The 144179-nt window shown below is 47.8% G+C and overlaps 4 protein-coding genes and 1 non-coding gene across 5 annotated transcripts; 3 read left to right on the forward strand and 2 right to left on the reverse strand.

Annotated features, from left to right (window-relative positions):
• Nucleotides 1-5397: 5397 nt before the first annotated feature.
• LOC149371013 (glutamate receptor 4-like) lies at nt 5398-30583 on the forward strand. Its single transcript, XM_089579045.1, has 8 exons — nt 5398-5418; nt 10723-10823; nt 12192-12282; nt 14447-14605; nt 19047-19194; nt 20268-20485; nt 22334-22617; nt 30253-30583. Exons 1-8 carry the CDS (start codon nt 5398-5400, stop codon nt 30581-30583), a joined length of 1353 nt encoding a protein of 450 aa, XP_089435171.1.
• Nucleotides 30584-36544: 5961 nt separating this feature from the next.
• On the forward strand, nt 36545-82178 carry LOC149371014 (Na(+)/dicarboxylate cotransporter 3-like). The gene is made up of 12 exons (XM_089579059.1): nt 36545-36793; nt 37806-37964; nt 43875-44024; nt 47690-47975; nt 51144-51318; nt 53101-53217; nt 55122-55202; nt 59534-59641; nt 60957-61134; nt 67429-67605; nt 79565-79687; nt 82062-82178. Exons 1-12 carry the CDS (start codon nt 36545-36547, stop codon nt 82176-82178), a joined length of 1920 nt encoding a protein of 639 aa, XP_089435185.1.
• A 5999-nt stretch (nt 82179-88177) lies between these two features.
• On the forward strand, nt 88178-117333 carry LOC149371015 (glutamate receptor U1-like). The gene is made up of 8 exons (XM_089579073.1): nt 88178-88222; nt 90142-90242; nt 91392-91482; nt 102710-102868; nt 109986-110130; nt 111536-111756; nt 114011-114300; nt 116940-117333. The coding sequence occupies exons 1-8, from the start codon at nt 88178-88180 to the stop codon at nt 117331-117333; spliced, it is 1446 nt and encodes a 481-aa protein (XP_089435199.1).
• TRNAL-AAG (transfer RNA leucine (anticodon AAG)) lies at nt 106224-106305 on the reverse strand. The gene has a single exon. It is a non-coding gene; the product is annotated as a tRNA-Leu (tRNA).
• A 10315-nt stretch (nt 117334-127648) lies between the features above and the next one.
• Nucleotides 127649-135176, reverse strand: LOC149371017 (uncharacterized). The gene is made up of 3 exons (XM_089579081.1): nt 135003-135176; nt 133727-134016; nt 127649-127895 (listed from the first exon to the last, which is right to left on the reverse strand). Exons 1-3 carry the CDS (start codon nt 135144-135146, stop codon nt 127649-127651), a joined length of 681 nt encoding a protein of 226 aa, XP_089435207.1. The 5' UTR covers nt 135147-135176.
• Between the last annotated feature and the right edge of the window lie 9003 nt (nt 135177-144179).

Consider the following 144179-nt stretch of genomic DNA (forward strand, 5'->3'; position numbering starts at 1 on the left):
ATTCGAAGAGAAGGCAAACGTAGCAGGAGGCGAGAGAAAGTTAGGTTGGCGTATAAGATTAAGAAGTTATCGCGGATACGGTGGCCGCAACTGGCAAAGGACAGGGTTAATTGGAGAGACATGGGACAGGCCTTTTCCTGCAGTGGGCATAGTCAGGCTGATGATGACGATGATGAAGTGGTACTGTGCCCACTTCTACCTCATTCGAGGAGCGCAATTTCTTTCTTTTTCATGGGGTCATTGAAAAGTTTTCTTTTTTTTTTTTACTTGGAGGCTAAGAAAACGTCTCAGGCAGTTTTGGCCACCTATTTCCTCGCGTTGGCTACTGACTGCGACTCCAATAAGGGGCTGCGATTGAAAAAATGGCTGAGGCTTAACTTGGTTAAGCCTGGAGAATGCGAAGCATCATCGTGTCGCGTAATATGGAGGCGCACAACCACAGCGACGGCGCGAGGTGGGCCCCCGTTTCTCCGCTGTCGTGACGTCATCGTGTCACGTGGTGTGACGTCATGTATCACGGGATTTGGAGGCGCACAACCACAGCGACGGCGCGAGGTGGGCCCCCGTTTCTGCACTGTCGTGACGTCATCGTGTCACGTGGTGTGACGTCATGTATCACGTGATTTGGAGGCGCATAACCACGGTGAAGGGCTGAAGTGGTAGCTAAAGTAGTATGCTTCGCATAAAAACTGCAACAATTGGCGGGTGTCAAAGAACCACATGGTGGACGAGCCTTTGGTAGCCAGGGACTCGTCTAAATCATTTCTTCTCTCCATAAATTTCATTTTTCACGAACTAGCTCGACTAGAGCTTCTCAAGAAGTGTGTTCATAGGTAAATTCAAAGTGCCTACAAATAATTTATACCCGTCGTTTGGAAGCACCAACAGAAAAAATCTTTTATCACATCACAATGCAGGTCTGCGAATTTTCATCACAGACGCAGCGCTCATACTCATTGATGGCAGCACAGCGCGAGCTGACCTTGTGTGAAACCCGCGGTGATAAGGTATTCAGGATATCACCGAGGTGTTACATCGCGCTGTGGTTGAGTGAGGTGAGCCGTCGTCGAAAGTGCTTTACTGGCAAGGATGCAGAGGCCTTTTGAGAAGAAAAAAATTCAAGATATTTTTCCTTTTTGCCTGCAGTATCTGAAAAATGTTACGTTTTGTAACATTTGACCAATTATTGGAAAAAAGAACCCGAAAAATAAAAGGCTGCGCTTTTTCAACCTCTACCTACACTCACTGCAAAGCTGCTCAACTATAATGGCTCACGTCTGCGCGGAACAATTTTTTCCAGAAGAGTTTGTTTCTACGTAAAGAGCAAAGAAATGTTGGCTGGGCGAAAACTAATAAAAGTATAAGTAATCACAAAAAAAAACCATTGCTTTATGAGTTAAAACAAGATCAAACCAATTCGGAGGAGTCACGCTTTGTCCTTTAGAAAATTGGTCTTAAATATGCCTCAAATTTTGTGGGAATATAGATCCCACCCCATTCTCATAAGCACGCCCCAAGCCTGAAAAATGGTGCCTTGGGGTAAAGAATAGATATCTAACCAGTATTACATGTACTCCAGACAGACATGCTTTCCTTTTTTTTTTCTCAGCAGATGGAATTGCCTAAATTTTATTCCTAGAATGCAGTGATGAATGACCAAAATTGCCTTGTACTAAATATGGTGAAGTACGTTATCAGAACACCACTGAGCAAACAATAGCTGTGGTGAAAAATAAAATATATCTACCAAATTTGCATTTTCTATCGGTGAATACGTAGAAGCCTGGAAGGCGAACTTTGCGTCGAAAAACCATTCGCTGGATTCAAGTTCTGTTTTGCATAATGGTGGGTATGCTACTTGTTCTCGTTCTATCTGGCCATTCCTGGTCGTGTTTGAATCTGGTCTTTTCATACAGCCGTGGCATATACCCTGAGAAGGCCAATGCGCAAGCTTCCTTTTTGAGGCCAAGCCAGTTCCGCTAACTCATTGTGTTCTCCGACCATAACCACATTCGTACAGGCAGCCCTATGAGTCTCCAGTTTGTGTTCTCCGACCATAGTCACCTCCCTAAAGGCAGCCCTATCCGTCTCCAGTTGAGCCTGATACTCTAAGATTCATTTCAGGTCTTGGTGGCCTCCACAAGCTGCTATGTTTTTCCATGGAGTGAACTACGCCTACGGCAAACAGCACTATACTTAACCGTAATTTCTGTAACTATATAAATCATTCCAGGATTGTATCCGTCTGCTACTAAAAAAACGCAGAAAATTGAACGCAACCTAAACGCAGAGCTGTAAAGGTTTAGGTTTTATGGGGTTTAACGTCCCAAAGCGACTAAGGCTATGAGAGACGCCGTAGTGGAGGGCTCCGAAAATTTCGACCACCTGGGGTTCTTTAACGTGCACTGACATCGCACAGTACACGGGCCTCGAATTTCTCCTCCAAAGAAATTCAACCGCCGCGGCCGGGATCGAACCCGCGTCTTTCGGGACAGCAGCCGAGCACCATAGCCACTGAGCCACCGCGGCGGCTTAGAGCTGTAAAGAAAAATAGGAATGCGTGTTCGGGACCAAACTCGAGTTGTTAATGTTTCAGATGAGGTTGCCAAGGAAAAAAAAAAGGACTCGGACAAGACATTTGAAAGAATTTGAGCCACATCCACCTTCACAGAAACCATGAAAAACGAGGTTTGATCCCCAGCGACGCTTTGGAAGCTGTTACGTGATATACTTTAAAATCTCATTTATTCGTCCAATTTTATTTTAATAGTTCTTCAAAGGAAGGATTTGTGGGCGAACTTAAAATTGGAGCTGAACTTTACTTAATTTCTATGTGTGGATATCGCTCATTTCGAAAAAAAAAAAGTCTCGTCATTTGTGCCTTTTGGCGACGCAGTTGAGGGGAAAATAGGGAATAAGGGCGTGGATAAGTTGGAGCGATTAGATCAGAAAACCTTGCTTTGAACGATGGGCACGGCTGCGGCAGAAACATTGGAGAATACTAGATGACGCCTTTGTCCCGCTACCAACATAATTTGGCTACTGGCTACGGGAGCCCTACGCTCTTGTGGTCAAGGGAAGCAATGGGACATTGCAATACCATACACAGCTGTAGAGGTGTGCTGTCGATATGCTCTTCTCCAATCATTTGTAAAACGTCACCGTTATCTTATTGATATTTTTTTCTTTGCTACACAAGCTCTATTGTTTCGGCCATCTGCCGTGTAGTTACGCAAAAAATTATTGTAATGGAAGATCGTCCCGGTCAGCGTACAAACAATATGCACTTACTTAAAGTGAAATCGACTGAACTGAAATGCATTACCAAGTCTGTTTTCCTCGCACACACAAAAAAAACTACAGAGCACTGCCAGCTAAATTTATTGAGAAACTGGCTAATGATAATAGTTAAAATGATTCAGGGAGATCGCATAGTTATGAATAAATGACGTTTGCCCATGACACACTCTTAGAGTAAGGATATGCTGATATGAAATGATTTTTAATGGTTTGAAGAAATGGGTTCGAAAAAATATGCACTCTTTTGCGCCGATTTATTTCTTACTGCTTATGCGTCCCAAATGGAGCTCTAACGACGCCTGCCCTCGGTGTTGTTTCTGAATACTCGCCTATATGTGCGGGAGGAAGACTGACGGCAGGTGTATCTATACACATAGATTTATAAAAGCATTTGCATTCCTCATATTTGCTACCAGCGCAGGGCATGCTTATAAAATACATCTGCAAATGCTAGGCCCGCGATTCCCTTTTCGTTTCGATCTCCAAGTATGCACTGGAATTAGTAGAGATTGCGGCCGACATCGTTTACCGGCCGCGCGGCTCACCGTGCCTCTCTACCGAGGTCATTTGTTTCCTGCTATCAAAAAAAAAAAAATACAGGCTGGCATGATAGATGGCAATTGAAAAGTGAACCCCATTTTTGCGTTGTCTATGATGGTGTCCAGCATTTTCTGTAGCTGCTTATCAAAATGATTATTCGACGTTGCTCAGTGAAAAGCGCACGCGCATCGTTGACCTTCAGTTTTCAGTAAACAAACTGGTTTAATCGCCCGAAAAAGATTTATATTTTACGTATAGTCTTTTGCATATAGTTTTATTTGATCATTGTCGTTGGATAGACAACCGAGACCAAAGTAGCACTCAGCTCGCAGGCTGCGACGGATACGGACCACATAATCGAGGCTCTCAGTTCGACTTGCGCATCTCGAAAATTCAGCTAATCTGGGAAATGGCTCTCAATAACACACACCTCAGAGTTACTTTTTCCCACGTGAGTATGCTGTCGTTTGCGTTCACACCGCGTAAAACAATCTTCAGCTAGCTGCGAACTGCCTGTTCCACTGTTACTTTTTCTTTCGTTTTCTCGAATGCTGCTCTAGCATTTGCAAGCATAGACTGCAGAACTTCTGTGCTTAAGATGAATCATTGCGACGTGTAGCATTAGAAACTTTTCCCTTGTTCAAGCAGGTAATTTAGTACGTCTTAAATAAGGCAGCTATGGAGCTCCACAACAGCCATCACTTTGAACTCATATCATCAGCAAGGGGGAAGATTTTGAGCCAGTTATGATTTAGTGTGGTAGGTTTCGAAATGTAGGGCCGTATTAAGAGTAAAGAGACGTAGACCGAGAGTCAAAGGTGTACAAGCAAAGTCCGGAAGGCCATGGTTTTTTACGAGATGTGGCGCGGGCACAAAGTTCCGGTCGTCACCATTAATGAATGTGGATGAGTACAGCATGAAAGCCCCCTAAGGAAAGAGGAGGCTTCGGCGGGGATTTTGGAAAGCTAGAATCGCTGACATATGCTACGCGTAATATGGCCCATAGCTCGCCCAAGCGTCTAACCTCATGAAGTTCTGTGCGCAAAGCCGACCCAAGAAATAATGGCGAAAGAAGACACTGGCTTATACACGTGATGCGACAAAGCTGCGTTTCCAGTATTACTTGTGTACATTTCGCTTGTTCACTGATCACCTTCCCACTGGGTCTTTGAATTTCATTTCGCCGTAGGTTTTTCTTTCCGCTGCTGTTCAGGAGGAGTTGGGTGAGTGGTGGGCTTCTGGAGGTCGGACGGAGGAGGGGTGGTAGAATGAGTGGGTGGGAGGGCTTCTCTCAATCGTCCGCTTATGCCTCAACTTTGGTTTCACACGGACTATGGGTAGGTTGCAGGGGAGGTCTTTTGAAGAGTGTGTGTAGATGGGTGGTTGAGAGTTCCACTCAATTTTTCGATGAGGCTTCGACTGCACAAAGTTCAGGCCGTTGTGTAGGGTAGGTAGGAAAGGAAGCCTTCTGGAAGGTGTACGTGGATGAGTTGGTGTGTGTGTGTGTGGAGGGGGGGGGGTGTCTGCTCAATTTCACGTTGAGGATTCCGCTTCACAATGTCCAGGACGCTGGGTAGGGTAGGTTGGAAGGAAAGCCTTCTGGAAGGTGTACGTATATGAGATACGGGGCGGGGGGGGGGGGGGGGGTGTTCTCAATTTTACATTGAGGCCTCGGCTTCGCAAGGTCCAGGCCGCTGGGTAGGGCAGGTTGGAGAGTACGTCATCTGGAAGGTGTACGTGGATGGTTTGGTGGGGACGATGAGGCCTCTGCTTCACGTGGTTTAGTCCGTTGGGTAGTGTATGTTGTAGGAGTGGCATTCTGACAGGTGTACGTGGATGGGTTGGTGGTGGAGTTCTCAGTTTTTCAATGATCCCGTGGCTTCGACTTCACATGGGTACGGCTTCTGTTATGAAAAAGATGTTAGTAATAGGTATATACATAGACTTTTCAAACGCATTTGACTCAGTCAGTCACAGGATTCTCCTTTCCAAGCTTGACAAATACGGTTTCCGTGGGAATGCGCAAGGATTACTGAAATCATATTTCCAGGATAGGACGCAGTATACAGAACTAAACAATGTGAAGTCATCTACACTATCTATTAAGTCTGAGGTACCGCAGGGGAGCATTCTAGGTTCGCTGTTAATTTCTATTTATATCGACGACATAATCTGGTGCACAAACAACGCACAATTTGTATCCTATGCAGATGATACATCGGTATTCATTACAGGTACTTGTGAAAGTGACATCGAACTCTGTGCAAATAAAGTGTTGGCCGACATTCAGACATGGGTTGATGCAAATGCTCTTAGGATAAATCCAAATAAAACCAAGATATTGTTATATTTGCCGATAGGAAAGCACATTTCCGGGCCACTTAACATACGCCTAGGCTCTTAGTAGAATATGTGAAGATCCTTGGTGTAATCTTTTCAACGCGCTTAACATGGAATAAACACATAGAACATGTCTGTTCTAAAGTAGCCTCAGCAGCAGGGGTTTTGTGCAGATTAAAACGCATGCTTCCCGAAAAACTTAAAATTATGCTGTACAATTTTTTAGTGCTGTCTTTACTGCAGTATTGTAACCTCGTTTGGGGCGCAACTGGTGTCACAAACTTGTCTAATTTGCACTTACTTCAGAAAAGAGCCTTGAGATGTATAGCAAATGTTCCTTACCGTTATCCTTCCCGTGATCTCTTTTTGCGATATGACATTGCTCCCATTTTTAGAATGTATAGTTACAGATTACTGGTATGCTTGAAGACATCTGTTAAAAATAACGATAACATCTTAGCGGAAATCGCGAAGCTAAAAGTAAACGAATCTTGTCACCGCACCCGTCATAGCGAAATGTGGAATGTGCCCACACCACGAGCAAACTACTGCAAAGAATCTTTGTCATACACGCTCCCCTCTTTGTTAAATCGGTTGGAGCAACAGTCGTTCGATCTTTCTCCTAACCCGAATTCTAAGATTAAGTCATTTCTATCGTCTTTATCTATGCGAACTGTGTAGCATGTTTTTAGTCTTTCCTAATTAACGTTTTTTGATGACTACTGTTTAGGTCTATTCGCATTCATTTTCGAAACTCGCTATGTGTTGGGTGACTGTTTTAAGGTTGCTAATACTTGTGGATTCCTTTACTTTTTTTTCTTGACCTGTCAAACACTTGTGCCACAAAGGTATCTGTATGACTGCCAATTTGTAAGGGGGCAGGACCTGCGTCAAGCCGTTGACACGGCTTTTTGTCCTGTCTCCTCCTCTGCAAAAAGAAATAAAAGGAATTGAATGGTCCGTGCCGTTGGGTAGGACAGGTTGGAGAGTACGTCATCTGGAAGGTGTACGTGGATGGGTTGGTGGGGACGATGAGGCCCCTGCTTCACATGGTCCAGTCCGTTGGGTAGTGTATGTTGTAGGAGTGGCATTCTGACAGGTGTACGTGGGTGGGTTGGTGGGGGAGTTCTCAGTTTTTCAATGAGCCCGCAGCTTCGGCTTCACATGGTCCATGCCGTTGGGTAGGACAGGTTGGAGAGTACGTCATCTGGAAGGTGTACGTGGATGAGTTGGTGGGGACGATGAGGCCCCTCCTTCACATGGTCCAGTCCGTTGGGTAGTGTATGTTGTAGGAGTGGCATTCTGACAGGTGTACGTGGATGGGTTGGTGGGGGAGTTCTCAGTTTTTAAATGAGCCCGCAGCTTCGACTTCACATGGTCCGTTCCGTTAGGTAGGACAGGTTGGAGAGTACGTCATCTGGAAGGTGTACGTGGATGGGTTGGTGGGGACGATGAGGCCCCTGCTTCACATGGTCCAGTCCGTTGGATAGTGTATGTTGTAGGAGTGGCATTCTGACAGGTGTACGTGGGTGGGTTGGTGGGGGAGTTCTCAGTTTTTCAATGAGCCCGCAGCTTCGACTTCACATGGTCCATGCCGTTGGGTAGGACAGGCTGGAGAGTACGTCATCTGGAAGGTGTACGTGGATGGGTTGGTGGGGACGATGAGGCCCCTGCTTCACATGGTCCAGTCCGTTGGGTAGTGTATGTTGTAGGAGTGGCATTCTGACAGGTGTACGTGGGAGGGTTGGTGGGGGAGTTCTCAGTTTTTCAATGAGCCCGCAGCTTCGACTTCACATGGTCCGTGCCGTTGGGTAGGACAGGTTGGAGAGTACGTCGTCTGGAAGGTGTACGTGGATGGGTTGGTGGGTACGATGAGGCCCCTGCTTCACATGGTCCAGTCCGTTGGGTAGTGTATGTTGTAGGAGTGGCATTCTGACAGGTGTACGTGGGTGGGTTGGTGGAGGAGTTCTCAGTTTTTCATTGAGCCCGCAGCTTCGACTTCACATGGTCCATGCCGTTGGGTAGGACAGGTTGGAGAGTACGTCATCTGGAAGGTGTACGTGGATGGGTTGGTGGGGACGATGAGGCCCCTGCTTCACATTGTCCAGTCCGTTGGGTAGTGTATGTTGTAGGAGTGGCATTCTGACAGGTGTACGTGGGTGGGTTGGTGGGGGAGTTCTCAGTTTTTCATTGAGCCCGCAGCTTCGACTTCACATGGTCCATGCCGTTGGGTAGGACAGGTTGGAGAGTACGTCATCTGGAAGGTGTACGTGGATGAGTTGGTGGGGACGATGAGGCCCCTGCTTCACATGGTCCAGTCCGTTGGGTAGTGTATGTTGTAGGAGTGGCATTCTGACAGGTGTACGTGGGTGGGTTGGTGGGGGAGTTCTCAGTTTTTAAATGAGCCCGCAGCTTCGACTTCACATGGTCCGTGCCGTTAGGTAGGACAGGTTGCAGAGTACGTCATCTGGAAGGTGTACGTGGATGGGTTGGTGGGGACGATGAGGCCCCTGCTTCACATGGTCCAGTCCGTTGGGTAGTGTATGTTGTAGGAGTGGCATTCTGATAGGTGTACGTGGGTGGGTTGGTGGGGGAGTTCTCAGTTTTTCAATGAGCCCGCAGCTTCGACTTCACATGGTCCATGCCGTTGGGTAGGACAGGTTGAAGCGGAGGCCTTGAGGAAGGTATGCGTGGATGGGTTTGTTAGGGGTGCTCTCACGTTTGCGGTGAGGCTTCGGCTTCGGCTTTACATGAGCCACACCGTTGGGAGTAAGGTGGAGATATGTGGAGCTCCTGGAGGATGAAGTTTCATCGCCGAGGTTTCACACGTTGCCACCGCTTTTCGGCAATGTCGTTCTTACTGCTAACGCAGAAGCAATGTGGCGATATGAAGAACTCGCTTTGTGCGCACGGATGAGTGGGCAATTACTCCGTACTTTTGGATTTTGTCACTAAGTTCAGTGCAATACATTTTATGGCCCAATTCGCTTCATTATTCGCCAAACTATGTTAAAGAAGGAATGGCACGCAGCCCAATGAACGGTTGATTGCAGCACGTGCCACGGCCCGCTTGTTCAGATGGTCACGTAAATTGCACAGTAACCAGACCTACAGAACTAACACATCCTCTTGGTCTATAGGCATAGTTGTGAGTCTCCTGACATAATTTCATTCCACGGGAAAAGGCTGCGGTAAAAGGAAGGAGGCTAAATGCTTACAGTGCAGGTTTAACTGAAGAGTATGTTACACTGAAGGATCTTGACGCCGAAGGCGCATTGCTTCGGCTTCAGCAGCATGCACCTCTCATTCTTCAAGCCTAATCCTCTTTCTGCGGCTATCCCCGCCGCCTACTTGCGTCACAATCTGTGATGAACGAATTGCGAAGTTTATGGTTAATGGGCGTTTAGCATCCCAAAGCGACTGTGGCTATGAGGGACGCCTTAGTGAAGTGCTCCGGAAAATTCGACCACCTGGGGTTCCTTAACGTGCACTGAGTTCGCACAGTACACGGGCCTCTAGAATTTTTTCGACATCGAAATTCGACCACCGAGGCCGGGATCAAACACGCGTCTTTCGGGTGAGTAATCGAGCGTTATAACCACTGAGCCACCGCTGCGGTCGCCGAATCGAGAGGTTTTGACGGATTTGCCCCTTTTATTGCCACTGTTGGGCACGTCGTAATGTTTGTTCGGTTGGAGGACCTGTTGTCACCGGTGGTCTCTCGGTGGCAAATAAAGTGCGTTACGCAGAGCTGTGAAGAAGTGAAAGACGAGGAGCCTCGGGCTCTCCGACTCCTGGTGCCAACCAACGGGCACAGCATTTCTCTCTCCCGGCCGCGGCGGTTGAATTTCTATGGAGGCGAAATTCTAGAGATACGTGTGCTGTGCGATGTCAGTGCACGTTAAAGAACCCCAGGTGGTCGAAATTATCCGGAGTCCTTCACTACGGCGTCCTTAATAGCCCGAGTCACTTTGGGACGTTAAACCCCATAAACCAAACCAAACCATTTTCTCTCCTCCTCTCAACTTTGTTCCTCTAACCCGCCTCTGTTGCTCAGAGGTTAGAGCGCTCGTATACTGAATATGAGGACCCGGGTGCTATACTGGTCGTGGTGGTAGGGTTTCAATGTAGGAAAGTGCAAAAAAGCCTTCGTGCTGCGTTATGTAAGCGCACGTCAAAGAAGCCAGGATGGTATAAATTTATCTGGAACTTTCTACTACGGGGACCCTCATACCCCTCTGCCACTTCGAGACGTTAAACCTCATAATTCAATTCATCCCTCTCTCCATCTCACTCCTTTTCAACCGCTCCCTCCTCTCTGTGGATGTCGAGTCCGAAACGGGCGACGACACCACGATTTCGGAAGTTGAGGTTCTAACAATTGTCGCTGTAAAAATTGTCTTTGCAAGGGCTTGCAGAAGCCAAAATGGACAAGCTGCCCTTCGGCTCTGATTCTGGCCACTTTCTTTTTGGCGGTGCTCACTGAGACAAGAAAACAGTTAATATGGTTCTAGTAACATAACTTTTTGTTTTTGTTTTCAGGCTCCTCCATTCGTGCAGGCTCAACCTCGCAATGGCAAGCTGCACGTGATAGGCATTGTTGGGCAAATACTGCAGGCACTGGCGGACTTTGTGCCCTTCAGGTGGGGCATACAACACTGCCGTGTTCGTGCGTTCTACTGCTGAGAAGGGCGCTCGTACTATTTTTTAAGGGGAATCGATATTTCCTCATCCCTGCCCCAGGTGGTCGAAATTTCCAGAGCCCTTCACTACGGCGTTCCTCATAGCCTGAGTCGCTTTGCGACGTTAAATCCCCATAAGCCATGAACCAAGCACAAACAGTATGCTCGCAACGCTGTATCCATATATCTATATTTTGTGATATCACATATTCCATGCATATAAAATCCTTTATTCGCCATCAAATTAGAAATCCTGAAAAGTCACTATCGGAGATACTGTCTGACTGAAAGCATTTTATCGGAAGTATTGAGAAGACGACATTGGTGCAATAACAGAGCGCTTGTGAAGACTAAGAAAAAATTTGTAGATTAGCTCGGAATGATCGCCCAGGTGGTGTGTTAGTATGCTTTTCATCTCGGCAATACAAATGATAGTTGAGGCGACAAAAATGAATAAGAAAATTTGCCTCTCCCGCACCACTGATGTATCGCGGGTATAAGCCCAATAGCAAAATAAAAGATTTGGCCCGAGGGCAATTGTGATTTTGCCACCCGAAGGTGGAAAGAAATCAATAGGGAAATCTCTACTTTAGCGACCCACCGCCGAGGAAGCGGGCCCGGGGAGACTCCCCTGATCTCCCCTAGGACGTAGAGGGATGGGATGGGCGTTTGGAAATGGGAATTGGAAATTGGTTTGGGTTGTGGGAATTAGGTGGGATTGGGGACAGCAGGTATTTTGACCAGATCTGGCTTGATTTGATCCTGAGTTCCTTTTCAGGCCTCCTTGAAGGGCGAGCACTCAGTGCACCAATTGTGGGCCCTCGGCGTTGGACGTACTCCCACACCACAGAGAACGTTTTGCCGGCGATCTCCGACCGTCCGAGACAGGGGAAATCCTAACAGGGGCTTGGCTAGGATCCCCTCCCCCAAGCCAGGTTCCGCCACCCCGACCCTCCCACAGTACTAAGAGACGGATATTTCACAGCACTCGTTCGGTACTTCGGCTCTTACTCCTGCAGTACTCGCACACGCTGCAGCCATCCTTTCACGGTTTTCGCGGCGATTGTTGCCAGCAATCGCCCTGGCATAGTATGTGAAACCTCAATCCATTCTACCACCCTGTCATGGTTGAGGTCTCAATTGATGTCCGCCACGTTTCTGCATTTTACCTTCGGCAACGCGGTACAGCAGATATCTTGCTACACTTGTGCCGGTGCTTACCTTACCTTATATCGCCGTTAAGTTTTACGTTAATTAGACGGTGCGACGTGTTTAGTGAAACAAATAATGAAATTCTAAATTCTTGCACATTTTGTTCCTGGGTCGCAGCTATGACGTCGTCTACGACCCCCGGCGACCCTTTGGTGTACGTCTGGCGAACGGCACTTACACGGGAGTCATAGGACTACTGCAGAATGGAGTAAGTGCATCGTTATGGTCTTGGCAGCTTCAACCAATATTCATGGTCATTACATCAAGCCACTGGGGTCTCATCAGTGGCATCTAAAGTCCCTAAATCGGTAAAAAAAAACAAAAAAAACAGGGCTAAGGACCTCAGTGGCTCCAGTGCAGCAGACAGCGTAGTCACCCTTTTCTGCTTTCGTCTGCTTGCTGTGAAGCAAGTCTTGCAAACCGAAGCCATGTCGCCGCTGGTTGCTAGAGCAACCGCGACCTCTGAGCACGACGTAGGCAGAAAGTCTGGCTCTTCAGCAAAGGCTCGTGTGAGAGGAGACTTGGCTATGTACAGATGCGCTCACTATGAGCCGAGACGCACTAATGGCAATCAGAGTGATTTACACTTCACAACACATCACTATGCCATTATATAGGCACTGTAAAGCCCTCCTCGCGCCGCTCCTACCCCGACGGATATTCCTCCCAGCCTTTGCACTTCCTGTCCGGCTCCTGCCTTTTTCCCTGACAGCTATATGTATAACACAGGACTGCCACCGGCCTCCCATTGCTACGTGAAAGAAGTGACAGTGCACTGCGCGTCTCTGGGGAGCCACTATCTCCAGAGACATCTTCCCTTTGTGGGACCTCGGGGGCGCTTGAGCAAAAACTGGGCGCTAGAAATCGTCAAAGGCCAAGGCTCATTAGGAGTCCGAAGGTCGACAGCCTGGCAGTCAGCTTTATACGCACGCCGACAAGCATTCAACTGGTTAAGCACACCCCGCAAGAGTGACAGAGGTGCCTGCAGGAGAGGAAGTGTCCCAAGCCGATGGGGTTGGGGGTGAGGGGGAGGTCTGGGGAAGACAGAGAACGCCACAGGCACCAGCGTTGAGAGGAGGGCGAGGGAGACGCTACAGCCTGGAACGAGAAGGATCGCCCGAATGGACGGGGGGGGGGGGGGGGGGGGGAGGGGGGAACGAGGCAAGCTTGACAGTGGGTGGCGAGCAAGGCCAGAGACTGCACCGCTGGCAGTCGGTCCTCCGGCGCCCAGAAACGCCCAAGCCATGGGATAGAACCTGAGCCTCAGCGAACGAACAAGGTCGACTTGGCAATCCCTCCATTCCTTCTGACGAAGACTCCGGCGCCAGCGCAGCGGGATGTAAGCTTTGGTACCCCAGCCTATGCGTCATTTACTGGATATGTAATTATTAAATATATCTGTTTTGTTCCAACTGAGTCCTGAGGTGCCTCCTTGCCCTTCTGTCCCGTGTGGACCCACGCAGTATGTGGGGTTGCAAAAGTCTGACTACATCTTGGATATTGCAAGTTATACTGAGCGCAACTGTGCCCAACATGACCGTCACTTACTTTTCTGGGAACGAACTGAGCCTTTCATGAACAGGAATTCTTTGTTAGTTCACACACATAGACAGGTATCCGTTAATGTTACGATGGTATTCTTTGCGGTGTAATGCGAAAACCCAGGTCACGCGAATGACGACGCCAGCCTCAGTGAAGCATCACATACCTATATGACCGCTATATTAGGATGTCATAGTGCGAAAATGCCTAACCTTCGTTTAGTCTGTAGTCGTTCTGACGGTGACGACGGGAAGTGAAATTAGGCTCGAGGCCATCGTGCTTGAGGTCGAGCTCTGGGAGCAGAGTGGACCGGTGTTGCCAACTGCTGGGAAATGACCAACAGCTCGAGAAGGAACAGGAAGGAGGAATACACTTTATTAGGCATGTTTCGTCTTCGTTAATAGCTCGAGAAGAGTGGGGCTCATATGTGGTGCTGTCTACGAGAATGAGCGATGAATATTCTGCAGCAAACTGCTGCGAAAGTAAGACGGCAAGTTAATCCGAAGAAATGCTGCAGCATCGTGTGGTTTGTGATTTACATGCATGAATATTATGAAAACAAAATCCAAACCTGAGCTTGATGTGAGTAAATATAAAAACCAGCAGAAACGGACTCGACGCACATATGTGACAAGCAAGCGCTATGAGTTTTCTGCTTCTTCGTTCTTATCTCGAAATATGATCTAACTAGTCTAGCTTTCGATTCTGCTTAGGGAATCGAATTGAAACTCTCCCCGAAATGCAGGCATAAATCTGCTGTAATGAAATGTTCGCAGGCTGTCCGTGTAACAAAGCGCGTATTGGAAACTGTTTTTTTTTTCCCCGTCAAGCTGGCTGACATCGTGGCTGCTCCGCTGCTTGTTCGACTGGACCGCACCGAAGTGCTGACCTACACGCCCACCCTGTACACCAGCCACTGCGCAATCATCGCCGTGGCTGGCGAACCCTCCGTCAACGCTTTCAGCTACATATTCGTCTTCGATTGGCAGGCAAGTGCTTACGCTCGAGGCTCTAAAGCGCAGTACTTATTTTCGCTCACCACGCCTGGCATGCTTCGATAAAGAGCCACAAGCGCGGCTTGGCTTGCGGTGCTCTCCTGACTGAACGGTTCGCAACCTCATTGCCCTTTCCTCTGAAAGCCTGCCCTGTGAGGAGCTCCTTCTTACACAGCCTCACCGCCTGCACAAAATTTGTGGGCATCGGTCACGGTTTCTAAATACTTCAGGTTACGGAAGTTTCCCTCTTTCTTTGCATATTCTACGCAGTTTTTACGGTTGCTATGGTAGGAAGGGTGAAATCAGAGTTAGCGACTCACATGGAGGCGCCAAAACCCTAGAGAAGCAATGGTGCAACAAAGCATTCGAACACATTGTAGCACCCACGTACTGAAATGAGCAGGCCTGTCTAGACATCGTAACCTCATGTAATCACTGTGCTTTTTTAGCCTCGAATTTTCCAATCTCTTTTCGCGAATTTCCACCGCAGATTCATTCACATGATCATTGTTATTTCTCAACCCTAGTGCCTCAGGGAGAATGACTTTGCCTGCATCGACATCCGGGTGGCGACCAGCACATTCTATTGTTTCTACAGATTTATCACACCCTGCACATGTGTCATCTTCATGGTTATATTTTTTTTTTGTAGCTAGTGCTCCAAGACACTCTATTCTAGCTTCAAAAAGTAGGGCACTGCTCCTTGAGTTATCATAGAACGCTTCCTTCCTGGTCTGCCTTTTCCAGTTTCGGTAGAGTTCTACACTCTCATTTTCCCCGTTGAATTAATCCAGGTTTTATCTCCTGCGTTTCTTACCTGTCATTTAAAGCTCTTTACTTCTCCATCCTTGTGCACTGCATACTTACTGCTTTGTTTACTAGTCGTTTTCCGGCATTGTGAGCGAACGCTTTCTCTGTATAAGTATTTAAATACCTTATCTGCCCACCTGTTATCGTCCTGTTTCCTCGGGAGTTCTTTATGTAACATTTTACTCTGAGCTACCTGTGCGTTGAACGATGCCCAGCCCAGATCACCCTGTAATGCCTCGTCTGTGGTTTTGACTTGGGCACCTAGCGCTAATATTCCAAAACTTCTCCGACTTATTTCTAATCCCGACTGAACTTCTGCCCTTAGGCACAAAAACCGTAATACCGAAAGCAATAACCCGATACCATTATTCCTTTCCAAATATATTTAGTGTACCCCCATGATGCTCTATGTTTCATTGTCCAGGAATCTCTTTGGCCTTTTACGATAAGGGACTTTTCGTGCTTTTCTGCGTATATTTGTCCTTCGTTCACCCATACGCCGAGATATTTGTATTCAGCCACTCCTGGCATTCGATGGCTTTGTATAGTAAGCATCTGCTCAGTTGTAGTGCGGAAAATGATGTGACATGACTTAATTACGCTAAACCTGAAACCTAGAGCGTCTCCTTCGTCTCCACAAAAATTAACCAGAGTTTGCAAATCTTCCTGGCTATCTGCTAGCAGTACAACAATATTGCCAAGATACATTAATCCGGGCAGCGGTTGCTCATCGACCTTTCCGCGTAATCTGTACAACAGGTTATAACCGACAGGTTGCTTTCTTGTCACCCTCTTTCCATATTTATCATATAAATCATGAACAGCAGCGGTGACAAAGGACAACGTTGCCTTAATCCTTTGCGTCCTCGACAGTTGTCGCACTTATCATTGTTCCCCATGTAATTTACATTTTATTATCTCGGTATATTTCCTGAAAAAAAAAAATCAATTATCTCGAGACAGATACCTTCATCGTTCAGTATGTTCCACAGAAGTTCCCTGCTCAGGCTGTTGTATATGTACCGCTTATGTCCAGGGAAGCTAAATACAGAGGTACATTTTCCACCTTAGCTGTTTCAATGCGTTGGGTAAGCACGACCAGGATCTAAGCGCCCACTTGTTATAAACCCTTCCTGAAGTTCTCTTGGTATCTTATTGCTTTCTACCCACGGTTGCATTTTCAATTTCATGGCCTCCACTGTCAGCCGGTATATAACAGATGTTACCGTAATCGCTTCTGGCCGCCGCTGTGGCTCAGTGGTTATGGCTCTCGGCTGCTGACCCGAAAGATGCGCGTTTCCTCCCGGCCCCTCGCGGTCGAATTTCGATGGAGTCGAAATTCTAGAGGCCCGAGTACTGTGCGATGTCAGTGTACGTTAAAGAACCCCAGGTGGTCGAGATTTCCGGAGCCCTTCACTACGGCGTCCCTCATAGCTTCAGTCGCTTAGGGACGTTAAACCCCATGGACCATAAACGCAATCGGCCTCTAGGATCTGATGTGCATCCTATCTCCTTTATCTTTATAAATTGAATTCATTTTACACTTGTCGCCAGCAGTTCGCAATTTGATTATTTGTTATCACTGTTTCCAATGTTTTTAACAACTTTTTTGCCTTTTCTAACTCTGGCACTCTTTCTAGGGCATCCATACGTGACGCTGGTTAAGCGTTTTCTGGGCGTGCACTTAATATGCAACATTTGCGCATAAAATACGCGCCTTCCGCCTCCTGTACCGATTCAGACCGCATATACTACAAATTCAGCAACACCTCACACTCCCTGCATCTAACCTTCATTTGTTTCTTCATCTTATAACCGCTCGATTATCGCTACCACAAAATGATCAGAATATGTAAATGCTAAAGAAAAACCACTTGCGAACAAGAGTAGAACTAAAATGCAACCCACCGCAAATGAAAATCGGCTAGAAAAGGAATAGCTACATTCCTAAAGCAACTAACACAACAATAAAAAAAATTCACTCACGAATGAGCGCAGAAAATCCTAGTTGCCGGTACGAATAAATCTTGCCGCTATGACTCTGAACTAAATTCTGCTCTCTCACCTGCACCTAATCTAACTATCTTAAAATGACTCCCAGGGATATATGAATGTAAAGTGACCAATCCCGCATATATGGGCATTATACCATTTACGCTCTCGCGTTACGCTCAAACGCCCCAGCTCTCCGGAACACAGAAAATTTCCTGAACACGGAAACTACTAGAAATCTAGAAATCCAATGAACTTGAGTCACGAATGCCGCCAGCACAAACTCAGCGGCATGACTTGCACTTCCCTCCGCGACTTGTATACTGCATCTGGTAACCCTTCGTATCTGAACCGTCACACGTATGCCAGCAAGTGTAGGCAGATTACTGATGTTGAAACAAAAAGTGAGGCTGAAATGACATCAAATCTCGTTGCCATTTCACCGATAGCTTGGAAACAATATATTTCCATGCTATTACACAGTCTCAATTCGATGTATTTAGTGGCACGTATGTGGAAGCTGCGATACAAAGGGTCAACATAAGGCCGCGCCTCCAAGCTTTGAGGAAATGCAGCTTTTTCGTGGCTTCCACGTATCGGAAACTTCTATGGGCATCTGTCTGCACGTAATAAAGCAAGACACAAAATTATTGAGACTGCTGAAAATTATTCTAGAGAAAACAACCACAATGACACGGCACATTGACAAAGAATATTCTTTTACTAGGAAGATAAACTCTGAGGACTACAGCGCAGTAGCAACACCTACGAGACAAGAATACGATGCAGACTCTGTTTGCGTCTTTCCCTTGTCTCGTCCGTGTTGCTACTGAGTATATGCTCAACCATCTAGATGGCCATTATGTATTGAAGATAAATTCTCGGCAGTATGATTTTTGTCGTCGTTTATTTTTAGCACTTGGCTTAATTGTAGCTTTGGTTGACGCTGTGCTATTTTGAGACTATACTTTCACATTTTTCAAGTTAATGCTTTTAATTTATGCTGACTAGAAATAATTATGCTGAACTAAAGAAAACACAAGCCTGTTTCGTATACGACGCCAAAAAAAAAATACTGGGGGTACTTGAGCGCCGCCTTTGAAGGGTATGACTCAATAGTGTCAATGGGCTAAAGCCCATAAATGTGGAATTGGTCACTCTCTGCTATGCATTCATAGATCGCTGGGAGTCCCCATGCTGCTTCTAGCGCAGTGGTGCAGTGGCTAAATGATGCGCCACTACCCAGCGATGGCAGATGTTGCCAAAAATGGGCCTTCTGCGATCCAGGTTGATCTTCCCGAGCGACCTCCCACCGCAGATCATTAACTAAACTGCCACCTGTCATGGTGGTCAGTTTCCTCTCCATCCAGAGGACAGGTTGTGATGACGCCTCAAGGTCACGTGACCTAGGTGATTCATCTAGGCTGCTTCTCCGGGGGTTTTTCGCTCACAAGGCTGACGTTCGACACGCCAGATTTTCCACAGAACTGGAGCCTTTAGGATGTCGCGTTAAAATGTAGTTCCATAACAAATGTTGCTGTTTGAAACACTTGGTATCGTACTGCCTGCGTGAACCTGCCTAATCATCTTTCGCTTAACGTGCCCGATTATTTCGTTCAACTCCGAACGACAGGTGTGGTTGGGCCTGGTCGCCTCCGTTCCGGTGGTTGCCACTGTTCTCGCATTCTTGGAAAAGCGGAGGAGAGCCCAAAACCGAGGAAGCCTCGTTTGGGAGACGTACGAAAATACCTGGGACATTCTGCGTTCTTTCACTTACGAAGGTGAGTGCGAAGCTTTGAAAGCGTCTTGCAAAGCTGGGACTTGCGCCTGGCAAGCCCCTTCTCCAGCAGGATGCTTAATGGGTCTTGATTAGGTCACTGTAGAAGACAGAGTAAACCTAAAGGGCTGGTTCTCGCCCACCGTACACGTTTCAGCACTGCCAATGAGAAGGGGTATAACGAGAAAACAAATTCATTAAATATTATTTTCGTGAAATTAAAACCGTGCAAGTGCAATGAAACGACACATTTTGTGGCTTGAAGGTTTCTTTTTAGCGCAAGTTGAGATGCAGTTATTCTAACCGCCACATTTCGCAGACCTTTGCACACTATAAAGGCCGTAAGAACAGGCTGACAATAAAAGGCCGTAGACGAAAATACTATTGTTGCACTTGTCCATTCGCAGTATGCACACGCTGGACACTGGCGCGTTTATTTTGAAAAAAAGAGTACCCTAGGGGCAAGCGGTATAGAGCTTATTCGAAACTGAGCCTTTATTGTAAAGTGCGCCTACACATACCTAAAATGAGAAGAAAAGTCAAAAGGAAAATGAAGTCTCGGACCACACTCAAAAACTGTGAACGCGGCGGTGATTACACTTGCTTTCGAAGAACGAGGAGGAAAAAAAAAATCAAATATGAAGTCCTCATCCCAAGGAAGGGTATTTTGCAATTGACTATCTAAGGAGAAACGCCTTTATCAGGAAAGGTGATAGATGGGTGCCTTATGCAGAACTTCCTGGTTTTAACGAGATGGTGTAGATTTCTTCAAATTATAACGTCTTAACTTATATTTTGGTGGCTCTCAAAGCAAAGCAAACAGCGTTAATTGGAGAGACAAGAGAGAGGCTTTTGCCCCGCAGTGGGCGTAGTCAGGATGACGATGATGATGATGATGATGGTGATGATGAAAGCAAGCGTCTCAAAGCGAATGAAAGGGGGGATGTTATACGGAAACTCTCTGCTTTCGCGTTACTAGAATTCGTTCTTTTTTCTCGGTCATGTCCAAATGCTCATCTTCACTCCAGTATACAGAACGCTGCAGGTGTTTATCTCTGACTCCCCCGCTTCCCACAGGGCACCCAGCGCCGACAAAAAGCCAGGCTGGCCGTGTTCTCTTTTCGGTGTGGTGGCTGACGGTGCTGGTGCTCACAAACGCATTCGCCGGACAGCTCAAAGCGAGCATGGCCATCAAGACCGAGCCGCCGCGGTTCCGATCCGCCGAAGACGTCACGCTGCAGCCCTCCATTCGACCCTTGATATGGAAGGACACTGAGTACGAGCTTTACGTACGGGTGAGTGCGGCCAGCTGATGCGTGCCAACCGGTAATATCAGAGTCGCAAAACAACTTCCTGAGTCTCATACACTTCCAGCCCTTCCATCCACTTCCCTCGAGGCGAAAGAGTGACAACAGTAGCTGTACTTCGCACTTTCTCCTACCTCAACACATAACAGAGCCAACAACAAGGCCCCACCTGTCCAAAGCCCACGGTACTTATCAACAGCGCCGGCTTCTGAGTAGACTTAGATAGCATTGCCTTGGGCCATAATGCGAAAGTTACTTCCGATGGCGTATACCATGACGGGTAGAGTAACGTCGACGCCATATGTGGCACTAAATATATTATGGTATTGAACTGTTTCTTTCAGCAATTTGTTGCGCAACGCGTTACGTTTCCGGTTTCATAATTAGTAATGTAGTTACTTGGCGGCAGTAATTTCGCAGCAGAAGTATTGAAATTGAAATTGAAATTGAAATTTATTCCGCAACAGAAATGGAATGTTGCGAGGAGGGCAGGTAAAAAGCTGAAAAAACAGCTTGAGGAGTCCTGACCTCCCAGCATACACAGTAGCGCAGCAGCGTGCGGCGAAGGCGTACACGTAAAACATCAAAGCGAGGAAAGAAAAAAAAAGAATAAACAGGTTATACAAACAAGGTACGCAATTTCTGTGAGGAAATCGCGGAAATGTCATTATTTGTTTCAGTAAAAAGATAATTTAAAACCGTCGGCAATGAGTATTTCAACATTTGTTTCCCGTAGTTAGTCCGGCATTTGGTGACATTCCAGGGTTCCAAAAAACGTACGTTATAGGTGGTGGTGTTTATCTGCAATCCGGCTAGGTTAGTTAATGCATCATTATTCTTTAGTAAGTAATCAATTAGTTGAGAAATTACCGTTACCAAAATGTATCATTGCTCTTCATGTCGGCAAAGCTTTAGGTATCTTGTTTACCGGGCCGGGTGTCTCGAAAGCAGAAGAGAAGCGTGGCAAGCCTTGGGCATGCAACCCAGCAAAGGTGCACACACCGACGAGCGGAAATCTACGCGCTGGCGTGAGCCATCACATTGACCCCGAGTACAACGAAGGCGTATACCTAGCTTTTGGCGCTGCATACGAGCAGCGACACACCGACACGAGATTTTACGATTGTCGACATATAAACAATTATTTAAAAGATTTTCATGATGCACAATACTGGGAGGCCCTCAGCAGCAGAGCGGCTTTTGAATATGTTCCAGGACGCCTTTTGTTCAAAACGGGGCAAAATTGTCGACATCCAATTAGACGGTCAGGGGCTCTTGGTGTGCAGAAGATAACGAAATCTGAAATGCTTCATAGAGCTGTGAGCAGTCTACATTTTTGCTCAGGACGAACTGGCGGGCTAGTTGGTTACACTGGCGGGCTAGTTGGTTTGCATGCGCGGAAACTAACAAGTAGATCAAAAGAAACTGAATTACTTTTCGAAATCAACTAATCTGATGTATTACTTATTGTGACCAGCAACTGGTAACGTAATTAACTTGATATAGGCAACCTCCAAGAAGGTAATTTATTAAAGTAACTTGATTACGTTTCTTGAGTAATTTCGCGACGTGTGGCAGGCACCGTTCTATGCCTAGAACGTTCCACGAACAGCTGTTGCTGTGAAGAAGTCATACGTCTTAGTGCTGCGTCTTTTGAATTAACGACCGTGGGTTAATAGCTGCGGCTAAGAGCGAGGAAACTCAGTTCGCTCAAGAGAGTATGACAGGGCTTACCCGAATACTAAACAAAAACTAACTGCTATTTTACTTCATGTCATCCAGTTAAATAAGTTAACTTCTTATCAACACCTCTATCGCCGCACCGCTTTCGCGCAGACGTCTCCCAAGTCGTCACTGCGTGCACTGACGCGACAGACGCAACGCCACCGCGGCTTTGTGTCCATCTCGGAGATGTACGCCCAGTCGGCCCTGGAGCAGCTGTACAGCGGCAAAGCAGTCATCGTCAGCGACCGCGACGTGATCCTGACTATGTTGGCCAAGCAGTGTCGTCTCACCGGAGGGAGCCTGTACGTGATTCCGGAGCTCATCTTCACGCGCTTCGGCGCCATGGCTCACGCCAAGGGCCTGCTGCCAGTCGTGCAGGACAGGCTTCACAAGAAGTGAGTGCTTACCTTCGGCTTCTTCATTTATGGGGCCGTGTTTCTGAACGTTCCAATTAATCTTGATTTTATTTTATTTATTTAATTTCATGTTATTTCATTTCATTTCGAAAGAAACAGGATCTGAGTGAAGTTCGCGGTGCTGTACTTTGTTTGCCGCATCCGGTTCGCATTAGTGGAATGCCCATTACGTTCTTTCTCAGGGCCCTCCGCACAACCGCAGAGAAGGGGGTGAGAATCCTCAACCCAGCGGGATAAGGGGGACGTCGGATAGCGGAGGATTACGGAAAAGGTCAAGCTCCTTTCAGGGACAGATTCATTAGGTCGCATCCTGTGTGCACGTGCTTGCGGCGAGGCGGTATCCGCGTCACAGTGCGTGGCTTTTGTCCCATGTCTACAGCGGCGTGTGTTGACAGCTTGAAGCGCGGTCAACAGGATATTGCTACGCTAGCTGCAGGCATGGGGAGGGACGATGCAGAACAGATGGGTTGAAGTGACTTTCCTTGAACTTGGGTCAACCGTACGTTGAAGTAATCTGCATCATGGGAAAGTGAGTGTTCGCGAAGCTCGCAGCAGGAAAGCATAATGCTCCAAAATCGTGACTGTGGAAAGTGCACATATGTGTACAGTGTTTGTCGTGATGTGTTACCTTCTTTCCCCAATCATTGGTTGGTTGTGTTGTCCTTTCCGAATTGTTGATTGGTGATGTTTTCCTTTCCCCAATAATTTATTGGGTGGATGTTTCTGCAGTTACCTGATTGGTTATTCTCCCCACCGAGGGCGGGGACATAGGGTTTAAAACCAGCTGTTTCGGCAGGACCGAGGGCTGGTTTCGTCACATAGAACTACAAGCCAGTCAAGTGTAAATATGTTTTCTACAAAAAGTTACAAAGTTACAAATTGTTACAAAACGTTCACCTCTCCAGAAGTGTCCTCTAGCAGTGTGATTGAGCAATTCGAATCTGCAAGACGTCAAACATCCTTAAACAATCATCATCAACCCAATTTCTCTCTACAAGATCGAGAGAGGGAACGTCAACTATCTGGTTAACCAAATAACCGACCACATGTTCGGCCGGTCCGGTCATCATCCTACTGCCACCTCATCTAGTCCGACCGGGTCACAGGTTCCATGCTTCGACAATTCGTCGCACAAGCACAGCAGAGTTTCTTTCCCTCTATAGTGCATCAGTGCCGATAAAGTTCGTCAGGCGTATCAAAACCGTTACCATGCTTCACCATATTCGTCGGTGTTGTGTCGGACCTCTAGTACGGCTGGGGCGTGGGGCGCGCTTGTACAAGCAAAAGACACCATTGGCGTGTTTACATTCGCGCTATCCCTGGCAGCGTGCGTCACCGGATGAGTCGAACAATGGCGGATGACCAAACGGTAGAAAAACTAAATAAAAGTTTACAATATACCCCCCCTGTGGCCGTATTTTCTATCGATCAGTTCCCTTTCAATTTTATTTGGTCATCTGCTTCCTGAGACGTAGGTCTAAGGAGAGAACGACATATTGGTCGTTACTGAAACAACGTCTTGGTGCCATTAACTACATAAACATGTCTCGTGCCCACGCCGACGAATGACGGCTTGAGAACGGGTTTGAAACGCCTGGCGAGGATTATTCGCGTTAATCGAGTCCCGGCAAAGAAATCGGGCTTCGGTTATGTGAAGGATGTCGCCGCGTGCTATGGGTGAGTGAGCCAGACTGGATTCGTCAGCAGTGAGGGTGGCTAGCTGCGACGTCGCGATCAGACCGGCCGTGTCTGACACTGGTCTCTTGCTTCTCCACCTACTGTTTCTTCTCGTGCGATTGACGTCACGGCCAAAGTAAATGAAAAATAAATATAACATTATTATACGGTTCCTGGTTTGTGCTTGTTCGTAGGTGGACGACGGCGAAGAAGAAACCGCAACCTATTTTGCACGTGAATACTTCATACAAAGGTGCAAACCATCTGTGCCTGTCTGAACAGGTTTTCATCGTTCATACTTCTTATACCGGAATCATGTAGAATGAAGTTCGACGCAGGAGACCGTTGGTGCGTGCCCAGCTTCGTGTTAGCAGCACCACAGTCAAGTTACTGCATAAGCAGTATGAGCGCCATTAGGCGAGTATTCTGGCGTGTGTCTCTGCGTGGCTGCCGAGTGAAGGCACCGGCGCCTGCACTGAGCACGGAATTCGAGAGAAATGGATGCTGCGACGTCTCCAAGCGAGGTGCGAGTGTGGAGAGAAGGAAAGAGGCACCGAAAGCGAGAGCACGTCAGCGGATCAGGTCAGCCAGCACGCGCCATCGGCTGATACAACGCGGCCCGCCAAGTCGCCGAAATGTACAGTCTTTGTCAAAAGTAACCAGGCTCCATGGTTTGCTTCTCATTCGTATAACAGAGCCCTCACGGCTTCCCTAAAGATCAAAAAGTTCTTTGGAGGTGAGAACAGGGGTTCCTCTTACCATACAGAGGTCTAGAGCTTGAGGGCTGCCATAATAGCTTTAATATACGACTGAGAAGAAAAACGTGCAGTCTGGTTACTTTTGACAGAGAGTGTACATATTACAACAAACGTAAATCTTTAAAACCAGCCATAGCAAAGCGAAACGTAAATTAAGGCAATGGGATACGGCAAAGGAAGAAAGTATCCAATATATAAGCGTTAATTAGAAAAGAATTGTCCCAAAAAGGCATTCTGGTAATACAGTTCATCACATCAGTCCATATGAGCGTCTGTCAGTTTTATTTTGCTTCGCGTCGCCCGTAAATTTGTGGGATGTTGGCGCACACTCCAAATTGGTCTGTTTCAAAGATAATGTATCCCTTATGATCACTGCTCAATTTTATGCAAATAAAAACGAATGGAAGATACTTTAACATTCTTCCTTACATTTGTGTTTCCTTCATATCAGCCATGTACTCCAGTGTGCTTTCCGTAGTAGCGTGTAGCGTGAAATCTTATAAATGTTTTGCGTGAAAATCAGAGGACCAACAAGGATGTTTTGTTCGGAAAAACTCAAAACATTTAACTATGATTTTGTGCAACTTTCTTATTTATACCACCAGCAACGTGAAACACCACCTGAAAATCATCCTGGCACCAACGGTGTCAATAAAATATGAAGCTTGTATGACTTCTTTCAGAACCTACACTAACACAACTTAAATCTTTTTAGTCAACGTATGTTGAAAATCGTAAAGTTGCTTTAAGAAATTGTTTTCCGCAAGCAAAAAGTACAAGAGCTTTTTGCAACACGACCTTATTAAGTGGCTGCAAGAAAGCGTTGAGAGTTTTGACATAAATACACCTCGGTCATGGAATGGAATGGTCGGTCATGGAATAAGGTGGATCTTGAAATTTAGTATTTACGTGAGAAATCATATCAAATATTTGAAAAGGTAATGCGATTTTATACACCTTAAGGAGGTCCCAAAGTGAAAAAGTGTCAGCGGGACCTCCCTCCCACTAACGCTTATAATCAGCACTTTTAACGTTCGAGTCATTTTTCTTGCTGCGGATACAGTCGTGCCTCGTTATTATGTACAGTCAGGCCGGAATGAAACGCGAACAGAGCATGTCAAGAAAACAAAATATTTTACCTGCCTACTTTCAGCTGAAGTGTACAACTAGCCTGATTCATGTGTCTTAAAGGGCCTACTGAAATGCATAATCGAAAATAGGTTGTAAAGGAATATCTCGCTGCAAAGCAGAAATGTATGACATATGCGTGTTCGCGTTTCATTCCGGCGTGACTGTACACTCCCCATAAACGTCCATAAAGCGAGTCGTCCGTAATAACCAACCTTGAACAAAAAAAAAGATTTCAGAAAAAAATATCGTAAACATTTTATTTTCTGATTCTGTGCATAGAGGGGGGCAGTGAAGTGGCAATGAAGCAAATCACGGAAGCTGCAAGTGTAATATCCTGGTCCCGATATTCTTTTTTTTAACTTGAGGGGACACAATGTCCAGCCCTTAGGGTGGGACGCGAATCGCGATAGTGTTAATTGGTCCTTTAAGTGGCCTTGGGTTCTTCGCGGGGTCACTTCGCCGACCCGGCATTGTTCTTTCTTTCACTATCACCTAACACTTAACCTAGCTTTAAGAGTACAATGTGATTCCATTAGAGATATCTTCCGCGGATGTACTCCTCTGTAACCTAAGTTCTTCCCGTTATCCCGCTATCCATTGCCCGAAAAGCGAGTTTCAGTATTAACTAGGCGAAAAAACAAACATACAAAAGCTAGCACCACAAACAAACTGTCCGCAATTATAGTAGTCCGATGACCTTAGTAACCGGGCACGACTGTATATGACGGTGTTACTGAGTCTCACTAGGCATAAACTATAGTTCACTGTGTGCGCTTTCGGCTGGGCCGAGCAGCATGGAGCTTGCTTAGCACTCCGAAGTTTTCATCAGCCAAGAACGACCGCACTAATAAGGGACAACGCTTATGATATAGTCGAATACTGGCAAGAGTCGGGTCAGTCTGATACTTCTCCTGTCATCGGCTAAAATGAACTGTGCCGGGAGAATCGGCGCAGTGGAAAACGCGGAATAATTCTTTACACCTAAACAGCCAATCAGAAGCATGCGCGGGTAGAATTTCAGCCAGGAAATTGTTCTGGCTGCCTATAGAGCATACACTCCCATAATCAACGTCGCTGACCTGCCCACCGCTGCACACTTCCTAAGTTTGGAGCGGGCGCTCCCCGGACTGCTGATTTGGACTGCTGTCCGGCGATAGGGATCACGCCTGATTAGCAAGCCGAAGGCATGAGGTGCACACGGCAGATTGGAGAACACAAAAAACTCTACTTCGAATCAAGTTACAGATAAACACTGTCACGCACGGAGCTTAATAGTAACCATTACCGTGATTTCCAAAATGGAAGGCACTGAAGCGCACACCACTGAGAAATAACAAAGTTCCATAGATAAGACAATAGACAGTGAAATTAATTAAGAAACGTATAAGACCGGTGCACTGGGCTAAGAAAGGTGCATAAACGTACGCAATGTTACCCGACTGAACGAAGCAGTACAAAAGTACAAGACGAGATACAGAGATAAAGCTACAAGGGCAGTGAGTTTAAGAGAGCGGGGTGAGTGGTGGCTTACCTGCGAGTGAAAAGGCCCGGCAGCAAGTACCACCGCCGGGATGCAGATGCTAGCTGCGGGTCCGATATGGGGCCACGGATGCCGGTGAGCTTGGACAGTGGGTATTGGGGGCCGCCGTCATCGACGTATCAGGCCTAGGCCAAAGGCTCGCTTTACGGCCGCATCCCTGTCTGGAATCATACACCTCACACTTACCAACTTCCTCCAAGCAATCTGCCCGGCTCCTGCTTTTCCCACCACCGCGTCTTCATGGTAAAGAAAGGGTATCTATAAGAACGGCACCGAAACGCTAAAGCTAGATCTCGAAACGAAAACGAAGAAATCACGAGAGAGACAGTGCACAGTGAGAGAAACGGTAACGGAATAACAATGGCTTTCAGCTTAACACTGTTTCGTAGAGCGAGAGGCGTAAACAGGTAGGGCGGCAAAAGACGCGACTGCACAGGGGGCGAGAACTAACCATCGACAATATTTAGCCATTGTCTTTTCCAGCCGCAATCGGTCGGATTGCGCCTTCTCTACGCGTTTTTTTTTTTTTTTTGCACACGTGGTTGTCTCTTCTCCGCTGCTTTTGATGTCTGACGACGTATCGTCGCTGGTGGTAGTTCGCATCGTAAAGCGCTTCAGCTTGTCCGCAGCCGCCACTTCTTTGTAGAAGCGCTGTGTTCGCTGCAGACCGGGATAGCCCTGAATTTCGTCGCTGGTTTTAAAGCCTTTCCACGGTGATGCACGGGCACCACTATATATTCGGCGCAACTTGCTGGTCCGCTGTGCTGTAGATGGCTTCCTGTCGAGAAACACAGCATCACCTGTTTGGTAACCCGGCGCTTTCCTTCGCCAATCGATTAAGGTTTTCTCTGCTTCTCTTCCGCTATGTTTTCTAGCGCCTTTACTAGTTTCGAGTTTAGTTAGTACGCAGCTCGGAGGAACCGGCTGCATGCGTCGTGCAGATCGCCTTTAGATAATAGTGATTGTCTAATTGTTTACCTTTAGTCATCGCACCTATGCACAAATGTGTTCTGCAATATACTGTGCCATTACGGGAAACTTAGTGTGTGTGTCCGTACAGGAAACTCAATGAAAGTCCAGGGCAGGCATGAACTTTGAGACTCACCCTAACCCTCAGCCCGTGTACCTTTCCCTCCTCACCCTCGCCTCGCAAATGTTTCCATGCCAATCCTCCCTGACATCACCAAGTGAAGCGGTAACGAGGTGAGGGTGAAGACGCCCTCACGAGAGCTCTCCTTCATCAGGGTACCCATATATATGTGCGGGATACATGAGGGAGTGTAATTCCTGAGAATTTTAAGTCGACCCAGAAAGCTTATGGTATTAGAAATCATTCCAATTTTTGAACTTTATACGACGATATCTCGTATCTTGATACAGGCTTGACATTTTTTGTAGCTGGACGTATTTGCAACAAAATTTCGCGGTGTACGCTCAAATTTTATACCTGCGTTAAAAATCAGTACGGCATATTTTGCGATTCTCTAGAAACAGTCTCGAGTTTTTTTTTACTATTTGAGCGGTTAGTTAGCGCCATAGAAAATCTTGCGAGATCCCAGTTACTGCCACAAGCATAAAATGCCTTTATGCACTCAAAGCTGAACATTTTCTCCTGGAATGTCGCTCTTGCACGCACGAACAATATCGATGAGGCAGCAGCACCAACGAAACAGAGAAACTGAGGGCGCCAAATTTCATTGGCAATAAATTTAGTCCCGATACTACTGAAATTCATCACCATCCAATTAGTAAATGGTGTTGTTTACGCATTCAGATGCTTAATTCGTCCCTGTGTTGAGTCTTATATCGACAGGTTTAAGCTAAAGTTAATGGCACTTGTCTTTTCTCCGTTCTCTCTTAGAATACTGTGTCGTATTTGAAAGCTCACATTTTCACCTGTTGCTGGTCTGTGTAAGTATGCTCCAAGGAATCAATGTGGGACATGCGGTCTGCTGTGCAAACTCGGTCGTGGAGTTGGTGAGGAGGGATGACATCGGACGCGGTACAATTATTTTTATTTCTTCAGGCCGCTGCAAGCGACAATTTTTAGAGCTTTTGTAAATGGTTTTTAACGTAGAATGCATTTTTGTTAGCGCAAAAAAAAAAAAAAACCACTGGACGAAGAAAGGGCATACACGCAGGACGAACGCTGACCGCAACTGATGGTTTATTGGCACGAACAAAATATATACAGAGCAAGGTTTTGATACCCTAGCTCACAAACGCATGCCCCACACATTCGCATCCGCGTTAACAAGTTTCACAACTCGGCAGCTTTTATACGTAGGCACACGTGACTTTCTAGAGTGTTTAGACATCGCAGCTCCTTGCAAGATAACGTAAGAGACGCAGTACTAACGGATGTCTTTTTTTTTGTGCTGAAAAAAAAAATGCATTCCACGTACTAAGACCAACTAGCCCGTCTTTCCACTTTAACAAGTAAATGGTTAGTTTACGTTTTGCTTTTGACCTTCTCTCTTCCCGCTCCCTGTTCCCCCTTGTCGGCAGGGTGACGGGCATCATAGAGTCGGGGCTGAACCTCAAGTGGTACGACGACGGAATGCGGGAGTGGTACCGCTGCCAGGCCATGCAAGAGGAGCTTTCCTCGAAGAGTGGCGAGCTCTCCTTCAACGTACTCCGCTACGAAGACATGGCAGCCATCTTCGCCCTTTGGGCCATCATGGCAGCGTTCGCCCTGGTCGTCTTCCTGCTGGAGATTTGCCTCTACGGGAAAGCCACAAGGCGCAGCTACAGGCTCGCTCGAATGGAAGCCAGGCGAAACACTCGCTCCGTGGGACTGAACGCGCCGCAGGCTTCGTTGAGGCCTAGTCGTCCCTAGTAGCAGCAAGGTTGTCAAATTGCGCGCAAAACAGAGACACGCGCATCTTTCTGCCCACGAAATTGAGAACAGAGCAGTTGTGAATTAGGTGCGCACGAGTATAATTGCTACAGTGGATAGCACTCAGTAGTAGGAAGGAGCTTTGAAGTTAAACGGTCTCACAATGTATAGAGTTTTCGGCTACTTTCCTTACACAGCCAGTTTTCTTTCACAAAAACTGAGCGCCGCTTATCACAGATAACTTTAGTGGCTGCTTTTTTGAAACCCAACCGCACGAGCGGAGGGGGCGTAGCTATAGTGATAAAAAAGGAATCAGTTTACGCAGCAACTTTTCATAACATGATCATAGTAATAGTCTGAATACTGCTTAGGCTTTGTCATTTGAAAGTTGTTATCGGTTCCTTGTACAGGTCCCCTTACGAAGATATTTCTGTTCTTCAAGAAATGCACATGGCATCTATACAGTGAGGAGCAGTGATTTTAATTTTCAAAAGTTAGCTGAGAAGCACTGCGAGCCCTACCTTAATTTCAACATCTGGATCTTAAAGCCTTAAATTAAAGCAAGTCGTACAAAAACCGACACGTATTACATCAGATGCGAGCTCTCTTCTTGGCCTTATGTTGATTGCGACGCCTTTGAGAGGCTTGGTTTTTTTCTTTATAGTATGCCAGTAATTTGTGACCACGAAGCAGTGCTCTTCGAAAGTAATACGCGCGGCCACCTCCAAGATAATTAAGAACATAGTTTCTTGTTTTTAACAATGCCCTAGATTAAAGTAGCAAAGATTTCCTGAGCAAGAATACAATGAATGCGTCGAAAAACATGCGGCTGGTCTCAGACCTGTTAAAGACCTTTTAAAACGCTTTAAGAATTCTGCACAAGAATTTGCCGCAAGATACTTGCAGAAGAAATCTAGCAAAATTAACTGCAGTAGTCTCTAGATTGCATGTGAACTCCTCCGGCTAAAACGTCGCATCAATCGCCCTGGAGCCGTACAATTTAGAGGAGGTCACACTACATTGCACACCTTCGCAGAGAGTTGCGCATGAAAATAAAACAATCTAAGTATAATTTTTTCAATATCGAAACACATTACTTTCTGACTACAGACCCTCAAAAATTATGGACACACAAGACACAGAATAAATTTCCAGTTGGCAAAATTCTTTTCAACAAAGTAAAATATCTGATCCTTATCTCGTTACATCAGCTTTCAATAATAACTTTTTTTTCAGTGTTTCAAATGCACAGTAGGCACGAACCTGAAATTTGGCCCTCATGCCTTATATTGGCAGAATATTAATATCTGTGCAAGAAGCTGTTGCTATCCTACCTAATTCAGATAGAAGGAAGTGTCCGGGACCAGACGGCATCCCGAATACGTTTTTTTTTCCGCTGTTCAGAATGGTGTGCTAAATACCTTGCGAACATTTATAACGAAAGCCTCTCAAATTCAGAAGTTTCAGCTGACTGGAAGGTTGAAAAGATCATTCCAATTCACAAATATGGCGGCAAACTCTGTGCATCTATCCATAGGCCATTTCCACAACTATATACTTCGGGCAAGATAATGGTTCATTTGCAACCAACTGAGTGCTTTTTAGAAAGCAGAGATTTCATTTTCAGTATCCAACATGGGTTTCTCTAGTTTCGGCATGGCCTGCCACCCGTAGCATAATAAATTCAGAAACAAACGAATTTTCGGCATGTCTAGATAAGGGCGGGAAAATAGATGCAGTATTTTTCGACTTCGCGTAGGCCTTTGATCGTGTTTCGCGCTTTAAGCTGATGGAAAAACTGCGACGTCTACTGCAAAATACGCGGTTGTTCAGCGTCGTGATTCCTACCATTGTGAACGGCCCCAGTATGTCTAAACTTACAGTACAATTAATCGAAGCCTCCAGTCCTACGACAGTCCCCTTTATATATTTAAAGTACTTGAATTTTAATTCCCCATTGCTCTGCCATTTTTTCGCGGCTGGGGTATATACGCAGCTAGCTATTCAAAAAGCGGAGGATCACTTCCTTCTGAACGACTACCTGTCAGAGATTACGAGGTAGCGTCAGGCCTGGCAAATGTCTTTAAATACCTCTATGTGTTAAAAATGACAGTAACGCGCAGAAAGTGTTTTCTTAATTACACATCCAAAATTAACGGTACAGCTCTTAGTCCTGTAAATAAGTACAAATCCGTGGAAATGAGCACTTGTAGATTGCATTAACTTAAGGTTGAACTCACACATCGAGCACGTAGTTTCAAAAACGGCCAACAGGCTTTGACTAGCAAGAAATCGTCTGAAGCACTGCACAAGTAAAACAAAGTTAACAGCTCACGCTGCGGTAGTATGCCCATTGCTGGAACATTCAGCCGTCGTTTGGGACCCGCACACCCAAGTAGGTATAAACCGTATCGAAGGCACACAAAATAAAGGAGTTCGATTTTTTTTAATTGCTTATGGAAGACACGTTTCCATCACTAATCTACAGAGGTGATCTGAACTCCAAAGAGTTGAATCCCTAAGCAGGTGGCATCGCTAAAAAAAAGTTGCGTGGTGTCATCAATAATATAAAAAAAGGATTTTCAGGCCTACATGCATTATAATGCACCACGGCCAACGTGCAGAAAAGATAATTCGACAACTGTGGTGCCACAGACTGGACAAAAGCTTACAAATTTTCTTCGCTCCCAAAGACGGATATGTGAGTGGAATGGGCTTCCGGGTGACGTGGTCTGCGTAACAAATAAGTAGTCTTATCTGCTGCCGCGCCTTTTTTTACAAGTGTAGCGAGTTTGTTAAGCTCATTTTGCTTTTATTTTCTTTCTTTATAAACGCAGTGTGTGTGTCTTCTTGCTCATTCTGTGCTCGCTCTTTTGCTTCGTTGCAACACAATGTACAACGCTGTATGCTTGTACCACCCTTGCCTTGGCCATGGAAAGGCGGCTGGAAGTTTTGAATAAAAAACAAAAAACAAAAACAAAAATGATAATTAGAAACGCGTGCACGCATTGCACCCTAGACAGACTGCGAAGTGCGAAATACAAGAGCAGCTTTCATGTAAGTTACGCCATTTGCATAAATACAATATACAAACAACATTCTATGTCTGGAGGAAGTCCCAGGAAGCTACACTGGTGCGTATTTTGCTATGTATTCTCTCACATTTTTTTGCTTTCAGCAAATAAATGTTGCATAGTTGCGGGACGATCTTATTTTCTTCATTCCTACCATAAACCCCGGACTTTCGACCGGCTAGTTTTGTTTTTTCGGATAAGCCACGCTATTTATCAAGATCTCTCTATACTCTATTTTGGCCATGCTGGACGCTTTACATCTGGCATCGTTACACATCTGCCACCCAGCTTGTTCAAGCTTGCTTCCCAGCCCACTACCCGATTTGCGGATGTCAGCTCGGCATCTCGAAAAGGCATTCATGGTGTGGCGGCAAATATCTGTTCCTTTTGAAGACATGCTGTTTAAAATGCCTTTTTTATTTTCGGGCATTGAAGAAGAAATCACTCGCTTGCAGTTGTTTTTTGTATAGTGGCTGGAAAATTTTTTTTAGTATAAAAAATTTTCCTATCATCACGGCATTCCAGGGTTTACAAGCTACCTCGAAAGAAAGGTATGGTCATTTTTAAGTCGCTGCTATGCTATTCATGTAGCCAGTTCCTTCGCATGAAAAAGAAAAAAGAGGGTTTTAGGACAGCTGCTCAAAAATTATATTTTAACCGCAGTTTTATGGTGCTCAATGACACGCGAGTGGTCGCATTTTCAAACGTACGGAGATAATCAGCCATAGAAAGAGACTGGTAGGAAACGGAGTGTTCACTACCTGTTTGTAATGTGCTTAGACATACGCACATCGACTTTGGCTGCTGATAGAAAATCTTGACATTGCGGAGCGTCATTAGAACATCACAGGTAAGGGAAAGTTCATCAGCAGTTTACAAACCGCACACCTTCGGGGGATCAATGGCACATTAAGGACGTTTCTGCATGTAACGGGAGTTCGTACGAGTATGATGGACATTCATAATTACAGCTTCAACATGTTAACTTAGACTTGAATGTTTATTTAGGTGAGCGGCAGTGCGGACGTTTAATCTGGCCGCAAAAAATCTGCACTTGTTCGATAACAAAGAATTAAAACTTCCCATTGTTGAACAAGCTGGATTATGAAGACTCTGTAGTGGACCACCGCAAACTAGTTTCTAGAATTTTGGACACTTTTCTGTCTTCCATGTTATCTTAAACATTTCGGCAGAGACACTTACGGGTGTTTACGTGTAGGATCGTGAAAGCATTACTGGCCCTGTGTGCCTGTGTGCATCCATATCCACCCACACTTGAACCCCCCCCCCCCCGCGCCCGCACGCACGCACGCACACGCACACACGCACACGCACACACACACACGCACACGCACACGCACACGCACACACACACACACACACACACACACACGCACACGCACACACGCACACGCACACGCACACACGCACACACGCACACACACACATACACACACACACGCGCGCGCGCGCGCGCGCGCCTATGACGCCACCCGGAAGCTGTTCGACATACGGATGTCTCACTTATAATATGAAAATTGGTTGGTGAGGAAAGGACACGGCGCAGTGACTGTCTCGCAACCCGGTGGGCACCTTAACCGCGCCTTAAGAGTAGGGATGAAGAAAGATTCTGGGAAGGCATTAAAACCGAAGCTGCGTATTTCGTTGGTTCGAATCCCTCTCGAAAGTTATCCTCCAACTTGACTAGCACGTGTAAGCTATATGCAATGAGGAATCGTGTGAAACCACCCGGCACACTGCACAGTTTGGTACGAATGTTGTCGGCAAAATGGTTTGGTTTTTTGGGGTACAGCGTCCCAAAGCGACTCAGGCTATGAGGGACGCCGTAGTGAAGGGCTCCGGAAATTTCGACCCCACGGGGTTCTTTAACGTGCACTGACATCGCACAGTACACGGGCCCCTAGAATTTCGCCTTCATCGAAATTCAGTCGCCGCAGCCGGAATTGAACCCGCGTCTTTCGTGTCAGCAGCCGAGCACCGTAACCACTGAGCCAACGCGGCGGGCTCGGCAAAGTGGCCGCCACATGAAGGTCGGCTGGTGGCGAACATATATAGACGAACGAAATGTGTAAGATTGACCGAAGGGACCATGCTCGGCTTACCGCGTGCGTCATACGTCCGCTTGATGACGTCGCCTTAGTTTTGTACCCATCGCTGGGATTTTCTGTGCTATCTACGAGTGCACACACAAACCCACACACACGCCCCTGGCTTTTCTCGTAATGGGACTGATAATGCGAAAGGCGATTGCTCGTTTTTTGCATCCTTGACAAGATTGCCAAGAACTTGCGCTGTGATTTTGAGCTCAATAGCCGAACGCCGCATGGCCACTTAGCCTTGGAGCAGAACATGGGAAGCTGCACATGGGACGCCGTAGTGAGGGGTTACGGATTAATTTCGACAGACTGGCGTTCCGTAACGTGCACTCAGGTACGTCGCAGAGCGGACGAGTGCCTTTTGCATTTTGCCTGCATAAAAAATACTGCTACGGATGGGATCCAATCCAGCGTCTTTAGGGTTAGCAGCCAAAAGAGAAAGCAACTAAGTGACTGCGGCGAATTGAGTCGTGGAACAAGTATTAAATGACTAAGAAATATTCCTGCAGTTTCAATCATTCTACTACTCTACTTAGTTTTTCTTTTGTTCCCCGCGCATATACCTCCTTGGCATTCACCACCGTACCTTGGCCCATCCCCCCGCGTGGGTATGCGCCATTATAATGTGGAGAAGAAGAAGAAGAAGTAGAGGACGGTCAGCCGCATCTCAAGAACGGAACCCAGGTCTTGGCCACTCCCCCGTAGTGGGTGTGTGCCATTCTACGTGAGGCCAACCAACCAACCAACGGAACCCAGGTCCCATTGCCAGCATGGGTGACATCGTCCGGACACGGCCCGACCGCCGCTACTCGTTCGGGTTTGCCCTGTTCCGGGGCAAGAAGGCCAGCACCGAGGATGAAGGGACGCAGGCCAAAACCACGGATTCCCGGGTGCTGTCCCTGCAGGCAGCGCGGGGCTACGAGACGGGCCTCTTTCTCCCCGAGGAGGCCTGGCGCTCGGACAACATCGACCGGGGTCACCGCACCACGCTGCCGACGGACATGACGCCGCCCTTTCAGGTGGGTTTCGGGGTACAGTACAGAGCGAAAAACACTTCGTTGAGTGCACATTGCCTCCGATTAGTTGGCGTTGAAATAAAAACTGCAGGTGGCCCAGATTAGCATAGTCCACCGATAAAAAAGCATTTTGCACGTTAGAAGCTGTTCCTAATTGGCTTGCGCCGGTTTCTTTGGCAGTCGTGCTAGTTCGGCAGAAAATGGATACTCTAAAGCAAGGCTATAACAGGACGTTTTGACGAAGTACCTTCTTGGTTTGGTTGTGACGGGCTGCGGAAGTGAAGGGCTGCGGATAACTTAGATCACGTGGGGTTCTTAACGTGGTGACCACTACGGCGCAAAACAAATGCAAGCACGGTTCCAGGATGTCGATGGCTTTTGACCATGCAGCCGCGGAGAGCTATGTGTCGACACTGCGCGTGAGTCTGCGAACCAGGACCATCGCACGGCGCCAGCAACTGCGTCGCTCGGCTCATTGCCATGGTGTCTCAGTCGTGATGCATATTTATGGAGGTAATCAATTTTGTAGTCCCAGGAATCGTTTTGTAGCGACAGTTAGTACATTTATTGAACATATTTGATGTCCTTGTGTGCGCTCAAATGCGCGAAAGGCGAAGAAAGGCCCAGCCTAATGACGTGACAAAGCGGCCGAGTTTGGTTCCGTTCGACGTCATTACTGGCGGGAGCAGTGAGCACGACTCACGTCATATCTGTATAGGCCTAAGAATGTATGTTTTGCTTTGCGTGATTTACATCGACACTCGCTGTTAAGACAAGCCCTCAAGCTTCTTTCCCTGCTACAGAAGTTATTGGATTTCTTTGATCTTTCTTCCCACCAATTAAAACTATGAATTCTTTTGTTTTCATGTAGCTTATTCGGGATTTGGCTAGAAAACTTTGATTTACTTAGCATACAATGCTCGAAATCAAAATACGCGGGCTGCACAGGTGCGCGGTCAGAGCATACTGGTGGTTTGACAACAGTGAACGTGACATTCTCGTGGCCTCGACGCAGCGCTACGAGAGGACGCTGACGCTGCGCTACCTGGAGGAGGACGTGTCCACTCTGAGCCACGAGGAGTACCTCTCCTCCCAGACGCTGATGAGGCTGCGGCTGGTGCTGGGCTGGCTGGCGCTGCTCGCTCCACTGCCGCTTCTCATGCAGCCCGCCCCGGTGAGCGGTCGGGCATTTCTTCGAATTTCTACGCGTCCCGAGCTCTTTTTCGGAGGTAGGACCGGAGGGTACAGCTGCAAAGCGTTCATAATATCTATAGAAATGAAAGGAGAGCAGTACTCAGGGGCGTGCTTGGGTATTGTTCATCTTCGTCAGAAACCACGAACGTTTTGTTTGTTTGTTCATTTATTTATTTATTTATTAGACATATTTTCAAGGCCCGAGGCACAGCAGAAAGAAGTGGTGAAATTATTACAATGTTTTGTCGTCCAGACGAAAAAAGTTCGAACATGAGACACTTTAAACGGCAATCTTGAAGTTTCTGCAGTCGCAAATGGAGATAGTGGTGGCAAAAAGGAGGTTCCATGCAGTGCCGGTTGTTGTTAAAAAGGAATATTGGTATATATTAGTGTGACAAGATGGCCCATCAACTTTATGTTTATGATCATTGCGAGAAAGTCTTAGTTTTTTAACGCGCTTCTTAAAAAAACCGCAAATGTCCTGTGGCCGGCTATTCGTGCTATTTGAAGCCGCAGAGTACTCACTGGGCTTCCGCGAAGAAGCATTAACAGGAGTGGTGTTGAAGCAGGGGCGCTCCAAGCAGCAACTCAAGGTGATGGCATTGCCACAATCGAGTGCCTGCCCCCAGCAGTAAATATAGCCGCAACGTAACTGCCAAGTTTCTTGCACTTCATCGTGAGGTTATTTGTAATTTGGAACGAAAGGTGTATGATGCCAGGTGTGCATTTAGCTAAATATGCGCCATAAGGCGTTGCTGTATGCTTAAAAGCGAATAGATTAGCATCACCGAACATGGAGAAAGGCCTTAGAGAAGAAAGTGTTGCACCTGCGGGCGTAAAAATTTTTGTGTACGTTCGTGGTTAGTCCAAGGCTTCAGAAATAGACTTTGCACAAAATGCCTTAATTTTTGCTCAAGTCTAACGAAAATATTAGGCTATCCAGGCGAGGCAGGATATTACATTATCAGATGGATAATAGGGAAGTGGCAATGGTTAGTTCTTCCCTTGTAGGAAAGAGTGTCGTATCAAACAGCTACTTCAGGGAGGAAAACTACGGTATCAAAATTTAAGTTGTCAGGCCCAACTTGCCAGCTTTTGCAGCTTGACACCTGCTCATAGCCGTGTGCAGGGAAGGTACTGGGCGGCCAACGGTACTAATTATTTCATGGCCCTGAAACCATCCTCTGCGGATCATCTAGGCTTTTGTGAATATCATCATCATCAACAACACAGTCATCATCACATTGTGCACAGTGTAACTCATACAGGCACAACTTTACGAGAACAGCCTGCTTTATATCTGGTTCGCCAAGATTTTTATGTTCTTCATTAAATTTCTGGACCAACGCAGGATAATAAAGTGTGGCGCCAGTAGGGATCGGACCAACTCCAAGAGAGGCCTCCACCTGAGATGTGTGCTTGTTTCGAAGGGAGATCTAGGGCACAACGAGATGGCGCGATGACATTACGCGTTATTTTGAGCCTTATGACTCGCACACAAATTAATGCAAATTTAACAGCTAAGCAGAGACAGAAGCGTCGGCACGAGGAAATCAAGTGTCTGCATAAGTGTGAGATAGGCGAATGGTGACAGAGGTGGATTGCGCGGCGAGGCTTGGAACGAAATATACGGAGCGACGTTGCCGAGTGACGGAAGAACACCAGGCTAGCTCCACCTTATGCAGCAGCTGACGAGGAGTTCGCAAAGAGGTTCATGGACAGTCGTTTTTACACCGTGTGTGAGATGTTCGACTAACTATGGTTCAAGAGAGATCTGCAGGAATTGTTTGATTGCACGAACGCTCACCCCCATCCAAGAAACACTTCCATTACTTTCGTATACTGTTTCCAGCCTGCCTACAGTCGCTGACCGAAAGCGAACGGCTTTTATGCCGGCTTGTAGCGGTCTGAGATGTTCCGAATATCCAAGAGATCTTATCCTATTATTCTCCATTACCGATCCCTCCGTGCTCCCCAGACTACATCTCATGCACAAAAGACGGCTATACTCAACTCTGTTGGCTGTTTAGATCGTGGTACAGGTGACACTCATATCTTAGCTGTACACCACGTTCACATTCTGTGTTTTTATCACTTCCTTGTTAAGAGGGATTGCCATATATATATATATATATATATATATATATATATATATATATATATATATATATATATATATATATATATATATATATATATATTGCCACACTTAGTTCAGACACCACTCTACCGGCGACCCCGTGCGGTCTGTGTTCGACCTTTGTCGCGCGCCGGACTTCGTCCTCTTCTGCTCGGTGCTAGGTCCGGCTGCTCCGCTCTGCCCAGTGTGCTCACCAGGTACTGTTCTGCCAGGGATAGAACGTTCTACCGGCGTCCGTGACATTTTGGTGCAGCTGCTGGGTACGATCCATGTACGAAGAGGTCCCAGGAGCCTCCAGCGCTCCGCCACACCCCCTGGACACGACACCTGTCCACAAGTCAAGCCGCCGCTTGAAAGGCTTAGCCCCCGAGTACAATCCCCTCACCGCGCCATCCCGCACGATGACCTCTACGGTGGCCAGCCAGACCTTCCAGCAATCTACCGCTACTTCTTCATACGCCTCGTACGCCCGCGTCGTTTCATGGTGACAAGTTTGAGGATGTGGAGGACTGGTTGGACGGGTATGACAGGGTCGCTGAATTTAATCTGTGGGACGAGGGCCGCAAGCTTCGGAACGTCTACTTTGCCCTCCAGGACGCCGCCAAGACGTGGTTCGAAAACCACGAGTCCGCCATCCACACCTGGCAAGACTTCCGGCGGCAGTTGCTGGATACGTTCAGCAGCAACGAACGGAGGGAGCGTGCTGAATTGGCCCTGCAATCGAGAGCGCAGCAGCCAAACGAGAGCGTGGCGATGTTCGTGGAGGACATGACCCGGCTTTTCAACCGCGCTGATCCTTCGATGTCGGAAGCCAAGAAGGTGCGCCATTTGATGCGGGGAGTGAAGGAGCTATTGTTCGCTGGGCTCGCGCGATCCTCCGGCTACACTCGCCGATTTTGCAAAGGAAGCGGCAGGCATGGAGCGCGCCCTGCAACAGCGGTTTGCGCACTACGGCCGTCCATCAAACATCACTGTTGTGGAGTGCCACATGCCGAGGTCCGGGGATGAGAACACTTCCCTCCGAGAGCTCATCAGGAGCATCGTTCGCGAAGAGCTGCAGAAGCTTCGCTCTGTGGAGCAGCCTCCTAGTGTCACCGCCATCTCGGATGCTGTCCGAGACGAGATACGCCGCACGGTGCAGCCCATTCCACCTCCCCAACCACCAGCGCCCTATGTGATGACATACAGCGAGGCATTGCGAAGCCCTGCGCCACCACCGCCGGCGTTCTACTCTCCTGCCCCTACCGCGCCGTCCCACCGATTCCCGTATAGGACAGTGCTGCCAGACGACCGCCCACCCGTCACGAAGGCAAACATGTGGCGCACGCCAAACAACTGGCCCCTGTGCTTCCACTGCGGCGAAGAAGGCCACATCCGTCGTCACTGCTCGTACCACCGGATTGGCCTGCGCGGCTTTTCGCCAGACGCACCCCTGCCACGCTATGGTGAACGACCCCGCGAGATCGATCAGTACCTAGCGGCCAACGTCCCACCTGCACCCACTGCCCAACGTCAGTCCAGGTCACCGTCGCCTCGACGGTTGTCTTCACCAGCCCGCCAGTCCTACGTCCGGCAGTCCTCTAGCCCGCGCCGGGAAAACTGAGGACGACGGCCCCCGGAGGTAGGGCCGCCGTCACTGGACATAATGACGAACATCCTCCGCTCACCGACGTTAGCATGCGACCCGATCTCCGACCCCACACCGCGACGACCTTTCGAGGCCCAGAGACTCCTTCGCTTGACGCTTCAATTGAACAATCTGAACGACCCTTAAGTCCGAAGACTTTTCGACGAACAGAGACGCCTCCGCTTCTTGACGCCCCAACTCGACCGCGAGAACGATCCCCTAGTCCGACCTCCCCCACACAGCGTTTTTCTGAAGGTGACCAAGCTTCGGCTGAAATCCCGATCATCGTTGATGGCCGCCGCGTGACTGCTCTCGTAGATACCGGCGCCGATTTCTCCGTCATGAGTCGTGGTCTGGCGACTGTCCTGAGAAAAGTACTGACACAGTGACACCTTGGCCTGGAACGCACATCCGGACAGCTGGAGGCCATCTGGTGACACCGCTTGGCGTCTGCACCGCTAGAATGGAGATTCGTGTTGTAACCTTCACTGCCTGCTTCGCTGTGTTGGCTCATTGTTCGAAGGACCTCATCCTCGGGTTTGATTTTCCTTCGGGAACACGGTGCGATAATCAACCTCCGCGAACTTGTCGTGACGTTCTTACCTCAGTGTGCCATAGCCCGACAGGCCTGTTTTTCGCGTGTGTGAAGACAATGTCAGGCTACCACCACGCTCCAGTTTGTTTATTATGGTGGAATGCTCCAACCCACGCACGCCATTTCGTTTGGTACACGGTCGTGAAGTCGTGACTATGTTGGACACGATGTTGTTGCCCGATATTGCGCACCCATCCGTTGCCGACGCTGATGCATTCGTTCGCCATGCAGAGGCTGCCCGCCGGCTGGCTCGGCAACGAACCTGCGTGCGGCAAGAAGTCGATGCTCACCGCTGTAACCTTCGTCATCGCGAAGTCATTTTCCAGCCTGGCGATCAAGTGTGGGTTTGGATCCCCATCCGTCTGTGCGGTCACTCCGAGAAGCTTTTTCGCCGTTACTTCGGCCCCTACGAGGTACTCCGCAAACTCAGCGACGTTACGTATGAAGTGCGCCCGCAAGGGAGTGTTCGTTCTTCGAGACGCCCGCCGACATCAGAAATTGTGCACGTCGCAAGACTCAAGCCACACCATGCCCGCTAGGACAACTCTCACCACGTTCAGTGCATGGGACTCTGTTAACGCCCACACGTGGTTCCCCTTCACTTTCAGGCATCGAGTCGATGCCTTTCCAGAGGGGAGGGGCAATGCCACACTTAGTTCAGACACCACTCTACCGGCGCCCCCGTGCAGTCTGTCTTCGACCTTTGTCGCGCGCCGGACGTCGTCCCCTTCTGCTCGGTTCTAGGGCCGGCTGCTGCGCTCTGCCCAGTGTGCTCGCCAGGTACTGTTCTGCCAGGGATAGTACGTTCTACCGGCGTTCGTGACAATATATATTAATGGGACACATACGGCTTTCGGCACAATTTTAGACTCCAAGATGGCAGTTTAATTATGTAGAGGCGTTCTTTGGCACCAACTCTGGCAACTCTGATACGAGACATTGTAGATAAGCGGAAGCATAAGAGTGCAATTGTATTTATATCACTGGGAGGCTGTCGCACATTCTAATTTCAGAAGAGCGGACCACCCCTCCAAGTATTTTTGCAAAAGTCAGCTGCCCGTTGAAGTCGCGTACGCCACCCACGCCCCATTTCAAAAAGATGGAACAGCCCCCTGCCTCGCTCTCGCTGTTTTGGTGACATCCCAGCGCCGAGTATCGAGGCTTTTTTACTCCGGTCATCGTTAAGATGTAGTAATCTCTATTTCGTGCACGTTTTACTTGAATGTACTGAAGCTCCCCCATGACACGGTCAGAAACGAAGCAGCACTTCTTCGTCTGCCTCTATGCATGTGTCTGTAAACTGCGTTGTGGTTGCCATAAGCCACTCGACTGGCACTAACAATCATTGACAATGATTATCAGTACTGACTAAAGCACACGCTGGTTTCCTTTAGCGCTCAAAAAGAGCCACTGACGATTTCACTTCCATGTATGTTGGGAGGGCAAGTGAGTGCAGTTAGGCGGCCCTTATAGCTGAGTGTAGGTACGAAGTTCCTGCCGACGAATCAACCTCCGGGTGTGACCGCAGGCTTTCCATTGCCTCTACGTGGTGGTCACCACCAGCCTTCTGTGGATACTGCGGCCCGTGCCACTCTGCGTCTCCGCGTTCTTCCCCATCGTAGCCTTCCCGCTCATCGGCGTCCTCAGCACGCGAACCGTGTGCAGGCTCTACTTCAACGTGAGTGCTCTCCGCAGCTCACACATGCTCGTACACTAATTCACAACTTCCACAGTAACCTAAAAGTGAACTGTACTAAGAAAATGACGAAAACTTGAAGACAGAGACAGTGATTGGTGCTGCAGGTCCAGTAAATTAAAAAAAAAACGTGTCACGATACCGTTCATCACTGTGAATGTTCGTACAGAAAGAAAGGGACTGCATGTGCGATAAACGTGTAGGATCTTCTAGACGAATACTGATGCCCATCCCCTACTCCTGGTATCCATGTTGGAGCTGTTTAAACGTGATTTATTCGAACGTTGCTAAGTTTTCCGAATCCGTAAATGCTGATTTGACTTTTGTGAATATAATGTTAATGTGCGCAATGACTTTCTTTGCGCATGGAATCGACATTTGTAATGTATTAGTATAGTGAAATATTCTGCTGACTTTGAGGCTTTACAGTTCAGTACTAGCCTTCACGCCTTCGAAAACAAATAATTATCGACCTCCCCAACCATTTGAACGAATGTATTTTGACTTTCTCAGATTCTAATTAAGCTGTGAGGTTAGACGTCAGAGGGATCCAAACAAATTTCTCTCACGTTGTTTTGTGTTTCCTGAGCGATTTCTTTTGTTGAGCCTTCTTCAGTGTGCTGCTGCCGCTGGCGAATGTCGAGCCTGTGCCGTCGCTCGCAACAACAGAAAGGAATAGCTGTCAAAATCTTTTCTGCCTGCTTAGTTTGCGCTAGAAAAGCACACTTCAGAGGGCCTGAAAAAATGCAATAGTTTTCTCCGTAGTCTTATTTCAATCTTGTTCAGTAAAGCGGCGTTGCGCGAGATAACGAGAGATCTTCTGTAAAGAGAAGCTAAAGGCCAGCTCTCGGAACGGAGGCGAAAGGTATGCTTGACATACAAATCGAGTGCCAACAATGTGAGGGAATAAAACTTTTTCTCAGGTCAATTCGTTTTTTTTTTAACAACTTTTGGGTGACTCTCTCGCATTTGAATTTTGATCGGGGAGCGAACATGGTCCATGTGGACAGACTATTGCAGTGTGGAAGAAATTCTCCAACTTCTCGATAACCCGAGATATTTGCACGGGACATCACAATGAAAAGACACTATCGTGTGAAAAACGACGCAGAACAAGCTTGGACGTGATGCAGACAAGACGGGCGCAGACTAGTGAGTGATTTTTGTTTAGAAGTACACACAAATTGTACCTTCATTCCTAGCTAATAGTGGCTGAAGCGAAGTTAAAATAGCTGTTTTCTATCGGATAGAACGCGGCCGACGGATCACTCACATAATCATCCCCCCCCCTCCTTTTTTGTATATTTTTTGTCTATGAAAAAAGTTTAGCCAAGTTCACATGCCACCTGGTCACGGCTTTTCATTAAAAAATTTGTCCTAGGCAGCATTTGCTACGCGTAGCCCTATAGGGTATGCGCTGCAATGCATGTGTAAATTAGGCCCTGCTTTATTTTTCATAGGAAGCCGGTTTTCAATTAGCTGTTAATTTATGCTACGACCCGTTTAGTCGATGTATACTTTCTCAATGGTTAGAGGGGTCTCATGCATAACTGTAGATAAGCACTCGGATAACTGAGTGGCGTGCCCCATGCAGTCTGATACACTCTTCATCCGGACACGATCCGTCGATCGGTACAGAGAGGTTGAATTGCACGGGTTAGAAAGCACTATCGACACACCGCACCCCTTCGCCACATACTTCAAACTGGAGCAAACCCTATGAACATAGGGAACAACTACCGGCCTCATTTTCTGGAACGGCCATCTTCCTTAAATGGCCTAGCCTTAGACGTCGCAATGTCGGAGAAGGTTTTGAAGAAATTGAATGGTAGCCATGGCGCGCAGTTCCATTGTACAATTCCTGCGCAGTTCCTGGCACGGCATAGTCTCTTGCGGTCGCTTTGGCAGTGAAGGTTCTTACAAGGAAAATGGTCGTTCAAAAGAAATGAGTCCAGCAGTTCCCTACGTTCATTGGGGTTTACCCTGTCTAAAGGATGTGGCGAATGGGTGCGGTGTGTCGGCAGGTGTTTTCTGCCCCGTGCCATTTGATCTCACTGCACCTACGGATCATGTCGGGAGGGAAAAGCATTCCGGACTGCCCGAAGTGTCATACCACTCCGCTCTTGGAGTGCTTGTCTGGAATTATATATGAGGTCCTGTAACCTGTCAGAAAGTGTGCCTATATTGGTCAACGGCTATACCCATACCTAACGTATATATACCTATATCGGTCAAATGAACGGCTAAGGGAACACCAGCTTTCTGTGAAAAACAAGTGTCTCATTTACCCCTGCATTGCAGCACATGCCCCAGCGCTACACATAAGAAATCATGTGAATATTTGCTGCCTAGGACAAGAATTTTAAGGAAACGCTGTAACCGGATGGCACGTTAAAATGCCCAGGATTTCTTCATAGAAAACAAAGGAGATGATTGTGTGAACGATCTGTCTACCATTTAAACTTCACTTAAGTCATGATTTCATGATTTGGCAGGTAGAAGATATAAAATGTGTGTACTTTCAAATAAAAATCAGTCGCGAGTATGCGTCCCTCCTATCCCCGTCTCGCCCATGCTTGTTCTGCGCAGTTCCTTTTTTTATGAAATACGACCGTCATGCCAAACAGCTTGCTCTATTAAAGTACATTATAAATGACAGAATGCAACACACCCTATCATTTAATATTAAAGGCAATATAGTACTATCCAGCATTAACCAGTTAAACTACAAAAGAAAGAGTAACAAGCTTCCACTTTATTCGCAGAAATCGCTCTGAAGAGTTTCTTTTATCGCTGTTTTTTCAGCAAGCTTTCTGTGAAAGGTAAATACTCACAATAAGAACACAATTACGAAACTCGGCTTGCGCTTCTTTAACCTACTCACGAACATATTGTACTCATCTCGGCAACTCTGGGGCACTAGCGGTATAAAGTGCGACACAAGCAGCATGAAAATAACTTGCATGCGGAATAATGTACAAGTGGGAAGTTTCTGCTAGGTATTACAGGAGACCTAGTCTCTCATCTGCATCATACAAGTTGTGGTACTTTCCATTTGACGTTGCGTGACTATTCCTCCGGATCATGAGATGGAAATAACTAGAAGAATAAGAATGGGGTGGAGCGCATCAGGCAGGTTCTCTCAGATCATGAATGGCAGTTTGCCAATATCCCCCACGAGAAAAGTATACAACAGCTGTATCTTACCGGTACTCACCTATGGGGCAGAAACGTGGAGGCTAACAAAGGGGGTTCAGCTTAAGTTAAGGACAACGCAGCGAGCTATGGAAAGAAAAATGATAAGTGTAACGTTAAGAGATCGGAAGTGGGCGGAGTGGGAGAGGGAACAAATGCCGGTTAATGGAATCCTAGCCGAAATCAAGAAATGGGCTTGGGCAAGGCATGTAATGCGAAGGCAAGATAACCGGTGGTCCTTAAGGGTAAATTAATGGATTCCAAGAGAAGGCAAGCGTAGCAGGGGATGGCAGAAGGTTAGGTGGGCGGATGAGCTAAATAAGTTTGCGGGGATACAGTGGCCGCAACTGGCAAAGGACAGGGTTAATTGGAGAGACATGGGAGAGGCCTTTGCCCTGCAGTGGGTGTAGTTAGGCTGATGATGATGATGATGCTTACTATTCCTCTACCAGGAGAGCATCCTACTATGCCTGTCGAGCTCCCTGATGGCGGCACTGGTACAACGCCAGGGCTTCCAGCGACGGCTCACCGTCGCCAGCCTGCGCTGGATGGGCCGCAGCCTGCGCGGCGTGTTCTTTGCCATGATGACATCCACCGCGCTTTTCGCCATGATCTTCAGCGCGCCCGCCGCCGCGTACGGGGCCATTCCTGTCGCCGAGACGCTGGCCAAGGAGTTCCAGCGCAAGCCTCCGCAGCAGTCTATGGCTGCTCCCTCCGCTGGACAGGCCAACGACCCCGGTGATTACCTGCTCATGTCTGTCAATATCTCTCACTACAAAGACATCGGTAACAGTGATTTTGACAGTACTACATTTAAATTAGAAGCAGAGACTTCAGGTGTTAACGAGACAGAGGAACCAGTATAGTTTGAAAATCAATGTCACATTTCGACCACCGACTAAGTGCGTCTCGTCACATGTTAGTCGTTATTTTATGTTCTTATACAGCCAGAAAAATATATTTTGAACGTTTTTTAAACGGCAGTAAATGGAAACACTATATGAAGCCATACGGAGAGATTAGGGTTCCAAGATTGCAAATATATCATTTCTAATGTTGGTACATGAGTATAAGCAAACAAAAAACACGTAAAACCGATAGCTATCCAGCGACATCCCTTGTGGATTTCGCCAGCAGCTTCCGGTGAAGTTAATTTTTCGCCAGACACAATTAGTGCATCGCTGTTACGTTCAGCACTATTCGAACAGGAAAGCACTCTCGAAATAGGAACCAAGCAGTGCGGCGCGTCTTGCCGAGATTCGAGAGTGGGACGCGTCGCTCGCTTCGCATCCTACACAGTCGGCTCGCGTGAAATTTTTGTGAGCCGTAACTTTCGAGGTGCAAGCCAAGCCCAAACTCTACAGGATTGTAGTGCTCGTTACCAACGTTCACGCCGCCGTGCCTTGAGCAGACATGGCAGTAAACCGAAGAATATTGTACGAGAGAAAGCGATCGACATGACCTAATATCGATCTGGACCAGTGCGACTGCTCCGTGTCGTGCCCCTTCTATGTTGTGTATTCCCTCTCCCACAGCATTATTGCAACCAAGTGCGGTCTTATCGGTGCGTCATGAGGTCTCGTTCTCGTTTTTTACCTTCATTCACCGCCAGGTGGCGGATGGATACACGTAATAAAAATGACGTAACATCACAAGCGACGTAACAGATCTTTTCAGCAACGCATTCACGTTTTTGCGCAAAAGAAACGCTACCATTGTTCTCGGAGGGTGACCTATCGACTAGCGTACAGTATAAATTAGTGTTCCCGTAGATATATCCCTTCAGCATCCCTCCTAAAGTTGAACCAGCAGTAGCCGTCACAATTACGCGCCGTTTTGGTTTCTCGTTTTTTTCTCCAATTTTACGCCGCATTCAGCCCTCTTAATATACGCTTTACAGCGACTTTTTTGATAACCGTGGACAACTTTTTATAGTTATGCACCATAGTCTAGCGAAGAAAGGGAAATAAACGGTTCTCTGTCCCTGTGCCGCGGGAACTGAGCTTCTCAGCTTTAGCGACCCCGAAACCTCTTTCCTACTTCCGCCTCCGCAAACTAGCTAGCCCGACCAACGAACAATTCAGTCCTCACGGCACGGGCACAAAAGACCGTCTCCTTCTCTTTTGTGCCTAGTCTCTTCTGCATAGGCATAAATATAGCCGTAAATATAGCCGATTCGGGAATAAACGCTGCATCTACCGCCAGGCTTTAAAGTGCGGTGACGCGAATATGCGAACGACAAAAGCCGCAAAATTAGTGGGCTACAAACAGTTAAGTTGACGGCACTAGTGAGTTCGATCATGGAATAGATTGGTTTTTGTTTTTTCACGCAGATATTTTTTCAAATGACTGCCTGTTTTCAAACTTATTTTGCCTTTGTAGTCGCCACAAAAACGGGATTCAAGATGACAACACATTACCTAGCAGGTTCAAAGGGAAAAACGAGTGCAGAAAGGACACATATAACAGCACAGTGAGCATATCAAACCAACTTTGTCGCATTGCCTATAGATGGAAGGTTGGTCAAACACTATATATGCTTCACTATATTTGCGAACACTATATTTTGCTTCGATGCCACTGTGTCAATTCCGACGTTGGTTTGGCCTAATCAGCATATCTCAGGCAGAAGGGCCCACGGATAATGTAGGTAACATTAGTGCGTCCACAGTAGGTGTCACTAAAAAAACGAACAGCAAAAAATTGGTATTTTAAACCCAGGGGAGGGGTTTGTGGACAGGGTTTTTAGAATTCAAAGCCGGTATATATCCAGAACACATTTGGGTTATACTAAACGTTAATTCCGCAATGGTGATTGAGATGAAAGGAACGATTTAAAAATTAAATAAACCGTTCCAAAGGCCACGCTCACAGCACCCATCCGTTCATATAACAAGGTTTCTGCACAAATAGTTTATGAGGGCATGTATACTTTCAACATTGACTGACTCAAACGAGCGCATGTCCCATTTCCTGAAATGCGGTATTTATGGCTCTAGTTCTCGACGATGTCAGTGCACTTTAAAGATCCCCCGGTAGTCGAAATTATTCTCGAAAAAAGCCACTATGGCCACTCTTTCTCTCGATCTTCTTTCACTCCCACCTTCCTCTCTTCCCTTAGGGCGCGGTTCAGGTGTCCGCCGAGATATGTGTGACAGATACTGCGTCATTTCCTTTCCTCAAAAAACCAATTTAAATTTAGGGGTCTAGTTGATGTAATAACACGAATAAGCAATTTAATGCGCAAGGCCTATGCTCTACTAGTGCACTGGTGATCAGTATCTCTGACTATGGTCTGACCGATGCCTAGCCAGCATTACTATTAACCTAATACTTCCATTAGCGCTGAGGGCAAAAGAAACCCTACGGTTTTAACGTCTCAGAGTGAGGGTGATCATGGAAGACAGTTGGGCTAGTTGGTGTGAATTCGTTAGTGACTGCGACATTGCAACTAGCGTGGAAAGCACAAGGACAGCGACAAAAGGAACCGACGGTACAGCACGCTAGTAGAGTGAGGCTGTAGAGTGAGGGTGTCCATTCTTTTCCAGTCATCTCCTTTGACAAAGAAGCATCCACTGTAAAGCTAATATCACACCCGATAAGGTCCAATAACCTCGTCTCGTGTCTACAGCGACCGCACTATTTAGCAAATGTCCCGTACTCGTTACTCCTTCTAGATGTGCCGCATTGGCAAAGTTTTCGTTATCGAAGCGGCGAACACCAGGACCCTGACATCGTAGACCGCTATAGGTTGTCGCGTAATACTATCTCGTTAGCTACAATCAACTTGCCCAATATATTACCTTTATAAATCTGTAGCTTTCTTGGGCTTTCGACACTGAGCTGGATTCTCAACCGCCGAAATTCGTCGCATTTGTGGTTTTGTTTCCTTTTTTTCTGTTGCAGAACCAAATCCTGCCTTTGTAGCCCGGTCGATCGACGACCTGTCCCTGGGCGAAGACCGGGCTGACAGTATCCACAAGGTGCTGCTGATCGCTGTGGTGCTGTCCGCCATCATGAGTGCTCCGGCTTGCCTGACTGGAGCTTCGGCAAACATATTCCTCATGGGCTTCCTCGAAATGCGAGTACATTATCTCATTCCGGCTGTAATTAAACGGCAAAAAGACGTTCGAAAGACAGCCATTCCATTTCACGTTGCATGATTCAAAATGCCATGTAATGGGGATCCCCGGTACAGGGGAAAGGGAAGAAGCGAAGGGCGCTGAAGGAAGCAAATACTTTTGTGGAAACGCTGCCTAGCGGTCTGAGGCTCCCTTGGCACCCCTTGTTCATTTTGCGTCGCCACAGTACGCCAGACGTTTATTAAATGAACTTATTAACCAAATGATGTGAAATAGTGGCGACTGCTGTTTCAATAGTGCGTCAGCGATACAGATAATTTTACAACACGAATAGCTTGTATTCTGAAACCAGACCAAAGTGATAACAAGTGAGAGAATCATCTACCTTGGGATTCTTATGCTGCAGGTTTCGCTATGGAACGATTTGTTGCGTACCGTGTGTGAGATATATAAGTGGTGACACAGCGGCCCGCGCTGTGAGAAGATTAAAGCTACTAGTTGCACTAGGCGCCGCGTGATGACTCTTCGCAAAGCGACCCATTTTCGCGCTTTTTTTTAACCTGTCATACGATTAAAAATCGGCTTTTTGATGACAAAGCATTAACTCAAGCCTGCGTCCTCTCGTTTTTATTTTTGTTCGCCCGATCATTGCTAATTTGCTAGACCTTTACTTCATCACAGCGCGCCCTGTCTAACGCCACGTCTAAATAAACAGAAAACTGGCCGCACGCTTATGGTGTCGTTGCGCTGAACGGTGGACGGCAGGCAAAACTAAAAAAAAAATGGCGAAATTGCATCGCTGGGCGGATAGAAGGCGTTGCTATCAAAGGGCAGGCTAGGCCCGAGAATGGTACTTCGTCTGGCTGCTGGCGTCCGGTGCGGTTCGCATGCTTTGTCCTCACCTCCATATCTTACACCGTGGTTGGGAACAACGATTTGCTATGTAGTTGGATGTATCGGAAACACCTTAATTTTGCAGTGTATCATATGCTCGTGACGACCGCGAAGAAGGCCAGCTCTTTTATCTGATGCAATATAATTTCTCGATGGCTGGAATGCCGGCTTTGTCCTATACAGCATGGACTGTCCAATAAAGGACGACGATCGAGTCCTCAATCGATCGTGGTCATATGGTTCTCAGGATCCACAGGCCCTCTATCATAGTCCTTATGATGAACTTTCACACTGCTGTCTCTGTAAAAGTCCTCCTCTACAATGGCGTACCTTTGTGGTCGTAGCCAAAGGCCAAATCTCCCTCTTTTGCGAGCGAGCCCCTTGTTGAGCCCCTGACCGGCTCGTGCCAGCTTCAGTTTCCGCAGCGCTGTGCGTTTCTAATGATGTGGAACTCACCAGTTCTTTCACTTCTGGTTTTATTTTACAGCCCGACCGCCTTTGCGTCCATAGACGGCGAGCTAGAGAAATTAAAACTTTTCCGGGTGCTTTGGTTAGGAGCTCAGAGAGGCCTAAGAGTATTGCATCTACCAGGAATGTGCATTTCAGCCAATCAGTGCAGGCAAAGTTGCCCTTGGATAGCGGTGACAACTGCAGCCGTACAGTGGGCTATTGTAAATTAAAACATTACCTTTGGCTCCGCCTCACGAAGAGCTGCCACTATTCATGACAAATTCAAAGGGTAGTTAGGCTGAGACGCTATAGAGGCATCTTTGCAGTTGCGTCGGTTCCCTGCTTGCGAAGCGAATTGTCGGAACAGAGAATCCCTAAATAAATTAATGGAGAGGGGATTGCTGCGATATTATAATTTATATTTTCGTTTTTTACAGTGAGGGGTACCCGAACATGATATCGTTCGCCACCTGGCTCACGGCGAATGCTACCTGCGTAGCCACAAACGTCCTGGGTTTATGGCTGTTCCTCATTGTTCTATACCTTCGAAGGATGTGAGTTGGCTCTAGCTTTTTCAGCAGCTGCCTTACCCTCTCGTGTATGTTAACGCTTGTCTTGGGAACTCCACGAATAAACAGGCGAGAAGAATGACTGAAAATACATATAATGTTACAATCACTTACAAACAGCTGGCAGTGAATTTGCAATTCGTTTCCTTGGCGAGTAGTCGGAACCTCAAAAATTAGTGCTCATCACAATTTAGTTCGCAAGTTAAAAACATGCTACGCATTTTTGTTATGAAGCACGTATTTCCTCAAATCCACTTTCTCATGCCGAAATCTTAGGGCAAAAGTTTTGTATACTGGAAAATGGTTGAGTACTTTTATATAAATATTGAAGACAATGGTCCATTCTTCCGACATGCACCAAAATGCTTCTTTAAAAGCTTTTCATCACTCGCAGGAAGCAGTCAAGAGTGCCCTAGAAAACCAATGCGGAACGCTTTTGACGATCGCAAAAAGCATTAATAGCAACAAAATACAAGCCGCTGACGGGAGATCGTCGCATATATTGGCTGCTATTTTGAAATGCTATAATATATGGAGAAAAAAATTTGTTTATGAGCTCTTTCCCGTTCAAAAATGCATTTGTCCGAAATTGTTCGGTATGTCCATTCGATAACCATTCGAGCACGTGTAAAATATCAGTGTAGATTAAAATAAAACCTTACGATGCACGTCATTACAGTTCTTTGAGCTTTCATTTATATACACAATACGGCTGACCGCCTTTTGGTAGCCAATTATTGTTTGTCGAACCAAAGCCTGACACCTATCTCTATAAAAGGCAACTATCAGCTTCAACCAACCCAAATGAAGGCAAAATTGGTAGTCAAGGCAGGCAGGTTACATCGATGTACAGGCGCTTGGTACAACGAAGGTAGTAAGTAACAAACAAAAACCACTACAGAACAAACCAGTTCTTAAGCTAAGAAAAGTAACTTTCCATTAATAAAGAAACACAATAGATCCAATAACAAACACTGCAAGAATCAAACGAGCAAAACAAATGCGCTGAAATCATTGGCAAGAACTCGCAATAGTTGAAATATATTCAGGTGGCGCAAAGCTGGGTACATCGGAAGCTAAACTGGCTATTGTTATGATAGAAAATGACAGCCTGTATGCATTTGTTCTGCCTTGGGGCATCACAACTGCCTTTTCATGTTTATGCCAAATTCGGCGAGCTGTGTTTTATTGCATAGTGCTACGGAGTACGCAGGTACAAGCGAACAAGAGCATCGGTTATGTCTCGACCTGGAGAGTTTCTCAGACCCTCAGACCTCACGCCGGCACTTCGTCGTCATTATCACGGTGCCGTCCATCTTCGTCATCATTACAGAATGGGCATGATGTTCCAAATTTGCAGGATTATTCACAACTTTACTGTTGATGTTAACAATTTAATGTAGGCAGACCAGACCAACTGAGAAGATTCTAAACCATAATCATGTGATGCAAATCCGTAATCATGTGGTGCAAATCTCAGTTTTTTTTTACGAACACTGTAGCTATTGAATACCTACACAGAACGAAGTAGAAATATGGGCCAATCTTTGTCATACAAGTGTCTTGATGACGAACCAACTCGGTCGAACAGACACCCTGACTCTGTGCTTTCCTTTGCATCCCCTCTATGCTCCTTACGTCCACTACTGTATGCGGGCCCGAAACCGCTCCAGCGTCATCTAGTTAGCGCCGCACGAGGGATTTGTACGCTCAAGCTTTGTTTTACAAGAAGGAATGTTTTATGTTGCATTTTAATAACCATATCCTTCTCAAAGCCACTTCAATTAAATATAAGAGAAACGCATCAACTCTGATCGCGACAGAAGACAAAACAAAATCACGAAGCGGTTTCACTACATCTCTGCAAATCTTTTTCTTTTCTGTTTCAGAGAGAGATTGGACTCGGGTCTCCGGGACACTGTAAAGGCCGCCGTTCGCGCCGTCGCTTCAACGGAAACAGAGCGCCTCAAGTATGAATATATGCTCATGTTTTGTGTAGCTTATAGCGAGCCGTCATTTGACTCATACAGCACACGTACGCGTTTTTTTCCTCTTCCTATGCAGAGCAGAAAACAACTGCCAAGCGCTCGCCAAAAAAAAAGAGAAAAAATATTAGCAACTGCCCTTCAAAACACACCCCCCTCGCCTCACCTCCCCCCCCCCCCCCCCCCCCTCCAAAAAAAAAATTGCGGATGCCGTCACTCATCCCGGCCTGCGATAGCCCAAGGCATACACAAGAAGCTCGTCGAGGGTTTGTCGCCACTTTAGTTTGGTGACAATACTTCCACCCGTCACTTCCCGTAGGGTGACGTCGCAGTACATATTTGTGATGACCGCACATCACATGTCTCGCTTAATCATGCACCTCATCATACGTACCGACCATGTCTAATCGCGTGACACGACTCTTGGCATCTGCCCAGGTGTGACAGCGGACGCCATCAAATAAGCCTAAGAGCTCCGCATAAATCTACTTTTTAGCCAGAATTAACGCTGGTCTCAAGAAACAATCCTGCGGCCATACTGACCAAGGCTCGTCGAGGTAAATGAGACATGTAGCCTAACCCGCAACGAAGTCATCGATCAAAACGGATTGATCCGTAGAATTATGTATCTGTTCTCTCCTGTTGAATCTAAGACCTGAAACTTCGCAGCAAGAATTTATTCTTAACTTCGCATCGTGGCTACCATTGATTTCACAAATTATTGATGAAATGGTCCGAAATCTTACGCCATACTTTATAGGCTTCTGGACACTGAAGTCCTTTCAAAGTTTAGCCGTGCCACCGGACGGCTCTTTGGCGCTCGGTGGCATACATTGGCGAAACCAAACCAACAAAAGCGGATGTCAGACAAATGAACAGGAATCTAAGCGCGGTTGCCGAATACTGCGAGGCACGTCAGCCCAAGATCGACTTCGACGGAACCATTGTGCTGGACACCGAGCCGCACTCGTGCAGAACGCCCTTATTTGAGTCATGGCACATTCAGGTGCAGGCAAAAATGTCTCCGGAAGAAATTCCCCCGGAAAAAAAGTCCCCTGAAGAAGCGCCCACTGGGACAAAATGTCCTCGAGTGAAAAATTACCCAAAGAATGAATTCTTCGGGAACCTACTTGACAAAAAGTTGCCCTCTTTATTGGTCTGTTCCTTGACTTGAAAATCGATGTAAGCATGGAGTGTTCTGCAGTACCAGATCATGCTATGGTCATTTAGTGCAGTTCGTGCTAAGAAAAGCCACACTACGAAGCACTTCCGCCGGTGACTTCGCTGAAGCTCCCAACGACACAGAGAAGCACCTGCTGTTGGCCACTCCCTGTCCGCCGCCGTCATTTTTTTTCTGTGAAGGCAACATGGTGAAAGTAGGGGGGGGGGGGGGATTGTATAGGCGTGACTAGGCTTAAAGTGGCCTGTCATCAATAGACCTCTCCCGGCCTACGTCACAGATGACGTTTTGAGGGAAGTGCGAAGGGTGTGGCTTGGCAAAACTTTCCGCTGCTTTCCGCTGGCAGAACTTCCGTGCGGTGACAATATGCTTTTTTTCTCAATGCCGTGGACTTGCTGTGTGGTAGCATGCACTGATCGATTGAAGAAAACCAGCGGTATATGTTTCTTCCGCCTTGTATATACATGTACAGAAAAGCAGCGAAATTTTTTTTTTAGCCGTACAAAGACCAAGGTGAACGACGTCAAGGGCTGTGAGGTCCTAGGACGGGCACTTGATTGTGAGCAGATTATCCGGGTACGCTCGTGCGCCCACATATTTTTGGGTCAATAAGCAAGCACGCAGTTTGCTTTAATGTCCTCCTGTACGAATCGCACTGGAATCATGAGCGATCGAACGCCCAGCGACCCGGATGACATGTGATCGCTGGATGAACTCTAAGAAGTTCTCGTTAAGCATTTAGGTTATTCCAGTGTAGCGGCATACATTTGTTCCGCTTTATGATTAGCGAAAAGCAGCGGAAAATGGGTTTGGATCCGTGCAAAGACTAAGGTGACCGACGTCAAGCGCTGTGAGGATCTGCGACGTGCACTTGATTGTAAGCAGATTATCCAGGTATACTCGTGCGCCCACGTATTTCTGGGTCGATAACAAAGCACTTAGTTTGTCGTATTGTCCTTCCGAACGATTCTCACTGGAGTCATGACCGATCGAGAGCTCAAGGGTCCGGATGACAGGTGATCGCTGGAAGAACTCGAAGTAGTTCTTGTTTGACATTTAGTTCAGTGACTGAGGCGGTGGCTGAGTCACTCATTTAAATTATTGTGGCTCTGCGACTATTGCATAAACCACTGTTCTCTAAAAACTTCAAGAGGGATTCTGCCACTGATCGCCGCTCATTTCGAGATTCTAACAGCACCAGCGGGGGGCATGGGCAGCGAAATCAGTTCGTTGTTTAGTCACTTCCATGCCGACGGGTGGAATCGCTGCAGTGTACTGCGTTGCACGATTGTTGGGTCCTGCATCAATAAACGCCGAATGGGCGCTGCACATCGCAGTTGGATAAGCGGGAGCCGATCACCGCAAAGATACTATGTTTTAGCTGTTTACCCACCCGTAACAACCGGAAATATATCACACACCAAAGCAGTGTAGTATTTCTCGGGCAGCTTCAGGCATAAGTCTCTTGGGTAACCGACCACAATTAAGGCTCTTCTGCAGCCGTCACGTTTAGCACAGCACCAGCTGGAACAGGTATGCTGTCTAGAGCGCACTGCATACCAGCACTACACGTAACAGAAGATTAACTGTGCAAAAGGTCAGGGGAAAGCCTGTGCTCATGAGCAAACCGGTGGGTGCCCGGTGGAACTGGGGATTGAACCCTCTCATCTCGCATGCTTGGCGGATGCTAAAATCACAGGGGAATACGAAACTTTCGATGACACCCGTCTGGGGACATTTTTTTCCTACTTCGAAAATGGGGACGTTGTTTCCGGGGATGTTTTTTTCGAGGTCATCTTTTTTTCCGTAACCTCGCACATTCAGCCGATGCGGCGGAGTGTTAACCGCACCCTCGGAACCTTCCCCACTCTAAAACCCATGTTTTCCGGTCGGTGACCCAGCTTCTGTCTATGCGACGGCTTAAAGGCGAGCTGCAACTCGCCCGCAGTCACACCTTATGAAGGAACCGAGAAGGTTCCGTAAGTTCGTGTTTTTAATTTTTGGTTGGTGCCTTTCCAAAACAGACAGCCATCTGTCGAGTATGTTTGCTTTTGAGGGATCCGGAGTACGCAGGTACTGTTCCAAATTCATTTTTTTACGTCATATTATCGCCGTCACCCGACTCAAGGCTTGGCCTACCAGATCGCTCGCCTTAAGGCAACTGGTCGCCGTTGAACAAAAAATGAACTTTCTAATGTAGCACATCTGAAGCCTTGCTACTCTCGCGGGATCCCACCCACTAGACCTCGAGTCACAACACTTATAGATCAAATAAAGTATTCTTCTCTCTTGCTCTCTATGACTCGCCCCGTAGGCTTCAGCTACGCAGCGCTAAAGTCTAACAGCCGCGAAGACACCGAAGGTCTGTGCGCTTGAGAAAGTGAAAGACGATCACCCGCATCTCGCTCTCTCTGGGCCGCCACACTCAGCTGACACAGGGCCTCTGAAACGGCGCCGTTCGTAGTAAAGGCCTTCAGGCTTTACAAATAATTTTTCTGTGTTTATTGGTGGAATCAGTACTAAAAGCCACGCGCTTTCACACAATGTCACCTTTCCGCAGTTTGTTCTTTTGTAGTCACCACAGTGTAATGACAGCATGTGCAGCAGCGATTTTTGAGGACGTTAGCGTATAAGTTTGTTTATTTGTGCATCCTCGAAGCCACTGGCACACGGCTTTCACATAGGTTATGAAGAGAGGAAACGACCAGACTTATTTGAAATGTTTCTAGCTCTGCGCAGCTCTAATTGTATTTTGAATCCTTTCTTTCATCAGTTCTCTGTGGGCTCATCCGAACCCAATTAAGAGCCCTCAGAAGCCATTTAGAGTCTTCCTGGCAACTGAAGTGCCGTGATCACCACGCGACAACCATGTTTCCCGAGATGCCTTATTATCTATTGTAGTTATTTCATCGCTTTCTCTGATGATTGAATCAATCTCAGTGTGAAAAATTTACCCTTTATGGCAACAATTTGTGATAAACAATTTGTGATAAACAGTGCTGTGTCTGTGTGTTTCTCGACTGTGTCCTGTCCCTGCGCACTGTTTTAAGTTGAAAAATCAGAACCCGATTAATAACATTCGTGCCTTCATATTATTGAAAAAACATGTTTTGCATTTTTGTTCTTTCTCTCACAGGCCGAAAGAAGGAGTGGTGATTGTAACTTACATAGTTGTCCTCTTAATGGTTTTCTTTCAATCGTCTGACAACGGGTTCGGTTGGGCGGATCTGTTTGGTCTTAGTGCGTAAGTCCAAGTTCTTACATTAACCCTCTTTGGCTGTTTTTTTTTGTTCCTTGCATTCTGCGTCAAGAAATAACGTATACCTTAAAGCCATGCACACCAACACCTTACGACTGCAAATGTAGGATTCTTAATCTAAGTAATTATGCAGCGGCCACAAGGTTGAGGACACACAGAAGTAAGGTCAAAGGAAAAGTGAAGAGCAGATTGCTTGCTACAAGTTTTGTTAGCCTTACCAAGTGTGCCGCAAGTTATTTCACCGGTGCGTTACCTTCCTGAAAATGATTGGTTATCAAGTTATGAAACGGGCGGTAACTGTCTCACTTCCCGGTGGACACCTCAACCGCGCCGTGAGGGAAGAGATGAAAGTGGGAGTGAAAGAAGAAAGAGAACGAAGTGCTGTAGTGGAGAGCTCCGGAACAATTTCGACCATCCGAGGATTTTTAACTTGCATTTATATCGCAAAGCACATGGGTGCCTTCCGCGTTAGCTTTTTGAAAGCGTTCATGGTGTAACGCAAGAATACGTTTGCATCGCATAACATTTAAACGCGTCAAACGAAGCTGATCAACTAAAGTAAACTGGGCTGGATAGAACAAGGGCTCATTACTTATGCAACCTACTCACTCACACCAGTGCAATCAATTAACGAGGCTGATCGTTACCACTCGTCCAAGAGAGGGCGTTGTGAATAATTTTAGGGAGGAGCCGAGCAACCTCCTCTTCCAGCGCTTAATGAAGTGAGCTCTGTGACTCGCTAATAATTTAATGCATTTTCAACTTATTTCATTCAATTTGAAGGCGGGTGCTGTTTTCATAACAGTAAGCATAACAGTCTTACAATAGAGTAAAAGCACTGTTCAGGCACTGCTGAATGCCTTATAAACTCCAGATAAACTGCATGTTCTGAGATGAATGCAGGAACGGTATACGGCAGCATGTAGCTCGTCTCTTAGATTTTCTTGAGCATTACTTTCCGTTCGCTAATCTTCCATTAAATGCCTGTTAGATCGTAGCTCACAGCCAGAAAGTGTGTTTCCAACTTTGAAGCTAATGGTCCTGTTCATAGCTTAACAGTAGAGCCACTGAAATTTACCAACACAAAATGACTGCAGCTGTGAACTTTACTGTTACATGCCCATAGTACCAACACAACCTGCAGCTGATCGAGAGCCCTCCACTACGGCGTCACGCATAGCCAATGTGCCGCTCTGAGACAGTAAACCCCATGCACTACATAGCATATACCACACACTGCGGCTGAGGCACATAGAGTGCCACAGGTAGCCTATATACGGCTGTCCTCGTTTCTCCCCAGATGGATCGATGAAACGACCCCCTTCATTTGTGCCCTCATCCTGCTCTTCATCGTAATGCCGTCGGTGACATCAACCAGCTATGAAAGAATTGCCTTCTGGTCTCAAGTGGAGATGGCGATACCATGGAGCACGCTACTCGTGATGGGCGCGGGATTTGCTCTCGCCACGGCAATGCAGGTAAGTAATGAGCACCATGTGCTCAGTCTATCAGGTGTTTTGTAACCCTTACCGATTTTTATTTTGAAAAACTGAAAAGATAAGTCGATGCAGTCAGTGCAGGTGGATTGCACAGCAACAGGGGCATTATATGTACGGGGTACTGCTAAATAACTAGGCGGCTCACAATTAGGAATAACTAATACACCTTTCTATTTTTCACTTTAAGGGGCAAGATTATATTGTGAAATTGAAGGCAGTCAACATCAAATGTGTCCCAGAGTTTTTGAATTTTCTTTACTGGCAGTGCAGTTCGAAATATGGTACGTCAAAAATACACATGTAAATACAGACTCCTTTTGTGCAGATTATGACGTCGAAGCAGTTAGTGATTTCTGCAACCATACTACCCGCAGGTTGCCATTTTATAAATAAATCACACAGGAAAGCCAACTAAATGAGCTTTCAGATGTGTCATTTTGACTTTCGATATTTCGAACCATATTGAGATAAAGAAAGTATAAGACCTGGGCTTAGTCATACCTGTGTTATCAGCTTGCCTGCCAATCCTTCCTCCAAGCTAGCTCCCGCTTTAAAAGCACGTCTTTCTAAACGCTTCTACGTCCTCACTCCAAGTCCACGAAGCATACATTTATTTGTAATGTCCTGATAACATCGGCCTTCTTTAACATGTACGCTTCTTGGTGAACGTGTGCGTCGAGGACTTCTTTTAGTGCTGTAGCTCTAATAGTCACATTTTCTAATTTCGGGCATACGTCGTACGTACGCGTCTATTGCCTGCTTTGTGGCAGGCGGCCTACCTGTCCACCGGGTTGTGGGCAACATGCCAGGTGTACACACCTGGCAGGCCATCACTTGGGTGAAGGCTAAAACTTATTGAAGGCCTACAAGCTAAATGCCTTCAGGGTACAGGCCTTTGTGGTAAATGCATTTAGGTCAGATGACTTTAAGTAAAAGTTCTTTAGACAAGGGTCTAGCTTGATATAACGAACAGTGTCGTGTTTCGTTGGGGAGCAGCAGGCGAAGGAAGAATGCGTAGATAACGGTACGTGGTTTATTCCTTGAACGCCCTTAGTGGAATGCAGTACGATGGCCGAACGACGGGGTTTATAAAGTCAACGACCCCGATAGTCTCGCCGCCGCTATCGCTTTAGCGGTGATGATTACGCCACACTCCTCCCCTTATATTTAGAGAGGGAGATTGTATCCGAGCTTCGTATCGCTCGGGTGTACGGCGTTCGGGTGGACGGGTAGCACCTTCCTGGGGCAGACGTCTCGGAGGAAGGAGCGGGTGCTGGAGGGTCCGCGGGAAGCTGCAAGGGCACCGGCTTTTCTGATGCTGGCTGGTCACCAGTCTGGTTTCGAGAAGTCTGGGCCGGATGACCTTGGTGTCACCATAGGGCTTGCGTTACCCAGCAGCTGGTCGGGGTGCCGACGCCAGATAAACTTGCCTCATGGTGTGGCCACCATGAATTTGTAGGAGACGGGTCCAGTCTTCTTCAGAACGGTTCCTCGAACCCTCTTCAGTGAGCCTCTAATTGAGAACTAGCCTAAAAAAATAACATAAAAACAGTCTTGCTTTTCCGCTGCTGCATTCGGGTGAACTGATTGTGCATCACCTTGCCCTCCACTGTGGGCAGTACTGCATCCAGCACGGTGCGCAATCTTCTACCCATTAACAGTTTAGCTCGAGCCTCTCCCGTCGTAAAATGAGGCGTATTTCGATACGCCAATAAAAAAGTTGTGAAGTGTTTCTACGGCCGACTCACCGGGAGGTGACTTGTGCAGAGCAGACTTCAATGTTTGCACAAAACTTTCCGCCAAACCAATTGTGCTTGGGTGGTAAGGGGCGCTCACGACACGTCTGGCCTCGACGTCCCGAATGAATGCCTTGAACTCTTCGGACACCAGTTGTGGTTCAGTGTCGGATACCACCGTCTCTGGTATTCAGAATCTGCAGGAAAGTTCACGTAAGGAAGTAACAGTTCGTTCGGACGTCGTGCTTCATATAACGAACACTTCCGGCAACTTCGAGTGGGCATCAAACAGCACTAAAAACATTGTTCCTCGGAAAGGCCCCGCGAAATCCAAGTGAATTCGCCTGCACGGTGAGGTCGGCCACGAGCACGGATGCAGAGGTGCCTTACATGGATCACTCTGTTGTTCCTGGCACGCATGGCCACTTCGCACTTTTGCTTCCATGTCTGCATCAATTGACCGCCACCGAACGTGGCTGTGAGCCAGTTTTTTGCTCCGCACTATGCCGGGATGACCTAGGTGCAGTTCCTCAAGCATGCACTCGACGAGGAGGAGGCAATAAGAACCATCAACTCATACATGAGGCACCCCAGATGCACGCTGATCTGCAAACGTCTGTCGAAAAATGGTTTTAGAGACATCTTGCAAGGGCAATGGCCTCCCTATGCTTGTAAGCTGAAACACTTTACTAAGCACCGGATCACGTGTTGTGGCGCGCGCAATCTCTTTGGCGGACACAGGCACCGACTCCAAGCGCAACGCATAAAATGCTTCCTCTCCTTCAGGGCCCTGGAGAGGGAACCTTGAAAAAAAAATCTGCTTGTGCGTTGCCACCGGACATTCTGTACACGAGCGATTACTTGTAAGCGGACAACGTGACAGCCCTTCAGCGTGCTGCCGCAATCGATGGAATGCCTGTGTTTTGCCCCATGATCGTTTGTAATGGCTTGTGATCCGTAGTCAACGTGAAACATCTGCCATAGATGTAGAAATGAGACTTTTAATGGAAAAAATAATGGCAAGAGTTTCTTTTTCTAGCTGCCTGTACTTTTTCTCAGCATCAATTAATGTGCGCGACGCATAAGCAACAGGGCGAGAACTTCCATCATCATCCATAAGAGAAAGTGCTGATCCCACGCCGTATTGGGAACAGTCACATGCCACTTGCAAGAGCTTACCGGGGTCGTAGTGCACCAGAATTGAAGATGTCGCCAACGCCTTCTTAATTTGCTCGAACACCACTTGACATGATTCATCCCAGCGCCATGGCTGGTCGCGGCGCAGCAGCTTGAAAAGCGGACTCGCCAGAGTAGACAATCGAGTAATTCCCGTAGTAATTCACGATGCCCAGAAACGATTGCAGCTTCTGCTTGCCTGTGGGTGCGGAAGCTTTCATCAGCGCTTCCATCTTCTCTGGCATTGTGCGGACACCTGCTGCGCTGATAACATGACCCAGATATCGCAGCTCTTTTGGGAAAAACGAACCCTTTCTAACCCCGCACTCACTCAACCGCTTTAGGACCGCTTGGATGTTTGTAAAATGGTCGTCGGATGTCCTGCCAGTGATGAGAAGTTCATCCAAATAGCAGATGACGCCTTCAGATCTTTCATCACTGTATCCAGAATTCTTTGGAAAATGGAAGGTGCCGAAGAAACACCGAACGGCAGCTTATTTACGGCAAAAAGTTCTTTATGATCATTCAGTGTGAAGAATTTTCTTGACACCTCCGACATTACCACCTGCTGATAAGCTCTATTGAGGACGATCTTAGAATTGTTGGCCCCCTGCGAGCGCCACGAACAACTCGTCAACTTCCGGGAGGGGTTACCGGTCAGTTACCAGAGAAGGATTGAGGGTGGTCTTGTAATTACCGCATAGCTTTATGCCACCGTCCTTCTTTACTACTGGTATAACCGATGTAGCATAGTCACTTGTCGCGACTGGCGAAATGACTCCCATGCCTTCCAACTTCTTAAGCTCAGCCTCGACTGCCGGTTCCAATGCAAAGGGCACACTTCTTGCCTACAAAAATTTCGGCACGCTTACTTTTTTCACTCACAACTCCGCGCTTTTCTCGGCAATTGTCCCAAATTAGTCCTAAAGCAAACTCTGGTACTTGTCTGGAAGGGCGCGCAGTCTGGTGTTTTTACTGGAACATGCAGAAACATCTTACCTGGAAATCGAGTTGAGCTCGAAGATACGGTTCCAGTCGAGTCGTATGGCTTGCAACCACTGGCGACCTAGCAAAGGGATTCCCTTTTCACTCGTGACATAAAGAGGCAGCTGGGCCCTCTGCTGTCCGTACTGCACGACCACGTGAGCAACCCCGACCGGCTGGACGATGGCTCCCTCGGAACGTCCGCAGCTTGAGCGTCGTTGACATTACCTTAATCAAGGGAAACATCTGACGAAACTGACTCAAAAACATGACAGACACTGTAGCCCCCTTATTCATTTCCATTTCGAAGGGCACGCCTCGTACTTGCATCGAAATTTTTATCGGATTCAGACCAGGCGAAAGAAATTCCTTCATGCTAACAGAAGCTTGAACGGGAACCAACATTTTCACCGAGTTCCGCCGCGCTCCCTTCGTCTTTCGCTGCTTCTAAGCTTGGCACACTCTTTCAACGTGTCTTTTCTTATCACATTTGAAGCAGGTGGCCGCAGTGTGCGGACACAATCGGCTTACATGCTTCACCGACCCGCAGCGGTAGCGATTCCGCTGCGTCATATCAGTTTCGCCAACTGCTCTTTGTTAACGTCCGGCACGCTCGTTTCAGAGGCGTGCAATTCTGCCACGCTCGTTTTCGCCGCTTCCATGGATAGCGGTCGTTCCACGGCTTTCTGGAAGGTCAGCTTGTTATGCTCTGTGAATAACACTCGCTGTATATCTTCTCGGCGCAAACCGCAGACAAAACGATCCCGCAGCGACTGATCGAGGGCGGATTCAAATTAGCATGTCTGCGCTAATTTCCGCAACTGCGCAACAGATTCCGAATTCGATTCGGTCTCGAGTGGCGCTCTTCTGTGAAATTTTGCGCTTTCACTGATTACCGACGGCTTCGGGGACAAGTGGCCACAAAAAGTTTCTTTAAAACCTCGAAACCTTTAGCTGCCGGCAATTCCGGGGCGGTCAACGACATGAGGAGACCGTAAGCCTTAGCGTCTATGAGACTCAAAAAAGCGGGTCGCCCTCAGAGATACGTTTGACCAGAAGAAACGATGTCAGGCGTTCCTCGTACGACGGCCAATCGCTCGTTGAGTCGTCAAAGGGCTCGATGCGTCCCAGTCGACTAACGACTTGCGTCACTGCGCCCGCCGCTGCCGTACCTTCCGTTTCCATGTCGGCTTGCCGTAAAACTGGTTCTGAATTCCATCCTTGTCGCCAAATGTCGTGTTTCGTTGGGGAGCAGCAGGCGAAGAAAAAATGCGTAGATAACCGAAGGTGGTTTATTCATGACTGCTCGTAGTTGAATACGGCATGGTGGCCGACCAACGGGGTCTAAAAGCCAACGGCCGCGATAGTCACGCCGCCGCTATAACTTTAGCGGCGATGATTACACAACAAACAGTATCCCTGCTTGAATAACATGTGTAATGACTGTTTCTTTTCGGCAATTTTTATACTTTTTCTCGTTTATGACAACGTTTCTTAGGTGCTCTATTCGAATTTTCTGATACCTGATACCCCTTAGACGGCCGCGAATTTCGTACATTACTTAATCTGCTATGTGTAATATTTGTGTCTTCTTGTTATTTTTATGAGTTCGTTCAGATATGTCCCCCCCCCCCCCCCCCAAGAAAATAAAAAAAATGATTTTTGCTACCTCAAGTTCGCGTATTTCTTGTAATAAGTAACGCACCTAAACCTACCGTTCTATTACGTCGCCTGACTTTTTGTTTTCTTTTTGTGTGCCTGTTTTTGATGCTTATCTATCTAGCGTTTTCATGAGCTTACGTTTTTTGCTCTTAAATCATCGGTTATGCTATTGAATTTCATTTCAATCGAAAGTCTTTACAATGTTTGATTCCTGCCATGCATCTGTTTTTCATGCTTGTACATTTTTTCTAAACATCTTTTCTGTCATTATTTTCTACAATTACCGGGCGATAGAAAGTAGTATAAATAAATAAATGGGTCAGTTTATGTAGTGATAATTCAGTCAAGTTTTTCAAGGAAGTATGAGAGCTAATGTCCACGAACTAATAAATGTAATCGAATGTTTTAGCTGTATACGTATAAGGCATAGCGCTTTTCACTGGAACATGTGATCTGCTGCAACGAGCCAAATAGTATTAATAATTCAAAAGAAAAGAACAGCGAAAATGGCAAGTACACAGGAAAGGAGACAGGAGGGCGCTGTACTTCAACTCTGAATTACATTAACCTACTAGCCCAGCAACTTGTACTCCAGTGATACTTGCTTCGTTGCTTGCGCTGTGGTTGTTTGAAACGCTTTATCGCCTCGTGCTTTCGTTTTGTCCTCTCTATTTTCCCTCTCTGACTTTGTCCCGCAATTTTTATGTGACTGCAGAAGACTGCCCTGGTGGAGTTTCTGTCCTCCAGCATCCCATCTAGGCCCCGCCTCTCTCTGACGTTCCTGCAAGTGGCACTCTGCATCGTGGTGTCCATAGGGGCGGAACTGCGCGGAGGCGTCGCACTTTGCTCCGTCATTTCTCCCTTCGTGCTCAAGATGTGCGAAACATTTCGCGTGAGTTGCCAGCGAGAAAAGGGTTGCGGTGGGCCTTATTTTCCAACAGGGCTGCACTGGCTTTCAAACGCACGTTGACGTCATATAAGAGCCTGCTAGCGATTCCGCTCCTGAACGACAACACTTATAACGTTTTCTGATATCCTTATGCTCGTGTCCTTAACAGGGACTTAAACCAACTCTCACGCACGGCAAGTTGTAATATTGTGAATATAATGGGGCTTACAGCTGGATTGGCCAGAGGCACTGCGAAGCCAGCGGCATCTCAGATCGCGCGAGCAGGGTTGCGATGGACAACTGCATCCACACGATTCCATAAAGGTGTGGAGGCACAAAGATGTCTTGTATGTTTTTGCTTTGTAATCATGCTTAAAACATTTGTACACACGGATCACAGCGCAAAGTTCACTTGCGCTCAGTGAATTATTTAGAGGAGAATTATTTCCACCATGGATTTAATGTTCGGTTTCGTTAGCCGAACGATGGTTGCGACGTCACAAGTAGACATGAACTCACACTACGCTATAAAAAATGGAAATATAATCTCAGCTTTACCGTTTTGATTAGCTGCAGCCCTTACGCTAGCCTTCGCCAGAAGCCGGAACGACAGAAAGTGAACAAATGGCTGTTAGACTGCAGTTTTTCGATATCTCACAATCTTGAGCTTACTTTTGACATCACACTTGAAGTTCAGTTGCCAAAACCGATATCAAAAACTGCAAAGGCCGAGAAAAATAATTACAAAATTATTTACCCAGTATGGGCGAATTTAACGTGATGAACCAAAGCAAAACCTCGACACGAAATCTGGTGTCTTTACCTCAATAATTCGGTGTGGTGTCGCTCCCGAAGGTTTGGCTCAAGTGCAACCGGAGGTAAGGATCAACACCGATGAAAGTTGTGGTCTGTACAGTGGGCTGTAGTATAGACTGATGGTTTAATTAAAGAAGCAGAAAAAAGAATTTTTCTATGCTACCGTGAGCACGCAATATCATAATATAAATCTCTTCGACCTTCATAACTGAAATCAGGTATGACGCTCTTAAGTCACTACAGTTAGTAGAACGCTTATTACAGGCTAAAATTACAGCCTAAACTTGATTACGGCTGAGTTCAAACACTTGGCGAGAGTCATAATGTCCATTTTCACTCCGCGACCACGTCCCCAATTTTTTTCTTGTGCAGTTCTTTCTCTTCCTTGTTATTGATTTTTCGTCTCCTTCTTATATATTCTCACTTATTTTCCTTCTTGACTCTTGGTCGCTGGGATCGGTGCCAAAACTGCAACGGGCTTCAGTTACGTGACTGAGAGTGAGCTCCCACAGTGGCTCTCACCGTACATACACAGGGTGTTTGATTTAAGATTTTACGCAAGTTTTTAAAAATAGGCTTTTTGAGTTAGAAGGACGCTGTTCCCGGCATAGCATTGTCAGCGGTGTAGTACATCAGAATGCAGCTAAGACGTGCTAACTAGCAGGCGGGTTTTTCAGAGCTGAATAGTTAACTTTTTAACTATCATTTTTGCGCTCCTTAATTGTCGAGAGTGTAGCCCGCCGTCAGTATCATCCATATCAGCTTCTAGAGTGTCGAAAATGTGGTTACCGTTGGCGCTGTGTCCGAACATATTTTGGGTACATCGCGCCAGAATATATGCGCTTTGTAGAAGCGCCGAAGGTAAACCTCTTTTCGAAATTGCATAAACTGGTAGGGCTAATAATTACGATGAGCTGCACGCCAATAGTTCAAAAGCTAACTTCTCAATATTAGTTAACCAGCCTGCTAGTTCTTAGCTGTATTCTGATGTGCTACAGCGCTAACAATGCTACGCCGATAGAAGCGCTCTTCTAACACAAAAAGACTACTTACAAAAATTGTGTAAATTCTTAGGTGAAACATCCTGTATACTATTTCCTTGGGTCATGGTTACCAACTGCAAAAGCGGCAATACTCACCATGTTGCGGTAGCATCACGTGGGCAATCGTAGAATTTTAGCTTAGCAATTTCACGCTTAATAATCTTATTTGCCTTGCGTGATCCCAGTTAGCCTTGCGTTCTACGCTTGCTATATGAGGTATGACTTATTTCGAGTTTTTCGAAAGTTTGATGACCTTACGAAGCTTCATGAATTAGTTTTTGGTGAAATATATTTACAGTATGGTGCTTCAGTACAGCCGAACTATTAAAAAATTCCCAGTTCGTTGGCACCTTCCACAAAGGAAGAACGGCGACAGCCATGCCACTGTACATTTTGCTGCAAATAGACTACACACAGTTACACTGCAAGAACACATGTTGCACCATACTGCGAAATTTCTCATCCCACATAACAGGCATATCATAGGTGTGTCGCTAAATCTAAAGAGTCGACACTTCGAAGGCTCTTTCCAAACAGCAAATCCTACAGTTCGTGATTGTTCGCTGTTCTGCTCTTGGCCGCTAGGGGGCCGAGTAGTACAGACGCACCCCACATCGACTCCGCACAAAGACAGCGGAATTCGCCAATCGCCAGCATCATCGGCCCAAATTTCACCATCCACTGATCTACGAATGTGAGTGCCGCACGCCATCAATTTTTGGCCCGCTTAAGCCATTTTTCGGGCACCCACGGCCCTTTCTTTGTGACCTCTTCGCCTGAGCTAGGCCTCGCTCCGCTGGGAGCTAGGCCTACTGCGTCGGACGCTTCCGCCACCAACACCATCATGGAGGTGCAGGTGCAGGGAGAGGTTCTTAACCCCCGCGACTACGACCCAAGAGACTGGACGCACATTCTTAGTGTGCCTGCCCGCTCCAAGGACGTCCTTTCACCATCCCGAAGCCAGGAGGCCGCAGTCTCTGCTACCGGTGCCCCCAAGTCTGCGCGCCTTGACAAGTCAGCGCACCTACAAGCAACGCGCACAGCTGCGCAGCGTTCGCGGCAGCAGCCGCCACTTCCTGCTGCAGACTACAAGGTCGTGTTCAGATCACGAGGCGGGCTGCAGCTGGACCTGCTTCCACCCCGACAACTACGGGAAGCCATCCTTCAAGCGGCGTCCCAGCTACACGAACCAACGCGTACCCAAATCAGGGTACACCCCGTAAACAATACGTGCACCGTAAGCACGCCCATAAAAGCTGACGCGCTTGCCCTGGTTAGCGTAACCAGCATCAAAAACCAAGGCAAGGACTTCGCCGTCGCAGCTTACATAGCCCCGCCGGATGGAGCGGTACGCGGAGTCATCTCCAATGCTTATTGGAATGAGACCCCGACAGAGCTCCTGCAAGACCTGATCACCGGCAACCCAGACGCCCTCATCGTGGACGCCCGCCGAATGGGCTCCACGCGTTCCATCTTAATCACTTTTCGAGCTGGACCTGTCCCACGCGCCGTCCTTTATGGAGGAGCCCTCCACAGGTGCACACCCTATCGAGGGCATATAGACGCCTGCACTAACTGCCGCGTCCCTGGTCACCGGGCAGACGTGTGTGTCCACCCAAGATCCCATAAGTGCCCCCGCTGTGGGCAGTCCCACCCAAAGGAAGATGTGCCCTCATGCACCCCCAGCTGCATTCTCTGCGGAGGCCCTCATATGACCTGCACCGGGAACTGCAAGGGACGGGGCCGCAAACTGGCGTCCCCGAAGAACGCTCTCTCTCCTCCGGGTACATCGCGGCTTTCCCGCTGCGATCAACCAGGCACAGCCAGCAGACGCAGCTCAACGGCTTCCCGGTCGCCTTCTACAAGCCGGCAGAATGGCAGCAAGAAAGCCACGCGTCTCACCTGGGCAGACCGCGTTTCCGGCAAAACCACCCGTCAACCCCCACCACCCCAGTCCTCCCAGGCAGACCCGAGAGACCAGGAACTCAAGGCCTTGCGTGACGAGGTAAGCCGCCTTTCCTCTCTCCTAAGCACCCCCGCCCCCTCCATGCCCCCTCAACCCGCACCCCCTGTCATTAATTCGAGCTCATCATCCACAGACACTTCGAGCACCACTCCTGCAAAGAAACAGCGCACCACAGACGCCACACCCCCTCCCGTGCCCCCAGAAATAGACGCTAAATTAGCAGCACTCGAAGCAAAATTTGACCATAAACTAAAGGAGCTAGACGCCCGCCTCGAGGCCAGATTCAATCACCTTGCCGCCGCCCTCACCGAAAAACTTGAGCAGCGCATGGACGCTATGCTTACCAAGATGATGGAGCTCTTGGAGCATAATCTTACCCATCGCTTCACCCAACTTCAAACCCCCTCCACTCCCCCCATCCTACCACCACAAGCACAAAACACCTTCCCTGAGCCACACATACCAATTGACACTCGTCTTAATACCCTCCTCAATCCCCCCACCATCCAATATGGCGGGGGGGAAAACTAATTATCTCCCCATTATAACTTGGAACTGCCGCGGCTTCCGGGCAAAGCGCGCACCTCTGCAACTTCTCCTTCCCACCATCACACCCACGCCCCACATACTTCTTCTCCAGGAGACTGCACACCGAGCAACCCTCCCCAGCTACACAACTACACACTCGGATACCACTAACACACCCAGGGCGTCCACACTCATCCACCGCAGCCTCACCTACAAAACTCATCACATTACGTCTGAGACGCCCTGCGTGATCACGGAAATTATGCATCACACACATTCACTTCCTTCTATATTTATAGCAAACATATACCACCCCCCGTCCCTGCCGATGGCCCCGCTAGAATCACTTCTGCGAAAGCTACACCATCTAGCAGGGAAACATCCCCTACTCATCGGTGGGGACTTCAACAGTCAGCATACTGACTGGGGATACACAACCACGACACATCGAGGTCGCAGGCTCTGGCTGCTCCTGCAGAACCTCCAACTCACTGTGCACAACACGTTTCAGACGCCTACGCGGATCGGCAACAGTGTCAGCATGGACACCAGTCCGGACCTGACGCTGAGCCGCTGTATCCGCGGCGTTACCTGGAACAGAACACAACATACACTGGGCAGTGATCATTACATTATACAAATCACTGTCCCATACAAACCACCCCGTCACGCAAATATGACACACGAACTCATTAACTGGGATGCCTTTCGCGCTGCACGCACCGCCCTCCCAGACACTCCCATCGCAGACATCGATGCATGGGTGCAATCACTCAAGCATGACGTTCACCACAACACGCGACACATTGAAACTACAACCGAAACACCGACCCTTGACACACGCCTAGCCCACCTCTGGGAGGCTTATCACAGCATCCTGGAACGCTGGAAAGGCAACAAACACAACAGAACGCTTAAAAAGCGGCTGGCCGCGCTGCAGACACAAATCCAACAGCACTCTGAGGAGCTCTGTCGATCCAACTGGGGACAGATATGTGACGGCATCGCCGGAAACCTGTCCAGCAAACCTGCATGGCAACTCCTCCGACACCTCATTGACCCCACACGCACCAAATCAGCAGCACAGCACCACGTGACACGCCTCACACATGAACACATAGACGATCCCGACACCCTTCTAGACACACTTCAAACCATGTACACATCTCCAGGCGGCCCCATACCTCTACCGCACTACACAGGACAAGCAAATCCGACACTCGACACCGACATCACGGAGACGGAAGTCAGAGCGGCCCTCCTGACTCTCCGCGCCAACACCGCACCTGGTGCAGACCAAATCACAAACTCCATGCTCCGTAATCTGGATGACCAATCGATCACCCACATTACGAAATACTTCAACCAGTGCTGGAGGGAGGGTAACCTCCCGCAGTCCTGGCGCCACGCGAAGGTAATATTTATACCAAAACCCAACAAACCACTCACCATTCAAAACCTTCGCCCGATTTCGCTAACCTCATACCTCGGGAAGCTCCTCGAGCATGTTGTGTTAGCGAGACTCACAAGTCACATGGCGGACAACAATCTCTACCCGCATAGCATGGTGGGATTCCGCCCTCATCTATCCGCACAGGATGCCATGCTGCAACTCACACACGACCTTTTTGACCCGCTTCTTCCAGGTCACACCAAGGCAGTCTTAGCTTTGGATCTCTCCAAAGCTTTTGATCGCATTGAACATCAGGCGATCATGACTGCTCTATCCCCATTGAATGTGGGTGTGCGCACGTATGCCTACATTCAAGCATTCCTGACTGACCGCACGGCTGAGATACACTTCGGCCCTCTGTCTTCCACCTCCTACACACTTCAGAGTATCGGCACCCCTCAAGGGTCCGTCCTTTCCCCCTTTCTCTTTAACATAACCCTCATACCCCTCGCCCGGAAATTGGCAACTATTCCCCATCTCAAGCACACTCTTTATGCCGACGATATCACCCTGTGGACCACCCACGGCAGTGACGGCGACATAGAGAACACCTTACAGGAAGCAGCCACCCTCACCCAAAATTACGCACGGACCATCGGACTGTCTTGCTCCCCAGAGAAGTCCGAACTGCTCCTCATCCGGCCTAAGAACCACCGCTGTCCCCGCTCCCCCATTGCCATTGAATTGAATGGTTACCCGGTACCTGAGGTTGGCACCCTCCGTGTATTGGGCTTGCACATCCAGAACGATGGCAAAAACACCACTACCCTCAAGAAACTCAAGCAGGTTGCAGGCGCGATATCGCACCTCATCCGCAGGGTTTCGGGACATCATAGAGGCATGAAGGAGCGCGACCTATGTCGCCTCATTCATGCCTTTGTCCTCAGCCGTGTACTGTACACTACCCCATATTTACAACTATCCAAACATGACATAAACGCTTTGGATGCTTTGATTCGCAAGGCATTCAAGGTAGCACTTCATCTTCCCCTCAACACACCCACAGACAGATTACTAGGCCTGGGCCTCCACAACACGATCGGGGAACTGGTGGAGGCCCACCGACAGGCCCAATACATCAGGCTCACAAAAACTTCCACAGGTCGGTATATCTTGGACTCCCTGGGAATCAAAATACCGGCCAACGACCCAACCCTTCTCGCCATCCCACGATCCCTTCACCGAGAGCTTCTCATCAGGCCGCTCCCGAGGAATATGCACCCGTCCCACCATGAGCAGCGCCGCAGAGCCCGTGCGAAGGCACTCCATCGAGCGTACGGCCCTCAGCCGGACGCCGTATGGGTGGACGCTGCCTGCACGGGTGATGAAGCGACAGCAGCTGCGGTGGACTCCTCTTCATCCACCCTCCTCACACTACCTCTCCCTCCAGATACGTCCCCAGAGGCTGCAGAGGAAGCCGCCATTGCACTTGCTATAACCCGCACGGAAGCCCGGTATATTTTAACTGACTCTAAAACTGCGATTCTAAATTTCGCTCGAGACCAAGTTCATGTCCCTGCTTTTGGCATACTGGACTCGCCCGATGCACCCCCGCCCCGCCAAGTGGAGCTGATATGGGTGCCTGCGCACTCCGGGAATCCCGGAAACGAGGCCGCCAACCTTTTAGCCCGAGGTTCTTTAAACCGGGCTCAGGTGGCCTCGGATCTGGGATTCACGAAGGATCGCATGCACTCATTCAGTGAGCTGACCCAGGCATACAGAGCCTCTCGCCAGCTCTACCCCCCGCCCCACCCCTCCCTTGATAACAGACACGCAACACTCTAGCGCAGATTACAAACACATACTCTCCCCTCGCCCCTTACCCTAACCCACTATCATCCCTCCTTCCCCACTCCTGCTTGCGCCCTATGCCCAGAACCCTTCGCTTCTTCCCTCCACATCCTTTCCCTCTGCCCGGCGGACCCTCCCCCGCGGGACCTAGAGAACCTCAAGACCTGGGAGGACTGGGAGACCCTGCTGCACTCGGAGGACCCGGCCGTGCAGACCATCGCCACCGGCCGTGCTGCCAGTGTTATGGACCTCAGGAACATAAACACTTGAGTGCAGTGGGGTCGTGCGGGGACCCTGGGGCGTGCCCCGAATTCCTTTGTAAATAAAGTTTTCTCTCTCTCTCTCTCTCTCTCTCTCGCTGTTCTGACCCGCCGCCGTGGCTCAGTGGTTAGGGCGCTCGGCTACTGTTCCGGAGTTCCCGGGTTCGGACCCTACCGCGGCGGCAGCCTTTCGATGGAGGCGAAATGCGATAGGCGATCGTGTGCTGTGCTATGCCAGCAATTGTGGACGAAAGCATTTTTGAACGGGAAAGAGTTAATGAACAAAATTTTCACATATAAGTTTTCGCTATAAACGTCGACATATCCACAGATCTTCCGTCAGCAGGATTGCATTTTCTTGCCATTGACGTTTTTCCTATCGTCAAAAAAAGTTCCCAATTGGTTTTACGTGGCGTTCTTCACTGCTCTATGGGACCGATCAAAAACTTTAAAGGAAAGATTTTGCTACACACCTGAGGAATGGGCCATGACCTTCAATATTTCCGTACGAGTGCGTTACGATAATGCAATATTCAAAATTCGTGTTAAAGGTTGCTTGCTGGACATGAAGACCCCATGTGATAGAAATTATTCCGGAGATCACGGCTACGGCACTACTCTGTCTATTTGTTCTTTGAGTACCACTTTTCTCCCTTCCCTCGAAGCGTTGGTGAGGTTTCGACTGAGAAGTGAAGCTGTTTTCCTGGGCTCGAACCCGGCCGCGGCGGCTGCATTTCGATGGAGGCGCAACGCAAAAGGTGGTGTGGTGGTGGTGTGGTGTCAGCGGGCGTCGAAAATCCCCAAGTGGTCGAAATTATTCCGGAGCCCTCTAATAGGGCACCTCTATCTTCCTTTCTTCTTTCACTGCCACCTTCCTACCTTCCCTTGCGGTGCGGTTCGAGTGTCCACCGACACGTGAGGCACCTCATTTCCTTTCCCCGAAAACCAATTTTACTAATCCGACCGCTGCGGCCGCGTTTCGATGGAGGCGAAACGCAAGAGGCGCCCGTGTGCTGTGCGATGTCAGTGTACGTTAAAGATCCCCAGGTGGTCGAAATTATTGCGGAGACCTCCACTACGGCACCTCTTTCTCCTTTCACTCCCAACTTTCTCCCTTTCCTTACGGCGCGGTTCAGGTGTTAGCCGAGATATGTGAGACAGATACTGCGCCATTTCCTTTCCTCAAAAAACCAATTTAGCAATTTAACAATTTTTATCGCCCAATTCTTTCTTCTTGTCGCTCCGCGCTCGTCGCAAACGGAGTCGGGTCGCCGCCTTTTTTCTCGACTCCATATCAAACATACCACTCTCATGGAAGACAGATTTCACATCCCAGAAGTGTGGAGACGCGCCTTCCATGTGCGACCTATTCCGGCCAACATTTCACACGAAGGTCATAATGGTCGGTGCCTGGCACAAGCGATAGACCTAGCCCGACATTATGGCAACAAAACATGTGTGTACTGCGTGGACGCCTTCAGCCCTCACCACGCGGGATGATACACGGACGCCGTAGTTCACAACATCAACACAAATGACGGCCTTACCTTCAGAGCCCGTAGTGCAACGCACGAAAAACAGGTCGTGATTGCTCTAGCAGCCTCAGATTCCGATTAAAAATACATAATCACCAACTCGCCAAGCACCTGTTGGAACGTCGAACAAGGCTGGACTCCCTTCCTAGCCTATATAATATACCTAAATTGCATACGGGATACGGACTCCGCACACCGTTACCTTATATGGGCCCCTGCTCATCAGGGGTTGGGAGGAAACGAGGCAGCAGACGAAGCCGCCCGCGCGCTCTCTCACCGGGCTGTTTTATGCGAAGCATATTACTAGAGGTACACTACAGCCCTTCGCCGTGGTTACGCGCCGTGCACACCACGTGGTACAGTGACGTCACACCACGTGACATAGCACGTGACACATGACGTCACGACAGAGGAAGATGGGGGTCCACTACAGCCCTTCGCCGTGGTTACACGTCGTGCACACCACGTGGTACAGTGAAGTCACACCACGTGACATATTACGTGACACATGACGTCACGACAGATCGCCGTCACGCGCTGGGAGACGGAGAACGATGCCATCGCACAGACACCGGAATGTCCTCGAGCGGCATTCCCGCGCATTTCGAACGCGCGTTCACACTCGGTGTAGGTGAAACGCTCGCTCCACCGGGCAGGCTGACGCGGCTTCCGTAGCAATCCAGGCGCCCACCCAACGCGCGTCTCGGGTTTAGTCGGCGTTCCGCTGTAGCCATGCCGTTGTATTCCCCCACGACGAAGGCTTCTAGTGGTTGTATTAAAATGACCAAGTATTCAACCAAGGAAAGCCATGTATTACCAAGCCTAGCCATCAATATGCTTCGCATCTGACCAGGGTTAACCAAGTTAAGCCTCAGCCATTTTTCTCCTCCCCACCCGATCAGGAACCCGATTTTAATCCGGTCTAAACCTTGAAAGATATTACAGTCTACTATCAAGATAGTCATCGTCTTTACCCCAGCCCATGTAAGGGCCTCCGTTACATTGATGTTCCCGGCAGCACTAAAACAATTTGACCCCTCCTTTAACGGCAGCTGCCCACCCTGTAGTGCGGTGTCTTCTGACACCTATCACGTGTGGGCCTGTCCCTCCAACCAGGCTATTCCCCCCATCCCCAACCCAACCCGGGTGAACTGGGAGGCGATCCTGCTCGGCTGCCACAACTTACAGGCCCAACAAGCTTTAGTCGGGCGCGCCCGGGCGGCGGCCACCGCCACTGGGGTCCCAAACTAGGGATAGTGCTTGTAAGGACCGGTCTCTTACAGGCTGATCAAAGCATAACTCCTGACCCTGCATAGCTTAATAAATGTTTTCACCACCAGCACCCCCACTTCTTTCTCTCTCCCTGTCCTGTACCTGTCCTTTTTTTTCACTTTAGCCGCAGCCAGGTGCTTCAGGTTTCAACGCCAGATGCCACGGCTCGCAACTTTTCCTTTATTTGTTATTCTATTAATAAAGAGCCGCTAATAATCATCCCGGCCGCGGCGGCTGAATTTCTTTGGAGGAGAAATTCGAGGCCCGTGTACTGTGCGATGTCAGTGCACGTTAAAGAACCCCAGGTGGTCGAAATTTCTGGAGCCCTCCACTACGGCGTCTCTCATAGCCTTAGTCGCTTTGGGACGTTAAACCCCATAAACCAAACCAAACCAAACCAAACCATTTTTCTCCTTCCCAACTGTCCGATCTATCATTAATACACGTTCGTCCGCTGGGTCTCCTGCCTATCACCGTGAGGCCGAGCACTGCCACTTCAGACAACCCTGTACATGTCGTTCGTCTATATATATTCGCCACTGGCCAACCTCCATGTGGCAACAGTATTTCCGTCGCTCTTACCAAAGATGTGACGCGACCGTTCGTTGCAAAAGCGTTGTGGGTGGTCTCATAATATTTCTAGTTTCATATACCTTACATGTGCTTGTCAAGTTAGAGGGTAGCTTGCGACCGGGATTCTAACCGAAGACATATGCACCTTCAGTTGTAGGCCTTCCTATACTTTCGTATCTAATCTGTGATTGAACCATTCGTCGTACAGCGTTGCGGCTGGTGTCATGCGCGCGTGTGTGTGGGTAGGTGGTGTCACACCGAAAAAAAGTATGCTCATCAGCTGAATTACTTAATTCGCAAACCAAGCAAAACACCTACGGCTTGAGTCCACGACAAGCTTTCATGCTTTCGCATTCCCACACGTAAGCAGTCCTTAAGTGTCTCTGTCGAGGTTTTTTTTTTCTTGTTTAGTTACTTCCCTGAGGCTACAGTATTTCAGTGCGACGCAGTATGATTGTAGGCGTTCGCAGTAAGCTAATTAGGTCATGCTAGATATATTTTTGCACGATATGTTACCTGTTTGGGCGTTCGTTAGCAGTGTAATAAATTAAAATAAAGAACTTGTTTTTATATAGTGGAGAAAAAGCGAAATAAACCGCGATTTGATGGGAAATGCTTCGAAGCTTATTTTGGGAAAAACATCCCGTAGCATCTCTCGGCGTCAGCAGCCATCCGCTGCCTCTGTTTCGTTCTCCTCCTCCTCCTCATCCTTAACCTGTGCGCAGTGGCATCCCCTGAGGCTGCTGATCCCTGTCACGCTCTGCTGCTCCATGGGTCTCTTTTTCTCCGTCTCGTCGCCTGCCAACAACCTGCTCATGGCCAAGGAGCGCATCAATCTCAGCAATCTGGTGAGCAGCCGTGCTTGTTAGGTTAGGTTACTCTCGCACGCGACACCTGTTTCGTGGAAGCCTGAAGCGCGTACACTACAAGTTCACTTTAGGGTCCCCCTTCTTTAAATAAGAGATTTTAATGAGCCCCCTTCTTTTTTTAGTTTTTTCCTTATCATCTGTCATGCTTAGTCGCCGACCTTGCAGTTGCGGTAGCGTTGCAGTGCTATAACCTATTGCGAAAGGCGAATGTAGTAAGAATGGAAGAGAACTGGGGTAGACAGTTAGGTATTTCAGTGGTGCTTCGCAGGAAATTCCCTACAGCCCGTCTCCCAGCACAGTTTTGTTCACAGTTAGGTGCAACGCTGTGCGTGAACTGGAATTAGGCGGCAGAATACAGCCAACCTGTCAGTCCAACTTTTCATTTTCCTAAGGCGATTCGCATCATGCAGTAGCATTAATTGCGCCCTGGTAAAAAGTTCACATTTTAGGCAATATATAGTTTAAACCACATGTTAAAAATTTATTTTTTTTTGTATGGCACATATGGGCACCAGTTCCGGCTGCGTTGTGCAAAGCTTTAGCATAGCGAAGAGTATTAGCGCACTTAATTAACATATGCGTGCTGCGAACACGCAGTCGTAGATGCGTGCCAAGGTGCTCCACATTGTTCAACTGCACTTTCGCAACAGGCGTACGCAGTCCTGTGTACGTACACACTAATACGTCTCAGCTATGTTAAAACCCTCCATTATCCGTAAACTACAACTACTACTTTAGGTTGCAGCAAATATCCCATGAGTTCACAGCGCCGCCTCTGGGTGTGAAACAGGCACTCAGTGATAGCTCCTACGCATCCACGGTAAACATGTCGGACTGAAGGAAAGGTGCTGCAAAGTGTACGCTGTCATTGTTACTAGGCTCGTTTTCTGAATGCGTCCGTTTAAACGATGGGAATCGCGATTGGGCACAGCCTTATCTGTGCCGTGTTCAAAGATAAGCCCAAAGATACGTGGTGACGGGAAAATGCCAGTCACGTTATTAAAGAAGGCGGCACAACCACCGCTGGTTGCAGATCTGGCACTGTACTAATGGTGTCTTCGACTGGTCGTTTCAGATCGTTCTAGAGCGCTCTGAGATGCAGCCGCACGTTCGGCTGGTCGAAATCAAGCGCTCTGACTACATTCGGCTGGTTCTTTCAGAGCGCCCGCCTCCAGCTCAGAGCGCTCTGAGGCGCTCCGAGAAAAAAGTCGGAGCGGCCCCGAGATGTGTTCACGTGACAGAGCCACTTCCGCCGTTTCGCGAAGACGGATGCGAAGCCAGGGTAGCCACGGCACACCACGACCGGTCTGGCGAGGCCTAACGCGTCAGTTTTTACGCATCCATAGAAGCAAGTTTAGGCGCTTTAGGTATTAGAGGCAGTTAAAACGTCCCTGCTGTGTGGCTCTGTGAGGCGAAATGTCGAAAAAAAGACGAATCATTACGCTGGGTACGCCGTCACGGAAGTTACGTCCTTTTTCTGCTTCCTGCGCTTTCGCTCTGAAAACTTGCTGACCATTCGGCTTGACCGGTCTCGCTATGCGCTCGGAGCTAGAGCGGCTCTCACTTTGCCAAATCCGAACCGGATCGTGGGAGCGACCAGTCGAAGACACCATAAGTATGTCGCAGATTGCGTCTAAAAGAGTTGCCTGCTAGCGTCACACACTGCACTGTTAAAGCAGTAGGGAAACATTATTAACCTGACCCTAAATCAAAATTTCGTGATAAAACGGCGTGTACGTGAGTTCCTGGCTACTTTCCAGCATAGTAGCTTTAAAAATTGTACTCTGTGGAGACAAAGCAGACCGCTTCAACACAGAACATGAAGGTAATTTCTTCGCATATAAATCATCCTGTAGCCGCCGCGGTGGCTCAGTGGTTATGGTGCTCGGCTGCTGACACAAAAGACGTGGGTTCGATCCCGGCCGCGGCTGCTGGAATTTTTTTGGAGGAGAAAATCTAGAGGCCCGTGTACTGTGCGATGTCAGTGCACGTTAAAAAACCCCAGGTGGTCGAAATTTCCGGAGCCCATCACTACGGCGTCTCTCATTGCCTGAGTCGCTTTGGGACGTTAAACCCCATAAACCAAACCAAACCAAACCAAATCATCCTGGGCTACTCACCTACAAGCTGTAGTTACGAAACGCAGTGTTACTTTCTATACGCCACCGCTCTTTCCCCGTTGCACTGCAGACAATACGTGGCAGCCCTCGCGAGCTCTGGTCAAAGTCGCGAGGTCAAAGAAAAATTCAATAAATTTCTTCATGACCGCATAATTCTAATGATGCAAAAATAATCAAATGTTTCGTTTCAAAGCACTTTCGTTTTTCATTGCTACTATTTTTCTCTTTTGCAGGCAGTGTCTGGCCTCTTCGCCCACCTGACGTTTGTGACAACCGCCATAACAATGACAAACACCATAGCTCCAACCGTGTTCAACATGACCACATTGCCGTGGAGAGGAAAGATGTGACCAGCACGAGACGCTGGTGTCTGTGCTGTGGTACTTCGCTCAAATTAAACGTTCGTCTTGTTTCTGCACTTAGTTTTGAAACAGACTGCTACTTAGAGGCCTGGTAAAAATGCATTAAACGATAAGGCTCGTACATTATATACTGAGTCGCAATTTTCAATACTTACACCTGTCATCATAAATTTATAAAACATGGCATTCGCGAAAATATGAATTGTTTTCTATTCGTCTTGAGCGCATTGGATGGAATTTAGTAATGCGCTTCGAAATTCCTACGCTCAGAATTAAGGATCAAAATTAGGTCCCAGTCAGCCATTAAGGCTGCGAGGAAAGGCATGATGAAATGAAGGCTTTTCGCAAAATGTGCGTTTTATAGATCTCTGACCGCCAGTGCACATTTACTCACTCCTGTCAAACACACGTTCCTTAAGTGCGCACATAAGCTTCAGTTTAAGTTAAAATGTCAGTTCCACAATTCCACTGTGATCGCAACACATCGAAACCACATATTTTCATACTGATGTTTTAAATCTTCTTGCATATTCTACTTATTTGCGGACTTAACGAAAAATATCAGTTAAATCATTCAGCTTTTGACAGCCACTTGGCGTTCAATGGCGAATGTGCAATGCAGCCCTCGTAACATGCGGCAATAAAAATGAAATGCAGGTTTATACTTATTTCATTAAATAATGGTCTTAAATTTCTGCGATGTAAGATCCCCAAAAACATGCGGTGGATGGAATTCTCAATGGTTCTCTAGCTATCAGTGAGGAGGGGGTTTAACAGGCTTGAAGCGTGAAAAATAAATATGATTGGAAATAAGCCATTTGTTATTTTCTAAATGAAGGCGTAATAGAGGCTAAGCGTGCGCTGAGCGCGATTTACTTAAGGAACCGGTAGTTACTCTTATACCGGTCAGGTTGGCTTAAGCAGTACACAGTTTTGCCATTTCAGTTTATCGTGGTGTGTCCTTCACTTTTTGTCGTCCCGTTTCTTGCGCTAACTGCTTTCACGGATAGCCAACAGGCCCAATTTTACGCATGCACAAAAGAGACTTCAAATATGCCATACTTTTGTAATATTACCCAGCACATGGCGCCGCCGCGGTGACTCATGGTTACGGCGCTCGCCTGCTGGCCCGAAAGACGCGGGTTCGATCCCGGCCGCTGCGGTCGAATTTCGATGGAGGCGAAATTCTAGAGGCCCCTGTGCTGTGCGATGTCAGCACACGTTAAGGAACCCCAGGTGGTCAAAATTTCCGGAGCCCTTCACTACGGCGTCTCTCATAGCCTCAGTCGCTTTGGGACGTTAAACCCCCATAAACCAAACCAATCCCAGCACATGAAGACTGCATGGTAACGACAGTGTCAACGTGCCGTAAAATACTTTCCGGACAACTTTTTCTGGATCCAACCTCTCGCTGCCGCTATGTCCGCACTTGAAAGAAATAAGCTAATTCATTTACGTATATCAGTTAAAGGCTGTGAAGCTGGTTCTGCGGTTTTTCAGAGTTGGGATCTAGGAACCTTTTTATATGGCTGGTTCAGGTTAGTACAAAGGCAGTGTTGCTGTTTTTTTTCTCGTTTCCGTTTTTATTGTTCTCGTATTTTCAATTTTGCTTCTCATTTTCTTGTTGTGTATTCATTTCTATTCCCGAGTTTTTCAATGGAAGGCCTGACATCGTACAACTAAGGAACATTCATCGAGAGAGAATCCAGTCGCAATGTGCTAGAATCCCGGTGACCAATTTGTCTCTGAAAGACATTACGAATGCGCCAATAAAGCCTCCAGAACATCATAGGACATGCAAGTAGACATGATATCAAAAGTCATCGGTGTTTATGAAAGCAGAAATTAGGTTTTCTTTTTCTTCGTGTGTGCTTTCACAGCGAACTTTGCAGATAATATCGGTAGGGAATGAAATCTTTATTGACGCATAAAGCGGCTAATATTTATTTATTTATTTATTTATTTATTTATTTATTTATTTATTTATTTATTTATTTATTTATTTATTTATTTATTTATTTATTTATTTATTTATTCAAATACCCTAAGGACCCTCTGGGGAAATACAGCGGAGAGTAGCCGCTCCTGCCACCTTAGCAGCGGCCCAGAAATTTTTCACCAACTCTGTACTTGATTTTCTTTGTCACCGCACACTCGGTTTCTTAAAAGGTGCAGAAAACGAGAAATTCGTAGCCTATCCTTTCGCTACATTTGTGAGGTTCAGTGGGGACCCATGCTGGTTTGCCAAAGTATCTCTTTGCATACTGAGGAATTATTCCTTTGATTTTTTTCCTCTACTTGATTAGTTTTTCGCGTATTCAAGGATAAGTTACTGATAGCCAGTCGTTTCCAGCATTGCGAGTGCATGGCTGGTCCTGTGTTTATTTCACTTTGTGTCTGTTGTCTTTTTTCGCGTTGTTCCTATCAAGAACTGGCGCCTTGCCGTACTACGACCCGGCCATCTTGTCTGCCCCTTGAGTCGCCAGGATGGCTACGTCTTTGCTCGAGGGGTAAATGGGATGAAGAAGATGACCCGCAGTAGACCTGTGCGACTAGTCGAAGACGAGGAGGTCGAGGCAGAGTCAGCGGAGCAGCGTTTGAACGACTGCGCCCAGTGACCACCTTCGCCAGGTCCTCTCAATAAACCCCCATTGTTGCAGCAGAACAACTTGGGGGATATTTTGAGCATTTTGAGTTGATAGAGAGTTTTAGTGAAACGCTAGCTTGATAGGGGACCTAGGAGAAATTGCGTTAGCGTTTAGTAAGCAACTTGTCCCCACTGAGTATAGCGTCCCGAAAACTCTAAACGCGATATACATTACATGCAGGAAGAAAGAGCACTTAAAACTGTCCCCACAGCTAATTCTTAAAAAGATTATATTTCGGAGTCTCTTGCCGACCATTGATATAGTAACACCTATTTCCTCCAGCAAAATTCCAAACAAATGCCTCGGTGGTTAAAAATACGTGAAATAAAAAACGTAAGCACTGTGGCTTCTAGTGGAGGATAGGAGGAAGGGCGAACCACTAGATTAAGAATATTTTCGATAACATGACGTGCAAGCCTGAAAATACTTATGAAAACTTAATATTTGGGGTGTTGCATTACTGAAGTTCATAAATACGGTGAAAATGCTCAAAACCTATTTATGTTGCGTTCAGAGTAGTCAACTGCAAATTGTTGCAGCACATCGGGAGGTCCTGATACGATTGAGTCCCCCTTACTCGAGAGCGCATCTGAAGAGGCGAAATTGCCGCTTAACTTTGTCGCCGAAGTAGCGTCAGTCATAGTGAGAGGAGAAAACACCAGAAGTTACCGCCAAGCTGGCAACTGGACCTCTAAGGACTGGTTATTTGGCTTAAGTGGGCGGCTCCTGCTTAGAAGGACGCCGCCATGTTTTCCCGCTATTTGCGCAAAAGCCGCAACTATAACTTCTGAAAATTGCGTGCGTACGCTAACGCTTTTTTTTTGTCAGCGTATTGCACATTCGCACTGCGGACCTGCTATTCCGCTGAGCACGCATTCGGTAAAAGGTCGCTATACTAAAACTCTCTGATAATCGCATGACATTTTTTAAGAGTCCCCTCGCTCCGGCACAAAAAGAAAAGTTTTTCAAAATACTAAGTAGAATTATTGAAAGAAAGCAAAAACTACGAATCCGAAACCAAAACTAGGTTTTGACCAAACGATGACATCACAACAGATCGTTCTCGCCACAGGTGCTGCCACAAAACCTGTCGTGTGCGCGTTGATTGTCCAAGGTGCGACTTTAAGTGGGAGTTTTTGTTATTATTTGTCTGAAATGACTAAAAGCCAGCTCGAAATTTTGTCCTTCAGTAAACGCAGAACAAATATCGACGGCCATGCGTTGAGTGACATCATACAAGCCAATTTCCAGTAGAAATTTCCCCGAGAGCAGTCACGAAATGGGAAATTTCAAAATTCCTTTGCGCAGTAAGAAATCACCGCACCGCTGCAAGATTTGGCACAAAAGACCAGCAAACTGCGGATAACGGACGGCGGAAGTTTCAGTAAAATCAGCGGAGGTAGAAAAAACGCCGGTTACCTTTAAAGGGACATAAACACTTTATTTGTGTGTGTGTGTGTGTGTGTGTGTGTGTGTGTGTGTGTGTGTCTAACGATTTGTCGGCTCTTGTTATTTCCCGCCGTGCATTTTAAGCAGCGAATTTCTTTTGGCACGGCGAAAAGCTTGCCGTCTAAGGTGTTGGATATTGTACATCGGTTTTGTTGGAAATGCGGTAGGAGATTTCTGCTAAAAATTTTTCAGTCGGTGCATGGGCCTGTTTTTATGCATCCCGATGCTGAAAACCATGATCAGCGTGCGCATTGACGATTGCACGTCGGGAAAAGTCCTGTACCAAAATCTAATATAAACCTCACGTGCCAGACAGCAATGAGGCCATTTTAGTATAAAATAACCTGTTTTAGTTTCCACACACAAAGGTCTTACGGCACAGTGATGTACGCCTCGTCGACGTAAGTGTTGGTGGACCGTTACTGCAGCTCCGTCTAAAAATTGGAAAAGAAACTGTGGCGCCATCTGATGACAAAAGCTAAAAGCGCGTTGTCACTAATGCAAAGGAAGTGTTGCTTTTCATCGAAGAGCGCACTGGAGAGAGTGCAAACTATAACAAAACAAGAAAAAATGCTTCACTAAAAACAAATCAGGGATATTTTATCCAGATGTGGTCACGGGGAGGGGGGTACACTGAAAATGGCGGGTTTTCACGGCAAGCTTGCTTTTTATGCTAAATTCAATGCCAAATTATAAAGATCATCCTTGTTTTTCGATGCTGCAGTAATCAATTCTAACACTATGAGGCGCAATCTTTTCATTCCCGCCATAATCTCATGACACGTTTTAGTCAGTGTTGGGTCATTTTTGAGGTAACTATTGAAAACTTTGATTTCATTTTCAGCTGTAAGATCTGAAGACAGATCTTTTACAATAGAGCCGCTTCTTCGTTGTTGTGATGTTTAGTTTCCACTTTATAAATTTATGCGAGTACGCACAGCTCGTGCACTCGCAATAGGTGAGTTCCCTGACCTAATTTCGAGGCGGGTATACGCACTGCTGCAAGGCCTACCAAACCTCACTGAAACTGATGGCGAAGGGGTCCGCTGAATGTGCCATTGCCCACTTGGCGGGTGCGTTACTTCTATAGTAAGATATGAAAGTGGACGGCACCCGCAATAACCTTAGAACCATACGCCCAAAAGCACTTGGGCATCGGGCGTGAATAACTGGGCATGGCCCCAGCAGTCGATATTCATGAATGATGCGCCGAGTTCATTCTGCGAAGCAACAACATACTTGCTTCTTTGAAAGCTTCAATAAGAAATGGAATAAGAAATGTGCAGGGAAGAAAACAATAGGAATAAGAATGCCTAATGTGGTGACGGCCACATTTGTGAGACTGGACGGTGGGCATTGGCGCAGCGAAACATAGACAACAGAGGAACAATGCCTCCACGCTGGCCTCAGGGCACGAGGGCTTTATGATCGATGCTCGCGCTCGCCTGCGCCGCGCGGGGATTCGGTGTGTCCATGATTTTGTGTGCGATATGCCTTCCACATATCCAGTGCCCAATAATTATCAACGATGCCACTCCACTCCATAATGAAAGCAGTTGTTTCTACCTTTCGTGAAACTATGTTTGTGGAAAGCTCCTGTGAGACATTATTTTTTGAGATGGTTGGCTACTACACCATTCTCTCGCACTAGTGTTTTAATGAATTATGAATTACCAAGCCTTTAGAAAGACTCCTCATCCATAGACTACTGACACTGGAGGCTGCTGTCAATGTCCTGGGATCCTTTCCTGTGTGGCTGTCGGATTCACGTGATCCCCAGTCGGACCAGTCGGAAATGGTTTTGTCAGACTTCCTTCTGTATGCAGCAAGTCGCGTGCATCTATGTGTGCTACATCGGGGCGCGCATTGTTATAGCTGAGGGGAGTAGCGATGAATGAAACAGGAAAGCCGCACTTGAAGGTCACCTTCGCCGATGTAAGTACTTCTGCGTGGAACTTTCTTACTGACAGCAATCAGAAAGTCCTTTAAACGTGCAAAAAATTGGAGGGGACAGTTAAGCTCTTCCCTAAAGGTATGACGCAACAGCGAAATGGGTTAATTCCCATATATATGCAAAAGGTCATCCTGTACTTCGCATCAATAAATCCCTGGGTGTCCCCGTATCCCTCCTGGCGCAATGGCGCAGTGGTTAAGGGGTGCGCCACTGCCCTGCGATGGCAGGTGCTACCAGCGATGGGCCTTGTGCGGCCCAGCTTGCTCTTCCCGAGCGATCAATCATTTATTTAACTGCCACCTGCCACGGAGGAAAGTTTGTTCACTATCCGGTGGGCAGGTTGTGATGACGCCTCTAGGTCACGTGACCTAGGTAGGTGGCCCATCTGGCTCCTAGGTTGCTTTCTGGGGCCCACCTGCCAGTGCCATGCCTTAGATTTTTCGCTGACAAAGGCGACACCGTATTTTCTCGTGAACGGGCTTTTAACGCTCTCATGTTGAAAACAACGCTAGCCCTTTTGCCATAAGGGGACTGGTCGATACTGTGCCCCTATCTTGACGAATCAAGGACATGCAATTGAAACGTTTGATGAAAATAATCAATGAATTCTAAATTGAGCTGAAATTTCTCAGGCGTATTCTACAGCTATGGAGTGAACTAGTTTACGGTGATGTATGTACATTGATGCTCAGTGTCGCCGCACTCAGTACTACCAGCGTGAAGAAGCGTGTTTTGAGCGGCTGTTTCTTCGGAAAGGTTTAGATTTTAGCGAAGGCTTTACGGTCGTTACAGCTACGAGTTGAGAAGATGCAGCGGAACTGATGGCACCTATGAATGGCTGTAAGTAGAAAATATGGCGTTACTGACTGCAATTGCATTTTACCCTGCAGGATTTCCGTTCATTCATATATTATACTGAAAACAGAAGGTATTGTTGTTGAAAACGCTGTGTTCGCTTTATAGATTTAAAACTGATTTCCGAGTGAGTAAAGCTGCGCTAGACTATACCGACGTTTCCAAGAGGGCGATAAATTTTCTTTTTACGCCTATTTTGCAATGGCAACAAGGCGCCGGAATGAGGACGTTTATCACTCAATTTAATAGGTTTTATTTCTTGAATGTAGTTGCTTATAATGTTTACATTCTCTGCGGCTTTTTTAACGAAGGAGACAGTGCCGATTATGCGATCCCATTAGCCGGTAGATGGGAGACAACTGCTCCTCCTAAGCAGTGTGATTTCATGTGTTAATGCTACATTTCCTGTAGTAAACTTTTCATGAAATGAGTTTAGATTGTCAAATGTTTATGACTTTGATGTATTTCACACTAGTTCAAATTATAATGTTCAACTAATTCGTACACATGATGATATTTTTGCAAGTTAGCTGGCTTCGACATTGGTTCGCAGCCTTGCAAGTAATATCATTGGTAAATTAAAAGCACGATTCGGGACGCGAGTTTCTGCTCCTTCTGGAAAAAAATCATCAAAATTAAAAAAATACAACCGCGCGCTTCCCTGATTTAAAGTTTAGGAAAGGTAGAATGACAGCCCAAAAACATCCGTCACCTATACCGAGAGTTTTTACTTATTGAAGGGCTAACTGGCTGAGCAATAAAGTCTTCGTCGTTTATGTGCAAGTGCCACTAAGTTACTCGTAGTTTTCTCCATACTATTCCGGTGATGACGACCGTTATATGATTTTAAAGCCAATATGTACGTATTACCAATGATAATCGCTTTACCTCCTTCTTAAGTGCAGCTATTAGGGCGCTCACCACGCATGACACATACACATTTCAGCGATTTTTCTTCCTACCTGAGGCTAAGCATGCACAAAGCTCATCAAAAAGCTTGTTTCAGCAGTTACACATATGCCATGAAACCCTGCTTTTCTTACAGTCTCCCCCATTCGTGGAAGCCGCGTACCGAGGTACAAAGGTGGTGGCGGACGGCACTTTTGGCCACATATTGGAAGCAATGGCCCTCTTCGTTCCTTTCAGGTAATAAATACATTAACGATCGAAGAGATAAACCAACAACGCATGGCCGGTTATCGAAGTCTGCAGGTACAGGGTAGCTCAATACGGAAGGAACGCGCGAACGCCACGTTTTGCGAAGCACCAAAAGCCGGCAACGACTGGCGGCAAAGACACATGCGCAGTAAGCATGGGCAGCTGCGTTTCCGCGCATGCACCTGGTGCCTCCCATTCTCCCAGCTCTCGACGGCAGCGCTTCCCGATGTGTTGCGGCTACGCGCTCGCGTCCCCTTTCATACTGAGCGGCCCTGTACGTACCTCGATGTTATCAACAGCTAAAAAAATTGGCAGAGGCTTAGCTTGATTAAGTCTAGTGGATTGCGAAAGCAAGCACCCAGATCAAGAGATGTTGAACGCATTCGCCTGGCAGCATAATATGCACGCCGTTTAGCTAAACGTTGTTCCCGCTCTTCATCCGTTTCGTCCTCATGCTGCCGCTTCTCAGCTGCAGCACATCGTTGCAGCTTCACCTTATACACATCGTCCGACATATCGTGGAGGATTCGCTGGGAGGACTGCGACAAGCCGAGTTGGGGGGCCGCTTTTCAACAGCTGGCGTGACGTCACGTAGAGCGAGCGCCCCTCGCGGCAGCGGCGCGCAGCTGCGGTATGGAGGATTCGCTGGGACGATCGCGACGAGCCGAGTTGGGGCCCCGCTTTTCCACAGCTGGTATGGCGTCACACATAGGTCACGCTAAAGGTCAGTGGTGGATTCTGCGGGACGACGGCCAAGAGCGGAAACCTCGAGCAGTATTGCTTTCGCAATAAAAATTTAAAGCCGCGTTCACGTAAAGTTTAGCGACTTTTCGCGTTAAGTGTTAAAGCGGCCATACGGTGCAAGCCTGTCGTCGAGTCTATGTACGATTCACATGTGTGCCCTGTTGATGTGACCGAACAGGAGGTCATATAACATTGCAGAGTTTGACGTGTTATCATGCTGGCCACCAGGAAAAAAAAGCGTGATCGTAGTTACCGGGTCACCGAAATTTAAACTGCGCTGTCACTGTTGAGCGTAAAGGAGAGAGCATCTACTGCAACCTATTTTATGCTATACGTTGAGATCTCGCGCATCGTAAGGACGACCTAATTTCGCTTTCTCAATGTTCGTTCCAGTTACGACGTGCTCTACGACCCAGAAAGATCATTCGGAATGAGGCTGGACAACGGTTCATTTACAGGGATAATCGGGCTGCTGCAGACTGGGGTGAGTACCGGCGCATTATAATGCGACTGCTTTAGAAGCCACACGGGGCTTGAGTATCCAAAAAGTGGTATCCATTTCTTGTATCCACTTGTGCATCCAACAAGTGGTAGGAATGTTTGTGGACAAACAGTGACCAACGATGAGGTAGGCAGTATCGCCGTCGCTACGGTAATGCTTCTCTGCTTGTAAAAGGCGGAGCATATATATATATATATATATATATATATATATATATATATATATATATATATATATATATATATATTGCACAATGGGCTGAAAAGGGCAGAAACGTGCAGAAGGCAGGAATTCTTACTCGGCAAGAAATTAAACGCGCAACAATCAATGAGCGTTCATGTTTCCAGGGCTACTGGAATCAGTAAAGGTTTTCAGGCCTACGGGAATTGCTCGTGGGATCGTGGTATCATTCATCACGATCAGCGCTTACGCTAGGACTCAGTGAGGATAACGTACCTCCTTACGCAAGCAGAACTTTGAAATATTTAGTGGTGCAACTGACGTTCGCTACATGGCTCAGCGCTATACCTCATAACCTGGCAAGACCTGGAGGAGTTGGCATGTTTTAATCCTTGAAATATACGTCCAAAGCTGGCATCCCAAGCCAGTCTTTAACACGTTTCACGTATTTTCACCTGGTAATGTACTAAATTGTGTTGATCGAGCATTTTATTTTGCAGTAATTCCACTTCGTCTACATGCTTGGCGAAATAGTTTTATATGGCCAAGCTTTCTTTTTTTTACAACTACAGCTGCTAAGCGCCCGTTACTGCTCTTCGCGTTGGTGTAGCAGTAGTGGTAGTGGCAGTAGCAGTAGTTGCAGTCGGTGCAACCAGTGGGTAGTTGCCACGGGAACCATTAAGAGGGTGGTTTCGTGGAAACAGGCGGGCATGATGACAGCGGAGGAATGCTTAGCTATAGGGTGGCGCTACCACCAAAACCGTCCGGAGGGGGTTTCCGTTGAAGCAGGAGGGTATTACGAGAGCGGAGAAATGCATAACCTTAGTGTGGTTACTACCGGAACCACATCGAGGAGTGGTTTACCATCCTATTTCGCAATAATTCTCAGCTCCTTAACCTTCACCTGTCAATTTTCATCACCTTAAGCTCTCATCTTTTATACAAATGGTCTATAGACAGTCCATAGACTTCTTATAGACTATATTGCCTTCCTATAGATATTGTTACGTTGCCCGAAAGGTTAGTCACAAGCAAGGGCGACCGGAGCGCAGAGCGAACCACACAGGAGACACCGAACACTAGCGCGCGCACACCAGTCAGGCACTTCCTTCTCATCGTCTTCTGTGAATATCCGTTGCATGGCCCCCCGTGCGGAAAAACACCGTCACGGTGTACTGGATGACGTTGAGGGGCATGGCGAGAGGTAGGGTTTCAGGCGAGAGACGTGGACGATATCACGTTGAAGGTGGCGGGAGGAAGCGTGCTGGAAGGCCGGAGCGATCTCGTAAGTGACAGCGGTTACCTGGCGCAGGACACGGTACGGGCCAACATAACGGGACAGAAGTTTTTCGGAGAGGCCGACGCGGCGAGATGGGGACCAAAGCAAGACGAGGGAGCCAGGAGAAAAAGAGACTGTGCGGTGACGGCGGTTGTAGAACTCCTGCTGGGAGGCCTGCGAGGCGAGAAGTCGGGAGCGTGCAAGTTGACGGGCGTAGTCAGCACGGGCAATGGCGTCTTGGGCGTATTCAGAGGACGGAGCAGCAGGAGTAGGCAGTAGCGTGTCCAAAGGCAATTGGGGCTCGCGGCCGTATAAAAGGTAAAAAGGGGAGTAACCGGCAGTATCATGGCGAGAGGAGTTGTATGCGAAGGTAACATACGGGAGAGCGAGGTCCCAGTCGCGGTGATCGGGGGAAACGTACATAGCGAGCATATCGGTCAGAGTGCGGTTGAGACGCTCAGTAAGTCCGTTTGTCTGCGGGTGATAGGCGGTGGTGAGCTTGTGCTTAGTAGAGCAGGACCGAAGAATGTCGTAGACAACCTTGGACAGAAAGCAGCGGCCGCGGTCTGTAAGAAGTTGGCGGGGAGCACCATGGTGCAATATGAGGTCGTATAGCAAAAAGTCCGCAACATCTGTAGCTGTACTGGTTGGCAGTGCCCGCGTGATCGCATAACGGGTGGCGTAGTCCGTGGCAACTGCAACCCATCTGTTGCCGGAGGTGGACTCTGGAGACGGACCCAGAAGATCCAAGCCGACGCGATGGAAAGGTTCTGGGGGCACGTCAATAGGTTGAAGTGTGCCAGCTGGGAGAGTAGCAGGGCGTTTCCGGCGCTGGCACTCATCACAGGCTGCAACATAGCGGCGTACGGAGCGGAACAGGCCGGGCCAAAAGAAGCGACGTCGCGCACGGTCGTATGTACGCGATACACCCAAGTGGCCAGCAGTGGGGAGATCATGGAGTTCATGAAGGATAGCAGGACGAAGGTGCTTGGGGACAACTAGTAGAAGGTTGGGGCCATCCGGATTGAGGCTGCGGCGATACAAGATTCCGTCAGAGAGCACAAAGCGCCGCATCGAGGGATCAGACGGTGTGGAATTGAGGCGGTCGATAATTGAGCGCAAATTGTCATCGCGGCGCTGTTCTTCTCCCATGTTGGCAAGGACAGAGATAGAAAATAGGTCGGCTTCGGTGGCAGGGCCAAACGAGTCACACTGGCCAATGGGGTAGCGGGAGAGGCAGTCGGCATCTTGGTGTAACCTGCCAGACTTGTAAGTCACGGTGTAATCATACTCTTGCAGACGCAATGCCCATCTCCCAAGCCGCCCTGCAGGGTCCTTCAGAGAGGAGAGCCAACATAGCGCATGGTGGTCGGTTTTAACCGTAAAAGGGCGGCCGTATAGATAAGGACGGAATTTGCCAACTGCCCAGACAAGGGCTAAGCACTCACGTTCTGTTATGGAGTAATTGCGCTCGGGCGCAAAAAGAAGGCGGCTGGCATAGGCGATGACACGGTCCAGACCGGATTGTCGCTGAGACAGCACAGCGCCGATGCCGTAGCCACTGGCGTCAGTACGGACTTCGGTGGGGACCGAAACATCAAAGTGCGCCAAAACTGGTGTGGTGGTCAGCTTGGCGATCAAAGTGGAGAAGGCTCGTTCTTGGTCAGGTCCCCAGACGAAGGTGGCGTCTTTCTTCAATAGGTCGGTGAGGGGACGGGCGAGGTCGGCGAAGCCCTGAATGAATCGACGGAAGTACGAGCAGAGCCCCAAGAAGCTTCGGACGTCGTGGCAAGATCGGGGAAGGGGAAAGTCTTTCACGGCCCGGATCTTATCGGGATCAGGGTGAACCCCCTGGAAATCAACGATATGGCCCAAAATAGTGATCTGACGTCTCGCGAAACGGCACTTCGAGGAATTAAGCTGTAGGCCGGCACGACGAAAGAGGGAAAGAATCTGGGAAAGGTCTTCGAGGTGGGATGAAAATGTAGGCGAAAATACAACGACGTCGTCCAGATAACACAGGCACGTGGTCCACTTAAATCCCTGCAAAAGGGCGTCCATCATGCGCTCAAATGTGGCTGGCGCGTTGCATAGGCCAAAAGGCATTACTTTGAACTGATATAGGCCATCAGGGGTCACAAAAGCGGTTTTCTCACGGTCCCTCTCATCGACGGCAATTTGCCAGTAGCCGGAACGAAGATCTATGGAGGAGAAGAATTTGGCTCCGTGTAGGCAGTCAAGGGCGTCGTCAATACGCGGCAGAGGATAGACGTCTTTTTTAGTTATCTTATTGAGGTGTCGATAATCAATGCAAAACCGCCAGGAGCCGTCCTTTTTCTTCACTAGTACCACTGGAGAGGCCCAGGGACTGTGGGATGGTTCGATTATGTTCTTGGCAAGCATTTTTGTGACCTCGTTGTTTATGACCTTGCGCTCGGCGTGGGAGACACGGTAGGGCCTGCGGCGAATGGGAGGGGCATCGCCGGTGTCAATGCGGTGCGTCACAGCGAGAGTTTGGCCCAGTGAGGTGTTGTAGAGGTCAAAAATGTCGGAGAACGACTGGAGAAGGTCACGAAGCTGAGAAGTTTGGTCGGGGCGGAGATCGGTGGGCATCATGGTCGTGAATGCGTCCGAGGTCAGCGGAGTGGACCGCGGTGGGTCTGGGGGGTCGCGATGAGGAGAGGCATCTAATGGAGCCACAGGGCACTGGGCGAGTGGGGACAACGTAGCGACGCACATGCCGGCTGGAAGCAGCTGTGAGGAGAAGCCGAAGTTCAAGAAAGGTAGAGACAGGTTGTTGGCTGTGACGGTGGCGATGGTATGGGGCAGGACAACACTGCGGGTAAGTGCGAGGTCAAGGACTGGCGCAACGATGTAGTCACCATCGGGAACAGGGCGAGAAGGTGTGAGGGAAATGAAAGATAAGGCTTGAGGGGGCAGGTGGGCATAGTCGGGGCAGGTCAACCGGAGCGACGAGTCGATGGGGTCAGGATCGAGTTGGGGAAGCTCAAGGTGAAGGACACCCTGCGAGTAGTCAATCAGGGCAGAATGATCCGACAAAAAGTCTAAACCGAGAATGAGGTCATGGGCGCATGTGGTAAGGACGGTGAACTGAACCGGCGTACTGTGGTCTCCGATGGTCACGCGAGCGGTGCACAGTCCCTCGACAGCAGGCATGGCACCATCCGCGACGCGCACACGGGACGTTGCAGGCGTAAGGACTTTGCGTAGGCGACGGCGGAGGTCAGCACTCATAACGGAAATATGGGCACCGGTGTCAATAAGGGCGCGCACAGGAACACCGTCAACTGTAACGTCTAGCAGATTGGGTCGAGTCGTCAGTAGAGGGTTTGAGGTCCGGGTCGTTGATGCAGCGTCACCTCCGGGAGCTGCATCACTTAGTTTTCCCGATGAGAGGGGCGGTAGGACGCAGCAGTCGAAACACGAGGCGACTGCGGTGAGCGTGAGCGGCGGGCTAGCGGCGAAGGCGAACGGGAGGACTGTCGTGGAGGTTGATCGGCGGCCTCAGACGTCTCGGATGGGCGGCGGGGTGAAAAGCGGCGAGTGTAGTTTGAACGGTAGTAGGAGGCGTCTCGCGGGGGTGACGTCCAGTGGCTGCGGCAGTGGCGGGCAATGTGGCCGACCCGAGAGCATTGAAAACAGATTGGGCGGTCGTCTGGCGCGCGCCACTCATTCGGATCGCGGTAACGCCGTGGTGAATAATAGGTGGGACGGAAAGGGACTGGAGGTGGTTGCTGTGGGGACGAGTTTCCGATGGCGCACAAAGCCGGAGGGAGATTGAGGTGGGCGAGTTCTTGCCGCACGACAGCCTGAATAAGCGACACGGAAGGCAGTGGGTCATTAGGTGTGGTCGATGATGTTACCACAGGGGCTAAGGCTTCGAGTTCACGGCGAACAATTCTTGTCACTGTGTCGGTGACAGGAGAAGACTCTGAGGGTACTTGAGTTTTGTTGTGTCCCCTTATTGCTTTGTGTGTGTGCGCCCCCGCACCCTCCTCCTAACGACCACCCGCATCCTCCTCCTAACGACCACTCGCATCCTCCTCCTAACGACCACGACAGTTGCCCTTCGTCGCACGCTGTCGCCAGATGCCCCCCCCCCCCCCCCCCCACGGTGCGCCCCCGCACCCTCCTCCTGTTCTGGGAAGCCACTCCCTCCCGTGGACGCTTCTCCGCTCCCTCCTTTCTTCGGGCGGCCAGTTCGGCTCCTGCCTCGGTCGACGCTGGTCGCACCCTCATCGGCTTTAAATAAACGAAGTCTTAAAGTACCGTGTGCGTCTTTCGCTGCATTCAACACAGCGACCGGACACGACAGTGGCGACGAGAAAGTGGATTCGACCCGCGCTACGCAACGCTATTGACAAGCCATGGCTACGCGAGGGTTTCCCAATCAGATACCAGAGTTCAACGGCTCATCGTGGTCATCGTGGGTTGGACGCCTTCAGTTCTACTTTGAAGCTAACAACATCACAGACCCAGCCTTGAAGAGGGCCAACCTGCTGACGCTGTGCGGGGAGCAGACCTACGATACTGTCTGCGCCCTTATTCAGCCAAGCACACCAGCGGCAGTGTCTTACGACGACATCGTAAAAGCGCTGCAAAAGCACTACGACCCAAGGCCATCCGAGGTCTACAGCCGGGCTCGCTTCCAACGACGAGATCAACTGGGAGGAGAAACTGTGAGCGCCTACGTAGCCGCGCTCAAGAAGCTCGCTGCCGACTGCAATTTTGGAACGCTGTCGACAACAGCTACCGGGCAGGAGGGAGACGCAGCTTCTTCTGCTAACACCACCATGCTTCCCTTGGACGTGATGTTACGCGACAGATTTGTGTGCGGACTGAGTGACGAGTCACTGCAGCAGCGCCTGTTCGCTGAGAAGGACCTCACATTCAGCAAAGCTTACGACATCGCCGTTCGAGCGGAGAGCGCCGGTCACCAGCAGAGAGGGATTCGCCGGAACACCGAGCCGGTACACCAGACAAGCAACCAGGTGCGCAAGCCTTCTGTTGTTGTAAAATCGGTCAAAAAGGCACAACGCTGCTGGCGGTGTGACGACCAACACAACCCCCAGGGATGTCGATTCCAGTCAGCCACGTGTAATTTTTGCCACAAGCGAGGGCATATCGAAAGAGCATGCATTACGAAACGGAGACTTGCCAAGATAAAGTCACCTTCCCAGCCTAATCACAGCGTCAACGCCTCAGAGAATACGCCGCTATCTGATCTCCATGGAACAACATCAGCAACACCATCTGTGTTGTACGACCTGAACACCATGAATCTCGGCACGCGACCGAAGATTTTTGCAGAAGTAAGCGTACATCACCAGCTGATTAAGTTCGAGGTGGACTCCGGCGCAGCCTGTACTCTGATCAGTGAGGACACGTTCCGAACTTCATGGCCATCTGACGCACCCGCCCTGCAACAAGACGACACGCACCTGCGAACGTGGTCAGGACAGAATCTGCCACTATTGGGCTCTGCCAACGTGCAGGTTAACTACAACGGCCAGACCCATACGCTACCTCTGCTTGTTGTGAAGGGCACAGGATCAAGCCTTCTAGGGAGAAACTGGTTTTCTCCACTAGGCGTGATGATATGCGGCATACACCAGACGCCGAGCCAGAACATGGTTGAGCAACTGCAAGAGAAATACGAAAGAGTATTCTCGGAAGAGATTCCAGGAAACGAAGGGCCCCCGGTCACACTGGAGTTGTTGGACAACGCGCAACCCAAATTTCTGAAGGCCAGGCCGGTGCCGTTTGCTCTCCGAGATTCAGTTGAAAAAGAGTTGGACAAACTGGAGCAGCAAGGTGTCATCGAGCCGACGCAGCATTCAGAATGGGCCACACCACTTGTCGTAGTTCGCAAGAAGAACGGAACCATACGCCTCTGCGGAGACTACCGGAGCACCGTCAATCTTGCGACTAAAGCGTCCTCTTACCCGCTACCGACACCTGAAGAAGTATTCAGTGTACTACGTGGCGCAAGAGTCTTCAGCACATTGGACCTCACCCAGGCGTATCAGCAGCTGAAGGTGAGCGAGTCAACTGCTGAATTATTGGCAATTAACACACTGAAAGGCTTGTACAAAGTCAAGCGACTGCCTTTTGGCGTACCTGCAGCCCCGGCCATATTTCAAAAATTCATGGAGACAGTGCTTCAGGGCATTCCAGGAGTTTGTGTCTACCTTGACGATGTCATCATCAGTGGCACTTCCACTGAAGAGCATGCAGTGCGCCTAGAGCTCGTTCTCGAAAGGCTAGCAAACGCTAATTTGTGCATAAGCAAATCGAAGTGCTGTTTTGCGGTGCCAGAGGTGCAATTTCTGGGACACCGAATTGATGCGGAAGGCATTCACCCTACCGAGGACAAAGTGCGAGCGATCACAGAAGCACGAGCTCCAACAAACAAGCAGGAGCTACAGGCTTTTCTCGGACTCTTGACGTTCTACGACCGGTTCTTGGAACAAAGAGCTACCGTGGCCAACGACTTATACCAACTCCTTCGGAAAGATGTGACATGGACATGGTCGCCACGCCATCAGCAGTCATTCGATGCCCTGAAAGACCTGATTCGAAGATGTACAGTCCTCCGCCACTACGACGAAAGGAAGCCTCTGCTTTTGGCTTGCGACGCATCACCGTACGGAGTCGGCGCGGTTCTATCGCAAACTGACGAGCAAGGAAGGGAAGCTCCCATCGCCTTCGCCTCACGTACGTTGTCGCAAGCAGAACGCAACTACGCGCAACTTGACAAAGAAGGGCTAGCCATCGTCTACGCGGCGACACATTTTCACCAGTACATTGCCGGCCGGAAGGTGACCTTTATAACCGATCACCGACCGCTATTGGGCATTCTGGGACCACAAAGGCCTATGCCACCAACTTTGTCTCCGCGAATGACACGTTGGTGCATCAAACTCTCAGCGTACGACTACGCTCTGGTCTACCGCAATGGGAGTAAACATCAAAACGCCGATGCGCTAAGCCGTCTGCCACTAGACGCAACTGTTGACGAACCATTTCCACCAGGAGACGTTCTGATGTTCGAAGCACTGCCAGAACCTCCGCTTACAGCAGGCACAGTTGCAGCATCTACGCAGAAGTGCGCAGCTCTCCGGCTAGTTTACACAGCTGTTCAACAAGGCAACGTGCATAAACTCAAAGGGGACAACTTCGACGCTTACCGCAGGCGAGCTACAGAGTTGAGCACCCATCGCGGCTGCATCATATTTTGGTCCCGAGTTGTGATGCCGAGAGAACTACGCGCACAAGCTATGTCTCTCATCCACGCCGGACATCGGGGCATCGTTGCAATGAAAAAGTGTGCCAGAAGCTACATGTGGTGGCCTGGCATTGACAACGACATCGAAACAGTGGTGCGAGAATGCAAGCCTTGCCAGAGCAGCCGGAGCGCCCCGCCGAAAGCTCCTGTCCCAGAATGGGAAAAGCCAGACACACCATGGCACACACTGCACATTGATTTTGCAGGACCAATTGAGGGCTGCACTTTCCTTGTGGTCGTAGATGCCTACACAAAGTGGCTTGAGATAAGGCAAATGGGACAGACGACTTCGGCAGCAGTCATTGACAACCTCCGATCACTATTTGCAACGTTCGGCCTGCCGCGCAAGGTAGTGTCGGACAACGGAACACCGTTTGTGTCTGCGGAGATCCTCAAGTTTTATCGCGACAACGGGATCTCATCAGTTACATCGGCCCCCTACCACCCAGCGACAAACGGACAAGCCGAGCGCTACGTAGCCGAGCTAAAACGCGCCCTTGAAAGAGATCAGACAGGCTCGCTGCAGCGCCGCCTTGCGCGCTTTCTCTTCAAGCAGCACACGACGGTTCAGAGCACAACAGGCGAGACCCCCTCGAAAATGATGTTCGAGCGTGAAATGCGAACCCAGCTCACAGCCATCCTCCCCGAGCCAAAGGCAGAGACGTTCCGGGAAGAAAAAGCAATTCCGCGCTGCGGCACGCTTAATGAGGGGCAGCGCGTCCTCGCCCGACAGTTTCTGAAAAAGCCACGCTGGGAGGAAGCTACAATTGTCAGACGCATAGGCATGCGCTCTTGGCTCGTCAACATACATGGCACAGTAGCACGCCGACATCTCAACCAGCTGCGTAGATTTACGACGCCGTCTGAGAGCTGTCCGCCAGCGGAGAGAACACGTGCACCATCTTCCCACATAGCCTGGCACCTCTTCCCGGAAGAAGAGACTTCGCCCAGGACAGACCTAGGAGACACAGCGAACAGCCAGCCTACAAGTGTTTCTCCCCCGAGCGCACAAAGCCAGCGCGCCTCCACGCGTGAGCGCCGACCCCCTGCACGATACCAGGAAACTTTCTAAGGGGGAAGGAAGTGTTGTGTCCCCTTATTGCTTTGTGTGTGTGCGCCCCCGCACCCTCCTCCTAACGACCACCCGCATCCTCCTCCTAACGACCACTCGCATCCTCCTCCTAACGACCACGACAGTTGCCCTTCGTCGCACGCTGTCGCCAGATGCCCCCCCCCCCCCCCCCACGGTGCGCCCCCGCACCCTCCTCCTGTTCTGGGAAGCCACTCCCTCCCGTGGACGCTTCTCCGCTCCCTCCTTTCTTCGGGCGGCCAGTTCGGCTCCTGCCTCGGTCGACGCTGGTCGCACCCTCATCGGCTTTAAATAAACGAAGTCTTAAAGTACCGTGTGCGTCTTTCGCTGCATTCAACACAGCGACCGGACACGACAAGTTTGAAGTCGTTAGTCCTGGCAAGAAGATGTAGCGGCTGTGTTTGGAAGTCGGGAAAACTGTTGAGAAATGCGACGGCTTTTGACTTGTTCGAATCGACGGCACTCCTTGATAATGCTGTCAACAGTTGTGCAGTCTTTGCAAACGAGCAGATGAAAGGCATCGTCAGCAATGCCTTTCAGCACGTGGCCCACCTTGTCGGACTCGGTCATGGTGGCATCGACTTTGTGGCAAAGTGCCAATACGTCCTGTATATAGGCCACGTAACTTTCCGTCGACGACTGCGCACGAGAAGCAAGCTGTTTTTTCGCAGTGGTCTGCCTATCGTCAGGTCTTCCGAAGAGAGCGAAGAGGGACGAAGCCATGACCACGAAAGGAGCAGCAGAAGTGGTCGGCGACTCGCTGGGTGGGGCCATGATGGTAGTAGCGCCGGTTTGACGACCGCTTCGGAGCTCCGTGGTACTGGGGACGATACCCAGCACCTCCACCAAAGATGTTACGTTGCCCGAAAGGTTAGTCACAAGCAAGGGCGACCGGAGCGCAGAGCGAACCACACAGGAGACACCGAACACTAGCGCGCGCACACCAGTCAGGCACTTCCTTCTCATCGTCTTCTGTGAATATCCGTTGCAATATTTACTTTTGTCTATTCATAGTCTATAAACGATCTATAGACAAAAGTCTACTAAAAGTGTTTGTCCATAAACCTACAGATTGTCTATAAACTATATATAGCATTTGTATTGCCTATAGATCGTTCTCAAGGATTTCTCTATAGAGAGTCTACAGACTTAACAGACAGAAGTCTATGGACTGTGGTTCTCCGTTTAAAAAATTTTCTTAGTCTTTAGACTGTCTAAAAAATTTGTGTAAGGGATAACTACCCACACAACACATGCTTAATGTTTCAAATCGCACCTCTGCTGTGAGGTCAGCCCAGAGGGAAGAAACTTGGCCTATATTGCCTCTGTCTTTTTTAATTTCTGCTCGAAGGCAGCTGACATTGCTGCGGCTCCTGTGATCATGAGCGAACAGCGGACCCGTGTGGTGGGCTTCGCCCCCGTCGTCTACCCCACATACTTCTCGCTGGTGGCAGCGTCCAAGGAGACCACGGCCAGCGCGTTTGGATACCTGTCCGGCTTGTGCAGCAAGGTGGGCCCCAAACACCCCCACATGAAGCTGCACCCCGCGCACATTTCATTTCGCGTATGTGGGTTCTGAAAAAAAAACAACTGCGTTCTTAGTCAGAATGAGCAATAGAAGACGCATTGATTTCCTTCAGTCGAGCTATTGTAACGGAAATACTTTGGTTGGCTTCGAAGCCTCCACTGGATTGCACATGTGTCCTTTATTTCTCAGAATTTGGCACTCGCCTCGAGAAGCGGGTAGGAGGGAAGGAAATAACCAAATTATACATCTTTCGGGGATCTTAAGTGTTAATTACGCTTAACTGCCATTTTTTAATCTAATTTGTCAGAAATCTGAGGTTTTTCCGACCATTGTACAGAAATTTTCACTATGCCGTGACGACTTCCAGTGAATGTGACGTCACACCGTTCGCATGCTTATATCGACGTCCGCGCTATTTCGACGCGATTTCGACATTTTGCCTAAAATTAATTAACTAATTAATCTACAGTAATCAAACTTGGTTTCTAGGTTTATTTTTCCTCCTCTATCTGAAACAACCATTCATTTTCTCCTATGTTTTTTAGTCCCCGAGTTAACAAGAGTTAAACTCTGCCAAAGGTTTGACACCCTCTGCTAACGGACGAGAGTATGAGCCATTAAAGGCTTTCGCCTTAAACATCCGGCAGAAACACTTAAGACCGCCTACGTATGGGAATTCGAAAGCATTACTGTCCCTGAGTGCAATGTTTACGCGTAATGTTCGTACATGCCTGGATACATTGTTTGCGCGTAATATTTGTGCATGCATTAAAGGTTTTTTTCTACGAGTTTAAGTGTATGACGCTACCCCGATCATTGCACGACGAACGGTTGTATCGCAATTCTGATACGAAAGTCTGGGAACCCATATAATTGAAGGTGGGTATGTTGTCGGTTCGAATCCCTGACGCAAACTAGCATCCAACTTGACTAGCACATGTTAGCTTTATGCAACAAGAAATCGTACAACACCACTGGAACTCTGTAAGACGAACGGCTGCGTGACAAATTTGGTGCAAATGTCACGACATGAACGGCGTCACATGAAAGTCGACCAGTGGCGAGTGTGTAGAGGGTGTTTCAGCAAAGATTCTGAGCAGTATTCGAAAATAGGTTTTTTGAGATAAAAATATGGCTTTTTCAGCACAGTATCACCAGTGTTTGCGGGGAGCAGAAAACCGGGGAATCGTTTTAAGCAGAAAGCTGGTTGACTAACTTTCAATAGTTAACTTTTTAGCCATTAGAGCTTGGCGTTTAGTTCCAGTTTAAGATGTGCAGCTAGTCTGAATTAATAGCCATATCAGTTTTTACAATTTCGACAACGCGGTTACCCTTAGCGCTGTGCTTCGACAAAATTTAGCTTTTTCGACTAGCTAAATGCACTGGTGGGGTTGCTTTGCCTGCACGCTTTCAAAAGCGCATGTATTTTAGCACGATGACCGGCTACAAATCTCTAATTGCAACCATTTGCCAAACTGCCATAGTTAAAAAGTTAATTATCTGAAGTTAGTTAACGAGCTTACTGCTTGAGACAATTCACTGGCTTTCTGTTGTCCGCGAACACTGTAATATGCCAAAAGCCATAATTTTACCCCAAAAAGCCCATATTTAAAAATTTAAAGTCTTTCCAGAAAGACCCTCTATAATGAAACGATATGTATATAGGTATATGATTGTCTGAAGTGGCGGTGCTCGGCCGTTTGCGTACGTCATACGGCTGCCTGATGACGTCATAATTTTTTGCCATCGCTGAAATTTTCTGTACCATCTGCGAGTAGACAAGCACACACACACGCCGGTGGCGTTTTTCGTAAGGTGACTGGCAATGCTTTCGCAATAAAACTGTCTGCACGGTAGAATTCCCGCGCTGTTTAGTCCGCTGATGAAGGCCTTGCAGATGAGCTCCTTATAAAAGCTTTCTTGAAGTAATACCGACAGCGATAGCACACTTGTCGACCTAGCTGGCCCCTTGAATAATTGATTAGGCCAAGGCACAGGCATGCATACTTCTTGTATAGGCTTGCTGCCGTCAATCGGCCACCATCCCTTATTTGTTTCGACGTATAAATGTCGCTTCCACTTGATCTTCCTCTAAAAACGCGCTTTATTGGCAACAACTGCCGAGACGGACAGCCAAACCATTTTTAGAAACTGCAATGGAAATGTGCAGCCGACACCACTTTCAAGTTTGGATCAATGGTATGGGCGCGGGCACTTATCCCTCATTCTTATTGGTGAGATAACCTGCGGCAAGCATGGTTCTTGTTGCTAAAGGGGTTGGAAAGTCGCATCCTGCTCATCCCGTACGAGCATGTTAAGTCGCTTTATGATTTTCATACGACACATGCGGAATTAACGCAGGCGGATATTTTTTTTTGTTATCAGTATTTCGGTGTCCAGCGTTGCGAAAACACTGTGCGAATTTTAGACCTAAACGTTTGCTGTGCGCTGTTATAATTTGTACGCATTAAGTAATATACCTCAGTACCTTCGTCGGATCTCGTTCTCTCAACTACAAAAGTGGAACGCCGAACTATCACTATTGAAGACGGCAGGTTCGGCGCATTTTAACATTAAATCTTTGTTCGGTGGCTGGCCGTGCATGAAATCCGACCGCTCGATGGAAGATCGACAAGCGGCGAGCTCTGTACGTGCTTTGCGAGCCAACCATGCTGTCTGGGAAATATAGGTCAGCTGTGTGCTGCTGCTTGGAAATATATAGTCGGCTGCACGTCACAATGCCGGCCTCCAACAGGCTGACCTTGATTTGCGCAGTGCTGACAGACAGGAATTAAATAATTCTCATTAAAATGCAAGACGCTGACGTGCATAGCAGAACTTACGTCGCTTTGTTGAGCGAAAAACGGTCAGTTAAATAACTTTTATTAAAGCCTAAATAACTAGAAATTCGTTGACATAAAGTCGCAGCAGCCAGAAGGGGAGCCAGAGGTGTCTCTGATCAAATCATTCAGGCCATTGGTCGCAGAGACGAGAGGAAACTCTGCTTTCAACTACTACTCTTTTTGTAATCTTCCGCGATATTATTTAATGTGACCTTACTATACAGGCCTCGCGGCGGGCACGCTTGATGAAAAGTGGCAATTCACAAAGTTGTATGCCGTGTACTGTGACGGCTGCAGGACAAAACTGTACCTATAGTTCAAGCTGTATTAACGCCCTGTAGTATGGCCGAGACTACTGTGAGTAACCTAGTATGCCAACCAAAGCCGATATCGCACATCTCAGAAGACATGATTTCTACAATCACAGTGTATTCGCCTAAAGGCCTCAGTGGAAAAATTACAAGAAAAAAGTATGTATAAAAAAGAAAGCTTGTTGGCAGCGGTGGGATTCGAACCCACGCCCCCGAAGAGACTGGTGCCTTAAACCAGCGCCTTAGACCGCTCGGCCACGCTACCGACGATACCTTCCGCTTAGCTGTGAGTTTCACAATCTTTTCCCACCTGCGTGGAGTTCGTACGTGTTCTATTACCTGCTCTGAACCGCACCGCATAATCACAGGCTGCTTTTCTCCTCCTGATAAAAACCGGGAACGAGAGAAGAAAGGAATGAGCGCTAAACGGGCCTGTGATATTTTGCACTCGTAGCGGCTTACAGGTAGGAAATAATATATACATAAAGAACCGGAAATATTTTATTTTTCCACTTGAACTGAAAAAAAAAAGTGTTACGGATTTAACTTAGGTAAACCGAGTCGGCGTGCGAAAGTAGGTGTTCATTCTTCAAATGAAGGATACACTTCAGCTCCGACTTAAGGGTATGACGCGATAGCTTTAGTGGGTTAATGCCCACACATGTAGAATTGGTCATTCTCTACTTAACATTCATAGATGGCGGCGAGTCCTCATTCCACCACCAGCACAGTGGCGCAGCACCTCAGCGATGCGCCACTGCACTGGCGGGCGGCTGTTTTTATCGCGGCCACGGGTAGGGATAGTTTAGAACTTTTTGTTGGGCTAGACGGTGCTTGTTGTAAGAAAAGAACTGGCAAACCGCCGTGGTTGGTAAACTTAGTAAACTGGTAAAATTACGTGGTTGACCGTGGTGGTTTACGAAATACCGCTGTCATGCGGGAAGGCCCACGTGGGCCAAACAGGGCGGTGCATCAATGAAAGGGCAGGTGAGCACGCCCGGTCAGTAAAAGACGCAAGTGGTGCACACCTTTCTCAGCACTGCGCTGAGTGTTATGAATGCCCTCGAGCGGCAGAACATTTGCAACAGGCTAAATGCAAGTACTGCAAAAGTGTCAACCACGGTTTCATGAGATAAAGGTTTTAGGTAAAAGCAAAGACACAAGGGCAAGGGAACTATTGGAAGCATTTCATATAAGGAAGAAAGGTGTATCTTGTGTTAGCGATACGTCGGTGAGCCTCTTCAAATCGGAAATGGCGTATCTTGAACGGCTTTATAGATAGTGTTGTGTAGAAACTTGTATCTCTCAGCACGTGTCCTGCTTTTCCTTATATTTGCGGCGCTGTTAGTGAATAAAGTTAGATGAAGTTTAGCGCTAGTCCGGTGTGGTCCCCTCTTGGGTAGGGATAGTGTGACCGTGTTGCTCTTCCCGAGCAACCTCTCGTGGGTAACTTACCCTTGCTCACCTGAGTAACTCAGGTAAGCTCGGTTAAGTTCGAAGCACAAGACAAGGTAAGAGACAAGATTCTTGCTCCGTGTTGCTGCGTCAGGAGTAGTGCTTTGGCGCACAAAAAAAAATATAAGACACTAATCAGGAGAACACCTCTATGTAAATATGGCGATGCGGTGGTCGCATTTCTGTCACGGCGAAATGTTAGGTACGCGTGTACTGTGGGATGCCAGCGCACGGTAAAGAGCCTCACGCGGTCGAAATTATCTAGAGCCCTCCATTACGGGGTCTCATGTATATAGCCTGGGTCGCTTTGGGACGTCAGGCCCGTATAAACGAAACTATAAACGAAACCAAAATATGACGAGTGATTAAGATTTAATGAGAGTACTCTATGGGAGTTGAAAATTCAAATTTATAACGATTTCTTACTCGCATGCGTATTGCTTGGACATGCACCTAAAACCAAACACTTCAGTAACGGACCCTGAAGCGCTTTTTCAAAACCGCAGGTTCCCTAATATTGAATGCTTTCCTGCAAGGATTTCATTTCCAACATTCCCAGACAGAAATTTCGAAAACTGGAAAAAGTAAAGGTAATGTTATGGATAAGTTGAAGGTAATGGTCCATTTTTCTGACATGTGGCAAAATCTTTCTTTTGTAGTGTTTCTATCAATCGCATCGAACTTAATTAAGTCTGCCATAGAAAACAAATGGGGAATGCTTCTTGAGGATAGCAAAAACGTTAATAGAAAAAAAAATACAAGACTGCAATCGGGTGATCTGCGGATATATTGTTACTGTTTTAGTTAAATCTTGCATTATGTGAAAAAAAGTGCGTTTATAAACGGTTTCCCGGTCAAAAATGCTTTTGTCCAGATTTGTTGGGCATCTTTCATCTAAGGGATCTAAAGTTAGGCGTCAAGATTTCGTAACTGGGTGCAAACTGGAGTCTCTCCATTTCTCCTTGACTTGCGCTTTCGAGAACGGCGCTCCGGCCACCGGTCCACCAAGCAGTAATGGCGATAACAGCACAGGGGGCAGTGCAGCACTGCCAGTTCCACAATGCTTCAGCAGATGGCAGTCACATTTTTGCTACAAGTGTGTTGCTATAATCAGAATGAGGAGGGCTCTTATTGTTACAGTTCCGGCAACTTTCTTAGGAACTGACCATTACAAGAGAGATTGCTTGCTTAACCGTACTTTTGCGAAGATTTCTATACAGTTTTCAGTCCGTACTGTCCTTCAGAAGGCAACCATACGTTGATTGAACCTCGTAGATACCCGCCGACACATATGGCTACCTATTGGCCAATTCTCGTAGATAAAAGGTTCTACGAAAGTCAGCGTTAGAAACAATAGATTTAATGACAATGAAAGCTACAGGATACTGGTGATCCTTTCGATGCACCTTCAGAAGAAGCTCTCCTCTTGTGACACGGCACCAGGCTTCTCTGGCTACGCATATCACTGCGTCGCCAACACGGTGTCCGTACGGGTGCCGCCCTTGCTGAAAGTACATGCCCTTTACAGACTGGAAGCAATCACTCTTGCCAGCAGACGCGAGCATAGCTGAGAGGGCTGAAATTAAATTGAAGAGAACGCAGCACGCTGTGGGAGGAAAAATACTTACCAAAGTATTAGGAGGCAACAAGATAACAGCGTTCAACAAATTTAACGTTTAACAACGTTAACTATGTTCAACAAATAATAGTTCGATACTCCGGCGCAAATAAGATGGACAAAATGGACCTTGGTACTGCACTGAAGTGCCAACCAATGGGCTCTTAAAGCAACGTAATCAATCTAAAAAAAAAGGCAGGCGTGGCAGGGCGCCAGAGGAGGAAATTTAACTCCGGAGATACTGATTAGGTGGCAGCGGCTGCTGTAGGACAGGCTAATTTCATAGTAATGGGAGGTACTTTTGTCCTGCAGTAATCATAATATGGCTGCTGACCACGATGACGGCGAAGATAAGGCTGAAGATGAGTATTGGTCTTGCTTACCATACACAGCTCTGTTTCAAAAAAGACTGCCGATCAAGCGTTGTTCACAGGCAGAGACCTGGCGCCTATTGCAAACTCGGCACTAATTCTAAATGCCGATAAAGAGGTCACCGAGCTTCTATGACCGCACTTCGTTGGGTTCCTTGGCAACTTTTACTTCCATCTTAGCGCTCGGCAAAACGTTTTGCATAAAACACTGTCATGCGATATCAGCTGATGAAGAACGCGCGGTCTCTCGCGCGCCTTAGTTCTTGAGCAGTATACAGCTTCACTGAATGAAGCAGAGTTCGGAAAGCGCTACTAGCCTAGCATGTTCCCCAAGATTGCTCCCTAACTTCCATTCATTCCTTCCTTCCTTCGTGGACATCCACAAGGACCAACCCAAGTGAAGTGGATGCAGTCTTGTTGGTGCTATGAACCTTAGATAAGTGCAGGGCGCACGTGCATATGAGCCGCGACCTTATAATGACCTCCAGCACTCGTTCGCAGGTGTGGGTCTTCCTGCTGATCTCGTTATTCTTGGCGTCCCTCTCACTCGCTGCGGTCGAACTGCGGAGGGCCAGCAACAGCGACAGCGTCTTGCGGGAAGCCTACGACAATATCTGGGACCTGCTGCGCTGCCTTGCTTCTGAAGGTGCGCACGTAGAAGGGGTAAATGTATTGGATGAACAAGCCCGACACAAGCAGTAGTGTTTGAATGCACGGAACATTTCAACGAGCTGGCGATCCTGAAGTGTAGACGTGTGAAAATGCGCTACGAACACGAGGTGAGAGGGAGGAATGCGAGTTGTTGAAGTCTGTGTCCAGGTTGCGTCTTTCGTGTCTCTCTTTGTCCTCGCCTTGAAAACACAGGTTCAATTGTACAGTGCTTTAATGCCCATGTAGCGAACGTATCCTGTAGACGTAGCACACACCGTTCTCAGTTTTAGTGAAAGTACAGTCGGTTTGTTTAAATATATCCAATCACAGTAAGCAGTAAATACAAAGGAAGCCAAGTCGCGTGACCAAGGAGCACAAATGAATTTTCTGAATTTTTTTTATTTGTATTGATAAAACGTAAATTGATAGTTTACTGTTTGATCCCTGAAATGTAATTGATTAAAAAGGAGAAGAAAAACAACCACGTGCCGCCAGTGGAATCCGAACCCATGGCCTCCTAACTTCGCTTCCGGCGCAGTAAAGGGAGTCAAGTAAGCTTCCAATTACAGCGGTCTAGAAGTAGGGGTAGTGGGAAAAGCGGGAGCTGCGGCGCGAAGCCGGAAGTATCGACTTCCGACGGGTGCACTGAAATACAGTTAATGGCGGTAGTGCGTTCTTCTCCAGCAGTGCGAAGCGTGATATCAAATTCTCCAATTACCGCTATTCTTCTTTTTGAGAATAGTCACAGAAGACAGTGGCGCCTTCATATGAAACCAAACACAAACATCGCAGTCGACCTTCGCGCATTTAGAAGCCATTGTCCCGGAACACGTCTTACCTAGCCATTCCCAAGCCGCAAAGAAGCAAACAACCCCGAAGATTCACGACTTCCAAAGTAGACGTAGCGGTCTTGACGGCAGTGGGGCGCATCGTGTGCTTCTCTTCTCAGGAGTAGCACTCCAGCGCCATTAACTCTATACCAAAGCCCCTATCAGCGGTTTACATTTCTGGTTCAACGCAGTCTATGCTGCAGAGCTTCCGCTTTTTCCTCTATTTTTAGATCACTATGCTTTCAACTAACACATTAATAATGAACCACGCAGTTTCAAAAAGGTAGGTGAAATGTAAGAACACAGTTCGTCGAGTAAACATCGAACCTGAGGCATAAAAATGCTGTCACCATGCTGAAATCATCTTGCTTAGCGAACGAGTATGCCTATATACTAGCGGTCCAACTTTTAAGCCTGCACTATCCAGTGACTTCCGCCACAGTTTTTCGTCACACTTTCCGCAATGGACTGGGAATAGCATCTGTTCATTCTTTGTAATGCATTATGACTGCTTTTGAGCAAGAGTGCCCCAGTTTTCCCTGTATTTTTCTCTCCTTCGTACGTGTTCAGGCCACCAGGCGTCGACACGCTCCAGTGCGGGCCGCCTCCTGCTGTCCGCCTGGTGGCTGGCCAGCGTGGTGTTGGCCAACGCACTGGCCGGCCAACTCAAGGCCACGCTGGCCATCCGGCCGGAGCCGGCCCGCTTCCGTTCGGTGGCCGACGTAGTGCACGCCAGGCCGCAAGTGCGCCCCGTCATCTGGCGCGGGACAGTCTACGAGGACTACGTCCGGGTATGCCGCTTTCGAGACGGAAGCTCCTCAGTAGGTCCTTCAGCTGAGAGCAGATGTCCACGTCTCTGACGTAGGTTCCGTTCTCGCTAAGGAGAGCACGCGTATAATATGACTACAAAGAGCCTTGAGCGCGTCTTTCCGGTATGCTAGCAAGAAACTGCGTGCATACTGCGTAACAACTTTCGAGCGAGCGACTTTGACACTCCCGTATGGCACCGCGGAACGCCCTGGAGACGCAATACAGGGAGCGAAGTCACAAAGAATTAGGTGAGTATAGAGTCCTAGAAACGATGGCGGCACTAAGGAGCAATTGGCAGCGATTCCTCTCTTGTCAGGTTTTTCTAAGCTTACTACTAGCGCCGATATGTCAGTACAAAGGCGCTGCGTTATTTCGCTCACGCTGTTAGCGCCCAGCCGAGAACACCGCAAATTACGTGGCACAGAGTGACAAGATGTAGGACACTGTGGTGCTATAACTCCTAGCTTTTAATATTTAAAGGACATTCTCAGTACAGTATGGGAGCAGAGTTTGCGTAAGCGAGTCAAAATCAAACACCAGGGTCAGTGCGTACCCCACGAGGATAAAATAAACTGTTGGCCATATCACTGTCATGACAACGCTACATGTTAAAAAGCAGCAGTAAGGGGCTTCGGTAAGTAGTGATGGTGATATCGTCAACGCAGTGCAATGCAACGCTCTTGATGAAGCACTATGCGACGATTTTTAAGCAGTCATCGACTCGGTGATCAGAAGAAGAAGGTTGGGAAGCCCGTAGAGTGAATCATGGTTCAAAATGACTTCTTCACAGTAGATATTCTTTGGAATTAAATCATTTCTTTCTCCCTATTGCAATGTTCAAGAAAGTGGAGCCGGAGCTGGAAGCCTCTCCTGCTCTTATCTTGCCGCATGCTCTGTGCTCGCGTATCGCGCAGTGAAATACTATTGGACAGCATTATTCCATTAGTGTTTTTATAAGAAAACTGCATCCACTGGCTACGATGGCTAGTTATGGTTCTTAGTGGGGCTCTCGCTTATCACTTTTAGATGGAAAAATATGCTACCAAACTGCCGCCTAGGACGGAATCAGACCAGGTGAAGAAATTTAGCACGAAAGTAGGAATCGGGAAATAAAACGAGATACGAAAATTGTAGGGGGCACTTAAGCTCGTCCTTAAGGGTACGATGCACTAGCCTTGTGGGTTAATCTCGAAGAAGGTCATTCTATATTTTACATTCATAGATACCTGGGAATCCTGACACCGCTTTTGGCGCAGTGGTGCAGCGGTTAAGCGATGCGCCACTACCTGGCGGTGGAAGGTGCTCCCAGCGGTGGGCCTTATTTAAGTCTCAGGTTGTTCTTACCGAGCGAAATATCATTAATTTAACTGCCACCTGCTACGGTGCGCAGTTTGCTCACTATCCGGTGGGCAGCTTGAGATGACGCCACAAGATCACATGACCTAGGTGGGACACTTGCCAGATCCATGCTCATGATTTTTCTCTGACAATGCCGACGCCAACAACGCCGACCCCGGATTTTCTGGTGAACAGCACCTTTAACGCTATCTCGTTAAAAAGTAAGGACAGCACTGCAAAAATAGGCGAACGCACGTCTAGAAAACAACAGATGTAGATCATAAATGCATAAGTGGCTAAAAAGTTGCATGCCGCTAAAACGGCCGCAATGTACCATAGGCAGCCTCGGCAGTAATAAGTGTCCCTGTTTAGGGACCTTGTAACGCGATAACGTCAAGGGCCCCGTGCCGCAGAAAAGCCGGTGTCTGTGCCGGCGTCGTTGGCTGTAGCGAAAAACCCTCGAAAAATCCCTAGAGAGGCAACCCAGGGAGTACGTGGGTATTCCAGGTGACTAGACCCCGCGACGTCAGTATAATCTGCACAGCGAATTGTGAGCAAACTTCCCGCCTTCCAGGTGGCAGCTAAATTAAAGACTGGCCGCTAGAGGTTGCTCGGGAAGAGCAACCTGGGTCTCAAAAGCCACGCAGTTGTCGGCGCCTGAAATCGCAGGGCTGTGACGCATCGCTTAACCGCTTCACCACTGCGCCGCGAGTGCTATGAGGACACCCAGCGATCTATTAACGTAGATTAGGGAGTGACGAATTCCGCACAGATGGGCATTGATCCAATAAAGCTATCACGTTATAACTTTAAGGCGGAGCTTAAGTGCCTCCTCCAGTTCTTTTCTGGTAGCCGTTAGGTGCAGCCCTTCGGTGTGCGGCACCTATTCGTACGCAGACCTCCAACAGCGCTTCGCTGCGCCAACTGGCGGTACATGCTGACCGGCACGACGGCTTTGCGTCCATCGCCGAGATGAGCAACCGGTCCACGCTGGAGGAGCTGTACAACGGCCGCGCAGTCATCGTAAACGACAGAGACTCCACCATGCATATGCTCTCCAAGCACTGCGAAACGAAACCACATGACAGCCACCTGTACGTGGCCCCTGAGCTGCTGTTCACCCGTTTCTGCTCGGTGGCTTATTCCCGCCGCCTTCACAAGACGGTTGTCCGGAGAATCCATGCCGGGTAAGTACCTTCGGCTTCGGAAAGAAACAGCTCAGAACAGGCCTCGAGTGTAAAAAAAATGTTGACAATGAAAAGCTCCCAGAAATTTCGCAGTTCTTCGTGTGAGATAGGAAGACAGGCGGCGTGTCTTCGACCTTCGGACGTTTCAAGGCACAATCCGACGTACTGCGGCAACGACGTCCTTTGTATTGCCCACAGAAAGCGCCCCATAAAGCTATTGCCTCAAAGGGAGCCGGGACGAGCAGAGCTTTTCCCAGGCCTGCAAGCGAGGCTCGCTGTCAACAAGGCCCAGTTGTGCTCGCCTCATATAATGAGGCGCCGATTGGCGGCGTAGCCACACCAAGGGAAGGCGGACCATGAAGACTTCGCAGCAGCGATAGTGGCGTCGGCGACAAAGCGCCGAGGGCTAATTTTCAACTTCCCGAGATGCCATCTCAGACGAGGTTCGTGTTAGGAGAGTCGTGCTGGAGCGTGAGCGTAAGAAATAGATCGAAGCAGCCGCCGCCGTCGTTGCCGAGCCTGCGGCTCACGCTAACTGTTTAACTGGGCGGTTGTCTAGTTCAGCCGTTTTTCTTTTTTTTTCCGCAGCCACGTGCATGATCTTGAGATTGGCCTTCCTTACGAAGGATGCGCTCCTGCCTCTTCTTTATCGCCAGCAATGCCTCAGCAAATGTGCTGTAGTTCGTATTGAGCCTGGATACAGGCATTACAGCTCGCTCAGTTTCTGGGCTGGAGTTGGACCCCCTCCGTCATCCTAGGAGCGTCTGCTTACCTTCAGATATATCCTTATCCACTACCTAGATACCCGGCGCGTTTACGCAGCGCCGGCTCCCTCCCTAACCCCAACTCAGGCCTCCCACTGGCGCCGACTCCAGACCCGTACTGCACCCTACCCTATTCTTCATGCCCGCTAGCCCGATCAGTTCCTCTCCTCCTGTAAGCTCTGTGGGAAACCGGGAGACTTTATTCACATTCTCCTCACATGCCCTACCTTCCCACACCCTCCATCCCTAACCACGCCGGAGTCATACTGGGAGACTCTTCTGGCCAGCTGCGCTGCTTGTGACCAGCGCCGGATAATTACCGACGCCTTTAGGCGGATAGCCATCCAAGGGCTGTCCTTTGCCCTTTAAGGGCAGCTCCCTAAGGGTTGCCTCGTGCCCCGTAAGGGGAGGCAGGGTTTCTCCCCCCTGCATTTCTTGGCAATAAATGTTTCCACCACCACCTGTCAGTTTTCGACAGATATGCTCGGACCATCCAAGGTCCGCACGCTTTCCGAAGACCTGCAATGGCGAGCGGCCCGTGCTGAGCAGAACAGGCGAGTGACGCACAGCCCAGTAAGCAAGACTGATGTTACAATGCGCTGCCTGTAACAGCATCATGCAGAATCGCGGCTCAGTATCACCTCTAAACTCCCCCTTGACAAAACGATCTCTCAGAAAGGTGCTTTAACCGCTCCTTTCAGTAGCATTTAGCTAAGCCATATGTCGGGGCACAATTGCCAGTGTTATTTTTGCACCATCCCGTGCATTTTTTTTATAATGACATGTAAAATGTCATTCGCAGATTTCTGTTTCTCGAATTAGCGCTGACCCTTCTCTGGATCTCTTAACGTTACTCTTATAATCGTCCCCTCATACGCTACTGTGTTTTTAAAATCACTTGGAGATTTCAACTGTTAGCATCCAAATTTCCTACTATTGCCGAGTACTGGAAAAATGCATCTGTGAAAAATGAGGTTCAATCAGTATTGTTTCCCTTCTAGATTGCAAAGTAATTAAGCGGAATTAAGCAGAAAGTGATTCAGAAATTTCAGCAAAGTGACAGAAACTGAAACAAGTGAAATAATATAGCAGCTTAGAATGTCATTTCGCGTAGTAGCACACTCACTCTCACCGATGCAATACCAGCCAGTCGGCGCTCGGCTGCTGGCCCGAAAGGCGCGGGTTCGATCCCGGCCGCGGTGGCTGAATTTCGATGGAGGCGAAATTCTAGAGGCCTGTGTACTGTGCAAAGTCAGTGCACGTTAAAGAACCCCAGGTGGTCGAAATTTCCGGAGCCCTCCACTACGGCGTCCCTCATAGCCTGAGTCGCTTTGGGACGTTAAACCCTAATAAACCAATAAACCAATACCTGTCAGTGTCTATGCATTTCCATCATCAGTTCGCCAGCATCTCGTTAAAGAATGTGACGCCATCAGTATGCAATGAAAATATGTAAATTTGTGTTTATTTTATTTATCTTCTCATACTGCTGTGAAAATGACCTACTACTAACAGGTACTAACAATATTCCTAAAAGAAATGAAATCAATCAGAAAATTCACATGAATTTTTTCTGGCAAGGCAATATACAAAAAAAATTCTTGATTTGCTGCTCATGCAAATCACGCGATTGTGTTCGCTCCTTCTTCCTTACACGTTTCGTTTTCATATTATTGTTCAATAGAAACGTGGAAATGTGCCTGCATTGTTTTTCTTTGTTTTCTGTGCGCGTAATCCTCTCTGCTTTCCATAACAAGTGTTGGCCTTGTCACGCAACGCACCCTTTTCCACCCTAGTAATGTGTACTGTGCACAACCATTACGCCTTTCGACTATACCTCACTGCCCTCTCGTTTTCTATCAAACAAACGCGCAGCGTTCGAGGCCTAGTGGAGTCCGGCCTGCACAACAAGTGGTACGCGGATGCCCTGAGAGGGTGGCATCGGTGCCAGGCCGCGCAAGAGCCGTCAGTCTTCTCCGTGGCGTCACTCCAGCTCCAGGACCTGGCGGCAGTGTTCTACCTGTGGAACATAATAGTAGCTGCTGCCCTGCTTGCCCTCCTGGCCGAATGGCTCGCTGCGCTCACCTCGAGCCACCGACGCAGGGCGCCGATGGTAAAGCCGGACATCATGACAAATCTATCAAGTCGACTTCCACAGGATGCATTGGGCTCTATGCTGTGTGAGCGAGTAGGTACGGCTGTCGGAGCCTCTAAAACAGCCGAGGATTTGCAGGAAGACCCGCGTCAGCATAGTGAGGTTTGGCTGTGATCGTGCCCGATGGTTTTGAAGCGAAAAGCTTCACTACCCGCACAACAGCCGCGCTTCGCGTGAGCCGTCGGAGCCAAGATTTGCCACAGCTGCTCATGCGCGAAACCGAGTGACGTCACGCGCGGCGCAGGTGGCCGCAGCCGCCGCCGCGCCGACTCCGCCGCCTGACCTTTCGGCGCAGCCGCGTGCTACTGCGCATGTGCGCTGCCTCCTCCCCGCCGCTACTACTGCGCGCTCGCCTCCTCGCCACCGTTTGACCCTTCGTTGCAGTCGCGTGTTTACCACAGCTACTAGCATGCGGAAGGAGGGCTACATGACGCGCTTGCCTACACCGTTATCGTGGTGCTCCCAGTGCACTGTGCGCGAACAGCGACAGCCATGACGTCAAACAAAGTATAACCGCAGCTTTTCGCTTGTATATCCAGGCTTAACCAGCGCTAAGCCATTCACAATTTATTTAACGCATGAGCGCTCGTGCCCCCATGTCGAATAAAATTGTCCGGCGTGGGTGTTGGCGTTGGAGACCGTTTGAAGCATCGCAGCCGGAAATTCCCGGAGAATCAACCTTGGGGGGGGGGGGGGGGGCACCTAGGCCACGTGACCCTGCGGTTTCATCACAACCTGCCTACTGGATAGCGAGCAAGCGGACCATCGTCGCAGATGGCAGTTAAATTAATGATTGTTTACGACAGGTTGCTCGGAAACAGCAACCTGGGTCTCACAAGCCTCAACAGTGGCAGCAGCTGCCTTCGCAGGACAGTGGCAAATCGCTTAACAGCTGCGCCACTACGCCAGGTGAGGTATGATGACTCGCAGAGATCTATTAATATGAAGTAGAGAACAACCAATTTCACATATGTTAGCATTAGGTCATTAAAGTTACCGCGCCACACCCTTAAGGCGGAGACTAAGTGCCCCCTCAAATTTTTTTTTCGTTACTTTTCTTGCGTATAGCATCGCGTTAAATTTGTTTGCTTTGTGAATTTTCCTCCTTGTCCAGCACATAGAGAACATAGCACAACCATCCGTATGGACAGAAGATGACTTACACGGAAGGCACGCGTGTGTCTTAATTAAATCAAAAGGAAGGGTAAGTAAGCGCGAAGGATTTTCTTACGCTGTTGTGTCCGTGTGCTGTGTGTAACGCTGTCAATTAGTCAACGCAGAAAAGTACTACATGCTGGCATTTTCGCGATGTGTGATGTTCGCTTTCCAGTCCTTTGCGATACAACTTATGTAAATTTCTGGCATTGAATTAAATACTGAAAAGCATTAAACTAAAACACTATCTGTATCTTATTTTCACTGACATCAAGTGCGGGGACGACAGCCCACGATCATGAGCTGAAATTCCTGGAAAGTTACTGCTAGGGTCGTTCAACGTCTTTCTCCCAGGAAATTAGGCCCAAAGCTTGAAGGCACCCCAAATGTTTTGGGAAAGTCACACTATGAAGTGTATTTTTAAAAAAAAAGAGCAATTACTCAATGACATCCACCCAAGCGCAGACTTATGACCACAAGGGAAGGTTGTACAGCTTTCGCAAAAACATTTAAATAGAAGAAGTATTGGGCCGGGTCCAGGTATTGAACCCGTGGCCAGTGCTTGTCCTGGACAGCCACTCTACGAACCAAGCTAAACAGAACGGCTAGCAAACGGCTGGGCGAAGCTGTATTGATCTACAACTTGAAGTGGGAATGGTGTCAGCCCGACGTGTTTAGAGGTATTCCCCATGATATGGTACAGAGAGGATTAATTACTCCCTTAATTCAAATTTCGAAGATATGCAGTTGAAGATATAAATTAAACACATATATTTCTCCTTTGATTTATCTGTTGTGGAAATTTCATTTAGGGCATGTGCTGTTTAAAGGTGCGCAAAGAAGAGTGGCGCTCTTCGTGATTGTCAACCTCCGTGATCACCAACAGCGTTATGACATCAGCTGCACTACCAGAGAGAATAATGGACACTCGCCACATTTATTGCCACGCGGTCAGACACTAACACGCAGCCAGAACCTTCCAGTTTTAAAAACGTCTCATACGCCACTGGGTTCCGGTAGTCCTGCTTTTTCGCAGGTCATTACGCTATCTGTACCGCCGTTCTACAAGGCAGATATCAGGCGCATTCAGTGAGAGCTTATTTCATGTGAATACATGTCACCAGTCATATGTGGTGTTTCATGGTAAGAATGCATTAAAGCACGTGCAGCAGATTTGTATTCACTGCACCGCCAATCTTTTTTTTTTCATTTAGTTTATTCTTTGCATGCATACGTCGAATTAACCTCTCAAAACTTGGCTATATATAGTGAACTAATATTTTCACCACAGTCATGGGTTGCAGCTTTCGTATCTGGCTCAAAACCACTCATCATTTCTTCCGGCTGATGGCTCTAGGCTATGTTTTTTTCGGCACTTTCTCCACCAGACTAAAAAAAAAGGATATCAGTGTTGCACATAACGCCTTCAGTGCCTGTTAAGTGCGCATTACACTTTCGCGGTGCCAAGTACCTAAACAGCACAGGTAATCGGCCCAATATTGGAGATGTATTGGCAAAGGCCAGTGCAATAAAGGACCAGAGTGAAACCATCCATTTCCAATATTGGGACAATTACCTGCGCGGCTTGGTAACTGTTTATTCGCTTAAAAGGGGGAGAATAGACCACCACGCGGAGCAACCACCAGGTGGCAACCTCCATAGGCCCCTCTGCGCGAACTTGCGCAGTACGGCAGTGCGCAGCGCTTTGTTGCTGCCGCCCGCTTTCAGCGCCTGGTTTTCCAACTTACGTTGGGCGTCCTGTGCATTTCTGCGCATACTCCGATGTTGGTGGCGACACTTAGCTTTAAATTGCTCATGATCTGCGAGAGGGATCGAGTCTACCGGTTCAGGTTAAACGTTGTAGCTTTAGCACCTTGTTGAGTGCACTGACGTTGACTGCACGCGTTGACTGCATTTTTTAAGTAGCGGCCAGACGGAAATGTGTACGTTAAAAGAACACATTATAGGACTAAATTTCTTAAACATTGTTGCAAAACGCTGAGCGGCTATGGGCGTTCTCGCAAAATGAAAAAACGAAATTATGTTTTCATTTTTGAATGAAAACTGGAAAACATAAAAAAATATGTAAAGCAGATCTGAGGTGCAGTCACTGTCAGACTTGTAGTTGGACACCTTAACCGCACCGTTAGAAAACGGAGGAATGAAGGAGGGAAATAAGGAAGGGAAAAAGAGGCACCGCATTGCTGGGCTCGGGATAAATTTTGGTCACATGTGGTTCTTTAAAGTGCACTATGATATTGAACTATGGTTTAAATTTCCGTGCTTTTTGCTACTTGGACCATCCTTTTACAGCAATACCTCATCTTCCTTTTCCCCACTTTTCTGCTTCAGACTGCGGAGAATATGCATGGACTTTCTTCTTTTTTTGTTTTAATCACTACGCTCTGCTTGTTCATTTCGGCTGTCAATTTCTATTTTTAGGAGGCGCCATAGATACCATGCTCTACTGATAGCCTCGTGTTGTTGTTTTTCTAAAACAAAATCACATAAACAATTAGAAGCCAAACTAAACGAAATCGTGTGAAGGTCATGTGACCAGGCAGGTGGCTGTCGGCTGGAACACTGTCATGGCAGCCTAGCAGCAGGGCCATGCGTCGGGGGCAGCCATGCTTTGGGGCGCCCGATCGCTGGCCCACGCCGCGGCTGTGATCCTCCTGCTTGGGCTATCCACCGGGTCCACGACGGCGACGCCACAGCGGGCAGCCCCCAAGAACATGGGCCCCAACGCAGCCGCGGTTGCTGGCAGGCACAAGCGGGACAGCGACACGCTACGCGAGATCCTCATCGAGCACGTCAACAACGTGGACGAACCGCAGGCAGCGCTATCGTTGTTCATCGGCTTCCTCATCCTGGGCGCCATTGTCGTAGTGGTCCTCATCTTCCTGGGTTGTCTGCTCTTGCTCCGCTTTTCCGAGTCCCGGTCCGCCAAGTACCACCGTCTCAGCTCTCAGGAGTCACGCGGATCTCTCCGTCGAAGCAGGGTCGACAACACCGGTCCCTCTCAGGTGTTCACATACGTGGACCTCTCCAATGCAGACGGAGGCTGCCTGAACCACCGCAGTGACTGTGAGCATGCTCAAGTGCCCCGTTTTTCTGCCATCTTCACGACGGTCAACAACGTCAGCGCGAGAGACGCGGATTCACGACGGGAACCGAAGCGACGACGCTCTGCAGGTGCGCGCACGAGCCGTCTTCTGGCGATGGGCCTACCGTCCGTGATTCCCTCAGCGGACACGCCTTCGTTACGTCGGGTCAGATCACAGGAGGAAAGCATCACCTCGTCGGACGCGGACTGCGTTACAGCAGCGGAACGTACGGCAGAACCACCGAAAAAGCGCGTCTGCGTACAGCAGGTCGCGGGTATGCCGACGCACCGAAGCGGTACTGTGAACACTGCAGAGGGGCTCGAGATGTATGATGAGCGCTACACGGAGCTCGAGTCTGGTGCGCCGCACATGGAGGTAAAAGTTCGAGATCGTTTCGTCAAGGTGCAGCCGCATGGTGGGGGTATTGGTCAAGAGTGGTCGCCGTTGGGGAGTGGCCTCGCGCAGAGATATGACGAAACTGCTTCAGGCAGCACAACGGCGACGCACAGCAGGTATTATCCGGAGGGTACGAGCAGTCATGGATATGACTCCAGTCTACGCCCGAACCCCAAACCTGGAAGTTGGAGCGAAATGATCAGCCCCTTGTTCAGTACAGACGGAACAGCAACAGGACCTCCAGTTTTGCCCAACCAACCGAAGCCCATTACGCCGAGCGATAAGGCAACAGAAGACAGTATTCGACTTCGACCGGAAAGTATTGAACTTTCAGGACATGGCAGGTTCTACGAGCAGCACGTACCCGGCGAAGAGAGCAACGCTGGGGCAACATCAGGCGTGAAACCACGTTTCGGTTCCGGCAGAAATTCTGACACAGCTATGATACCTTATGAGGGCTCACCACGGCGACCCGTCAGCGCAGTGGAGCGTACGTCTGGCACAGAGTCTCGGATACGAAATGGCGTGCCAGCGCCCTCCAGTAACTCAGAAAAATTCCGCAACTTGCTTGAAAATGAGGCATCAGATGTCAAGCAAGATTTGATGTCATCACAAAATCCAGTCGAGAAGTCTGCACCGCCAGTGACGCCAGTAAAAATAAAGGCGAATTTGACTCTTCAGAGAGTACCCTCCCACGTTCCTTCAACCGTAGGGTCACCTCACCAAATGGAGCCTAAAGAATTGAGTATTCAGCTGCCGGAGATGATAGCCTATTTCGACAAGCCACCGATGGCTAAGTCATTTAAGGCCACTATTGACGGCAGCTCTGCAAGCAACGTGGCAACCAAAGTGTCATCTCCCGATGCGCAATGGATGACACCACCTGTAACCGAACGTTCTGGGTCCCCTTCTTCAAGCGATAGCAAGACACTTAGTAGGAAGCTCAAGCTGCCGCAACCACCAATCGAGCGATACGACAAACTGCAGGCAGTACCACCTCCAACCGAAATCACAGCAACGGTGCCCCGATCCCCACCTTCAGCACGAATAGAACGGCGTGATGGCCGAAGCTCCATGCAGTCGCATAGCCTAGATGACGTTTCTCACCAACCAGCGCCGCTGTCGCACACGTTCTCGGAAAGTGATGTACGCTCAGGCGACGTTGACAAGCGAAAAGTCTTCGCCACTTCGTCGGCTCTAGCTGCAAGCTTCGAGTCCTCACTTGCTGCCTCTGATTCACAGCCATCGAGAGAAACGATTTTGGCTGCCGACAGCAAACACGTGGAGCCCCGAACCCCCTATGGGCTACCGGGAAGCCGGCGCTCCACGTCGGACGGTGTCGCCAAAGCGCCAGACGAGAATGGACAGCCAGTTTCTATACCAGAGGAAGATGCAGCTTGCGTAAAGAATGTCAGCACAGGCTCTCCGTCAGCCAAACTGACAGCAGGAGGGGTTGGACAGGAACCTAGTTATCCTATCAATCTTGAGTTGCCGAAAGGCTCCACGGATCCTGTAAGCACCGCCCATGCTAACGGGTCACCGCTATATGCTGACCCCATTGCTATGAAAGCGGAGCTTACAGTAGACGGTGCATGGACCATTGCCACAGCAGAAGGTAAACATATCCAACCTTTCGATCCCAATGAGGCAATTGTTGAAGGCCCTACGTCGGCTGAGGTTGCAAAGCGAGACCACAACAGCGGGACTGGTAGCACACAGTCATCGGCTATTGAATGTGCGTCTGACCAAAAAATCATGGACAAAGAATACCCTCAGCCCAACGCACGTGAGCTCATTGAAGATAAAAACAAGCTCACGCCAGTGACGCGAAAAATTGAGCAGAATGCTGAACTCACACAAGGGCAACAACTAGTGGCTCAGCCAGTTGATACAGCAACAATCCAGCCCCGCCCTGAAGACACGCGTTTCCCTGTACGGCACAGCAGCCAAGGCTCGTCATCAGGTGCGGAGCTTACTGAGCAACCAACATTACCTCCTAACCATACTACCAAGCGAGCATCTTCGCAGTCTCTAACAAATGTCAGCGTGGATGGGCATCAAGTAGCATCCACCTCGCCAGACCGCCAGACAGAACTTGTGTCATTGTCTCCCAGCTCATCGCATACCGGTGGCACTGTAGTACGGTTGAAACCATCGGAGATAGAAGCTTCTGGATCTTCACGCGCTCTCGCAACTGGCGGCGAAACGGACCTTGAAGTGACACCAAGTGGTTCCAATGCTGGAAGTCGTGAACTGGCAACGTCAGCGGCTTACCAGACAAAGCTCGTGTCTCCCACCTCATCGCAAAGTGGTGGAGCTGTCGATCTGAGGGATCAGACGAGGTCATCAGTGCTCCAGTCCGCAGAGAGTTCTCGTGGGCTAGCGGTTAGAGGCACGAGGGAAGTCACCCCAACTATTCACGGCGCCACGGCTGGGCAAGAAATTTCCAGCAGTGAACAGCCGACACAGGACACCACAGTGGCGACACGTGAAAACCACGCGGGCCCATCGCGCGTGGAGGGCATGAATTCCTTGCCACTCAAGGAACGAACCGATAGCAACGACGTCTTTTTCGGAGCCGCGTCCCCTGTCGCGTCGCAGGGCAGCAAGGATCTCATCAGCTTCAACCCCGACCAGACCAGCGTACAGCACAAGGAAAGTGCACCAGACGTGGCACCTGACGTAGAAGGTCGCAATAAGCATCCTTCACCTCAAAACGGTTCTTCTAACGAAGGTTCTTCGAAGTAGAAGGATGTTCTTGACCATAGATTTCGGAAGGGCGCACACCGCCCGAGCGAACCAGCCCATGGAAGCAAAGTGCATTTCCTGGAAAGTATACATGTGACAGGCGAACGATTTCAAGCCTGACGCTGTTGGTGCCATACTTTAAACGAAAAAGCAGACCTGCTAGCACGCTGGTTGTTAAATTGTGCCTTGCGTTGGAGGGAGAATTCCTTCAGGTGGGACGTGAACTACGTACCCCTTGATGCGCTTTAAAAGAGACACCTGACCTGTGTCCAAAAGCACATTCTTCAGTCTGTGCGGCCAACGTACGTGTGATATGTGGTATAATAAGAGATAGTGACACACTGGCGCCAGGTTAAAGAACATCATCTTTTAGTTCCTCCAAGTATATATTAAAGAATGTCTTTCGTACTAATCTATTCAGTGATTTGATGATAGTATTAAACATGACGTTAGTAGAAACGTCGCGTGCTGCTGTCCAATGCAGCGCAAATCATTTTTTTATTATTTTAGCGGATATTCGCAGACAGTTATTAAATAGGACACATTTTAGATTTCTTATAACATTCGTTCTAAGCAAAAGTTGTTGGCATAGAGTACCGATGGCTTAGTTATATTTTGCTCCCTTACATAGGATCATATGCCTTGAACTACTGGCAACGCCAAATTGTTGCTAACGCACTGTTTCGTTTGCAGCGAGAAAAGGTTAATATATATATTCAATTACAGCGTCACTTTCTGCCGCATTTCTGTGGAATGTCGTAGTTGAGCCTTCTGATCGCAATAAAGTTCTATTTTTAGCGTTCAGCATCATTGTCAGTAATACATCATTCCCCTAATGCGACATGGAGCACCTCTAACGTCACTTGAAAAATATTCTGGTTCATGATAGAGTTGAATGGGACTTAATGCACCCAAGAGAGTCCTTATCACGGCTCGGGAAGCCGAACGAGGGTCACAATGCACCGTAGTCCATTTTATGTTTCGTTCTTGGAAAGGAATACCAGGGCTTTCAAGTATTCATACACCAAAACTTGGAATGTTACATCTAACAGACGGTATGTCTGCCCTTTGCAATTAGTAACGGTTTTGTCACACCTGCATATGTTTCCATTGATATTCTGAAAGCGATAAAAAATGCGTATAAAATTTTCGTGAGCTGACGAAATCGGAATGCGCGTTAGGTTTACCCGGTCTGTCCAGTGACCACATATGTGGTAGCAAGATTACTGAAAGGCTTATCACCAGCACTGACAGACGCTGCTGCAGAAAAAGTGAAAGTGTAAACACTATTTAATTGATATCCCATTTTCATTCTGTTTATCGGTGTACATCTCCTAAGATCTACTGAAGAGTATCACTAGAAATGCTATTTCTTCACTGCTAAAGTCCCAGCAATGACAGAGTAAATGGCTATCGAGCAGCTGCAGGCTCTTCTAACTGGTTCTGTGTGATACTTGGCTATCTTTATTTTCTGTTTAGCTCTGCTCAAACTCGTAAGACAACCATGACAGCACTGGCGTCGAAGGCTGAGTGACAGAGTGATAATGCGCTTTTCATGTCGGTGGCAAACACTATTTCTACGGGGTCATCAGATAGAGGCGCATATTGCTGAATTTCATTTATGATTTTATTTTATTTATTTATTTATTTATAGATACTGCGATCTTGTACAGATCATAGCAGGGTGGGACAAAACAAAATACAAGCATATAAACGCACACAAATTCATAACATTTGCAGGCACTTTTCAAACAGCAGTAAAAAATTCTGATTAACAGTCTCGCTATTAAGTTTGTTCCAATTAGTAATTGTCCTCGAAAAAAAGAATATTTAAAGCAGTTATTTCACGCGTTCAAAGGGGTTATTATTAGTGCATGCCTTTGTCTCGTGTTATAACCTGAGGACTAAGAAAAATAGTTAAAGGTATCAACTTTATAATGTTTTTTTATAAGCTGGAAGAAAAACTTTAATCGACAAACACGATTGCGCTCAACGACGGGGGGTAACCCACTTCGCCTCACGAGCTCACTTACAGATGCACGGCCATATGAGTTAAAAACAAATCTAGTTACTTTATGCTGTATTCGCTCTAATTTCTGAATGTTTGTTAAGGTGAAAGGGTCCCAAATGATTACAGCATATTCTAGTAACGGACGGATGAGGGAATTGTACGCCAATAGACGAACACTAGGTGGGGATGACTTTAGGGAGCGCCTCAAGAAAAATAGTTTCCGCATTGAGTTTGCTACTGCAGCGTCTATGTGTTATGACCACGAAATGTTGTTATTAATCCATAGGCCCAAATATTTATACTCTGTCCCTTCTATTAATGATATGCTGTTAGTACCGTACACAAAATGAAGAGGCATTTTCTTGTTTGTAATTTTTATGAAGACGGTTTTTTCAAAATTAATGCACATCTGCCATTTGTTGCACCACGCAACCACGTTCGTTAGGTTATTATTTAGACGCACCTGGTCGTAAACTGAAGACACCATTTGATACAGGATACAGTCATCCGCGTACAGCTTCACGCGGACTGAAAGATCTGCCACAATGTCATTAATAAACAAAAGAAATAAGAGTGGTCCTAAAACAGATCCCTGGGGGACGCCAGACATAACCCGGACACTGCTAGAAGGAATATTGTTTAGAGTGACGAACTGACATCTATTTTATTTTATTTAGAAATACTGTCAACCCTCAGTTGAGGGTGATAACAGGGAGGGATGTTACACATACGGTGATACAAGATACAGCCAGATACAAAAAGAAATATGCACATGCACTACAGTGTCCTACGGATACAACACAAGATACGATATACAGACTGTAAGACATGTATTCAAATGTTCAACCAGCTGCCGCACGCACACAAACAGAAAAAAGGAAAAGGAGAAAAAAAAAGAGAAAAGAAAAACACTTTACAATATCCACATGGCCACATGGCACATCAGTTCGAGATATAAGCTGTAATTGAATTTTTCCCTGTGCTGCACAAAAGGAAGATGATCATGACATGTTCACATTGCAAGGCGGCTCCTACGACGGTTACGAATGAAGAATGTCGAGCGATACACGATCAGTTCCCCGAAGAATGCGACCAGCGCCACGGCCAGCCCCAGGAGCACCAAGTAGAAGAGCGCCGCGGTGTCCTCGACCGAGAGCGAGTGGACTTGTGTGGCAGAGGGACGCGCGAGGAACCAGCTTTCTGGAAGCAGCTGAAGGCGCTTCCTGTCTGTCAGTCCGGACTCGTGCATCCAGCGGCATCTGCGAGCACCGGCGAATGTTATTAGGTTAGGTTTGAGAACAGACAGGCAGACACAACTAAATAGAGAAAAAAACGGGTTTGCAGATGTTTGGAGGAGATGATCGGGACAGGTTTAGAGAGGACAGGGTGGAAAAAAAGAGATAAAAGACAAAAGTTTGTGTCTAAGCTCCAACGCTCGTAGCATGAACAAAAAAGGAGCACCGAAGCTACGGGAAACAGTGCTCATGGCTGAGCTGATGCAAGTCACCGTGCGCTACACTCACTCCTGTCACAAGAGAACAATCGCATAAGATCCGTCGGCCAGCGCCGTCACGGAACGTCTGAACAAGACCATTGCAGGCACGCTTGCCATGTATATCTGAGCCGACCACAAGACCTGCGATGTCACCCTCCCTACGCCTTCACCTGCAACGCTTCTCTGCAGGTGACCACGCAAATGAGGCCGTTTAACCTCGTCTATAGGCAAAAGGGGGTAAATCACGCTCGCTGCAATATATCCGTATGTCTCCGACGAAGACAGCTTCGACGTCACCACTGCTGGTCTTCAATAAGCAGCCGGACAAGGCTTCTTATTACTGCATGCTGTAGGTACACCTACAACGCGCTGAAGTCCTAATCCTTGCGCGGCTGTGTTTGATAGACAAGCAGCGTACTGACGACCGACGCTACAACCTACGACTCCACCGCGACGAATACCAACCACGTGACAGAGGATGTGTGTGGGCACGAGTCCGCCGTCGGAGACTTAACAGACCGCTCTAACGTAGCCGGACAGGTGTAAGGCATACATGGTAATGCATTGCCGTGGCTATCGTTGTCAGGCTTGCCTAGCCGCATTTTCCATGCGGAAGCAGTTACCATAGTTACCGTGTTCACCTCACGGTGGTGCTAAAACTCTAATGAAAAAAAAAAATCTGCCTCTACCGTAATCGAGAGTAGAGTAAGCATGAAATGTTTACCGGCATAACACATTGGTTGTAGATGGTACTAGTCAAAATCTTGAAATTGGTCTAGTGTTCACCACACCACACCACGCTCTTCTTGTTGCGTCGAAGCGATCGCCTGCAATAGTGCGGGCTTAGGTAGGCAGCCGCGAACCGTGGCGGCCTGGTCGCTTTCAGGAGCGGTCGCATAATCATGGCGTTGTCGGCAGCGGCGAGCAGTCTTCTGCTATGGCGTATCACTCGCAAAGCGATCGCTTTCCGCAAGGCGCTTCCTCCCTCCCCTTCATCAGGCTCCATTGCTCGGCTTAAACAGCTGTGACGGTGGCGGCATTGAAATGCAGGACGATGCAGAAGCGTACGCGGACACGACGAGACGCAGGCCTGACAAGAATGTATAAGCAGCGCGTTCTAATACTCTGCGATCGTGTATACATCTGCCTGCCAAAGGGGCAAACGTCATGAGCTGAAGGCCCAGCGGCCGGTCTTTTACATGCGCGAGTGTGGGACCGCAGCGCCATCCTTGGGGACGGCGCGGAAGCGGCCCCCCAAGACCCTCTCTCGTAGAGTCTCGTTAAATCTCGTACGGTGCCCGGATGCTCTCGTTTCAGTGCCCGGATGATCTCGTTTTAGTGCCCGGTGATCTCGTTTCAGTGCCCGGATGAGTGGAATTCAGTGCCCTGATGTTGACTCTCGGTCTCGGCGTGACGTCACCACACTGCCGACAACGGCAGCTAAAAGCATTTCATGCCTAAAACTTTTGGAGTTTCTGTCCGCACTGCGACGACTAGGGGAACTGGACTCTGAATTCATTGCTGATGGAGCGCCAGCATCGCAGTGGCAACGTGCACGCACGGAAGTACAGTGCATGTCAGGCGTTCGCATTCTCACATTACCTGCGCAACGGAAGCTTTGTGTTCGCATGCATGCTCTTTAGTTTGGCTATACAGTACTTAACTTCAATTTAAGCATCATACCAGCGTTGTTTCAGAGGAAGGCAACGCCCCGAAGCGTTGTTCATTTTCTTCTTTGTTCGTCTCATGTTATGTTTATTTATTTATTATTTATTTAAATATACTGTCAATCCACTGGGGATTTTAACAGGAAGGGCGCTGGAACAAGGCACATCAAAGTATAAACTACAACAACGTCATGAATAATGGACACAAAGAGTGAACAAGAAGAAGGATTGAAGGGCAATATAAACGACTACAGTGTCGCACTTAATTAAGGTTCAATACATAAAAGTCACGGGTACAGCAATAGGATCGTCGGATTGTACAGTTAGTTCAAGACAAGATAACATAATCAACACATGGGATATATATGACAGAAACGAACAAGCACTGCTAAGAAAAATAGCAAGGCAAAAAAAGGAAGTTGTCAACAAAGGTTCAGAATTCAAGTGTGTTTACGAGTGAAGATAATTTTCTACTGACTGAGTGAAGATATCTAGTGATGTGCTGCCGGTAATGGAGTGGTCAAGGGTGTTCCATTCTCTTATTGTAATTGGAAAAAAGGAGTATTTCAGGCAGTCAGTACGAAATGTGTGCTCTTTTAATGTTTCTGAATGTCTCTGACGTGTAGGTCTTGTCTCTGGGGCCATAAGGTAACTAGTTTTATCAAGGTTAAGCTGATTATGGAGTAACTGGTAAAGTATTTTTAGTCGTGCAAGTTTAGCTCTATTTTCCAGAGTGACAATGCCGGCTGTCTTGAGTAGTTCGGTGGGTGAGTCAGTAGGCCTGTATTTATTAAACATAAATCTTACTGCCTTTCTTTGGATAGCTTCTAATTTTCCTATGAGATATTTAGTATGCGGAAACCCTTCAACGTTCGCATATTCGAGTACCGATCGTACGAAAGCGTTGTATGCAATTAGGTTTGTTGGAGGAGGAGCTTATTTAAGATGCCTTTTGAGGAACAGGAGTCTTTTAACGGCGGCTGATGTGACATAGGTGATATGTGAATCCCATCTGAGGTCATGGGATATTATTATACCGAGGTATTTATAGCTGGTAAATCGAGTGAGGGTGACCTTGTTGACAACGTAAGTGTAGGACGACTGATGTTTTTTTGTGGTTATTGTGAGGAGAGCGGACTTATTAATGTTAAGGGCCATCTGCCAGTCTTTACACCACCTAGATACGGCTTCTGCAGCGAGGTTTAGGGCCATGTGGTCATCTGGTGTGTTAATTTCGCGGTAAATTATACAGTCATCTGCAAAGAGTTTAATATTAACATTGACATATGAGGGCAGATCGTTGATAAAGATTAAGAATAAAACTGGAGCTAAGACGCAACCCTGAGGTACTCCTGATGTTACACGTTCTAATGAGGAAGGCTGGTGGTTAATCACAACGTATTGGGAGCGACCAGAGAGGTAGTCCCCAATCCAGTTAACAATGGGGCTGTTACGAAGTGTGCATTCCAATTTTTTGATTAATTTTTTAGTTGAAACGCGGTCGAATGCTTTAGAAAAGTCGAAAAAAATCATATCTACCTGTTTTTGGTTGTCAATGCTCAAAGACAGATCATGTACTAGTTCCAGGAGCTGAGTTGCTGTTGATAAGCCACTTCTAAAACCATGCTGGAAGGGGGATAGAATGCGTTCTTGTTCAAGGAATGTGGTTATATGTTTAGTAATGATGTGCTCAAGAAGTTTACATATTGTGCAGGTTAACGATATGGGTCTGAAGTTAGAGGGTTCGTTCTTGTTTCCAGATTTGTGAACAGGGATAACCTTGGCGATTTTCCATTCTTTCGGTAGAGTGCAAGTCGATAATGATTTGTTAAATAGTAAGTATAAGTACTTAGCGATCCATTCGGCATATCGTTTGAGGAATATGTTAGGTATGTTGTCAGGGCCAGGCGCTTTTTTTTGTGTCTAAGTTAAGTAAAAGATTTAACACACCTCTTTCGCTTATACTTGTCGGTGTCAAAGGTGTTCTATATACAGTACTTCAAGGGGGGATAACACCATCATCAACAGTAAAAACGGATTTGAAGTAATTATTCATAGAATTAGCATAATTTATATCTTGTTCTTGGGAATTAGGGTTCTTACTTCCTTTATTAGGCTTTAGAAAATTCCAAAATTTTAAGGGAGAGCTTTTTAGAAAATTGGGCAGTGTTTTAGAGAAATAAGTGGTTTTTGCTGACTTAATCTTTGATTTTAAATCACTAATAGCCTCGGCAAGGCGACCATTGTTTCGAGGTTTGCTTTTTGTCTTCAACGATTTTCTCAGCCGTTTTACTTTGCGTTTGGCATGAATCACATCGCGTGTTATCCAAGGGTTATGTTTCCTAGTTCTTTTTGTTTTAGTTGGTACGTAGTTACCGATGCAGAAGAATACGGTATCTTTGAACATGGACCATAAAGATTCAATATCTTCAATATCAAGATTCAATATCAAGCCGCATACTGGCGGCTTGATCCCACTGTCGACTAGCGGCTTTATCCCATTGTTGACCACAGGCAAGCCCGTTGTTCTCTAAGCGGTGCGGGCCGGGCGCTATTATTTTTCATTCCTTTTATTCGCCCTCCCTAATTTTGTTGACTACAGGCACGACCAATACACTCTGAAAAAACAAAAAACATCCCCATGCGCGGCTGTTTCTGCTACATTCGAGGGGATTGCCAGTGCTTCAGGCGCCTTATCTCAATAGTTCGTCGTCACCTTTCTCATTCTGACCTTCGTCTACCGTCGAGCGCACTTGCTGCTCCTGCCGCCACGGAACTGTTTCTCTGCGTGCAAGTGTTCGTCCAATAATCAGTTCTTTAGCGCTACTGTTTTGTCTGCCATCCACTTCAGCGTCGGTGCTGTTATACCAGCCACATGAAAAGACGAAGGTAATAGAAACTTGAGAATGAACAGTGGAACCGAATACACCGAGTAAAACGCCAGAAACAATGCACACAGAGGCACTATGCTCTACGATGGACGACTTACCTACATCATTTGAACGTTGCTGGCGCGCGTGTATGCGCGTGGTGTGCGAGATTTGATTGCGTGCGCGCAAGGTCTGCGTCTAATCACTCCCATTTGCGGTGTAGTGTGCACTTAAAATCAATATTGCAGAGTTCCGTACTTTTGTCTGTTAACAAACTAAACGCATCGGATGCCAGTTTTGCCAACACTATCGCTCCTTGGTTTCAAGCTTTTTGTTGTATTCCCCATCACTCAGAGTGTACTGGGAGAAAGATAGAAAATAACGCAAACGTTGCGACGTAACTATGGAACGTTCAGTTTGTTATCTTACATGTCGCGAAGGGGATGAAGGGAGCGAAAGAACAAAGATTGGTTTATTGGTTTATTGGTATTTAACGTTCCAAAGCAACTCAGGCTATGAGAACCGCCATAGTGAAGGCCTCCGGAAATTTCGACCACCTGGGGTTTTTTAACGTGCACTGATATCGCACAGTACACGGGCCTCTAGAATTTCTCCTTCATCGAAATTCAGCCGCCGCTGCCGGGATCGAACCTGCGTCTTTCGGGACAGCAGCCGAGCGCCGTAACCACTGAGCCACCGCGGCGGGCGAAAGAACAAAGAGAAAGAAAGTTGTGTTCAGTTGCTTGAATTGTTGTTGTTATTGATTGATGTTTGGGCTCTAATATCCAGTAGCTACGCATTGCCTATGAGGGACGCTATTGTGGACGGCTCCTGGTTAACTTCGACCAACTACTCTTAAACGTCCACCGACATCGCACAGCACAAGGCGGTTGTACACTTCGCCTTCATCGAAATAAAGCTGGAATAAAGCTGCCGTGGCTACAATATATGATCTAGTGACCTAAAAATTTGGAGTCGTGTCCCACAGCCAATGGGCCAGAGCGGTGCGTCTCACGGCAGATGAAGTCAACGGTGATTTGTGGTCGAGCGATACTAACCTTGTGTGGAGAAGCTTCATGATTCTGGGGTCCAGGGTCTTGCGCATGAACATGGAGAACTGGGCCGCTATGGTGTGCTGTTTAGACTCGTAGATGATGGCTTGGCCTGGCTTCTGCGGATACAGTGCCGCTATGTAGCTCCGCATCACGTTGTCCTCCATGAAGATGACGGCTCGCTTTAAAATCATTTCATCAAAGGTTTCACGCGTGAAAACAGCCGAAGCAGGCATGATGGACCGGTGGGCATAAGCCATGGCTAAAATCTTCTGAAGGTCTTTTTCTGGTGACACCTGCGGAAATTCACATTTTTTTTGGGGGGGGAGGGGGGGGGGGGGCAAAACATTATAAAGCAACTCGTGTGTGCATAAGAACTTCGGCTTCCGCTCTGCCAAAGTGATTGAGCTAGTTGTGAGCCAATGCTCACAATGTTGCTCCCAGAGGCAGGTGCCGACTTCTCGGGCGCATTGCGCATGGACCTACTCGGGACGGACATACAGGAAGCTGCTGTGGCAGCGATGATATTAGCTGCTTTCCGCTGGCGAAGAAAACAGGCTGTGCCTGCCATTGCCTACGGTATTACGCCTGAGATTTCGCTGCTATTCCCGCAGTACTCTATTGCCTTCGTGCAGTAGAGGGAGCGCATCGACAAGCTGCGTAGCTGAGGCGCCAAGAACTACAACAAAGGATATTTCTTGGGCTTCCACGGATTTATCGTAGATGAAGATCGCTATGATCTGCGGCAGCGAAGGGGAGAGGGCCTAGTTCTCAGTGATGGCTATGGTCGACTATGCCATAAACGTATCGTAACGGTGGACTGGTTACGTTCCTTCGCTGGTGCACCAGCAGGACATGCTTAGCACTACACAAAAAACACACAGGTTGCTTGACCCTCTCTATTCTGCACATTACGAAAGCGCAGTTAAAGCTGTGACGTGTGCGAAGTTACGTGAACGCGTTTTGCGGCGCCCCTGAGCAGTCACTGAGAGCGGATTGAGAGGAGTGGGCACAATCGCGAAGGCTGCGGAGGCTCGTTTTGGCGGTCACCGAAAAAGTTAAAGGACGTTCTGGCTTTGCACACACAGAGCTCAGCGTTTCTCTGCACCACAGAAAAACGTTGTCAAGGGTCGCAAAGCGGTCACATGGTGTGATGTTGCATAGTTCGCGGTTACTCGCGAAAACCAGCAAAACTTTACTCCCAGTCACTTTTCTGCAAATTTTAACTACAGGCGTTATTTGATGGCAGCGCCAGAATTATCAAGTGCAAAAGCGGCCGTACTTTGAACTGATGCTCGAACGTGGTTCCTCTAACGATAATGGGCTTGAGGTGCGGCCTCTCCGCCAAGTCTCGGAAAGTCTCCAGGCGCTCTGTGGGTGTCCTGACGCTCATGCTGGCCTTCATGGTTCCCTGGAAGGAGTTCATCAGCACCAGAACGGCAAGCCACCAAACGGCGAAGATTACGCGGCCCACCACATCGCGCATGGGACGGATTGTACCTGCGGAGGCACGACCGGAAAAGAGAGTAAGACCTCGGATGACAAGTCGAATTCTTAATGAGGCTGCAGCAGAGGATGAAATATTTTTTGTTGTTGTTGTTTCTAGTAATGTGAAATACTTGAAGTGCCGCCTGGCTTTGTGGGGGTGTTGTTTTTTTTCGGCAGTTAGAAAAAACTATGATGTGAACTTGTTTCCCGGGGTAATATTCCAGCCCACAAATGACACTTGGTTGTCGGGAAATATTAGCTAACAAAATATATCAATTTACCTGAAATATCTAGTTTCCATTTATAATTTCCCGATCTTTTTTATTTACTAGTGGCGGGTCAGTGCTTGTTTTGCGAACATTCACTCACTTTAAGTCTCTCGCTCAGTTTGCATACAATGTGTAACCAATTCACCTGTCTTGCGAATATGTTGAAATTGCTTCATGTTTTATAAAGATGCAGTCAACAAAAAAAAAAAACGAGCCGCTTCGGTGTGGATTACGAACGTTCCCATACAGATTTCTCACACATTCGACCTTCACGTCAAGACATCTGCGTGCTCTTTCACAGACGCTGCTTTGCCCACTGCGGCACTTCCCTCTGTCACCATATTGCTCGGCGCCGCTATTTCAGCGACAGTTTTTATTGCGAAAGCAATACTGCTGGCACTTTTCTGCCATCGATGGAGGTTCATCCTTCGCTCCGGCGCAGCTGCGGTGCGCTACCACGTGACCGCGTGACGTCACGACAAGAGGTGAGCTGGGGGCCCAACTTGTCTCATCGATGGAGGCTCATCTTTCGTTAAGGCGCAGCTGCGGCGCGCTACCACGTGACCGCGTGACGTCACGACAAGAGGAGAGCTGGCGGCTCAACTCGTCTCATCGATGGAGGCTCATTCTTCGCTCCGGCGCAGCTGCGGCGCGCTACCACGTGACTGCGTAACGTCACGAGAAGAGGAGAGCTGGGGACCCAACTCGTCTCAACGATGGAGGCTCATTAATTTAATTAGTTAATTAATTTAATTTAATTAATTCAATTCATTAATGTAATTCGTTATTTTAATTAATTTTACTAAATGCCGAGGAAGAATCTATGAGTAGTGCGGAGCGATATAATCACAAGAGAAGAAAACGCCGTGCGGAAGAAACGCCGGAACAGAAAGAAGAGCGGCTTGCTAAAAGAAGAGTGCAGTATATAGCCAAGAAGAAAGAGCAGAGCATTGTGGTGATTCGAGACGGTGATATCGTGGCTCAGCGACGTGAAGAACAAGAGATAAGAGTTGGCGAGTTCGAGTCTGCTACGCGTGAATTCGAGAAACGAAACTACCAGCAGAACCAAGCGCAGCCAGGCTTAACCAAGCTAAGCCTTCAGCCAATTTTTTTTTTCCTTCGATTTCGCAATGATGTTTAAATGAGACAGCCTCGAATTGAATCCAAAAGTATTTCATACTTGAAACCAGTGTGGACTAGAAAACATCTTTAATAACCAGTAATTAAACGTTTCTTTCTCTTTTTTGTTCTCTTTCGCACTGAAGAGACGCTCACCTTCAAACATCATGACGCCGAGGACGTCGAAGATGTTGGCGGTGATGGTATCCTTGAAGCGAACGGGAGAGCGGACCGCTTCTATGAAAGTCATGAGGACGCTCACCAGGGGCCAGCACAGTAGGAGGCCCAGCCAGACCTGCAACAGCAACCGATTAGAAAGAGGAGCAAATAGAAATATAATGCGCATGATTTCTACGGCACCTTTAGAAAAGCTTTTGCAGCCCTTTTGGCAATACAAGAACTCTAATTTAGTACACTGCAAATCAAACTAACCACTTTAACACCCATGTCAAGAGCAAAACAAGAATATGGAGCCCACTTCCGTAATAATTTCAAACACGAGAGCATTTTTCGCTCTATGCTTAAGCGCGTAGAAGTTGTTGCCACGGAGCGTCATATACTTACTTGCACAGCTTTCAGTCTGTGCGATTTAATTCTAGTTTTTTCTGTATTGCTCGCACTCTCAACAAGACAATGTTTCGAGCGATTTCCAAACGCAGATACGTGAATTTAAAGCCACCTATTGGGTGCATTCCGCTACAAAATTTCTACTACAAAATTTCCACTAGAAAACTTCTACTACAAAAACCTCAACTACAAAACTGAGGGTACAGGGAAGGATAGGCGTAGGTGGGTTGGCAGTGGGCGGCGCTTAGCGAGGGTGGAGATTGTGTGGGCAGACGGGCGGAGAAGGAGGCTCCATTTCCCTAGGCTTCACACGGACGACGATGCCATTTTCGCCAAAAGCGACTGGTCCTGCTATCACAGTAAATATTTCCGTAAATCCAGCACACCAGCCTAATACTTTCATGCTCTGTTGCGAGTAATTAACGTCTTCCACTTGTGCATGTGTGATGAGTTTGCGGCCGGCGAGAGGCCCACCTCAACGTGCGGTAATATCTGATCCCGGTTCGTAGCACTTTCGAATCAATTCAAACGCGATATGGTTAAAGGACCCGTATCGCAGAAAAGCCGCCGTCCTGCCCACAAGATTGTGAGCAAACTGCCCACTGTGGCAGGTGACAATTAGATTAATGGACGGTCGCGGCAGGTGCTACCCCACCCCCCCACTGAGTGGTGTCGTCGCACTTGCCTCGAGATCAAAGCTCATCAGGTAGCCAAACACGCTTGTCAGATATGGGTTGGGCGTGCCGGCGTAGTAGCGCGGGTTGGCGTACACGTAGGCTGGAAGCGGTGTGCCCACCGTGATGCGGTCTGCCGTAGGTATCACTATATGCGCTGTGACGTCCGACTCCTGCGTAAATTTGCGTTAGAGCACAAGGCCTGCATCATTTTCTCAAACGCAGTAAAGTTATCCATGTTGAACATTTTTGGTTTCGGTGAATAGCAGGAAAATTCTGTCATTCTTAGCACATTCGTCACTACCTCGCTTATTGGAAGTATTTACTGCAGTGTGCAATGGAAGTATATAGTGTATTGTGATGCCAGCAAAAATATATGCGGAAATACAATTTGATATTCCCCCTCCCCACCCCCCAACGTCTTTTGTTATCCTTGGTCGGCTTTGCAATAATCGTTGTATTAAGGCCCTAACTCAAATCAAGACCAAGATAAAACTGGAAGCCAGGATTCAATGACGACCCCTTTACAGGATTTGCAATACTTCTGGTAGCCTTTCTTCCCTTAACTGCATTGCCTTGTATAGAAGGTGCAGGCTACAAAAAATAATGAATGTTTATAAGGTCTGAACATGCCCTCGGGATCGCATCTTTGAGGGCAAAACTCGTGCGCCCCAGCAGCGCAACTAGTCGGCCCAATATTGTAAATGTATTAGCAAAAGCATTTGCAATATTGGGCCAATTACCTTTGCTGCTTGGGCGGTTTTTTCGGCGCCAGTCCCATCGTGTCAGTACAGCAGGCATACGAAGTGTTCGTCACGCAACAGAGTGCAGCGACACCTACGTTTCGCTCCAGCATGCCCAGTGGGCCGCCCCACTCCCCAGTCGGGCGCCGGCCGGACCAGATCTGCTCGTCCGTCGTCTGGAGCTCCACGCTGTCGAAATGATGATGTAAGACATCATTCAAGGCGACTCGTTTACAAGACTTTAACTGGCTGAGGGCGTTTACAACGTCTGAGAATATACTCAACGAATAAAAGTGAACCCTTTCACAACGACTGTGTAGCCATGAATGGCCCGTAGTGGATTCAAAATGAATACTGCGAGAAAGAAAGAGAAAACCACACTTCCTCGACTCCCTTTACTTACACAGTTTTTTTCGTGTGTTGCTGTTGTTTTTGCAATCAGGCTCGCCTCTGTGGCTCGCTAGTTATCTTGTGTGGCTATCCAGGTTGCGGAAATTTATCTAGAGCTCCCTATTAAGGCGTGTGTTAACCGTCTACCTAGAGAAAAAGTAGATGCGTAACTTTTAGCTTCAGGAAGAAGGGATGAAATTTTGAACGCATACTATAAGTAAAAATTGTTTATGACTGCAATTATTATTTTCCACTGCAGTTGTTTTGCGGCCCTTTATTTTACTTTCCCGGTAGCCTTCCATAACTGGACACGACTAATACATCGACCTTTTACGCATTATGCGTTTCGGTTGTAATCATCCAAGAATAAAATATTTTAAGCGTACACGTAACATTTGGAAAAAAATGCAGGTAAACTAATATTTATAGTGGAAATATTAATCCTAAAATTTGCAATACTAATACTTTATTACACGCATCTGTCCCCGTTTACATACACTGCCTTTATAACAACGCAGTGCTTGTGGGCGGACGAGCACATTAGCGAAGCGGCTCACAGGTTCAAACGGACGCCAGAAGCGAGGTGAACACGTGGTCCTAAAGAAATAGAAAACGAAGATACGTAATCAGCTTAAGCAAAAAGGGAATCAATTGCCGGAAAGCTGCTCGAAGAATGACTATGAGCATGCATGATATTTAAGGCAGGGAAAGAAAATAAATATTAGGAGCACTCCAGCAGCATAAGTTCGGATTAATCAACCGGAACGACAGTAACTGATGTACACACGGAAACGAGGGTGTATGGTACTATTTTCCAAAACAGTTTCCAACAACAACAGTTTCCAAAACAAAGAAAGCTGCCAATAGCCAAATACAGATCAGATTCACCGGCTCTTTTTGGCTTCCTTCAGGGTGGTTATATTATTTAGTCTAGGCGGCATAGCACAAACGGCTCCTAGCAGCATCTCATATTTTCCAATAATTGGGTGAAATTCGCTGTATCTAGTATTTTCTGTTCCTTTTAGTGTTCTTAGTTTTATGACTGGCAGCTTATACTACGTTTCGTAATTATTTAAAGAGTGAACAAAGTGAGGTACAGCTAATGTTATATTTAACATATGGACTTGATTCATCGTTTTTTCTTCCTACCGGATTATAAATCTACTGTCATAGAGTACAATTTTAACAATTCTACGAAACAGCTTGAGAACTCTTTCCTTTCTGATAGCTTTACAACTCCCATATTTTGTAGTGGTGTATTAGATAGCTCTTTTTCCAAGAGAAGCATATATTTTATATCTTCTCCGACAGTTCAAAACAAAAAAACCTGACGGATATCGCTCTGATTTAAGAAAGCTGAATTTCAAACTTGTCCCTCTCTTACAAAAAATGATGTACTTGTCCTAAAATATATATCTGCTAAATACTTTAAAGAGAAAACAAAATGTGGTTTGGTTTTTGCTTCATAAAACAGGTTCACAAATTCTCGCGTAAATAAGCCCCTACACATGCGGTATTGTGAAAACTTCATCGGGTGACAAATGAGCTGAGGCTATTCGTTGCTAGACGCCCATGCATATACCCGCGACGTATACGTAGTGAGTCCGCTCTGACTCATGAGTGATAGTGGGGACGCCACGCTACCGAGACTGTCGCACGTTTTTTTTTAAGCCGAAGGCTACAAGCAGTAATTGAGAAGGAGCACTTTACTTGAATCGGAGGAACTGCTGGAGCGTCTGGATGATGTACCAGGCCAGGCCGCCGAAGACCACTTTCCCGTCTACTACCGACACTTCCAGAAAAGGTTTCATCTGAACAGAGCCAAACCGAGTCATTGTTATCATGCTTGAAATAGGGGCAACTATATTTACTGAAATACCGATATTAAGTCTCTCACAAACTTCTGGTCCTGAAGTATAGCAGATAAGAGTAATAAGAGAATGAGAGGCTTAATAGGATACATTCACTGAAAACAAGAGAAGCATAAGGCAAAGTATCTCTTTAATGTGGTGTTCATTATGGCGTGAAATTAGATGCGCTGTCATTTATATATAAAAAAATTTCATAGAGTTGAAGATGGCCACGCAGCCGGTGGTGTCCGAACCCAAATCCGCCACTTGCTTGCAGTGCTTTAACAACTAAGCTATGACAGCACCCGTCTCGCGTCCTGGTTTCGAGTGTATACTTGTTACGTGTAGCCTTACACTAAAATGAAAAAATTACATATTCTTTGCTTGGCTTGGTATCAGTTACTCTTGGTTTCTTGAGTGCGAATTAATCAGCCTTTCATCTCCTTACCCTAGCCTTCCGTGTACTACATACGAGGTCGAGCCTGGAAGGACCGCATGATGCCGTACGTATAGAATGAGAGGACATTGCAACAGCTGCAGTCCTCATCGCTCGATCACATCCTTCGTGAGATCTGAGGCACAACTGGGCGTTCCACGTCAACCGACCGAGTTGGGGGTGGCGCTGGAGAACATGTTCATGTTAACCTATCCGTAAGACGAAAACTCTTGTAAGTAGAAGAAGGGGAGATGGCCGCCGCCGTAGCTCGTTTCGTAGAGCACCACACACGACATGCGGTGATCGCGCATTCCAATCCTACCTACGTCGTTGTGGTTCTTTCTTCAGCTTTCTATGAAATTATGTCCTATCTAAATGATTGCCCATGTAACATGAAAGCATATCGAACAGCGCACTAAAGAAAAGTTCCATTTCTTTTCTCTTCGCTTGGTTTCAATGAATATAACCATTTTTCGTGGCAGTTAAGGTGAACACAGAGGAAGTAAGCATACGAGCAATCAAAGCTTTTCGCCAGTTCAAATGGTCTGCAATTGGTCGGCACAGTTTATGTCCTACGCCGGACTATCGCGATGGCTCAATTCATGGGTGCGATCAAGTCATGACCCGTTCTGCAGGTTCAAAGTCAGTGCCAGAAATCTGTGAGATAGAGTCTAGGATGTATAAATAGAATGCACTTCGGGTGAGAGTACTTTCTTGGTGTCTTATGACAAAGAACACAGAATGTCGTTATGGTCACTGTCAGCGTGCAACCAATGTCTAGATTTGGCAGCGCCGTTCTAAGTAATGCTTGCTTTAGGGGTAACAATGTCAGCAGACACCGTCCCTTTCCCTCTCTTATTTCCGCACGTAATAAATTTGGTTCTTAATTTCTGCTATTTGGTAATTCTTTTAACAATACGCTTCGACTAACGGTGACTGACACCAACTGCCAGCCTAGGGGGTTTGAGCAAAAACTGAAAAAAATTACACTTTCTACCCCTACTCAGACGCTTGCCGTCCGTGTTAACTCCTGCAGCCGTGGCGTCAAATTCAGATAAATGCCTCTACACGAGTACTACGTTCTGTGCAATGGCACGTATTACTTATAGATGTATGGGTCCGGCGGGAAGTCACAGGTACAGTCCTTGTGAAAACTAACCAGACTGCACGTTTTTCTTCTCAGTCGTATATTATAGCTATTATGCCAGCCCTCAATTTCTAAATCACTGTATGGTAAGAAGAGCCCCAGTTCTCACCCTCAAAGAAATTTTTGATATTTAGGGAAGCCGTGAGGGCTCTGTTATACGAATGAGAAGCCAACCATTGAGCCTAGTTACTTTTGACAAAGACTGTACATAAAACGGCCTTCTACCTTAAATTAGCTGTTGGGGCCAGCTGCTGTTGTACAAAAGAAGATAAGAGCAAAAGCGCATGCGCTGAAACATTTAGCTGTTAATGTAATAGCAAGCTGCAAGAACTGTCGATTAGACTGAGCAGAACACTCTAAGATGCTCTCTGCACATTCGGCGTTTGAGAAGTACGCTTACCTTGCTTCGAGCACAGATTTCTGCACGGTTACCGCAGACAGATTTAATTTGATGAAAGAAGAAATCTACAGCTCGGCGTCGCATTACGGATGCGCAGACTTACAATGTGGACGCATTAAAAGAAGGTATGCCATTCAATGAATACAAAAAACCTTTACGAAGCCATTTTTTTTACTTCTGAATTCAAAAACAACAATGTAAGGAGTGCGGAGAGTCCTAGTTTTGAAGATTATTTAATGTCTGTGCTTTGCTTTTTCTTCTTGCCTTAAACAACAAACGTTGGTTAGAGGAATCCATGCTATACTGCGTAAAAAAGGATTAGCAACGGCTCAATGTAGGACGGCTCAAGCCCTGCACAAGGATGTGCAGGAATCAAAATTTCATATGATCAATATTATTTTCATTTGACAGTCATAAAGCGCCATCATTTAAGACTTCTTGGCACTCATTCACAGATTAGTTGCAGGACGTGGGAAAGGAAGCGTAGATCGGAGCTTGATATAGGTAACTTATTCATTGCTCCTGTTACATTCACTTACATAGGCGCAAAATGGTTTCATGAAGTTGAATGGCTCTCAATTCCTTCAAGAGACAGTCTCGAAATGAAACAAGTGTACTCACAGACAAGCCCACGAATCTCAACGTGGTGTTTTCTAATTCGTGCATCTGAAAAAAAAAGTTATAAAGTTTCTGAAAAACTTTTTATTCAAGGCAAGTAATACCCCCGAAAAAGGGGCCTTTAAGGTAATAAACTCAAATGAACTGAATTGAAGCTTGACTGCGGCTACCAAACGCAAACGTATTTAATAGTAAAAGTTTCGAGTTGTAATCCATACCTTGGGCTAGCTCCAGAAAATATTTGCTGAGAATTGCGCCGGAAATTTGTAGAGAGTAGCCAAGTGCGCAGAGAGTCTCATTCTTAGTCAAACAGACCACTTTTTCTTGCCGTTAACGAATTATATTTCTCTCTTATAGTGATCCCTGATGGTTCCGTTTTTTCTTTCCTTTCTTATTTGAAATATTTACAAACCATGTTGCTCTTCTCGGCTGCGTAGTTTTGTTTAATGCCTTCCTTTCATTTGCTTAAGATGTTTTTGTGCTGTTCTATGCCTATTATACAGTCGTTTGATTAGGCTTTCTTGTCGTTTTGCTTTCCAAATTCACTTTCGCCTAGTGTATGACAACGCTGTATTCGGAGTGCAAGCCGTTCGCCAGGTTCATTGGAATGTCTTTTGTTTCTTTTTTGTGCTCCGGCCAGGCTGTCAATAAATGATGCACCACGTTTTTTTCTCGACTTAAAGTAAGACAAAGAAAGTATTGTGTAAGTTACTAAACAAGATCGTAATTTCTGAGCTGCTGGCTTCAAGCTACCGGCG

This window comes from Amblyomma mixtum, chromosome 1 (genome assembly GCF_055824585.1).
Source record: "Amblyomma mixtum isolate Tamu chromosome 1, ASM5582458v1, whole genome shotgun sequence".
In the NCBI taxonomy this organism is placed as follows: Eukaryota; Metazoa; Arthropoda; class Arachnida; order Ixodida; family Ixodidae; genus Amblyomma; species Amblyomma mixtum.

What these genes read in the sequence shown, in the direction of transcription:
- LOC149371013 (XM_089579045.1), top strand. Translation starts at nt 5,398, where the DNA reads ATGTCCAGGACGCTGGGTAGG. An exon ending in TAGGACTACTGCAGAATGGA is followed by an intron (nt 12,283 to 14,446) that starts GTAAGTGCATCG and finishes TTCCCCGTCAAG; the next exon opens with CTGGCTGACATCGTGGCTGC. An exon ending in AGTACGAGCTTTACGTACGG is followed by an intron (nt 20,486 to 22,333) that starts GTGAGTGCGGCC and finishes GCTTTCGCGCAG; the next exon opens with ACGTCTCCCAAGTCGTCACT.
- LOC149371014 (XM_089579059.1), top strand. Translation starts at nt 36,545, where the DNA reads ATGGGTGACATCGTCCGGACACGGCCCGACCGCCGCTACTCGTTCGGG. An exon ending in TTCTCATGCAGCCCGCCCCG is followed by an intron (nt 37,965 to 43,874) that starts GTGAGCGGTCGG and finishes GTGTGACCGCAG; the next exon opens with GCTTTCCATTGCCTCTACGT. An exon ending in TGTGCAGGCTCTACTTCAAC is followed by an intron (nt 44,025 to 47,689) that starts GTGAGTGCTCTC and finishes TTCCTCTACCAG; the next exon opens with GAGAGCATCCTACTATGCCT.
- LOC149371015 (XM_089579073.1), top strand. Translation starts at nt 88,178, where the DNA reads ATGAATGAAACAGGAAAGCCGCACTTGAAGGTCACCTTCGCCGAT. An exon ending in GCGCTGCCTTGCTTCTGAAG is followed by an intron (nt 110,131 to 111,535) that starts GTGCGCACGTAG and finishes GTACGTGTTCAG; the next exon opens with GCCACCAGGCGTCGACACGC. An exon ending in GTCCGGAGAATCCATGCCGG is followed by an intron (nt 114,301 to 116,939) that starts GTAAGTACCTTC and finishes ACAAACGCGCAG; the next exon opens with CGTTCGAGGCCTAGTGGAGT.
- LOC149371017 (XM_089579081.1), bottom strand. Translation starts at nt 135,146, where the DNA reads ATGAACTCCTTCCAGGGAACCATGAAGGCCAGCATGAGCGTCAGGACA. An exon ending in CGTTCGAGCATCAGTTCAAA is followed by an intron (nt 134,017 to 135,002) that starts GTACGGCCGCTT and finishes GAATTTCCGCAG; the next exon opens with GTGTCACCAGAAAAAGACCT. An exon ending in ATGAAGCTTCTCCACACAAG is followed by an intron (nt 127,896 to 133,726) that starts GTTAGTATCGCT and finishes CGGTGCTCGCAG; the next exon opens with ATGCCGCTGGATGCACGAGT.